This window comes from Salvelinus namaycush, chromosome 22 (assembly GCF_016432855.1).
Source record: "Salvelinus namaycush isolate Seneca chromosome 22, SaNama_1.0, whole genome shotgun sequence".
Taxonomy (NCBI): Eukaryota; Metazoa; Chordata; class Actinopteri; order Salmoniformes; family Salmonidae; genus Salvelinus; species Salvelinus namaycush.
The window spans coordinates 12277868-12399519 of record NC_052328.1 but is presented as its reverse complement, the minus strand read 5'-3'; the positions used below and the strand labels follow the sequence as shown (position 1 = coordinate 12399519).

At 45.0% G+C, this 121652-nt stretch overlaps 3 protein-coding genes across 4 annotated transcripts; 2 read left to right on the top strand and 1 right to left on the bottom strand.

The window, feature by feature from the left end:
• Window positions 1-15190: 15190 nt before the first annotated feature.
• plekhh2 (pleckstrin homology domain containing, family H (with MyTH4 domain) member 2) lies at window positions 15191-78393 on the top strand. Its single transcript, XM_038960398.1, has 29 exons — window positions 15191-15313; window positions 49608-49670; window positions 50377-50526; window positions 50763-50846; window positions 51086-51167; window positions 51253-51432; window positions 56360-57246; window positions 57327-57402; window positions 57510-57604; window positions 57747-57927; window positions 58131-58267; window positions 64707-64820; window positions 65322-65408; window positions 65664-65822; window positions 66348-66428; window positions 66535-66714; window positions 69925-70033; window positions 70206-70318; window positions 70514-70693; window positions 71285-71382; window positions 71533-71710; window positions 72315-72470; window positions 73028-73125; window positions 73244-73385; window positions 73765-73910; window positions 74248-74377; window positions 75919-76005; window positions 76125-76274; window positions 76481-78393. Exons 1-29 carry the CDS (start codon window positions 15191-15193, stop codon window positions 76664-76666), a joined length of 4452 nt encoding a protein of 1483 aa, XP_038816326.1. The 3' UTR covers window positions 76667-78393.
• A 6542-nt stretch (window positions 78394-84935) lies between these two features.
• On the bottom strand, window positions 84936-89680 carry epcam (epithelial cell adhesion molecule). Of its 2 annotated transcripts, XM_038960397.1 has the most exons (7): window positions 89395-89679; window positions 88782-88883; window positions 86566-86824; window positions 86262-86327; window positions 86019-86181; window positions 85630-85869; window positions 84936-85449 (listed from the first exon to the last, which is right to left on the bottom strand). In XM_038960397.1, exons 1-7 carry the CDS (start codon window positions 89450-89452, stop codon window positions 85426-85428), a joined length of 912 nt encoding a protein of 303 aa, XP_038816325.1. In that variant the 5' UTR covers window positions 89453-89679; the 3' UTR covers window positions 84936-85425. The 2 variants fall into 2 exon arrangements, with proteins under 2 accessions (XP_038816325.1, XP_038816324.1); XM_038960396.1 differs by having other exon boundaries at window positions 84936-85869; window positions 89395-89680.
• A 2001-nt stretch (window positions 89681-91681) lies between these two features.
• On the top strand, window positions 91682-115615 carry si:ch73-105b23.6. The gene is made up of 24 exons (XM_038960146.1): window positions 91682-91699; window positions 94118-94169; window positions 94352-96439; window positions 96740-96862; window positions 100181-100314; window positions 100984-101151; window positions 101266-101445; window positions 101630-102233; window positions 102401-102550; window positions 103105-103319; window positions 103426-103501; window positions 104346-104645; window positions 105039-105272; window positions 106397-106549; window positions 106670-106848; window positions 107028-107226; window positions 107475-107594; window positions 108930-109049; window positions 109194-109214; window positions 109346-109413; window positions 109635-109821; window positions 110182-110310; window positions 110597-110759; window positions 114457-115615. Exons 1-24 carry the CDS (start codon window positions 91682-91684, stop codon window positions 114614-114616), a joined length of 5841 nt encoding a protein of 1946 aa, XP_038816074.1. The 3' UTR covers window positions 114617-115615.
• The last annotated feature ends 6037 nt before the right edge of the window (window positions 115616-121652 follow it).

The following is a 121652-nucleotide window of genomic DNA, read 5'->3' as shown; positions in this document are numbered from 1 at the left end:
CAGGCTTCCTTCTTTTCACTCTGTCATTTAGGTTAGTGTTCTGGAGTAACTACAATGTTGTTGATCCATCAGTTTTCTCATCACTACCATTAAACTCTGTAGCCGTTTTAAAATCCCAATTGGCCTCATGGTGAAATCCCTGAGCAGTTTCCTTTCTCTCCGGCAACTGAGTTAGGAAGGAAGCCTGTATTTTTGTAGTGACTGGGTGTATTGGTACGTTACACATAAGCTTAATTAATAACTTCATCATGCTCAAAGGAATATTCAGCATCTTTTTCTATTTTTACAAATCTACCAATCGGTGCCCTTGTTTGTGAGGCATTGAAAAACCTCCCTGGTCTTTGTGGTTGAATCTGTGCTTGAATTTCACTACTCAATTGGTAGTCGTTACAGATAATTTTATGTGGGCAGTACAGAGATGGAGTAGTCATTCAAAAATCATGTTAAACATTATTATTGAACACTGAATCCATGCAACTTATGTCATTTGTTAAGCACATTTTTATTCCTGAACTTATTTAGGCTTGCCATAACAAATGGGTTGAATACTTATTGACCTAAGACATTTCAGCTTTACATTTTGTATTAATTTCAAAAATGTTCGACAAACAAAATTCAATCAGTGACAAAAAAAATTGCAATTTAATCAATTACAAATTCAGGCTGTAACACAACAAAATATGGAAAAAGTAAAGGGGTGTGAATACTTTCTGAAGGCGATGTATAGCACTAAAGCTGCCGAAATGTGTTTGTTTAAATACCCTAAATCAAAAGTGATTTGACATGATCGATGAATGTATGAGAGTAACTAACTCAATAACTTTTTTTTAAAACTGTTTTTAAATGGGTTTTGCTAGTGTTTTCTGACTTACTGTAGGATGCCCTATGGATTCAATATAATAATACACAATCCAATACAAAATGATTGTACACAATCATTAGATACTCATCATAGTCAACACAGTGTCATAGAGACTAATGTTATTTCAGTAAATATTATTACATGATACTTAAAATAAAAAAACGTTGCCGTACAGAGAACGTTCTTCAATGACATCTTGGATCAATGTAAGCACCAGATCTCTAACTGAAAACTACGAACAAGGCCTCAGTATGTGCACCGATGTCACTAATGGTGTACTACATCATCACTTGTCTTTCTCTGGGCTGCTCTGGCTTACCTCACAGGAAGCGAGTGGAGATAGAGAGACAGCTCTCCTCCCTTTCCCTGGGGGCCGAGGGTCAACTGTCCTTTGATGTCCTCCGCTCCCCACATCACCTCATCACACACACACACATACACAGACACGCAATGTGGAATTGAATGAGGGAGTGAACGAGAGAAAACACGGGAGTGAAGGAGAGAGGGAAGGAGTAAAGGAGAGAGCGCCAGAGAGTGAAGGAGAGAGGGAAGGAGTAAAGGAGAGAGCAGCAGGGAGTGAAGGAGTAAAGGAGAGAGTGCCAGGGAGTGAAGGAGTAAAGGAGAGAGCACCAGGGAGTGAAGGAGAGAGGGAAGGAGTAAAGGAGAGAGTGCCAGGGAGTGAAGGAGAGGGAAGGAGTAAAGGAGAGAGTGCCAGGGAGTGAATGAGAGAGGGAAGGAGTAAAGGAGAGAGTGCCAGGGAGTGAAGGAGAGAGGGAAGGAGTAAAGGAGAGAGTGCCAGGGAGTGAAGGAGCGAGGGAAGGAGTAAAGGAGGGAGCAGCAGGGAGTGAAGGAGAGAGGGAAGGAGTGAAGGAGAGAGCAGCGGGGAGGGAAGGAGTAAAGGAGAGAGCAGCAGGGAGTGAAGGAGAGAGCAGTGGGGAGGGAAGGAGTAAAGGAGAGAGCAGCAGGGAGTGAAGGAGAGATGGAAGGAGTAAGGGAGAGAGTGCCAGGGAGTGAAGGAGAGAGGGAAGGAGTAAAGGAGAGAGCAGCAGGGAGTGAAGGAGAGAAGGAAGGAGTAAAGGAGAGAGCGCCAGGGAGTGAAGGAGAGAGGGAAGGAGTAAAGGAGAGAGTGCCAGAGAGTGAAGGAGTAAAGGAGAGAGTGCCAGGGAGTGAAGGAGAGAGGGAAGGAGTAAAGGAGAGAGTGCCAGGGAGTGAAGGAGAGAGGGAAGGAGTAAAGTAGAGAGCAGCAGGGAGTGAAGGAGTAAAGGAGAGAGTGCCAGGGAGTGAAGGAGAGAGGGAAGGAGTAAAGGAGAGAGCAGCAGGGAGTGAAGGAGAGAAGGAAGGAGTAAAGGAGAGAGCACCAGGGAGTGAAGGAGAGAGGGAAGGAGTGAAGGAGAGAGGGAAGGAGTAAAGGAGAGAGTGCCAGGGAGTGAAGGAGAGAGGGAAGGAGTAAAGGAGAGAGCACCAGGGAGTGAAGGAGAGAGGGAAGGAGTGAAGGAGTAAAGGAGAGAGCACCAGTGAGTGAAGGAGAGAGGAAAGGAGTAAAGGAGAGAGTGCCAGGGAGTGAAGGAGAGAGGGAAGGAGTAAAGGAGAGAGCAGCAGGGAGTGAAGGAGAGAGGGAAGGAGTAAAGGAGAGAGCACCAGTGAGTGAAGGAGAGAGGAAAGGAGTAAAGGAGAGAGTGCCAGGGAGTGAAGGAGAGAGGGAAGGAGTGAAGGAGAGAGCAGCGGGGAGGGAAGGAGTAAAGGAGAGAGCACCAGGGAGTGGAGAGGCAGAATCAGTGAGACGCGGTAAGAGTGATGGAGAGGAGGCAGACACATGGAAGACAGATTTGTGATGTGAGGACAGATATGGGAAGCAGATATGGGAAACGTCATAGCTCTTTGGGGAAATGGGCTTATCAGGCTCATCAGAAAGTATTACCAAGCAAGAGCCATGTGGAGGCCAAGGATTATTATGGATTGTTTTAAGAGGTGCAGGCCTATGAGAGAATAGGATTTAGGGTTTTCTGTAAGGGCTTTTAGGATAATGAGTTTTTAGATGTTGGTAATACACACTAATTGTTCTTCTTTGATACAGAATAACAGAAATGGTATGTTATTCTTCTTTCACTGGCACATTACGTTGTTTTCTTTCAGACTGATACAGACCCAAAGTCCGGGTCTTAGTCATTGTTTACCACAACATACACCCAACAAAAACAGCCAGTGGAAATTAGTTAATTGCCTTCCACACATGTTAGTGCTCCCTTTGTGTGGAGCCCAAGGCTATAATGAGAGATTATTATAGTATAAAAGTTACTTAGTCTTTCTTACTCACTCTCTCTTTTTCTTTCTCTTTTTTCTTTCTTTCTTTCTCATTCTATCTCGCTGTCTCCCTCTCTTGCTCACTCACTCTCTCTCTCAATCCCTCTCTCTTTCCCTCTCTCTTGTCTATCCCACTAACATGAGTTTTTCATGATAAGGGTATTTCCATCAAAGGACCCATGAGCACCAACATGTGAAGTTCATAGAAGCATATCATATCGGGTGTCAAATTAAAGCTAAGAGTCAATGTTTTTGGAAAATGAAGGCGTAGATACATTTTTCAATCATTTCCCATCTTAAAAAATTTGACGTAAGTAAAGGCTTTGATTTCTGGATAAATACTGTAGGTGGAATAGGTCTTAAAAGGTATCAGAAATACATCAAAACACAATAATGTTGACTTAAAGACCCCTGCCAACTATTATCAAAATGTATATTTTATTTTTGGAGAAATTGTTTATCTTCTGTAAGTTTAAAAAACATTGCCTTGTGCCTTGTAATTCCGTTACCAAAAACCCACAAATCTTTAAGATATTTTTTTGTTTCTCCCTCACGAGGAGGGAGGATAATGAAAGTTATAGTGGTACACCTACCAATTAGTTAAAGTGATTTTACTGATATCAATTTTGTTTATGAATGATTAAAACTCGTAATTCCATTACCAAATTGGTACCCAAAAAATCAGTAACGAAATTACTGCAAATTAATTGTCTACAATGGGAAATCCTAGTAGTCACATAGCACAGTTAGGTCACCTGCTACTGTCTTAAATTCCACTGGCATACTGTTGTTATGTTAATCTCAGTTTTCTTTGTCTTTCTGTTGTCTAGTGGTCAAACCAAGAGTGTTACGGTTTGATTCTGGACAACCCCTCCCTCTCTCTGCCTGTCTCTCTCACTCTCCAGTGAATGTCACCTCTCCCAGCTCTTGTCATGCCTCTCTTTCTACTTACTGTAACCAGCATCCTCACCCACTGACCACTGACTGACACTGGATGTCCATTGATGTTGAAAAGTATTGGCAATTAAACGTATGTTTCACAAGTTTGGATTAGGGCTGGGCGATATGGCCAAAATATCATATCATGGTATTTTTCAAGTTTTTGACGGTATTTGACAGTATTTGCTTTATGAGTAGTGCATGACCCTAGGGTCACACATATATTCTAAATTATTTCAATGGGTCTTTCTTCATTCTGATTGTTTTATACTTTTCAATTCAACTTCAACCAAAAATTATTTCCTGCATTTCCATCAATTTCTGCATTTCCTGCACTCATTTGAGATCATGTCCACACTGCCACGATATGGGCAAAAATACTAGGCCTTATTTTTAACCAAATGTTGCAATTGCGATTTAGATCAAAACACTTGGGTGAACTTTTGAAATCATTGAAATAGAATGTTTATTCTAATTCTATAGTTAGAATATAAATAATAGTGGGCTCTTTGAAAACAGTGTTATTTGACATGACAACGAATGAAAATGCCATGGACGAGTTATTGTGACAGGTAGGAACCAAGTGATGTTCAGTGTTTCCTGGGGGACCCTATAATCTTTGGCTACATTAAATATACACTGCTCAAAAAAATAAAGGGAACACTTAAACAACACAATGTAACTCCAAGTCAATCACACTTCTGTGAAATCAAACTGTCCACTTAGGAAGCAACACTGATTGACAATAAATTTCACATGCTGTTGTGCAAATGGAATAGACAAAAGGTGGAAATTATAGGCAATTAGCAAGACACCCCCCAATAAAGGAGTGGTTCTGCAGGTGGTGACCACAGACCACTTCTCATTTCCTATGCTTCCTGGCTGATGTTTTGGTCACTTTTGAATGCTGGCGGTGCTCTCACTCTAGTGGTAGCATGAGACGGAGTCTACAACCCACACAAGTGGCTCAGGTAGTGCAGTTCATCCAGGATGGCACATCAATGCGAGCTGTGGCAAAAAGGTTTGCTGTGTCTGTCAGCGTAGTGTCCAGAGCATGGAGGCGCTACCAGGAGACAGGCCAGTACATCAGGAGACGTGGAGGAGGCCGTAGGAGGGCAACAACCCAGCAGCAGGACCGCTACCTCCGCCTTTGTGCAGGGAGGTGCACTGCCAGCGCCCTGCAAAATGACCTCCAGCAGGCCACAAATGTGCATGTGTCTGCTCAAACGGTCAGAAACAGACTCCATGAGGGTGGTATGAGGTCCCGACGTCCACAGGTGGGGGTTGTGCTTACAGCCCAACACCGTGCAGGACGTTTGGCATTTGCCAGAGAACACCAAGATTGGCAAATTCGCCACTGGCGCCCTGTGCTCTTCACAGATGAAAGCAGGTTCACACTGAGCACATGAGCACATGTGACAGACGTGACAGAGTCTGGAGACGCCGTGGAGAACGTTCTGCTGCCTGCAACATCCTCCAGCATGACCGGTTTGGCGATGGGTCAGTCATGGTGTGGGGTGGCATTTCTTTGTGGGGCCGCACAGCCCTCCATGTGCTCGCCAGAGGTAGCCTGACTGCCATTAGGTACCGAGATGAGATCCTCAGACCCCTTGTGAGACCATATGCTGACACATGCACATTTGTGGCCTGCTGGAGGTCATTTTGCAGGGCTCTGGCAGTGCTCCTCCTTGCACAAAGGCGGAGGTAGCGGTCCTGCTGCTGGGTTGTTGCCCTCCTACGGCCTCCTCCACGTCTCCTGATGTACTGGCCTGTCTCCTGGTAGCGCCTCCATGCTCTGGACACTACGCTGACAGACACAGCAAACCTTTTTGCCACAGCTCGCATTGATGTGCCATCCTGGATGAACTGCACTACCTGAGCCACTTGTGTGGGTTGTAGACTCCGTCTCATGCTACCACTAGAGTGAGAGCACCGCCAGCATTCAAAAGTGACAAAAACATCAGCCAGGAAGCATAGGAACTGAGAAGTGGTCTGTGGTCACCACCTGCAGAATCACTCCTTTTTTGGGGGTGTCTTGCTAATTGCCTATAATCTCCACCTTTTGTCTATTCCATTTGCACAACAGCATGTGAAATTTATTGTCAATCAGTGTTGCTTCTTAAGTGGACAGTTTGATTTCACAGAAGTGTGATTGACTTGGAGTTACATTGTGTTGTTTAAGTGTTCCCTTTATTTTTTTGAGCAGTGTATATACATGTAGGCAAAATGTTGATGCTTCGGCTATTCCTCTTTGATTTAGAAGATACGGTTGCACAAACAACATGCAGATTTAAGCCTCCACCAGTATTTGTATCTGGCTGTATTAGATAGCGACATTTGCTCTGACTCAGTACTTTTATTAGCTAGTTAGTTAGCTAGCGATTAGCATTAGTGGCTAACAAGATTTAGCTTAACTTGCTAAGAAAATGCAAACTAGCTGTTTGCAGATGTAAGAAACACAAACTAATATTGTAATTATAGAACGCTTGTGGATTGATATTAAGATCAAAGTAGAAACAACATCGTTGTCATCAACATTATTGCATGTGCTGCACTGACCATGCAGACTGAACGAAAGTGTCTCGTGGTCAAGCAACAACAAATGCTCTTGTGGGACTAGGTCTGTGGAAAGCGGCATGGAGAGAGAGAGAGAGAGAGCGGTGAGGGATGCCTCAAGTAGCGGAGTAAACTATACAAATGGCGTCTCACATTTAACAAACCAAACATTTAAATACCGTTATAGAAGGTAAAGTTAAAAATCCTAACGGGTCAGTGCATCAATACCGGTATATAGTCAAATACGGTATACCGCCCAGCCCTAGTTTGGACAGTACAATACAGAACAGTGAGTAGAGCACAGTACACTACAGCACAATACTGTAAAGTGAGTACACAGTACTGTAAAGTGAGTAGAGTTTGCAAACACGCTGGATGATTCAGAATCCATTGAAGAGCTTGAACGATTCATTGATGAGAAATACTTACGAGCTCAAAGAAACATGACCATGGTTAGGAGGATGCAAGCATTGGTAAGGACAACAAACCCAATCAACAAACCAAAGCCAAGTTGGCTAAGCGGTATCAACGATGGAACCAAACCATCCCCAAGCAAGAGGGCGCGTGGGGAGAGGTTTACATTGTTGAAATCCATCAATGAAAGACTTGCCAAACTTGATATCTTGGATATACTACGAGAGGACATCAATGCATTATCTGCCAGTCTAGAATTCAGCCAATGTCAGATTGATGATCTAAGGAAAGGGAACAAGGAGCTGAAAGGTACTGTAGACTATTCATGGCAAGGTGGAGGTGGTGCAAAGGGACAACAAACAACTTAAAGAAACCTTGCTTGATGTACAGTCGATCAATCAGGGATACTGGAGAATGACCACAGCAGAAGCTGTGAGGACACTGCCCGAGACTTTATGTCAACTCAAATGAAACTGCCCACAGATGTCGTGCGTAATGTCACTTTCTCCAGAGTCCATAGAATGGGTAAGGAATCTGGGAATAGGCCACGGGCTATTATTGCATGTTTTGACCATTTTAAGCAAAAGGAAATGGCGAAGAGCAGGGGCAGAGAACTCAGAAACACTGATTTTGGAATGAATGATCACTTCCCCACGGAGATCAATGAAAGGAGAAAAAAACTGTATCCCGTCATGAAAGAGAAGCGTTACCTGAACCAGCGAGTCTCCATGGTGATGGATAAACCTTACATCAACGGGCAACTGTATCAGGACTCTAGAGTAACTCCCTGGCTATTTTAATGTTCAAATCTGAGTTTGTGTTGTAGTGTATCATAACATCAACTATAATGAATACATGCTCTATTGATCTCCACTATAATGAATACATGCTCTATTGATCTCCACTATAATGAATACATGCTCTATTGATCTCCACTATAATGAATACATGCTCTATTGATCTCCACTATAATGAATACATGCTCTATTGATCTCCACTATAATGAATACATGCTCTATTGATCTCCACTATAATGAATACATGCTCTATTGATCTCCACTATAATGAATACATGCTCTATTGATCTCCACTATAATTAATACATGCTCTATTGATCTCCACTATAATTAATACATGCTCTATTGATCTTCACTATAATGAATACATGCTCTATTGATCTCCACTATAATGAATACATGCTCTATTGATCTCCACTATAATGAATACATGCTCTATTGATCTCCACTATAATGAATACATGCTCTATTGATCTCCACTATAATGAATACATGCTCTAGTGATCTCCACTATAATGAATACATGCTCTATCGATCTCCACTATAATGAATACATGCTCTATCGATCTCCACTATAATGAATACATGCTCTATCGATCTCCACTATAATGAATACATGCTCTATCGATCTCCACTATAATGAATACATGCTCTATTGATCTCCACTATAATGAATACATGCTCTATCGATCTCCACTATAATGAATACATGCTCTATCGATCTCCACTATAATGAATACATGCTCTATTGATCTCCACTATAATGAATACATGCTCTATCGATCTCCACTATAATGAATACATGCTCTATCGATCTCCACTATAATGAATACATGCTCTATTGATCTCCACTATAATGAATACATGCTCTATTGATCTTCACTATAATGAATACATGCTCTATTGATCTCCACTATAATGAATACATGCTCTATTGATCTCCACTATAATGAATACATGCTCTATTGATCTCCACTATAATGAATACATGCTCTATTGATCTCCACTATAATGAATACATGCTCTATTGATCTCCACTATAATGAATACATGCTCTATTGATCTCCACTATAATGAATACATGCTCTATTGATCTCCACTATAATGAATACATGCTCTCCACTTGACAAGGAAAGGGCTGCATATAGCTCAGGTTAATGTATGTAGCCTTCCTAACAAAATACATGAGGTTTTTAACTTGGTCAACAGAAATAATATTCATATTTTAGCTTTGACCGAAACGCATTTGGATGCATCTGTAAATGATGGACAAATGAACATTCATGGATATAGTCTACTTAGAAGGGAACTTAGAAGGGACAGGAATAGGAATGGTGGAATCGTATACCTTTTAAGAGGAGGGATGACCTTAATGTATGTCAAATAGAGGCACTATGGGCTCAAGTACATCTGTCTCACCAGGCAGCCATATTGGTAGGATGTGTGTGTGTATAGACCTCCTAGCTCTAAGGTGTCCTATCTGGGTTTGACCAGGCCACAGATAGTAACAGAGATGTATTTATCTTGGGGGATTTTATTATAAATTAGAAGGATCGTAATAATTCAAATAAAACTAAATTGAGGAGATACGCCGAAGGCTGTGGTTTGAAACAAATGATAATGATACTACTAGATCACTAACTAAGTTAGGTCACCGTTCGTACACATGCATTGATCTGATCTTCTGTAATATACCATTGCAATGCTTAAAAGCCAGATCATTGCCAGTGGGCTGGACAGACCATAATATTGTGACCATAACCATGAACACCAAGGTTCCAAAGAAACCCCCAAGGATTGTGGTCAAGATACATTTTTAAACATTTAATCATGAGCTATTTCAAAATGATTTGGCTGCTGTACCCTGGGAGCTGATTTATCTAGAGGAGGATTTAAATCACGCTACAGAATGTTTTATTGATATGCTCTCTGAGGTAATGGACCATCATGCACCAGTAAGAAAGAGTACAGTTGGGGCTCGTCCATCTCCATGAATTGACGATCAACTGCATGGGTGAGGCATTTTGTCAAAGAAATCTGGCAAAAGTCTTAGCAGGCAAATCTAAACCAGAAATTGATTGACAGAATTGTAGAACACTGTAATCATGCAGTTAAATTAAATCGTAAGAAAACATTTATTTTTTTACAAAATGCTTTTATTGATTGTCAAGGGTTTACTTGGCACATCTATTTCATCATGCCCATCTAGTGTGAAGGTTGACAGGGGGGAACAATAACAAAACCAGCTGATATTGCCAATCATTTTGCTGATTTTTCTTTTTACAAAGAAAATTAATTTACTGAGCGATAATGTAAACACCCATTCTTCCAAACAAGCTATTGTCCAATAGATTGATGATCATATTATGAGCCAGAAAAACTGCTCTTTTAGTCTACAAATGGTGTCAGTAGAGGAGGTGTTAAACCTATTGAAGTCATTACCTGATGGTAAATCTACAGGTTATGATCTTATGGACAATGTTTTTACTTCGCTGTGCTGCTTCCCAGATTGCAGCTCCACTGAGATACATATTTAATTGGTCACTGGAAAAGGGGACATTTCCAAATGTATGGAAGTATGCTAAACTGTGTCCAATCCCGAAAGACAGCAAAGAACCCATTACTACTGCCAATAGTCAACCAATTAGTCTACTCCCTTCACTCCGTAAGATATTGGAGGGTATTGTGAGTAGACAAATATGGGAGTACATGGAAAAGAATAGTCTGATCGCAGCCAATCAGCATGCTTATCGCAAGAAAAAACATTCTACTGCCACTGCATTGGTTGACATGACTGACCAGTGGCTCAATGCTATGGATAACGGTAGGTTTGTGGGTGTATTATTTTTAGATTTAAGTGCAGCATTTGATTTCATGGATCATTTAAATAATTTTGAAAAAACGATTGCATTATGGGTTTAAGGAGGCAGCATTGAATTGGGTACAGTCATATCTAACTGACAGGAAACAGTCAACCTATATCAATGGGTTGTTTTCTTCCCCTCATGCTTTAGACTGTGGAATACCGCAGGGTAGCTGCCTTGGGCCAATTCTTTACTTAATATATACAGTTGAAGTCGGAAGTTTACATACACCTTAGCCAAATGAATTCAAACTCAGTTTTTCACAATTCCTAACATTTAATCCTAGTAAATATTCCCTGTCTTGGGTCAGTTAGGATCACCACTTTATTTTAAGAATGTGAAATCTCAGAATAATAGTAGAGAGAATGATTTATTACAGCTTTTATTTCTTTCATCACATTCCCAGTGGGTCAGAAGTTTACATACACTCAATTAGTATTTGGTAGCATTGCCTTTAAATTGTTTCACTTGGGTCAAACGTTTCGGGTAGCCTTCCACAAGCTTCCCACAATAAGTTGGGGACGAGTTTTAATGACTCCAACCTAAGTGTATGTAAACTTCCGACTTCAACTGTATATTTAAATGGTTCTAAAGTATTTTTTGAATGTATATATTGAAAGGTTTCTGGTTTGTTCAGATAAATTATTCAATTTCTTTATTGCTCAGAATCTAAATGTTATTTTTCCTATTTCTCTTTTCTGTCTGGATAACACATAGGCATAACATAGTTTGTACAGCTGAAGTCTGAAGTTTACATACACTTAGGTTGGAGTCATTAAAACTCGTTTTTCAACCACTCCACACATTTCTTGTCAACAAACTATAGTTTTGGCAAGTCTGTTAGGACATCTACTTTGTGCATGACACAAGTAATTTTTCCAACAATTGTTTACAGACAGATTATTTCACTTATAATTCACTGTATCACAATTCCAGTGGGTCAGAAGTTTACAAACACTAAGTTGACTGTGCCTTTAAACAGCTTGGAAAATTCCAGAAAATGATGTCATGGCTTTAGAAGCTTCTGATAGGCTAATTGACATAATTTCAGTCAATTGGAATGTATTTGGCTGAGTTGTATGTAAACTTCCGACTTCAACTGTGTGTGTATACATACATACATGCATACATACATACATACATGCATACATACCACACAGCTCTCTCCTCACCTGGTCATGTTTGTGAACCAGAGCCTGACGGAGCAGAAAGAGGGGTATGTGTATGTAAACTTCCGACTTCAACTGTAATACATTGGAAGGTTGAGCAGGACTATGGTAGATGAAGGAATCAATCTCTCTTTTCAGATTGTTAGAGTATTTATCGAGGTCATTATATTAGTGTATTATGTCTGTTTGTAACAGTGTGTTATATGTGAAAATGTGATCATATTATAAATTGTATTTTAATGTTTAAGGACTCTTGGAAGATTAGTCCACATGAGGACTAAAAGAGATCCTAATCAAATCGAATCAAATCACAGTAGAGTACAATACACTACAGTACAGTGAGTAGGCCACCGTAGAGAACAGTATAATACAATACAGTTGTACGGTTCAATACATTACAGTAAATACAAGTAGTGTAGAGTACAGTATATTGTACTGAATTATTTACTTTACTGAACTCTACCGTACTGTACTCTACTGCACTGTACTCTACTCTACCATAGTCTGCTCGGCTGTATTGTACTTCACTATACTCTACTGTGCTATGCTGTATTGTACTGCACTATACTCTACTGTGCTCTGCTGTATTGTACTGCACTGTACTCTACTGTGCTCTGCTGTATTGTACTGCACTGTACTCTACTGTGCTCTGCTGTATTGTACTGCACTGTACTCTACTGTGCTCGGCTGTATTGTACTTCACTATACTCTACTGTGCTCTGCTGTATTGTACTGCACTGTACTCTACTGTGCTCTGCTGTATTGTACTGCACTGTACTCTACTGTATTGTACTGCACTGTACTCTACTGTGCTATGCTGTATTGTACTGCACTCTACTGTGCTATGCTGTATTGTACTGCACTATACTCTACTGTGCTATGCTGTATTGTACTGCACTGTACTCTACTGTGCTATGCTGTATTGCACTGCACTGTACTCTACTGTATTGTACTGCACTGTACTCTACTGTGCTATGCTGTATTGTACTGCACTGTACTCTACTGTATTGTACTGCACTGTACTCTACTGTGCTATGCTGTATTGTACTGCACTGTACTCTACTGTATTGTACTGCACTGTACTCTACTGTGCTATGCTGTATTGCACTGCACTGTACTCTACTGTATTGTACTGCACTGTACTCTACTGTGCTATGCTGTATTGTACTGCACTGTACTCTACTGTATTGTACTGCACTGTACTCTACTGTGCTATGCTGTATTGTACTGCACTCTACTGTGCTATGCTGTATTGTACTGCACTATACTCTACTGTGCTATGCTGTATTGCACTGCACTGTACTCTACTGTGCTATGCTGTATTGTACTGCACTGTACTCTACTGTGCTCTGCTGTATTGTACTGCACTATACTCTACTGTGCTTTGCTGTATTGTACTGCACTGTACTCTACTGTGCTCTGCTGTATTGTACTCTACTGTGCTCTGCTGTATTGTACTGCACTGTACTCTACTGTGCTCTGTTGTATTGTACTGCACTGTACTCTACTGTGCTCTGCTGTATTGTACTGCACTGTACTCTACTGTGCTCTGTTGTATTGTACTGCACTGTACTCTACTGTGCTCTGCTGTATTGTACTGCACTGTACTCTACTGTGCTCTGTTGTATTGTACTGCACTGTACTCTACTGTGCTCTGCTGTATTGTACTGCACTGTACTCTACTGTGCTCTGCTGTATTGTACTGCACTGTACTCTACTGTGCTCTGCTGTATTGTACTGCACTGTACTCTACTGTGCTATGCTGTATTGTACTGCACTGTACTCTACTGTGCTCTGCTGTATTGTACTGCACTGTACTCTACTGTGCTCTGCTGTATTGTACTGCACTGTACTCTACTGTGCTCTGCTGTGCTGTAATGTCCAAAGTTGTAAAAACATGAGAATGACATTCATTTCCATAATTATACATTTCTGTGTAGTACAATCAGGGACCCATGATGTAATTCTGTTGCCATAATTCCACTACCAGGTGTAAATCCACTTCACTTACTGTAGTTCAATAACCAAAATAGATGTTTTCAAACTCAAGATGCCATGTCATAGCTGAATAGCTGACCTCCAATTCTTTCCGCAGACATCTGTGAATCTTAATTCAGAGCAGATATTTAACAGTTTTGGGGAAATATGGTCGCATAAAAACCTGAGGGAGATTTTACCATATTTCTCTTACACAGTTTGCGTCTTGTAGTGGCAGAATTTGGGGTGAGCTGTTTTCACTTCTCAAGGGATATGTTCTGTTTTGGACTGTGATGTTATTGTAATGCTCGTTGTTGGAAGGATTGGACCAAGGTGCAGCGTGGAAGGCGTTCATCATGTTTATTAATGTGAACCAGCAACAAAACAATAAAGAGTAACAAAACGAACGTGCAGCTTTGTAGTGCAAAAAGGCTACAATACAAAAACAAGATCCCACAACAAACAGGTGGGAAAAGGCTGCCTAAGTATGATCCCCAATCAGAGACAACGATAGACAGCTGCCTCTGATTGGGAACCATACCAGGCCAACCTAGAAACGAAAAACTAGAATGCCCACCCTAGTCACACCCTGACCTAACCAACTAGAGAAATAAAAGGATTTCTAAGGTCAGGGTTGTGACAGTTATGCCTTTCATAGACTCCTGGTATGTCTGCACCCTAACACAAGGCCATTTTGTTCCTGAACTGTTGCTTGTATAAAATAACAATATGATTGTATTATCACCTCCCACTATATAAGGGACATGTTACCATTTACTCTTGGAGTTCTTCCCTGTGAAGCCAGAGATAATGTAGGTCTCCCTCACAGCTGCTTGATTAAAGAGTGTTCTACTATACAATTAAATCATCTTTGTATCAAGTTTTTATGTTGTTAAAAGTAGTCCTTGTTTGGCGTACATTTTAAATTGAAAAAAAAACTGAGTCAAAGTGTAAATCTGTAACCGTGGAATTGCCCATACACGTTTCTCTCACATTGCTCTGTTTGACTACCAGTTGTGTCCAGTCCAGCCTAGTCAAGCCCAGCCTTGGAACATTTGAGGGGTGCCAGATGGGAAATACAGTTACAGTTTCAGAACAACAGCTACACTGTGTCTATCCGTCTCAGCTGCATGCATCTCATCCACCCTCTCTTTCACAGTCCACGACGTAGGGGAAAGGATCTTAACGGAAGGACGATTCTGCCATTCTTATCAGAATTCCCAAGTAACTAAATAGAGGTGACTGCACCATTGTCAGTAATGTATCTTTCTCTGTGTTCCACAGGGGCTGGAGGGGGCAGGGACAGGGGCCATGGCAGAGGCAGAGGAGGCCCTGGGACAGGAGGACTGGAAGGAGAAGTGTTTCGTCCTGGAAGCCCTGCTCATCAAGTTCCGGGTGAAGATCATCAAGATCCGAGAGCTAACGGCAGACAAGGTTGCTCCTAAGTAACAAGTTGTATCAAATTCTAACAAATCTAACCTGGACGTTGTTAAATGATCCCAAGTAGCCTTACATCCCAGGCTCTCCTATAGGAAGCAAACTAAAGCAATCGCACCAGCAGTAACGCATCTGCTAAAGAAGAAGACCGTAACACTCTCAAACCCCCCCCAAAACAGTCACAGAAATATCATCCATTACCATTCCAAGCAGCCAGTCCTTCATCCTTTCTCATTAGCACTCTTAACTGGCCGTTTCACAGCTTATCTCATGCTGACTGAGCAAAATATTCCATCTCAACCACTTCCCCTCATTTGGAGCTGTTATTAACTGCTACTGCTACAGAACAAGGAAGTGGTGTTATCCATGGGTTTCCTCCCACGTTGGAGAGGCACATCCTCTTGCCCGAGGATCTCTGTTTGGAGCCTGTCACTAAATGAACTGCCATCTCTATTACAGTCAGTCAGACTTTGAAGCGTCTGTTGAGTATCTGCTGTGGGGAAAGGGGAGAGCTGTTCTTTCCTAGGCTCTCTCTCTCTCGTACACAAACACGCTCTCTCCATCTCTCTCTCTTTGTGTTGAAATGCAGAATCTTCTTAAACACCAATCCATGTATGGTGTGGAATAGTGTTTTACTATCTAGGTTATGGAGTGGTGGGGTGTGGTTTATGTGTGCTTGTGTGTGTGCAGTAATGTAGAACTGTGAGAAAGGTAGAGGGAGAGAGAGCAAGAATGAGGTAGGATGACGAAGACTTGGTTATGTGGCAGGCGGCAAGGCTGTGTGTGTGTGTGTGTGTGTGTGTGTGTGTGTGTGTGTGTGTGTGTGTCATTCCAGGAAGCCATGACACCCACCATCTCAGAATGTTCTGAAATTGTTTCTATAGTTAGAAACAGATAAGATTAGCATTCCTGAGACATTATTTTGTTGAAATATAATTTCATATGTGAGAAATTAAGCCAATTGGTTGGAGCCAAATTGGCCATTTTTAATTCATAGGATTCATATAATGTTCAATAAATATTGTACTAACATCTGATTTGGACCAAACTTTTTCTTACAATGAGTAAGACATGAGGAATTCAAAGAAGTTGTGAAAAGCCACCCACGGACCCCCCCCCCCACGCCAATCCCAAACCAAGAACAACAAGACAGTATCAGTTCTCTATGTCTGACTAGTAGTATGGAGTTGTGGCTCGGGAATATTGTTTGTTCATCTTATGTAATGTAGTGATTTTGGTGATGTTTTTTTCCCCACCTGTTCAGAGAAATTTGCCATTGAAATTGTTAGGTTTATGTCCCATTCTACATGCTGATATTACCAGGTTCTGACCACTAGATGGTGATGTTCCTGCTATTATGTGGTGATTTTCTTTTAAGAACCCCCCCTCAACATTAAAGGGATAGTGTACCCTAATTGGTTTCCTTCAAATGCTAACTTTTTAGCCTTTATCTAAGCTAATTGTGTTTGTCACATGCTTCATAAACAACAGACGGTAACAGTGAAATGCTTACTTACTGGTCCTTTTCCAAAAATGCAGAGTTAAAGATATATATACATTACCGTTCAAAAGCTTGGGGTCACTTAGAAATGTCCTTGTTTTTGAAAGAAAAGCACATTTTTTGTCCATTCAAATAACATAAAATTGATCCGAAATACAGTGTAAACATTGTTAATGTTGTAAATGACTATTGTAGCTGGAAACAGCAGATTAAAAAAAAAATAATAATAATAAAAAATGGAATATCTACATAGGCTTACAGAGGCCCATTATCAGCAACCATCACTCCTGTGTTCCAATGCAATGGCACGTTGTGTTAGCTAATCCAGGTTTAGCATTTTAAAAGGCTAATTGATCATTAGAAAACCCTTTTGCAATTATGTTAGCACAGCTGAAAACTGTTCTGATTAAAGAAGCAATAAAACTGTCCTTCTTTAGACTAGTTGAGTATCTGGAGCATCAGCATTTGTGGGTTCGATTACAGGCTCAAAATGGCCAGAAACAAATAACTTTCTTCTGAAACTCGTCAGTCTATTCTTGTTCTGAGAAATTAAGGCTATTCCATGTGAGAAATTGCCAAGAAACTGAAGATCTCATACAACGCTGTGTGCTACTCCCTTCACAGAACAGCGCAAACTGTCTCTAACCAGAATAAAAAGACGAGTTGGAGGCCCCGGTGCACAACTGAGCAAGAGGACAAGTACATTAGAGGTTCTAGTTTGAGAAACAGACGCCTCACATGTCCTCAACAACTCAGCTTCATTAAGTAGTATCCGCAAAACACCAGTCTCAACGTCAACAGTGAAGAGGCGACTCTGGGATGCTGGCCTTCTAGGCAGAGTTGCAAAGAAAAAGCCGTATCTCTGTCCAGGTTCTGTGTTCCTTTGCCCATCTTAATCTTTTCTTTTTATTGGCCAGTCTGAGATATGGCTTTTTCTTTGCAGCTCTGCCTAGGACATAAACCTATCAACTTCAATGAGTAATTTCTCTGAAAACAGCAGGGAAAAAAACATGACCAAATTCACTGAGAATACTTTACAGAGGATAAGGAAACAATACTCTGAGCTGCATCTCCATACTACTTGTCAGACAGAGAACTGATACTGTATACTTGTTGTTGGTGGGGGATATGCGTGGGGGGGTCTGTGTTTTTTGTTGTTGACCATTCCTTTGGATTCCTCATGTCTAACTCATTGTTAGAAAAATGTTAGGAACATTAGGAACACCTGAATCCAGGTGAAAGCTATGATCCCTTATTGATGTTACTTGTTGAATCCACTTCAATCAGTGTAGAGCAGGGTTGCCCAAACCTCTTCCTGGAGATCTGTCTTGTGGGTTTTCAGTCAACCCTCTTCCTGGGGATCTACTGTCCTGTGTGTTTTCAGTCCAACCCTCTTCTTGGAGATCTACTGTCCTGTGGGGTTTCAGTCCAACCCTCTTCCTGGAGATCTACTGTCCTGTGGGGTTTCAGTCTAACCCTCTCCCTGGAGATCTACTGTCCTGTGGGTTTTCAGTCCAACCCTCTTCCTGGAGATCTACTGTCCTATGGGTTTTCAGTCCAACCCTCTTCTTGGAGATCGACTGTCCTGTGGGGTTTCAGTCCAACCCTCTTCCTGGAGATCTACTGTCCTGTGGGGTTTCATTCCAACCCTCTTCCTGGAGATCTACTGTCCTGTGGGGTTTCCATTCCAACCCTCTTCTTGGAGATCTACTGTCCTGTGGGGTTTCCATTCCAACCCTCTTCTTGGAGATCTACTGTCCTGTGGGTTTTCAGTCCAAACCTCTTCCTGGAGATTTACTGTCCTGTGGGGTTTCAGTCCAACCCTCTTCCTGGAGATCTACCGTCCTGTGGGTTTTCAGTCCAACCCTAATTTAGCACACCTGATTCTACCTAAATAGCTACTCAACAAGACCATAACTAGCTGAATCAAATATGCTAAATTAGGGTTGAACTGAAAACCTACAGGACATTAGATCTCCAGGAAGAGGGTTGGGCAGCCCTGGTGTAGATGAAGGGGAGGAGACGGGTTGAAGAAGGAATTTTAAATCTTGAGACAATTGAGACATGGGTTGTGTATGTGTGCCATTCAGAGGGTAATTTTTTTACGTTACAGCCTTATTCTACAATTTATTAAATACTTTTTCCCCCCTTATCAATCTACACACAATACCCCATAATGACAAAGCAAATACAGGTTTTTATTTTTTGGGGCATATTTATAAAAAATAAAAAACTGATATCACACTTTGTTGAAGCACCTTTAGCAACGATTACAGCCTCAAGTCTTCTTGGGTATGACACTACAAGCTTGGCACACCTGTATTTGGGGCGTTTCTCCCATTCTTCTCTGCAGATCCTCTCAAGCTCTGTCAGGTTGGATGGGGAGCGTCGCTGCACAGCTATTTTCAGGTCTCTCCAGATATGTTAGACCGGGTTCAAGTCCGGGTTCTGGTTGGGCCACTCAAGGACATTGAGACTTGTCCCAAAGCCACTCCTGCACGGTCTTGGCTGTGTGCTTAGGGTTGTTGTCCTGTTGGAAGGTGAACCTTCGCCCCAGTCTGAGGTCCTGAGCACTATGGAGCCGGTTTTCATCAAGGGTCTCTCTGTACTTTGCTCCGTTCATCTTTCCCTCGATCCTGACTGGTCTCCCAGTCCCTGCCGCTGAAAAACAGCCCTGCAGCATGATGCTGTCATCACCATGCTTCACCGTAGGGATGGTGCCAGGTTTCCTCCTGACGCTTGAAATTCAGGCCTCAGTTTGTCCGGGCGGCCAGCTCTAGGAAGAGTCTTGGTGGTTCCAAACCTCTTCCATTTAAGAATGATGGAGGCCACTGTGCTCTTGGGGACCTTCAATGCTGCAGAAATGTTTTGGTACCCTTCCCCAGATCTGTGCCTCGACACAATCCTGTCTCGGATCCCTAAGGACAATTCCTTCGACCTCATGGCTTGGTTTTTGCTCTGACACTCAACTGTGGGACCTTATATAGACAGATGTGTGCTTTTCCAAATCATGTCCAATCAATTTAATTTATCACAGGTGGACTCCAATCAGGTTGGAGAAACATCTCAAGGATGACAAATGGATGGAAACAGGATGCACCTGAGCTCAATTTCGAGTCTCATAGCAAAGGGTCTAAATACTTATGTAAATAAGGAATCTGTTTTTTTTATTTGAAAAAAATTCAAAAACTTGTTTTCGCTTTGTCATTATGGGGTATTGTGTGTAGATTGATGAGGAAAACATTTAATTTAATCAATTTTAGAATAAGGCTGTAACGTAGCAAAATGTGGGAAAAGGGAAAGGATCTGAATACTTTCCGAATGCACTGTAAGTGCCTTTCGAACGAGGAATGGTAGTAGGTGCCAGGCCCACTGGTTTGAGTGTGGGTTTTTCATGCTCAACAGTTTCCCGTGTGTATCAAGAATGGTCCACCACCCAAAGGACTTCCAGCCAACTTGACACAACTGTGGGAAGCATTGGAGTCAACATGGGCCAGCATCTCGGTGGAACGCTTTTGACACCTTGTAGAGTCCACGACTGGCGAATTTCAACTAATATTTCAACAAAATAATGTTGAAGGAATGCTAGCTAATCTTATCTGTTTCTAAGAACAGAAACTATTTCAGAACAATCTGAGAAGGTTGGTGTCAATTCTCTTTCTTGTGCTTTTGAGGTGGAACGACCCAGAGAGAGAGAGATATCGAGTGAGCGAAAGAGAGAGAGGGCCCAAGCCATGGTCTGGTCTGGCCTGCATGGTGGGGTGGGCCTGCTTGGCCCCTGTAGTTTGCTGGCCTAGTTCTGAGGCCTGAGGTCTCCAGGGAGGCCTGATTAGAGGTTAATGTAAACAGCAGCCTGACCACAGGGCTCCATCACGCAATGCATTCTGGGATGCCACTGACTTTGTTGAATTACAGTTACCGCTCAGTTGTTGAGCCAAACAATCTTTGGGAAAATGCTTGTGCTTTTGTTTAGGCCTATGGTATATTGAAGTTGATCGGGGGCATTTTGAAGAATTTAACTATTTGAAAGAAGGATACCTTTCCCATATTTCATCATTAACCATGTAATATACAGTGGCTTGCGAAAGTATTCACCCCCCTTGGCATTTTTCCTATTTTGTTGCCTTACAACCTGGAATTAAAATTAAGGGGGGTTTGGATCATTTGATTTACACAACATGCCTACCACTTTGAAGATGCAACATTTTTTTTTAATGAAACAAACAAGAAGAAGAAAAAGAAAGAAAATGTGAATGTTCATAACTATTCACCCCCCAAAGTCAATACTTTGTAGAGCCACCTTTTGCAGCAATTACAGCTGCAAGTCTCTTGGGGTATGTCTCTATAAGCTTGGCACATCTAGCCACTGGGATTTTTGCCCATTCTTCAAGGCAAAACTGCTCCAGTTCCTTCAAGTTGGATGCGTCCTGGTGATGTACAGCAATTTTAAGTGATACCACAGATTCTCAATTGGATTGAGGTCTGGGCTTTGACTAGGCCATTCCAAGACATTTACATGTTTCCCCTTAAACCACTTGAGTGTTGCTTTAGCAGTATACTTAGGGTCATAGTCCTGCTGGAAGGTGAACCTCCGTCCCAGTCTCAAATCTCTGGAAGACGGAAACAGGTTTCCCTCAAGAATTTCCCTGTATTTAGCGCCATCGATCATTCCTTCAATTCTGACCAGTTTCCCAATCCCTGCCGATGAAAAACATCCCCACAGCATGATGCTGCCACCACCATGCTTCACTTTGGGCATGGTTTTCTCAGGGTGATGAGAGGTGTTGGGTTTGTGCCAGACATAGTGTTTTCCTTGATTGCCAAAAGCTCAATTTTAGTCTCATCTGATCAGAGTACCTTCTTCCATATGTTTGGGGAGTCTCCCACATGCCTTTTGGCGAACACCAAACGTGTTTGCTTATTTTTTTCTTTAAGCAATGGCTTTTTTTGTGGACACTCTTCCGTAAAGCCCTGCTCTGTGGAGTGTACGGCTTCAAGTGGTCTTATGGACAGATACTCCAATCTCTGCTGTAGATCTTTGCAGCGCCTTCAGGGTTATCTTTGGTATCTTTGTTGCCTCTCTGATTAATGCCCTCCTTGCCTGGTCCATGAGTTTTCGTGGGTGACCGTCTCTTGGCAGGTTTGTTGTGGTGCCATATTCTTTCGATTTTTTTATAATGGTTTTAATGGTGCTCCGTGGGATTTTCAAAGTTTCTGATACTTTTTTATAACCCAACCCTGATCTGTACTTCTCCACAACTTTGTCCCTGACCTATATGGAGAGCTCCTTGGTCTTCATGGTGCCGCTTGCTTGGTGGTGCCCCTTGCTTAGTGGTGTTGCAGACTCTGGGGCCTTCCAGAACAGGTGTATATATACTGAGATCATGTGACAGATCATATGACACTGAGATTGCACACAGGTGGACTTCATTTAACTAATTATGTGACTTCTGAAGGTAATTGGTTGCACCAGATCTTATTTAGGGTCTTCATAGCACCACTTTTCCGTTATTTTATGAAAAAAATAATAATAATAATTTCACTTCACCAATTTGGATTATTTTGTGTATGTCCATTACATGAAATCCAAATAAAAATCCATTTAAATTACAGGTTGTTAATGCAACAAAATAGGAAAAACGCCAAAGGGGAGGAATACTTTTGTAAGGCACTGTATATGTAATGTAGGCCTCATAACAGTGTAACTCCCCTTCTAAATTAAGAATTTGTTTTTAACTGACTTGCCTAGTTAAATAAAGGTTAAATAAAAATCTCAAATGAAAACACCAGAAACGTACGCCAGGGTTCAGGGGTAGGGTTGAATATCGGATAACGGGTTAACGAGATATACCAATATTTCCCGCCCAAACCCACTCCCTTTTCCCGGGATAAATAATTGCAAGAAACTGGTAAATTACAATAAATTATTTATATGAACAGCATGATGTGAAATAGAACTGTTAAATTATATAAGATGTCTAAATCTGGCTCCTCTACGGCCATCTCTCTGCATGATCAATCATCAACTCTCAGGGTGGGAACAGACAGCGCATCTCAGGAGGAGCGCGGTTCAGAATGCATGTTTCATCTCATCATGGTCACTTTTTTTTCTTGTGACAGGTAGGCCTATATTTGCTGCAGCATAGCCTATGATACCGTAATATAATGACTGAATGCGCGTCTAATTTACACATCTCCATCTGGTTTTCGGGAGCCACCTTATTTTTTTATTGTACATTTATTTATTTCACTCGAATATAGTTGCTTTAAATCTGTGCATACGGTATTTGGTATTTTATTAGGGGGTCCACACAAAACATGAAACATGACATAATACAGAACATTAATAGACAAGAACAGCTCAAGGACAGAACTATGTAGATTTACGGGAGCACGCTCTCGCAGTCTTTCTCTCTCTCCAACAATTCCATTCAAATTGCATCCAAAATAGATCATCCTTTTCATATAGATGTCCTAGCCTACCTCTTTCAGGTAATTAATTCAATGCGGTATTAGCCATATATCTAATGAATAATGGGCTATGCATAGGTGAATAGCCTCTGTCTCTTGTGCAGTACACCGCTGGACTTAAAAAATGCTCCTTAGCTCTTAGTCCCACGAAAAACTAGACGAGAATAGCTTGCTGGAATTTGTTCGTGTGCATTTCTTATAGCCTACTAAAAGGCTATTAGAAAAAGGATGCAAGCTCTTGTTTTCAGCAGCTAGTGGAACTCATAGGGAGAAGAGCGAATGCGTGATGGCTGTGTCCGTTATTTATTTAGACCCGTCACCCAGAACCATTCAATCTTCGTGAAGAGAAGTGAAAGCCGCCTGCATCTTGTTCTAGTCCTTAATTATTCAAGCATGTCATTACAACGATGAAGATGAGGACCACGAAACGTATTTCATTTAACTGTTTAAAGCGAGGAAGGAATGAAGCAACAATAGAGAGAGAAGGAAGTAGTCTAATACGCATTTACCACAATAGGGGAAATATTATGAAAGGTGCCCTAGATATGCGCCAGCCTACTAATTATACAAATGGGCCCTGTTATATTTCCAAATGAAATCAAATTTTCTAGCCTATAATTGTATCTTTGTAGGCTGCATGTCCTGCACCATCTTTGCATGTTCTCTCCCAGCTTGATGGTTTGGACAAGGTAGTAATTTCAGTCATATAATACAGTATAATACAGTACAGCAATACAGTCCACCTTAATAAAGATTAGCCTACTGGAGCTTGTGTCATTTATTTACCCAAGAGAGCATAGCTACATCTATGGGCTTTTATGTTTTTCTGTTGTAACTTGTGTGTGAAGTGTGGTAGCCTATATATTATAGGCAATGTAGGCCTATTGGATAATGGCACAATCATTTGGGCTTTTTTGGGCTTGGGCTCATAAAATGTCTTTAATGTAGGGCTAATAAAAAGTATTTAATGTATGGCTCGTCAGGATCAGGTAGCATCAGGCTTGAATTTTCAAGCCGATAAAAGCTCAAATCAAAACCCAGATATATGTATATGCTTTAGAATGACACTTCTGGTGTTGGCAGGAAATACCGGGTTACCCGGGGGGAGAAGTGATTTATTCTTGGGATGGAACATTTGTAAATTATCAGGGAAATATTCAATCAGCCCTAGTCAGGGCTGACGGGTCACTCTCACTAGTAGAGTCTGACCTCATTATCCTCCTTCCCTCCCTCTGTGGTCCGGCCCTGAGTGGAGTCAGCCTGGTTTTCCTCCTGTGACCTTTGACCTCAGTCCTACTGGATTTCCTACTGCGGCGAGATGAGCTCATCAAGTGAAAATGCCCATGCAGTCATCCCAGTGTGTTTTTGTTCCTCTGTACTGGGCTCGCGGTGCCTGTTGTTTTAAACCATGCATCAGTGTGTGGGGGTGCACGTATACCTCCAAGAATCTCATTCATCTCCCACTTTCTCATCTGTTTGGTGAATTGCAGGCACCTAAAGTGTGTGTGTGTGTGTGTGTGTGTGTGTGTGTGTGTGTGTGTGTGTGTGTGTGTGTGTGTGTGTGTGTGTGTGTGTGTGGATTTCCATTTTTATATTTAGCAGACACTCTTATTGAGAGCGACTTACAGGAACAATTAGGGTTAAGTGCCTTGCTCAAGGGCACATCGACAGATTTTTCCCCTTGTCGGCTCGGAGACTCTGTCCTGCGACCTTTCGGTTACTGTCTCTAACCGCTAGGCAACCTGCCACCAGTTTGTGTGGGGGTGTGCGAGCTAGTTTGCTGAGTGGGCAGTGGGTGGGTGCAGTATTAATGTGGCCCAGGTTGAAGGTGTGTTTCTTTTTGTGGTACGGTGCTCTACAGTTGTGTTAGCGAGACGTGAGTAGAGTGGAGCTTTTCTCTCGTTAATCGAGGACTTGAGATCCGGAGTGGTGTGCTGGCAAGGTGGAACGAGATGACGCATCACGATAAAGAAAGACCACCAAACATACTGATGTCATCACCGATACCAGAAAGCTCTGAGTGTCTCACTAAGGGAATAGAGAGAAGGTACAAATTAGTAGGAAAACCTGGGACGTTGGTCAAGTAGGAGAGAGTTAAGGTAAAGAAAGAGGGAACGGAGAGACTGAGTAGAAATAAACGCTCTTGTAATCATTTGGGGGCCCAGGGGAGGAAATTCCTGGGTTTGTAAACAGAGAGCGTGTTGCACAGGAAGTGACCGAGGCAGAGAGAGAGAGACAGTCTACACTTCTCCATGTTTGGAACGATGGAGGGATGTGGGTCACAACTAGTTCTTCTCTCTCTCGCGCTCTCGCTCTCGCTCTGCAGTCTTTTTTTTCTCTCCCTCCTTCACCCTCCCACACTTACATTTTCTTCTCACTCTATTTTGACTTAACTTTCCCTCACTCTCTCCCTTTCTTCTCTCACTCTCTGTAATGCTCTCCTTTCGCCCACACCTTGCCTGTGGTATTTTGGGGAGGTAGTGGAGGGCTAGGTGGGGCGTTGGTTCTGGCTCCTGAACTAGCCAGCTGGAACAGTGGTCCACACAGCTCATACTGGAGACAAAGAGACCATGTGTGTTTTATTTTCCCATGATGCTGCTTTACACCCTCTCTCCCTACCCCCTTCAGTCTCCCTACCCCCTTCAGTCTCCCTACCCCCTTCAGTCTCCCTACCCCCTTCAGTCTCCCTACCCCCTTCAGTCTCCCTACCCCTTCAGTCTCCCTACCCCTTCAGTCTCCCTACCCCTTCAGTCTCCCTACCCCCTTCAGTCTCCCTACCCCCTTCAGTCTCCCTACCCCCTTCAGTCTCTCTCTCCCTACCCCCTTCAGTCTCCCTACCCCTTCAGTCTCCCTACCCCCTTCAGTCTCCCTCTCTCCCTACCCCCTTCAGTCTGCCTACCCCCTTTAGTCTCCCTACCCCCTTCAGTCTCCCTACCCCCTTCAGTCTCCCTACCCCCTTCAGTCTCCCTACCCCCTTGTCTCCCTACCCCCTTGTCTCCCTACCCCCTTCAGTCTCTCTCTCTCCCTACCCCCTTCCGTCTCCCTACCCCCTTCAGTCTCCCTACCCCCTCAGTCTCCCTACCCCTTCAGTCTCCCTACCCCCTTCAGTCTCCCTACCCCCTTCAGTCTCCCTACCCCCTTCAATCTCCTTACCCCCTTCAGTCTCCTTACCCCCTTCAGTCTCCCTACCTCCTTCAGTCTCCCTACCCCCTTCAGTCTCCATACCCCCTTCAGTCTCCCTACCCCTTTCAGTCTCCCTACCCCCTTCAGTCTCCCTACCCCCTTCAGTCTCCCTACCCCCTTCAGTCTCCCTACCCACTTCAGTCTCCCTACCCCTTCAGTCTCCCTACCCCCTTCAGTCTCCCTACCCCCTTCAGTCTCCCTACCCCCTTCAGTCTCCCTACCCCCTTCAGTCTCCCTACCCCCTTCAGTCTCCCTACCCCCTTCAGTCTCCCTACCCCTTCAGTCTCCCTACCCCCTTCAGTCTCCCTACCCCCTTCAGTCTCCCTACCCCCTTCAGTCTCCCTACCCCCTTCAATCTCCTTACCCCCTTCAGTCTCCTTACCCCCTTCAGTCTCCCTACCCCCTTCAGTCTCCTTACCCCCTTCAGTCTCCCTACCCATTCAGTCTCCCTACCCATTCAGTCTCCCTACCCCCTTCCGTCTCCCTACCCCCTTCAGTCTCCCTACCCCCTTCAGTCTCTCTCTCTCCCTACCCCCTTCAGTCTCCCTACCCCCTTCAGTCTCTCTCTCCCTACCCCCTTCCGTCTCCCTACCCCCTCCAGTCTCCCTACTCCCTTCAGTCTCCCTACCCCCCTCAGTCTCTCTCTCTCCCTACCTCTGTCCCCTCAGTCTCTCTCTCTCCCTACCTCTGTCCCCTCAGTCTCTCTCTCTCTCTCCCTACCTCTGTCCCCTCAGTCTCTCTCTCTCTCTCCCTACCCCCTTCAGTCTCCCTACCCCCTTCAGTCTCCCTATCCCCTTCAGTCTCTCTCTCTCCCTACCCCCTTCAGTCTCTCTCTCTCCCTACCCCCTTCAGTCTCCCTCCCCCCTTCAGTCTCCCTCCCCCCCTCAGTCTCTCTCTCTCTCTCCCTACCTCTGTCCCCTCAGTCTCTCTCTCTCCCTACCCTCTTCAGTCTCCCTCCCCCCTTCAGTCTCCCTACCCCCTTCAGTCTCCCTACCCCCTTCAGTCTCTTTCTCTCCCTACCCCCTTCAGTCTCTCTTTCTCTCTCTCTCTCTCTCCGCTTCTCTCTCTCTCCGCTTCTCTCTCCCTCTCTCTCTCTCTCCGCATCTCTCTCTCTCTCCGCTTCTCTCTCTCTCTCCGCTTCTCTCTCCACTTCTCTCTCGCTCTCTCTCTCTCCCAGACTCTATTTTCCTTTCATACTCTCACTCTGTCTCCTATACTCAGTATCACTCTCTCTCACAGGCTAGGCCCTTTTTAATACTACTACGACTCTCTGATGTCGCCTTCTTACTGCACGAGTAAGTCCACTCACCACTAGAGTAGAACCCTGAGCAGTAGAGTCGACACAAAAAGGGAGGATGAAGTATTTGGGACCTGGACGTTCACAATGGCCTACTTTTATGGTCCAGATCCCCACACACACATGTTAAAAGACAGGAACCACATTTGGGGTGGAGAAATGTGCTCTGGTTTTAGCGTTCCCCCCACTTCCTGCCTTTCACTCCCAGATTGATTCCACATTTATGTGGGTGGTGGCCTCCTGTGGGGGTGTTGGGGTTAAATGTCACGTGGACCAATCATCTCTCTGACAAGGGCATGTCAATCACACTCAAGGCTGTGAAGTAAGTCGAGTGGACCACCATAGTTTACCTTACCGGTGGCCAGACTGTTGTACTTACAGTAGGATGGCAATAGCATCTGCAAACTCAGTGGCAAAAGAGTAGTCTGTTATTGTAAACATACACACACGCACATATAAACACACAAACAAACATGCACACGCACTAACACAAACACTCAGAGAGAAAAGCCAGTTGTATCTCTTTAGTAAGACTGTGCTGCCTCTCCACACCTCCTGCAGTGTTCACACAGACATATGCTTCCAATTTCAGAGCAGGCCCAGCCGCCACCAATCTCAAGATGGGATTCCGCCTACGTCTCTAACCTTGAGATATTTGCTCGGTTCTCCACCGGTTTCCTCCTCACGACAGACGTGTGTGTGTGTGTGTGTGTGTGTGTGTGTGTGTGTGTGTGTGTGTGTGTGTGTGTGTGTGTGTGTGTGTGTGTGTGTGTGTGTGTGTGTGTGCGCGCGCGTCTATGCATGTGTGTGCGTCTATGCGTGTGTGTGTGCTTGAATGCGTACGTGTGTGTGCGTGTGCATGCATACACTGTATGTGAGTGCGCGTGCATGTGAGCGCCGGCGTATGTATGAGCGTGTGTGTGCTTGAGTGTGTGTAGGTGTGCAAGTGTGTTTGTGTGAGCATATGATGTGTGTGTTTGTGCATGTGTGTAGGCGACTCAAAGGGGCTCTGTGTCTGCTGTAATCACTGAGATGTGTGAGGGCTACAGTTCTATCCCCTCAGCACAATTCTCCCTCTCACCAGTAGTCAAGTGTCTGCTGTGTGGAAGGACTCTATATCTGATGGAGCCACTGCACGGAAATCAGTTATTACCATTGCTTTACTGTAGTGTTTAGCTGCTATGATGTTGAGCTACTACGGAGTAAATATGTAGGCCTGGTGTATACAGAGGGAGGCTTTGTGAGCTGGCTGGGCTGTGGATGGAGGGTTGTGTGTGTGTGAGTTGGGAGGGTGTGTGGGGTGCTGGTTGGCTGGCCACAACGAGGCAGGCCCGGAATTCCAGGAATGGTAGGCAAACTGGAGTTTGGATCCAGTGAGGAGGTTGAAGGGTGGAGTGATGGAGAGATGTCAGGGGGTATGTGCATTGACATGGCTTCTGTTGAGACCTTTTTTTTGTGTTTCAAGTGTGTAGACATTGTGTGTTCATGTTATTTAGACGTTGTCATTATAGCTGTCTGACTGGAAGTTTATTTCAGGGACTTGGTAAGGGACCATAACACAGATTACCACAGTGTAAATTCCAGTAACAAAGTCCCATCAGAGCTGCTCAGGAAACGATGGACAGTGATGTATCCTTACACAAGTGTCTGTCTGTCTGTCTGTCTGTCTGTCTGTCTGTCTGTCTGTCTGTCTGTCTGTCTGTCTGTCTGTCTGTCTGTCTGTCTGTCTGTCTGTCTGTCTGTCTGTCTGTCTGTCTGTCTGTCTGTCTGTCTGTCTGTCTGTCTGTCTGTGTGTGTGTACAGCTGTACTCGCTATATGGCCCGGGCACATCAAATTTGGTGTCAATCAAATGAAAGCTAAGAATCCTTTTTTTTCTTTTTTTTAAGGCACATATAAATTGTTCAACCATGTTCCATCCTACAATAATCTGTAACAGAGTGACTGCAACTGAATTGACTACAATGGGGAGTCATAGTAGTCATAAGCCAAAGTTGGTTCACCTGCTACCAGTGTTGTAGGAGTCCGGTCTCCAGACCACATATTGAGGGTCTTGTGTGGGTGCCAGGCGTGGCAGCCCAACCAACCCACAGAGAAAATGGAGTCACCATCGTAAGTTCGAGTCTAGGGTGAGATGGTGGGTGGAAGAGTGCGCTTAATTAAAATGGAAAAGCGTCGCGGTAGTTTTTGGAAAAAGAAGAACTTCAAGACGAAGCAGCTGCTTTATAAGTGGGATCCACTGTTGAGCGCTATATCTTGAGGGGTTCGTGCTGACTGTACGGAGATTGTGACAGCCGGTTAAATGGTGTCCCTTGAGAAGCCAAGAACAAGATTTATGTCAGGAGAAGTGCAGTATTATCATAAGGAGGCGTATACTTGGAATACAGAGGAGGAATGGAAGGGAAAAAGAGGGGCAGATGAGGTCTGAGAGATAGAGGGAGGAAGAGAGAGTGAGCTTGAGTCGGTTAAAAATGGTGGGGAAAAGGGAGATGGTTTGTTAAAGAGGAATGGTAGAAAGTGTAAGCTGAGTGAGTGAAGACAGGAGGAGAAATGGAAGTGAATGAGGTCGAAGTATCGGAGGTGGTAGGTGTGGTGAAGTTCTCGGAGCCCGAGGCTTGCACCGAGGGTCAGGATAAAGATGCGTCTGTGACAGTAGGAGTGAAGTTTTTGGAAAAAGTGGACCCTTGCCTTTTGGCTGATCTATTTGTGGTTTGAGGGTGGATGAAAACTGAGTTGGGTGCTGTGGAATCAGTGAGGGTAACCAGAAGTGGTCTTGTAATAATGGTTTGTGTTTCTGCTGGTCAGAGGGAGAAGGCTCTCTGCGTTAAACGAATGCGGGCAAAAAATGTGAATTGTTTTGCTCTCAAGAAAATGGCGCCATTGAAAGGAGTGGTTACTGGGGTAGCAGTAAATGTAAATGTAAAAGTTGACCAACTGAAGGGGAAGATTCCCTGTGTTTGTGATGCTCGTCGTTTGGTGCGAAGCAGACAGAGTGGCGTGAGTGGTGAAACAGAAGAGTCATGTTAGGATATATAAGTTATCCCGTACGAGCTTTTGTGCCGAATACATTACGTTGTTACAGGTGTCAAGCTTATTGGCATGTGGCAGCAGAATGTAAGATGGAGGTTCCTAGGTGTGAGAAGTGTGCAGAAGGGCATGAGACAAAGGAATGTGTAGTGGTATGTGTTAATTGTAGAGGTGCCCATGTGGCTGGTGATCAGAAATGTTCCGTGTGAGAGAGGCAGGTTGAGGTTTCCACGGTTAAGAGTAGTGCAGAAGTTGTCATATGCTGAGGCAGTGAATTTAAAAAAATATATATAATTTAACCTTTATTTAACTAGGCAAGTCAGTTAAGAACAAATTCTTATTTACAATGACGGCCTACCAAAAGGCAAAAGGCCTCCTGCGGGGACGGGGGCCTGGGATTAAAAATAAATAAATACAATATAAATATAGGACCAAACACACATCACAACAAGAGAGACAACACAACACAACATAAAGAGAGACCTAAGACAACAACATAGCATGGCAGCAACACATGACAGCATGGTAGCAACACAACAAAACAACAACATGGTAGCAACACAACATGGCAGCAGCACAAAACATGGTACAAACATTACTGGGCACAGTCAACAGCACAAAGGTCAAGAAGGTAGAGACAACAATACATCACACCAAGCAGCCACAACTGTCAGTAAGAGTGTCCATGATTAAGTCTTTGAATGAAGAGATTGAGATAAAACTGTCCAGTTTACTGAAGAAAGTAGATGAAGATGGGTCAAGGGGGAGGGATCCTGAGAGGAGTGGTGTGAGAAGTAGATATGTACCAGTATAGAGGGATAGGCCAACAAGTGATAGATGTTTCAGTAAGATTGGATTTTTAGCATTTATAGCAATGGTTATCAACTGTACTGCAGGGATGAAATGTAAGTCACAGAAAATTGAGGTTGTGGTGGCAGCTGTAGAGAGGTATTTGGGTGTGCGAGACTTGACATCAGAATAGTTACTGAGTGGTGGTGTCCCGTCCTTTCAGGTTGTTGGCCTGGGGTAGGACGACTTAGATTTAAATAGTGTAGTAGGATGGTGTTATTTTCTATTATTTAAATGTTTTTGTGAGTGTGTTGTTAGATTGTAGGGTATTTGTAAAAAAATATATATATTTTTTGTATAATGGAGTTGTACTCCAGTCTAGTAGGTGGCGGTCATACAACATCTATTGGATGCCAACCGCCGTTAGAACTCATCGAAGAAGAAGATGTCTGTGTGTCAGATACATTTTTACTTGGTCTTGACTCGGTATCGGACAGTGAGGACCCCTAATTTCTTCCCGAGACCAGCGAAGTAAAAAACTCAATTATCAACTTCCATTCAGTCAGCGCATAAAGCTCTTCGCCAGGACAAATATATTCACTCCTTTCTTGAAACATGAATATGTTATGGCCTATTGAAACCTGGGATTCCTACTTTACTCGTAACATTACTGTCCTTTACTTTAATTGAAAAATATCCTTTGTCCGAATTTCCTTGACTCGCTGGTAGGGAAGAGTGGGGGAAAGTTGTGCCCTTACTAATAGTAAACAGGGAAATTGTAGATCTTTATATCTATTATAGACATGTATGTGCAGTGGCGAACCTTTTGGACATAGGCCTTCAGCGTGTGACAGGCTCGTGATGCTAAAAGGACACCAACCGTAAAACCAGCGCACTCATGTAGTGAGGACTGGCCTTCCCTCAGAGCCTGGTTCCTCTCTAGGTTTCTTCCTGGGTTCCTGCCTTTCTAGGGAGTTTTTCCTAGCCACCGTGCTTCTACATCTACATTGCTTGCTGTTTGGGGTATTAGGCTGAGTTTCTGTATGGCACTTTGTGACATCGGCTGATGTAGAAATGGCTTTATAAATGTGATTGATTGATGTAGGAGAGTGCACTTTTGTAAAACAAAGGAAGTGGAGGCTATACACAGGTATAAACCGTATACCCACTTTTTTCAGTGGGCATTGCTATACTCACTTCTTAATCCCTTCTGTTGCGTATCAAAGTAGTGTAATGGAGGCATACAACTTATTAATTATGTAGTATAATTAGGGTTGGAAACTTTATGGTTACAGAGTTTTTCCGGAGATCTTCGGGAAGTTAAGCCCTGGAATTTGGGGAATTTTGCTTAAATTCATCAAATAAGTTAGCTTATAACAGTGAACCTTTTTTGCGGGATACACATATGGCAATTCTAGGTTTTGTGGCATATTTTGGTTAAACTATCCCCAATTCAATGGAATTGCAAATGCAAAGTGGATTCTTCCATCACATGAGCAGTGCACTCTTCCATCACATGTACAGCTGATTCTCAAGATCTTGCACACGAATGAGATGCTATTGAGCCCACACTACTACACTGTCTGAGCCAAGGACTACATGCTTTCTGGTAAATTTTGATTACAATACTGGGTGGGATTAATATATTTTATTCGACTATTTTTTGTTAACTAGTAAATAGTAGCCTATAGCAAAGTGTGTTTAAATCATTTTTAACTCGTTAACAATTTCTGCTAGTTAGTTTTTGATAGCATGTGGGTTTTAGCTTGCTTGAGCCTGCTAACTGAGGAGTGTTAATTCACCTGTTTCCAAACATGTTTCATTTTAAAACATTTATCTTACAAAGGAGTTGTTTAATCTAACTGCTTAACTATTTATTTGTACATGGAATTGTATTTCATTTTTTTTAACAAAATTGTTTCTAATCTTTACAAGACAATGCCACGGGCATTATCTGATGTGTGGAGACATTTCACTGCAGCTAATGTAGAAGGAAAAGCTGTGTACATTTTCAAATACTGCTCCAAATCATATGTGAAGAATGCAAAGACGCAGAATCATCTGGCCAAGTGCATAAAGTTCCCTCAGCGCTCACAAATAGCAACCTCTGACAAAATTCCCTCTACTTCTATTCGAGGTGAAAATGATGAATCAGACACCTTATCGATAGCAACAGCTCATGGTCCTCCTGGAATCAGAAGTTTTTGTTGACTCAATGGAGGAACGTAGTCAGAGAAATGCTGATGAATGTCTTGCTCGAGCTGTGTATGCAACTGGTTCACCTCTGATGCTCACAGGTAATGTGTATTGGAAGAGGTTTCTGAATGTTCTTCTCCCAGCATACACCCCTCCAACCAGACATGCTTTATCTACTCATTTGCTGGATGCAGAGTTCAACAGAGTTCAAGTGAAGGTCAAGCAAATCATAGAGAAAGCAGACTGTATTGCAATCATCTCTGATGGGTTATCGAATGTTTCGTGAGCAAGGAATAATTAACTACATCATCTCCACCCCTCAACCAGTATTCTACAAGAGCACAGACACAAGGGACAACAGACACACCGGTCTCTACATTGCAGATGAGCTGAAGGCAGTCATCAATTACCTTGGACCACAGAAGGTATTTGCACTGGTGACAGACAATGCTGCGAACATGAAGGCTGCTTGGTCTAAAGTGGAGGAGTCCTACCCTCACATCACACCCAATGGCTGTGCTGCTCATGCATTGAATCTGCTCCTCAAGGACATCATGGCACTGAAAACAATGGATGCACTCTACAGTTGAGCCAAGGAAATGGTTAGGTATGTGAAGGGTCATCAAGTTATAGCAGCAATCTACCTCACCAAGCAAAGTGAGAAGAATAAGAGCACCACATTGAAGCTGCCCAGCAACACCCGTTGGGGTGGTGTTGTCATCATGTTTGACAGTCTCCTGGAGGGGAAGGAGTCTCTCCAAGACATGGCCATATCACAGTCTGCCCCATCAAGAGGATCCTCCTGGATGATGTATTTTGGGAGAGAGTGGTAAGCAGCCTGAAACTCCTGAAACCTATAGCTGTGGCCATTGCACGGATTGAGGGAGACAATGCCATCCTGTCTGATGTTCAGACTTACACGCCGCAGCATACATGTTGGACCCCAAGTATGCTGGCAAGATCATCCTGTCTGGTGCAGAGATCAACATGGCCTATGGTGTCATCACTACCATGTCTCGCCACCTTGGCCTGGATGAGGGCAAGGTTCTTGGCAGTCTGGCGAAGTACACTTCCAAGCAAGGGCTTTGGGATGGAGATGCAATATGGCAGTCATGCCAACATATCTCATCAGCCACCTGGTGGAAGGGACTTTTTGGATCTGAGGCTCTTTCCCCTGTTGCCTCCATCATCCTCCAAATCCCACCAACATCAGCCGCCTCAGAGCGCAACTGGTCCTTGTTTGGGAACACACACACCAAAGCATGCAACAGGCTGACCAATACAAGGGTTGAAAAATTGGTGGCCATCCGGGCTAATTTGAGGCTTTTTGAGCGTGACAATGAGCCATCCTCAACAAGGTTGGAAAGTGACAGTGAAGATGAGGCCTCAGAGTCTGATGTTCAAGAGGTGGACATTGAGGAGGTCCAGGGAGAAGACATGGAAGCCTGAGAGGAAGACAACCAAAGCTTAGGTTTCTAGACTATCATATTGCAGATGTATGTTGAAAACGTTTTTGAGAGTTGCGATGGATCATTGGGGATCATTCAATATTCTCTTTTTTTTGTTGTTCAGTGAAAGCATCCCATGTGAAGAGTCAACTCATTTAATTAAAGTTGAATTCATAAATAATTCGTAACTTTCTTCTTCTGTTGGAAGGATTTAATCATTTGCAATTGTCTACTTATGATAAGGTAAAAGGTTTATGTTTCTGTCTCCATATGATATGGTAAATATATCCAATGCAAGAAAACATCTACATTTAAATGGTATTAATATTAATTAGCATATATTTCCGTTAATTCCCATATATTCCCTTTAATTCCCACGGAAAGTTTACACCTCTGAATATTCCCCAAAATGTGCAACCCTAAGTATAATAGGGAAATCATGCGCAAAGTAGCCTACACAATCGCAAAGCACGTGAACTATATTCAAATGCGTTCAGCACACAGTCTAGTTTCAGCGGAATGTCATCTGCTGGCAACAATAGTGCGCAGCGCTCAACCGTTTGTCGAATTTAGCAGCTCACAGAAGAATGACATCGGTAGGAAAGACGTTTCACCCTATGATATCTACCAGTAAATGCGGCAACCATGGCTATGCAAACCATGGCTAAGGCAACCATGGCTATGCAGACCAGGTATTGAAAAATATTAGTCATTAGTCTTGGTTAGTAGGCTATTTGCAATGTGCAATCCAGTCATCATGGCCTGTATGCATGAACATTTCTACAATCTTTCCCAAAAAACCTTCCCAATGAAATGTTGACTGCAATGTAGGCCTACCTGACAGAATGATATAATGCTGATTTGTATCAATGGGGAGGGAATTTGTTTTGCTCAATTGAATTAAAGGGCAACTACACCCTCCCAGACATTATATTTTTTTTTCTTCTCCCAGACCTGAAAACGATCTGCTGATGTGGTTTAAGCATTGTTTTGGACTTAGAACTTAAAAATAAAGGAGAGCCGCACACTCTAGGAGCTCAGATGCAAAAATGTAATATCCAACGTTTTGACAGCAAAGCTGTCTTCATCAGGGTATAATCACAAACACTGCGGGATGACTCGCTTATATAGTGTCAAACGACACACAGGTGTCTGTAATCATGGCCAAAAGTGGCCTAATATCATTGGTTAATTCTCAAATATTAAAATGGCATACAAAGAACAGCATACAAAAAACAAATGTATAGCATACGATCATAGATTCATTTTAGACTACACAAGCTTACAAACATTTACAATGGCAAAGTCACAATAATCACAAGAATGGCTTCAGATCAAAGTCTATGTTGAGACCGAAGGGAGCAAGGGTCTTTAAGTTAAAGATCCAGGCAGCCTCTCGTTTTAACAATAAATTATCAAGGTCACCCCCTCCTAGGGAGGGTGACATGTTCGATGCCAATATAACGCAGAGACGAAATCGAGTGGCCTGCCTCCAAAAAGTGAGCCGCAACTGGGTAAGTCAAGTTTTTGCACCTAATGGTGCTACGATGCTCTGAGATACGTACTTTTAATTCACGCTTTGTTTTACCCACCAAATTTTTACCACAAGGACAAGTTATAAGATAAATAACTGCCTTAGTGGAGCACGTAATAACACCTTTGATTGGGATCGATTTCCCTGTTTGTGGGTGTTTGAAGGATCTGCATTTATAAGTGCCATTGCATTGAGCACAGCCATTACACTTGTAATTTCCATCCAGTAGGGGCGCAAATAGACGTTGTTCAGGAATATCTTGGGGTGGTAAATCAGAGTGTACCAATTGGTCTCTGAGATTTCTGCCCCGCGAAAATACGACCAAGGGAAGGTCCGAAAACACATTACCGAGACTATCATCGGATTTTAGAATGTACCAATGTTTGTGAACGATTCCCTTAATTTGTTCAGAGCGCTTTGAATAACGGGTAGTTAGAATGCAAGAATGCGTCTTTTTGCGAGACTGCCCTTGAAAAAGGTCATGTCTCGTTTTGTTTTGAATTTTCTCAATGGCAATATTAATCTGATCATTTTTGTACCCCCTCTCCTTGAACTTTCTTTGTGACTCAGCCATATTTCTGTCAAAATCTGATTGTTTTTTGCAAATTCTTTTGATTTGACAGAATTGGCTGTAGGGCAAACTATTTTTCAAGGGAAGTGGGTGACAACTTAACATTTTAGATTTTTTTTAAAGTTTGATTTTGAGAGTGGAAATCTGACAAATCTATAGGAAAACAGCATTTTTCACACAGGGTGCCATTCCTTCACACAGGACCCACTTCTCCAGGCACCACTACACCACTGCATAGGGCCGATGGAAAGACAGCATTCCATTCACTCGGACATAATAAGCCAGTAGGTCCCAATCATAAGAATACAAAAACACAACCATTAGGCTAACCATTTCCCAATCGAAATGTACAGCTATTACTTCCCGTTGCAAAAATATTTAACGTTTAGCACACAAAGTAACCGGTGATCTAAAGTTTAAATGCAACAATGTTTCACACACAAGTTATTTTCAAAGAGATGTGAGCAGCAATAAAAAATTACAGTTCCACTCACCAGATGATGATCATTTGAAACGTAACCTTTTGTTGAAAGTTATTCTTAAAAAGGGAGAAGCTAACAAATTAGCAACAACATCCTCTTCGATAACACCTGCTGCAGCCGCTGCAAACTAGCCTACAACAAAAGCTAGCTAGCTAGACCGTGGGAAAACTACTGCTCGCTATTGCACAGTGACTTGTTGGCCTTCGACCTGTTGGCCATTTAGAAGTCAATGTGATTGGTTGATTCCAATGTCGCTCTAAAAAATGTCCCCATATACAGTTGAATGGCAGATGCCTTCTATCAAGCTTCTGATGGCCTAGCCAATGGCTGACTTAGCTAGCTAAATGTATCTACCCAGAGACTGCCAAAGAAAAATTCTGGTTGAATATTTTTTGTCTTCAACGTTAACCTTTTCCTTTCTAACAACACTGAAGCAATTAAATCAGAACATAATTGAAACTAATAATCTATAATTCTAATTATTTTTAATTATTTTATAAATCCTTAACCTTTCTCTGAAATTGTAGAAGGCCCTCATTGTTCCCCTGTCACGTTCCTGACCTTATTTCCTTTGTTTAGTATGTGTTTAAGTGGTCAGGACGTGAGCTGGGTGGGCATTCTATGTTATGTGTTTCTATGTTGGGTTAATTGGATTTGCCTGATATGGTTCTCAATCAGGGGCAGGTGTTTTACGTTTTCTCTGATTGAGAACCATATTAAGGTAGGCTGTTCTCACTGTTTGTTTGTGGGTGATTGTCTTCCGTGTCAGTGTATGTACCACACGGGACTGTTTCGTTTGTCTAGTCTGTTCCTGTTCGTGCGTTCTTCGTGTTCTGTAAGTTTCTCATGTTCAGGTCGGTCTACGTCGTTTGTTGTTTTGTAATTTCTCAAGTGTGCTTCGTGTTCGTCTTGTTTCAATAAATTCATCATGAATTCAACCTACGCTGCATATTGGTCCGATCCTTCTCGCCTCTCCTCGTCCGATGAGGAGGACGAAATAGACAATCGTTACAGAATCACCCACCAATCAAGGATCAAGCAGCGTGGGAAAAAGCAGCAGCAGCGATCGCAGGATTTCTGGACATGGGAGGAAATACTGGACGGTAAAGGACCATGGGCACAACCTGGAGAATATTGCCGCCCTCGTGAAGAGCTGGAGGCAGCTAAAGCCGAGAGGCGGCGGTATGAGGAGGCAGCACGGAAGCAGGAGCAAAATCTGGACTACACTACGTGGGAGGAGATCGACAGGTGGGCTATCGACCCAGGGAGAAGGCCGGAGCCCGCCTGGGATTCTCTGGCGCAGTGTGAGGAGGGATACCGGCGAATGGAGGCAGCACGACGACGCGGTAGGAAGCCTGTAAGTCAAGCCCAAAAATGTATTGGGGGGGGGCTAAAGGGTAGTGTGGCGAAGTCAGGTAGGAGACCTGCGCCAACTTCCCGATCTTACCGTGGAGAGCGAGAGTACGGGCAGACACCGTGTTATGCGGTAGAGCGCACGGTGTCTCCTGTACGTGTGCATAGCCCGGTGCGGGTTATTCCACCTCCCCGCACTGGCAGGGCTAGATTGGGCATTGAGCCAGGTGCCATGAAGCCGGCTCAACGCGTCTGGTCTCCAGTGTGTCTCCTCGGGCCGGCATACATGGCACCAGCCTTACGCATGGTGTCCCCGGTTCGCCAACACAGCCCAGTGCGGGTTATTCCACCTCCCCGCATTGGTCGGGCTACGGGGAGCATAGAACCAGGTAAGGTTGGGCAGGCTCGGTGCTCAAGGGAGCCAGTACGCCTGCACGGTCCGGTATATCCGGCGCCACCTCCCCGCCCCAGCCCAGTACCACCAGTGCCAACACCACGCACCAGGCTTCCTGTGCGTCTCCAGAGCCCTGTTCCTCCTCCACGCAATAGCCCTATGGTGCGTGTCTCCAGCCCGGTACCACCAGTTCCGGCACCACGCACCAAGCCTCCTGTGCGTCTCCAGAGTCCTGTGCGTCCTGTTGCTGCTCCCCGCACTAGCCTTAAGGTGCGTGTCCTTAGCCCGGTACCTCCAGTTCCGGCACCACGCACCAGGCCTACAGTGCGCCTCAGACGGCCAGAGTCTGCCGTCTGCCCAGCGGCGCCTGAACTGCCCGTCTGCCCAACGCCGTCTGAGCTGCCCGTCTGTACTGAGCCTTCAAAGCCGCCCGTCTGTCCTGAGCCTTCAAAGCCGCCCGTCTGTCCTGAGCCTTCAAAGCCGCCCGTCTGTCCTGAGCCTTCAGAGCCGTCCGTCAGTCAGGAGCCGCTAGAGCCGTCCGCCAGACAGGAGCCGCTAGAGCCGTCCGCCAGACAGGAGCCGCTAGAGCCGTCCGCCAGACAGGAGCCGCTAGAGCCGTCCGCCAGACAGGAGCCGCTAGAGCCGTCCGCCAGACAGGAGCCGCTAGAGCCGTCCGCCAGACAGGAGCCGCTAGAGCCGTCCGCCAGACAGGAGCCGCTAGAGCCGTCCGCCAGACAGGAGCCGCTAGAGCCGTCCGCCAGACAGGAGCCGCTAGAGCCGTCCGCCAGACAGGAGCCGCTAGAGCCGTCCGCCAGACAGGAGCAGCCAGAGCCGTCCGCCAGACAGGAGCAGCCAGAGCCTTCCGCCAGACAGGAGCAGCCAGAGCCTTCCGCCAGACAGGAGCAGCCAGAGCCTTCCGCCAGACAGGAGCAGCCAGAGCCTTCCGCCAGACAGGAGCAGCCAGAGCCTTCCGCCAGACAGGAGCAGCCAGAGCCTTCCGCCAGACAGGAGCAGCCAGAGCCTTCCGCCAGACAGGAGCAGCCAGAGCCTTCCGCCAGACAGGAGCAGCCAGAGCCTTCCGCCAGACAGGAGCAGCCAGAGCCTTCCGCCAGACAGGAGCAGCCAGAGCCTTCCGCCAGACAGGAGCAGCCAGAGCCTTCCGCCAGACAGGAGCAGCCAGAGCCGTCATCGCGCCATGACCAGCCAGAGCCGTCATCGCGCCATGACCAGCCAGAGCCGTCATCGAGCCATGACCAGCCAGAGCCGTCATCGAGCCATGACCAGCCAGAGCCGTCAGCCAGCCATGACCAGCCAGAGCCGTCAGCCAGCCATGACCAGCCAGAGCCGTCAGCCAGCCATGACCAGCCAGAGCCGTCAGCCAGCCATGACCAGCCAGAGCCGTCAGCCAGCCATGACCAGCCAGAGCCGTCAGCCAGCCATGACCAGCGAGAGCCGTCAGCCAGCCATGACCAGCCAGAGCCGTCAGCCAGCCATGACCAGCCAGAGCCGTCAGCCAGCCATGACCAGCCAGAGCCGTCAGCCAGCCATGACCAGCCAGAGCCGTCAGCCAGCCATGACCAGCCAGAGCCGTCAGCCAGCCATGACCAGCCAGAGCCGTCAGCCAGCCATGACCAGCCAGTGCCGTCAGCCAGCCATGACCAGCCAGTGCCGCCCCTCAGTCCGGAGCTGCCCCTCAGTCCGGTGCTGCCCCTCAGTCCGGTGCTGCCCCTCAGTCCGGTGCTGCCCCTCAGTCCGGTGCTGCCCCTCATCCCGGTGTTGCCCCTTAGTCCGGTGCTGTTCCTTAATCCAGGTGGGTTAATTTGGAGGGTGGCCATTGGGAGGAGGCTATGGAAGCAGGGATTGACTATGGTGGGGTGGGGACAACGTCCAGAGCCAGAGCCGCCACCGTGGACAGATGCCCACCCAAACCCTCCCCTATAGGTTCAGGTTTTGCGGCCGGAGTCCGCATCTTGAGGGGGGGGGTACTGTCACGTTCCTGACCTTATTTCCTTTGTTTAGTATGTGTTTAAGTGGTCAGGACGTGAGCTGGGTGGGCATTCTATGTTATGTGTTTCTATGTTGGGTTAATTGGATTTGCCTGATATGGTTCTCAATCAGGGGCAGGTGTTTTACGTTTCCTCTGATTGAGAACCATATTAAGGTAGGCTGTTCTCACTGTTTGTTTGTGGGTGATTGTCTTCCGTGTCAGTGTATGTACCACACGGGAATGTTTCGTTTGTCTAGTCTGTTCCTGTTCGTGCGTTCTTCGTGTTCTGTAAGTTTCTCATGTTCAGGTCGGTCTACGTCGTTTGTTGTTTTGTAATTTCTCAAGTGTGCTTCGTGTTCGTCTTGTTTCAATAAATTCATCATGAATTCAACCTACGCTGCATATTGGTCCGATCCTTCTCGCCTCTCCTCGTCCGATGAGGAGGACGAAATAGACAATCGTTACAGAATCACCCACCAATCAAGGATCAAGCAGCGTGGGAAAAAGCAGCAGCAGCGATCGCAGGATTTCTGGACATGGGAGGAAATACTGGACGGTAAAGGACCATGGGCACAACCTGGAGAATATTGCCGCCCTCGTGAAGAGCTGGAGGCAGCTAAAGCCGAGAGGCGGCGGTATGAGGAGGCAGCACGGAAGCAGGAGCAAAATCTGGACTACACTACGTGGGAGGAGATCGACAGGTGGGCTATCGACCCAGGGAGAAGGCCGGAGCCCGCCTGGGATTCTCTGGCGCAGTGTGAGGAGGGATACCGGCGAATGGAGGCAGCACGACGACGCGGTAGGAAGCCTGTAAGTCAAGCCCAAAAATGTATTGGGGGGGGGGCTAAAGGGTAGTGTGGCGAAGTCAGGTAGGAGACCTGCGCCAACTTCCCGATCTTACCGTGGAGAGCGAGAGTACGGGCAGACACCGTGTTATGCGGTAGAGCGCACGGTGTCTCCTGTACGTGTGCATAGCCCGGTGCGGGTTATTCCACCTCCCCGCACTGGCAGGGCTAGATTGGGCATTGAGCCAGGTGCCATGAAGCCGGCTCAACGCGTCTGGTCTCCAGTGTGTCTCCTCGGGCCGGCATACATGGCACCAGCCTTACGCATGGTGTCCCCGGTTCGCCAACACAGCCCAGTGCGGGTTATTCCACCTCCCCGCATTGGTCGGGCTACGGGGAGCATAGAACCAGGTAAGGTTGGGCAGGCTCGGTGCTCAAGGGAGCCAGTACGCCTGCACGGTCCGGTATATCCGGCGCCACCTCCCCGCCCCAGCCCAGTACCACCAGTGCCAACACCACGCACCAGGCTTCCTGTGCGTCTCCAGAGCCCTGTTCCTCCTCCACGCAATAGCCCTATGGTGCGTGTCTCCAGCCCGGTACCACCAGTTCCGGCACCACGCACCAAGCCTCCTGTGCGTCTCCAGAGTCCTGTGCGTCCTGTTGCTGCTCCCCGCACTAGCCTTAAGGTGCGTGTCCTTAGCCCGGTACCTCCAGTTCCGGCACCACGCACCAGGCCTACAGTGCGCCTCAGACGGCCAGAGTCTGCCGTCTGCCCAGCGGCGCCTGAACTGCCCGTCTGCCCAACGCCGTCTGAGCTGCCCGTCTGTACTGAGCCTTCAAAGCCGCCCGTCTGTCCTGAGCCTTCAAAGCCGCCCGTCTGTCCTGAGCCTTCAAAGCCGCCCGTCTGTCCTGAGCCTTCAGAGCCGTCCGTCAGTCAGGAGCCGCTAGAGCCGTCCGCCAGACAGGAGCCGCTAGAGCCGTCCGCCAGACAGGAGCCGCTAGAGCCGTCCGCCAGACAGGAGCCGCTAGAGCCGTCCGCCAGACAGGAGCCGCTAGAGCCGTCCGCCAGACAGGAGCCGCTAGAGCCGTCCGCCAGACAGGAGCCGCTAGAGCCGTCCGCCAGACAGGAGCAGCCAGAGCCTTCCGCCAGACAGGAGCAGCCAGAGCCGTCATCGCGCCATGACCAGCCAGAGCCGTCATCGCGCCATGACCAGCCAGAGCCGTCATCGCGCCATGACCAGCCAGAGCCGTCATCGAGCCATGACCAGCCAGAGCCGTCATCGAGCCATGACCAGCCAGAGCCGTCATCGAGCCATGACCAGCCAGAGCCGTCAGCCAGCCATGACCAGCCAGAGCCGTCAGCCAGCCATGACCAGCCAGAGCCGTCAGCCAGCCATGACCAGCCAGAGCCGTCAGCCAGCCATGACCAGCCAGAGCCGTCAGCCAGCCATGACCAGCCAGAGCCGTCAGCCAGCCATGACCAGCCAGAGCCGTCAGCCAGCCATGACCAGCCAGAGCCGTCAGCCAGCCATGACCAGCCAGAGCCGTCAGCCAGCCATGACCAGCCAGAGCCGTCAGCCAGCCATGACCAGCCAGTGCCGTCAGCCAGCCCGGAGCTGCCCCTCAGTCCGGAGCTGCCCCTCAGTCCGGTGCTGCCCCTCAGTCCGGTGCTGCCCCTCAGTCCGGTGCTGCCCCTCAGTCCGGTGCTGCCCCTCATCCCGGTGTTGCCCCTTAGTCCGGTGCTGTTCCTTAATCCAGGTGGGTTAATTTGGAGGGTGGCCATTGGGAGGAGGCTATGGAAGCAGGGATTGACTATGGTGGGGTGGGGACAACGTCCAGAGCCAGAGCCGCCACCGTGGACAGATGCCCACCCAAACCCTCCCCTATAGGTTCAGGTTTTGCGGCCGGAGTCCGCATCTTGAGGGGGGGGGTACTGTCACGTTCCTGACCTTATTTCCTTTGTTTAGTATGTGTTTAAGTGGTCAGGACGTGAGCTGGGTGGGCATTCTATGTTATGTGTTTCTATGTTGGGTTAATTGGATTTGCCTGATATGGTTCTCAATCAGGGGCAGGTGTTTTACGTTTCCTCTGATTGAGAACCATATTAAGGTAGGCTGTTCTCACTGTTTGTTTGTGGGTGATTGTCTTCCGTGTCAGTGTATGTACCACACGGGACTGTTTCGTTTGTCTAGTCTGTTCCTGTTCGTGCGTTCTTCGTGTTCTGTAAGTTTCTCATGTTCAGGTCGGTCTACGTCGTTTGTTGTTTTGTAATTTCTCAAGTGTGCTTCGTGTTCGTCTTGTTTCAATAAATTCATCATGAATTCAACCTACGCTGCATATTGGTCCGATCCTTCTCGCCTCTCCTCGTCCGATGAGGAGGACGAAATAGACAATCGTTACATCCCCACTGTGTTTGGGTTTGTAAAAATTTGTGGAGTGGTTGTATTTGCCCTCAGCATGCATTTTTTTCACCATTCTGAATGTCTAGAGAATCCATATGTTGTTCTGAAATATGAACACAGAAATACAGGACATTTTGAACACTTATTATGGTAACAATTTGACAAAATGACAGTCATGATCTTGAATTGGACTCGCATTTTTCTGGTATCGGTCTTAACTCTGTCTCTGACTTCTGTTCCCCCTTCCGGTCTCGGTCTTGACACGGTCTCGCCCCCTCTGCGGTCTTGGTCTTGAATCGGTCTCGCTTTAGGTGGTCTCGAACACAACACTGCATCCTACTGTCCTGCCTTCCACTGGGATACTGTTATATTCAGCTCATAACGGTTTTCTTTCTCTTTCTGTCGCGTGGTGGTCAAAGAGAGTGTGTGAAAACAGTTTGAACAACCCGTCCCTCTCTCTCTCTCTTCTCTTCAGTTAATGTCACCTCCCCCGGCTCTTACTGGCACCTACCCATGAACCCTCTCTCTTTCCATTCACTGTAACCAGCCCTGTCACCCACTGAGCACTGACCAAAACCAGGCTGAACTGAACTCTACTCTGCTGTGCTGTGCTGTGCTGTACTGTACTTTACTGTGCTGTACTGTGATGTCCAAACTTGTGAAACATAGACGTCTATGATTGGTACAGATTTGATGCGGTCCGGACCAACCAGATTTGGTATTGTTTTGGGGTAGAATAATACCAAAACATGCAAAGGAGGATATTGCATGTGTCTATGTTTGTGTACCGATTCAGGATACATAACCATGAAGAGATTGACATTTATAATTATGCATTTGTGTATAGTATAGATCAGGGATGTCATTTTATTACCGGGTGTTAATCCACTTCACTTACTATAGTTCAACCAAAATACATTTTTAGAAACTTAAGGTGTCATGTCATAGCTGACACCCCATTCTTTCTGCAGGCATCTTTGAATCTTAATTCGGTGTAGATATTTAACAGTTCTTGGAAAACGTGGTCACAATGGAGGGAGATTTTCACTGGAAATTGTTAAAAGTAGTGCTTGTGCATGGAGTTGTATGGCTTGTGCATGGAGTTGTATGGCTTGTGCATGGAGTTGTATGGCTTGTGCATGGAGTTGTATGGCTTGTGCATGGAGTTGTATGGCTTGTGCATGGAGTTGTATGGCTTGTGTAGCCCTTTATACTCGTACCCATATATGGCTTGAAAATGGCAGATTTGGGCTCTGATAAACGCCTAAATTAGAACGCAGTGGCTGTACAGTAACATGCTATACATCACGTCAGTGCTCTGGCTCTGAGCTTCACGGCGCTGGATGGGTTTTGACTGACAGCTGTTCTGAACTTGAGCACCTCGCGGGTCAACAAATTGCCCCCATCCCTCCCGCTAATTGGGCAACGTTTGCACGTTTTGTTGTCTGAGTGAGGAAAATGCTGTAAATGAAGAGGACTCTATGTATTTAGAAAGATGAGACATTGAGGATCAATAAATACCGCCTTGATGTCATACAAGCAAGCAAAACACCTGTGAGTCCAAATGTCCACATCACATTTCCATATCATAAAACTAATGTTATATCCAGTGTGAATGTTTATGATCACTATGTGTGATGTAGAGTTACAAGATGACATGGCGTCATACCCTGGGTTGTTCTGAACAGAATGAGCCTATGTTTGTCTGTTGCGAAGGACATTTGCTGAATGCACTCACGGTTTCATTCTATGTGCACCAAAATGTTGATCTGTTTCCCTGAATTGCATTGTGAAAGCTTAACACTGTGACATGGTATCTTATAAATTGACAATAGAACAGGCTTTTTGGAGAGGTGTGTGACCACTTGGAGACGCCAGTTAGTCCTCTTACTGAGAACCCTTGTAATTATTTAGTCTTTTGTTGCACCTACCCCACATTTTCCAGGAATATTCTTATCATTTTACTGAATGTATTATTTTCTGATTTCTTTATCAACAAATGCAACGAAGAGTACAGTAAAATTGTAAAATGAACAAAATCAGAAGTCCAATTTTTGGATTCGGTCTTGTCAGGTGAACTGTTGTGTTCTCACCTTTTTGGTCAAGTAATTTTCCTATAATCTCGAAACTGCTCCTTTTCAATTGCTACCATGTTTATGCATATGCTTTTTATATTTTTTCTGTAAGAAACATCACAATTTAGCCCTATGCATATCGGCCAATTCCCACGAGTGTAAAGGGTTGACTTTGCAATCGATGGTTTTTGTTTGGCATACTTTTAAAGTGAAAAATCGGAGTCTCAGCCTCATTATGCCACCATGGAATTGCCTGCCTGTAATTACAGTTCTATTCTCTGCCTGATGCTATATCTGTGCATTGAGAGAAAGCTGTGGGTTGTCATTTGTGGACGGCCTTGGGCTCTGGAGAATCCTTCCTAAGAAGATGTGGCTATGTGTGTGTGTATGTGTTCGTGAGTGCTTGCCTGCCTCTTTGTGTACGTGTGCATGTGTACATTTGTATGTGTGTGCAAGGCTGACCCTAAGCGAGATTTGGTTGGAGAGCCCCCACCTAGTGGGCGAAACATTTAAGTGGCCCCTCTCTTGACAAAGTTGTAGCTTAAATTTCCTGCAATTCTTCATATTTTGTCATAGGTCATGGATAACATTTTGCACTTTTAAAGCAAGTTTTCTGAAGTTCTACATATTTTGCCATGGGGTGGGAGAACATTTCGCAAATGTAGAACTAATTTCATGCAATTATACTCTCTATATACTTTGCCATGGCGCAGAGAGATAAATGAGCAGTTTTACATCCAATTTCCTGCACATTTTGCCATGGGGTGGGGAGAAATTGTTGAAGTTTTAAAACTAATTTCCTGAAATTTTGCCATAACTTATGCCATATTAATGTGATATCGGAGTGAGAATGACTAACAAAGTCATTCAGGGCCCCTGAGCACGTGCCCGGTCTGTTAATCTGCCATGATTACTTTTAGATAGCTGGCTAGACCAATTTATCAATCTAAAAATGAGTTGAAACCCTGACTGAGTAAAAATAAGTAACAAAACAAATGATGTCGCTTATGCCCTGTGTGTGTGTGGGGAAAGGGGTCAGTTGCATAACTCAATGCATTCAACCAAAATGTATCTTCCACATTTAACCCAACCCCTCTGCAGGTTTCATGTGTGTTTTTGATCTGAACACACCCTTTGGTCCAGCTGGCACACCACTGGCCACAGTTAGGGTAGTGTTTGTGTACAATTGTGTACAGTCTGCCCCTGCTGTGAATAGGCTCCAGGCCTTCCTTCCCTCAGCCGGAGTTGGAAGACAGAGTGGACCCGACTGGTTCAGACAGGATTTACTGTATACCACTGGCTTCACTGACTGCCCTTTTAAAATTTTTCACTAGGCTTTTAGGTCTACTGAAATGTCCATAAAACAACGTACTTGGTTCTTGCTCCCTATGTACACACACACACACACACACACACACACACACACACACACACACACACACACACACACACACACACACACACACACACAGACAGAAAACCCATACATACAGTTTTGATCCACATAGAAAGTCTTCCAAATGTATTATTCTCCTGCAATGGAAACTCTGAGTGTGTGTGTGTGTGTAAGGGCATAGCATCAGCTAACCTCTGGGCTGGGCTGGGTCCATTTCCTAGTTACTAGAACTAAAGGGAAACACATTGCTGAGTAGAACCAGTGCCAGAGCAATGAGAGTCCAACAGCAACTCTGGAGCCAACTCTCCAGTCCATACAGGCTCCACTATAGCCACACCATGATGTCATGATCCCAGAGTACTGGACTGTGAGTGTGTGTGTTGGATAGAATGCCACTGCTGTAATGGGACGTTGTGGAAGGGTGGTTGTCTTGTTGCTGCACATTCAAAGGCCGTGTTTGTCAGAGGCCTTGGGATTCTTTGTGTGCCTCCTCAGAAGACATTGGTTTCTCTGCCACTTCCGCCACTTTGAGCTGAGGCATTTGAGAGGAATGTTACTCATAAATTCTTCCACATTCCCCGTTCCCACAAAGCTGTGTCTATGTGCGCGTCAGTGAGTTCTTTCCTTTGTATGCCTGTGCGTGCGTGTTTCCACTGTAATTGTGACCAAGTGGCGTGCGAAGTGCAATGGATCTGTTAGGCGTCTCGTTGCAGTGTAAACAGCGGTGTTCTCTGGTATTAATGGCGCTCTCTGTGTCTCTGTGGTTTAACACGAGCCTGACAGCTTTCTTAGAGTCCTCTCTGGTCAGGGCACACAAAGGACCGGCTGTAACCGTGAGACTTGACACCCGTGCACTTTCGCGTCCCAACCAGACTTCCGTGTAACACACTGTAGCCGTAACCAAGAGGGGCAGTACAACAGGAGTCGAGTCTCACATAAGTAGGCAAAGAGTTAGTCTTTACTATACAGGTTTAGTAGTTACAAGTGATGACATAGAAAGAAATATATATTAGTCACATAAAAAAAAAAAAAAGTAATACAAAATATATTTGACAATGGATGCTCAATGCAAGAGCATTTGGGGAATGTAACTGTTCCCTTTTCCATTTAGGAACATAAAACAGGAAGTGTTATCAGTAATGACACTCACTATGTCTAGTATGTACCACCTCCCATTCTTTATTTGGATGTAGTTGTTGCATTTGGGCTTGAGCGGAGGGGGATATTTCTCCTCTAAGACTGTATAAACATTGTTTTAATGTGTTCGACCAAGAGGGAAATGAAAGGTTTCGTTCACATCATTCAGTGCAAGTGAGGGGAGTGGGACTGAGGATGTAGTCAGTGACTGTGTATGTAAACATGGAACATAAACATGATGTGTCCATCATTCTCCCTCTTACAGATTCAGCAGCTGGAGACGCAGGTGGTAGAGGCAGACAAATGTGCCTTCAAAGCTCACCAGCAGGTAAATGAGAGGTGTGTGTGTGTGTGTGTGTGTGTGTGTGTGTGTGTGTGTGTGTGTGTGTGTGTGTGTGTGTGTGTGTGTGTGTGTGTGTGTGTGTGTGTTACATGTACAGGTAACTGCCAAAATAAAGCAAACACCAACATAAAGTGTCTTCATAGGGCGTTGGGCCTCCACTAGTTAGAACAGCTTCAATGCACCTTGGCATAGATTCTACATGTCTGGAACTCTATTGGAGGGATGCAACACCATTCTTGCCTGAGAAATTCCATCATTTGGTGTTTTGTTGATGGTGGAAAACGTCGTCTCAGGCACCACTCCAGAACCTCCCATAAGTGTTCAGTTGGGTTGAGATCCGGTGACAGATGGCCATGACATATGGTTAACATTCTTTTCATGCTCATCAAACCATTCAGTTACCACTCATGCCCTTTGGATGGGGACATTGTCATCCTATGGGGCCATAGCCATGGTAGCTAAAATAATGGCATGCCCAGCATTAATATACATGGCCCTAAACATGATGGGATGTGAATTGCTTAATTAACTCAGGCGCCACACCTGTCCTTTTGACATACTTCGAATCCCTCATTTACTCAGGTGTTTCGTTCATTTGGGAAGTTACCTGTATATTTCTTGAGCACATTCTATTATGTGTGATGTGTGCGTATGCATACTGTTCATAACAGTGTGTGTGTGTCTCTCTCAGGTGCAGTGGATGGAGGAGAAGGTGAAGGCTCCCGACGGTCAGTCAGGTGACTCCGAGGTGCGGTTGTTCAAACGCTGTCAGGACCTACAGTCTCTCCTACAGGAGAAGGATGATGTCATCACCCTGCTGGAGACACAACTGGAGGAGCAGGTAAACAGTTGTCCCTCGACTTTCTCCCTTAATGGTTTAAGTTTAGGATTGTGGGGAGGGTAAGCTGATCCTAGAACAGTGTTTGTGACTACAGCTGGAGGAGTAGGTAAAGAGCTGCCACTAGACAGTGATCTAAGGTCAGTTTTGTTATTTCCCCCCGTGATGGTTAAGGTTAGGATTGTGGGGAGGGTATGCTGATCCTAGATCAGTGTTTTGATGTCTCTCTCCCTTACCAGAAACAGATCCGAGCCCAGGATGCTAAGACTGTGGAGGAGAAAGCAGCGAAGATCAAAGAGTGGGTGATGCTGAAGCTGTGTGAGGTACAGTACATGAAGTGTGTGTCCTCACAAGGATGGCAAAACAAAGAAAATATTTTGCCGGTCTCCACAAGGAAAAATGCTATTTTAGGCTTAGGGTTGCAATTAGGGTTAGAGAAATAGGATTTTCAATGGGAATCAATTGTTTGGTCACCACAAGGAAAGTAAAACAAGCGTGTGTGTATTTGTATAGTATTAGTGTTGATGCTTTTTGGTGTTACAAGAGTTTGTGCTGTTCCTAGTTTGAGGTGGAGAATGCTGCTCTGAGAGAGACCAACATTCAGCAGGAGGCTCAGATCCAGGAGTTACAGAAGCAGATGCAGGGTAAGGACCACAGAAAAGACACACACACATACCCAAGTCCCCTGGCTAGACATTTTAAAGTCTCTGTTTCATGTATGTGTTCCAGCCCTGGAGCAAAAGCGAGGAGTTGGTGTCCAGTCTAAGCCCGGGGAAGCCCAGCGTCTCAGCAGCCTGACATTTGGCTGTTTCCAGGTACGAGGGAAGAACCCCCAGGTCCTAACAGGCCCCGAGCCCGTCCAGAGGACCCTCAGAACCCAGCCCGAGGCCGAAGGGGGGAACAACACTGGTCAGTCCCTACCTCCTCATATCTACTGGATGACCATCATGGATCATTTATATGACTATCAATGTCGTACTACAGATGAAGGATCTTAATTTGAGCCTGTTTTCTACAGCAAAAAAATTGTCCTACAGCAACAGGAAATGTGAATTATAATTCATGGAGATTTTTGTAGCGGTTGATACATTTTTTGTCAAGGCAAATCATGTCTGACATTTAAGTGGAAATTACAAACTTTAGAAGCCTTTTTAAACTTTGAATATACTACACGTTTGCATTTCCTGCTCTACAGGACAATTCTTAGCAACAAAAGAGTGATCAAATTAAGATCCTACATCTTATGTTCTTCACTTCTGGTCCAGGAGAACCACTAACTAGTCCAGTGGATAGGTGACATGATTGTTCCATTTTATGATACAAGTATCAAACTTGGTACACTAATACTAGATACCTTAAGGAACATTTTAAAGATTGAGGCTGTCTGGGAAGCCTGTCAGTCAATCAGGGTGGCCATTTTAATAAAATGACTGCCATGTGGATTTCCTGGTAGAATAAAACATGGTAATATCATGCCAAACAATAATGTTACCTACCAACTTTAAAAAAAACACATAATATAGACAATTCTGATCATAGAGTGCACTTAAGATCTTAATAGGGGTCATTTTGAGGTAATTTTGACCATAGTCCAGCGGCTACGTATTATTATTTGTCATGGAGCCACCAAATTTCACATCTGTCAGCACTCTGACAATGGCGTCGGAGGGGATGGCTGCCGTTTTACAGGCTCCTAACCAATTGTGCTATTTTGTGTGTGTTTTGGCATTGTTTGTAACTTATTTTCTACTTCTTTTGTACATAATGTTGATGCTCTTATGACCGAAAATAGCTTCTGGATATCAGAACAGCAATTACTCACCTTGAACAGTACGAAGGTTTTTTCTTTAATGAGTCGGACGCAAAGGATATAATGTTGCTCCCAGACAAGGCCCAAATCCCCGTCATTCACATGAAGAAAATAAGGAAATTAAAGGGGGCGGAGATCAGGGTGCCTTGTGAGAATTAGTTGGCGAGTGGGTAACCCGCCTCCATCCGTTCTATTGGCCAATGTGCAATCACTGGAGAATAAACTGGATGAGCTCCGTTTGAGACTATCTTGTCAACGGGACATTAAAAACGGTAACATCTTATGTTTCATCGAGTTGTGGCTGAACCACGACACGAATAATATACAGTTGACTGGGTTTTCCATGCATCGGCAGGACAGAACAGCTACGTTCAGTAAGACGAGGGGTGGGAGTTTGTGTCTAGTTGTCAATAACAGCTGGTGTGCAATGTCTAATATTAAGGTAGTCTCGAGGTATTGCTTGAGGTAGTGTGGTCTACAGCTTATCATGAGGTACTCTATCTACCAAGAGTTTTCATCTATATTTTTCTTAGCCATCTATTTACCACCACAAACCAACGCTGGCACTAAGACCGCACTCAAGGAGCTATATAAGGCCATACGTAAACACGAAAATGCTCATTGAGAAGCGGCGCACCTAGTGGCCGGGGACTTTAATGCAGGCGAACTTACATCCGTTTTACCTCACTTCTACCAGCATGTGCAACCAGAGGGGGAAAAAACTATAGACCACCTTTACTCCACACACAGAAACGCATACAAAGCTCTCCCTCACCCTCCATTTGGAAAATCTGACCATAATTCTATCCTCCTGATTCCTGCTTACAAGCAAAAACTAAAGCAGGACGTGCCAGTGACTCACTCAATACAGAAGTGGTCAGATGACGCGGATGCTAAGCTACAGGAGTGTTTTGCTAGCACAGACTAGAATATGGCATTGAGGAGTATACCACCTCAGTCACCGGCTTCATCAGTAAATGCATCGACGACGTCGTCCCCACAGTGACCGTATATACATATCCCAACCAGAAGCCAACATTCACAAGGCCGCGTGCTTAGTCCCCTCCTGTACTCCCTGTTCACCCACGACTGCGTGGCCAAGCACGACTCCAACACCATCATTAAGTTTGCTGACGACACAACGGTGGTAGGCCTGATCCCCGACAACAATGAGACAGCCTATAGGGAGGAGGTCAGAGACAACAGCCTCTCCCGCAACGTGAGCAAGATGAAGGAGATGATCGTGGACTACAGGAAAAGGAGGGCCGAACAGCCCCCTTCACATCGACAAGGCTGTAGTGGAGTGGGTTCAGATTTCAAGTTCCTTGGTGGCCACATCACCAACAAACTATCATGGTCCAAACACATCAAGAAAGTCATGAAGAGGGCATGACAACGCCTTTACCCCCTCAGGAGACTGAAAAGATTTGGCATGAGTCCCCAGATCATCGAGAGCATCCTGACCAGTCGCATCTCCACCTGGTATGGGAACTGCTCGAGCATCTGACCGTAAGGTGGTCAGTGGGGCCAAGCTTTCTGACATCCAGGACCTATATACTAGGCTGTGTCAGTGGAAGGCCCAAAAAATTGTCAAGGACTCCAGTCACCCAAGTCATAGACTGTTCTCTAATGCTACCGCACAGCAAGCGATACCGGTGCGCCAAGTCTAGGTCCAAAAGGATCCTTAACAGCTTCTACCCCCAATCCATAAGACTGCTGAACAATTAATCAAAGGGCCACCCGGACTATTTGCAATTACACTCTGCTGCGACTCGCTGTTTATTATCTACGCATAGTCACTTTACCCCTACCTATATGTACAAATTACCTCAACTAATCTGTATCCCTGCACATTGACTCAGTACCGGACCCCCTGTATATAGCCTCATTATTGTTATTTTATTGTGTAACTTTTTTGTTTTTGTTCCAGCGCAGATTGTGTCCATATTTATTAAATTACTTGTGGTTGGATTGATGTGTGGATCTGCAACAAAGGAGAGACCTTGTAAGCAGGTTGCATAACGTAAAGGTGATGAGGATGAATCTATTAAACCAATATATCTCAAATAAGGAAATTACATGACCTCTTAATGTTATAACTTAACTAAAATAGAAATGGAAAATAGGAAACAAACGTACTCTTTACTTGGACGCACACAACTGGAAAGAAACTGAGGAATGGCTTGACAGGATTTAAATACCAACTGAAGGTGTGAATGAGCCTATCAGGGCAGGCCTGATAATTAGTGACAGGTGTGTGGCATTGAGAGGGAGTCAACAGGTGAAATCGACTTGGTTGATCAAGTTCATCTCAGTAGTATGCTGCTCCACTCAGGGCTTTTGTACAGCTGCCAACCAGCTGCATTTGGCCGTATTGGACAAGATTCACAAAGCCATATCTCCATAAAACTCTACTCAGCAAACTGGATGTAGTCTATCACAGTGCCATCCGTTTTGTCACCAAAGCCCCATTCACTACCCACCACTGCGACCTGTATGCTCTCGTTGGCTGGCCCTCACAACATGTTCATCGCCAAACCCACTGGCTCCAGGTCATCTATAAGTCTTTGCTAGGTAAAGCCCCAACTTATCTCAACTCACTGGTCACCATAGCAACATCCGTAGCACGCGCTCCAGCAGGTATATTTCACTGGTCATCCCCAAAGCCACCACTTACTTTGGCTGCCTTTCCTTCCAGTTCTCTGCTGCTAATGACTGGAACGAATTGCAAAAATCATTGAAGCTGGAGTCTCATATCTCCCTCTCTAACTTTAAGCATCAGCTGTCAGAGCAGCTTATCGATGGCTGTAACTAGCACCCCCTACTACCTCATCCCCATATTGTTATTTATCCTCTTGCTCTTTTGCACCCCAGTATCTCTACTTGCACATCATCATCTGCACATCTATCACTCCAGTGTTAATGCTAAATTGTAATTATTTTGCCTCTATGGCCTATTCATTGCCTTACCTCCCTACGCTTCTACATTTGCACACACTGTACATAGATTTTTCTATTGTGTTATTGACTGTATGTTTGTTTATGTGTAACTCTGTGTTGTTGTTTTTTTGTCGCACTGCTTTGCTTTATCTTGGCCAGGTCGACGTTGTAAATGAGAACTTGTTCACAACTGGCCTACCTGGTTAAATAAAGGTGGAAAAATAATAATCATAATAATATTTGGTTCCTAAAGCCCAATGATGGCTTAAAATGTTTGAGGGGGTCTGGAAAACACAATAAAATGGCCCAAAGATGCCATATATACATATCCTTTATTTATTTTTTGTTGAAAAGTGGGGAAAATGTGTGCCAACTTAATGTTTTTTTAAGGTTTTCATGGATAGTTCCAATAATTTACAGGTGAACACTCTAAAAAGTAATATGTGTATTCCCTGAAATCTACTGAATGCAATGATATACAGTATAATATGATATTCTGTTTTGTGTACATTTTAAGTAATTTGACTGGAAACCTGCCCTGTACACGTCACTTTAAGTCAAATCCCATAGGAATGCATTATGTCCAGCTGAGAGACGGGTAACTCATTAAGACCTTTCAGTCTTTACACAAAGTGAGTAAACTGCTACATAAAGATGTAATAATCTATTATACTCTGAAAGACCCCATTTCCAAAATGACCGCCAACCAGCTACTTTGGTTCTAGTTGGACAGGATTCACATGGCCATATCGCCATAAATAATTGGTACATATACAGCCCAATGATGGCTTAAAATGGTGGGACGGTAGCGTCCCATCTGGCCAACATCTGGTGAAATGTTGAATCTTTTTTGGTTACTACATGATTCCATATGTGTTATTTCATAGTTTTGCGCTAACACGCCTTATGAAGCTTAACTAATCATAATTCCTTTGATTAGTTGAATCAGGCGTGTTAGTACTGGGCTGAAACAAAAGCCTGCACAGCATAGTCTGTGGGTTCCCAGTACCAGGGTTGAAGAACATTGATTTGGTATGTTATTTGGTACATGATATTGACATGGAGTGTGTTTGTTTACTTTGACAGATAACGGCACTAACCAGACATCAGTCTCCTCCGGGGCAGAGAGTGGAGGCCACAGACCAGCGGACGCTACCTCAGAGGAGGAGACTGAGAGTGTGTGTGAGAGCGCAGGAGGGCCAGAGTTTCGCTGTGTGTCCTCTGTGCTCTCCATTGCTGCTTCAGAGGGCGAGGGTGGACGTTTCAGTGAGGGAGGGGGGTGTCCGCTGAAGTACACCCGTCCCGGCAGCGATACCTACCTCACGGCGTCCGATGACAGCAGCTCTCTGTTCGATGATGACATGGAGCGTACTAAGCGCCCCCACTTCCACCTGCCGGGGTCCGGGGAGGGGGGGCTGGCGGAGAAGGACGGGGTCAGGGAGAGGAAGCTTGAGGACTGCTCCTCGGACGAACTCAACAAACGCTTCCAGTCCCAGAGACTAGACTCTTCGTCCTCGTCCAGTGACCCCTCCAACACCCCTAGCCCCATCCTCACCCCCACCCTCACCCCCAAACGCCCCACCTCCACCCAGGACTCCAGAGACCTCCCTGCCTCCCCCAAGCAGCCCCGCCTGCGGACGACCGCTGGATTTGGCGTGATGAGCGTGGCCCTGGCCAAGAGACACCTGAGCCAGCCGCCAATCAGCACGGAGGCGGCTCATGGACGGACGCGCAACGCCATCAGCATGCTCCGCCCCCTTAGGCCCCAGGAGACCGACCTGGATCAGGAACAGGAGGTCAGCATGGAGACAAGTAGAGACACGCCGCCTCAGCCAGCCACCAAGCCAACCTTGCGCACCTCACCAGCCTCACTCGCCACGGACGAAGAGGAGCCCCCAGAGAGCCCAGACCCCCCTCCCACGGTGCCAGGGAGCAAGCCACCAACACCCCCTCTACACAGGTTCCCCTCCTGGGTGAGCACTAAGTTCTATATACCTTTTATTGTACATACTTTGAGTGTTTTATGCTTTACTTGTGTTGACTGTTCCTTTAGGAAAGCCGGATATATGCAGTGGCTAAGTCTGGCATCAGGCTGTCAGAGACCTCATGTACAGACCAGACAAGCAAAGGTGAGCGAGAGACGACAAAATTACCGGGTCAGTACCGTTCTGCCATTGGCCCTGTGTTTTGGAGAAGGCTCTGTGATTGGCTGATTGAACTGTCATCTCTGTTCCAGACCCCTCCCTCCAGTCCTCGTACCCTGCTTTTGTGCTCTACACATCCCTCATCTATAAGAACATGACCACGCCTGTTTACACTACGCTGAAGGGGGTAGGTGTGTGCGTGTGTACGTGCGAGTGTGCAAATATACTGTGTGTGTGTGTGTCACCCACAGAAGTCCTGTTTTAATGTGACCCTCTAGTGTGTGTGTGTGTGTGTGTGTCAAGCTGATGGTGTATATTACCTTTTCTAGAAAGCCACTCTGCTGAGCAGTAGTCCATTCTCAGAGGAGTCGTGCAGCTCAGAGGAGTCGTGCAGCTCAGAGGAGTCGTCCAGCTCAGAAGTAGAGGAAGCATCTAAATGTAGCTCACACCCCTCTAGATCCGGCCCCCGCAAGAACAGCAACCCCGGCAGCCCCCGCTCCCTCAAGAGAGGTACTGCGCACACACACGGACACTTCATAAATACAGACTCACACACACACACGGTCAGATACCTCACACACATACACACACACACACACTACAAGAAAACTCACACAAGAGTACGCATCTCACGTTGCTTCCTATTAAAACCAAATCCATACGTGTTTATTACCATGTGCTCATGACTGTCTGTGTTGTCCCTGCTGGTCCAGCAGTGTCCATGTCGTCCATGACATCAGAGAGTGACTATGCCATTCCTCCTGATGCCTACTCTACTGACACAGAGTGTTCTGAGCCAGAGCAGAAGCTGCCCGAGATCTGCTCCAGCACCCGCGACAACGGCAAGAGTGTAAGAACATCGTCTTTTTGTTGAGCACAAACCACGTTTCTCTCTCTATACCTAGGTTTCCATCCAACTGGCGACAGATTTTCATTCCAATATTCTAAAATCGGCATGGAACAATATGCCACCAGAGGGGTGTTTCCATCCAACTGACTCTTTGCGGATAAAAAGGCGCTGCGTGATGACGTACTGCACATAAAAAAACCTTTAGCAGTTAAGTTCCCATGTATGTACCAAGTTCTATGTGTTTCCATTGCATTTTCAACTCTACCGATGGTTTTGTCTCATCAACTGTTCCAGTAATACAGCGAACTTGCCCAATCTGGTTTTGGCGCATGCTCTCTTGACAAGAGTTTGCTGATAAAGTGGACAGGTTATATGATGAAATATGGATAATCATTTTATTTGATAATTGGCAACCAAGCAGCGATCATCATGTCACCAGCAATCACATAATAGCCTACCCTCGATATTTAGCCTATTGGAGATTTGTATGATCACCTGTAGTTAATCACCGTGTGAAGTCCATAACTTATTTCATCTGCTGCATGCTTTTCCACGTCATGGTGGTAGGTCGACACCGTGACATATCATCGCGTGACTCCAAGTTTACTTCGAATTGATGGTTATTATATCAATATTTGCGCATAAAGGTGTTTCCACCTCTATTTCTCACATAATACATTTTACAGACACAAAAAGATCCCACCATGTCGAAATGAACAAATTGTCTGTTAACATTTATCACATTGTACCGACATTTCCTGTTTCCATCAGCCCTGTCGTGACATTTTTTTATAAGTCAGGTAATTCATGCGCATGAAATGGTTGGATGTAAGAACAGTGACTGTTTTTTTCTCTCAATACAGTGACACAGCCAACACAGAGTGCATTCAGAAAGTATTCAGACCCCTTGACTTTTCCCACCTTTTGTTACGTTACAGCCTTATTCTAAAATTTATTAAAATAAATAATCAGCAATCTACACACAATGCCCCATAATCACAAAGCGAAAACAGGTTTTTTGAAATGTTAGCAAATTTATAAAATTAAAAAAAATAGGGGCTTTACTTGGCTCATCGCTCTCTAGTGACAGCTTGTGGCGGGCCGGGCGCCTGCAGGATGTCTTCGGTCATCAGTTGAACGGTGTTTCCTCCGACACATTGGTGCAGCTGGCTTCCGGGTTAAGCGAGCGGGTGTTAAGAAGCGCGACTTGGCGGGTCATGTTTCGGAGGACGCATGACTCGACCTTCGCCTCTCCCGAGCCCGTTGGGGAGTTAGAGCGATGAGAAATTGGGGAGAAAATATTTTTTTATATAAAAAATACATATAAAAAAAATAGAAATACCTTTTTACATAAGTATTCAGACCCTTTGCTATGAGACCGGAAATTGAGCTCAGGTGCATCCTGTTCCCATTGATCATCCTTGAGATGTTTCTACAACTTGATTGGAGTCCGCCTGTGGTAAATTAAATTGATTGGACATGATTTGGAAAGGCACACACCTGTCTATATAAGGTCACACAGTTTACAGTGCATGTCAGAGCAAAAACCAAGCCATGAGGTCGAAGGAATTGTCCGTAGAGCTCCGAGACAGGATTGTGTCGAGGCACAGATCTGTGTGACATTAGTGCTAGTACGAACTTGGACCCAGGCGCAGATAAACACAGCAGGCAGAGGTAAGGGTAAAACAACAAAGCAAGGGCACACGAGAACACTGAACAAAACATGAGAGTTGAGCAACTGGCCCAGTCCACAGAGGAACCTAAATAGTCATCCAGCAGGTGATCCCAATAAGCCCAATCAGGGTCACCTGGATACTAGAATAAACCCAAGGGTGCTCTCCAGTGGCAACCACAGGTAGTACACTCAAGGGAGAAACCCTGACCTGTGACAGGACCCCCCCCCCACCCCTCAACGGCTCCCAACGTTCCACCAGGGGTAGCTGAACGTCGACGGAAGACCCGAATGAGTCCGGGGTCCAAAATGTCCCGGGCCAGAACCCAGGAACGTTCCTCAGGCCCGTAACCCTCCCAGTCCACGTAATACTGAGTCCCTCGCCAGAACTGATGACTGGAGAGGATTCGTCGCACCGTGTAGGCTGGCTGTCCCGCTATCGTGTGAGGCGGAGGTAGAGGCCGAGTGGCCGGAACCAGAGGACTGAACACCACAGGCTTGAGTCTAGAGATGTGGAAGGTAGGATGATTCCTCGTGGACCGGGGAAGACGAAGACGATAGACCACTGGATTGATGCGCCGTAAAACCTTGAATGGCCCAACGTACTGGGGAGCCAACTTCCTAGATTCCACGTGTAGAGGCAGATCCCTCGTAGACAACCAGACCATCTGGCCTGGACGCAGGAGGGGACTCGGGCGGCGATGACGGTTGGCCTGTCGTTGAACCCGAGCTGAGGACCTCAGGAGCGCTGACCGAGCCTTCTTCCAGGTCCAGCAGCAACGAGAGATGAGGCGTTGAGCGGAAGGAACCGTCACTTCAATCTCCTGATCTGGAAACGAGGGGCTGGTAACCGTACAACACCTGGAATGGTGACAGGCCAGTGGAGGAACACTGAAGAGTGTTGTGTGCATACTCCACCCAGGGAAGGTACTGACTCCAAGTGGCGGGGTTGGTGGACACACAGCACTGTAAAACGGTCTCCAGATCCTGGTTCACCTGCTCAGTTTGACCATTGGACTGAGGGTGATAACCCGAGGACAGACTGGCTGATGACCCCAGAAGAGGACAGAAAACATGCTGAATGACTAGCTGAGCAGTCTCACGGGCAAATGGAAGCTTAGGCAGCGGAATGAAATGTGCCGCCTTGGAAAAGAGGTCCACAATGACCAGGATGACCGTGTGTCCCTCTGAGGATGGAAATCCATAGAGAGATGGGACCAGGGTCGAGAAGGTGTTGGCAGCAGGTGAAGAAGCCCCAGAGACCGCTGACGAGGAGTCTTGTTCCGTGCGCATGTCGGACAGACAGCCACAAAGGTCTGAGTGTCCAACCTCCGCCAAGAGCCACCAACACCTCCTCCTCAAAAACTCTAGCATTCGCTGCCCTCCCGGATGAGAGGTGAGATGCGACGAGTGAGCCCACTGAAGTACCTTGGACCGTGCCCCAAGAGGAACAAAAAGTAGGTTAGGTGGACAGCCGCTTGAAACTGCCTCCCTACCTTGCGCCTCCCTCACTACAGTCTCTATACCCCAGGACACCGGCGCGAAGATCAGCAACCTGGGAATGATGGATTCAAGCAACCAATCCTCACTGGAGCTGGGGAACTGGCGAGAAAGGGCATCCGGCTTCACGTTCTTAGACTCCGGATGGTAAGATAACGTGAATCTGAACCGAGTGAAGAAGAGAGCCCAACGAGCCTGTTGGGGGTTGAGGCATTTAGCCTCCTGGATGTAGGCCAGGTTCTTGTGGTCAGTCCAAACCGTAAAGGGATGTTCCGAGCCCTCCAACCAGTGCCGCCATTCCTCCAAAGCCAGTTTGACCGCAAGAAGCTCCCGATTGCCGACATCATAGTTCCTCTCCGCTGGAGTGAGACGCCTGGAGAAGAAGGCACAGGGATGAAGCTTTTGGTCTTTCGCCGAGCGCTGAGACAGAACTTCCCCGACGCCAACATCAGAGGCATCCACCTCTACCAAGAAGGGGAGAGAAGGATCTGCATGAACGAGAATGGGTGCAGAAGAAAAACAATGTTTCAGGTCCTAGAACGCCTTCTCAGCAGCAGGGTTCAAGCATACATGCCCAGCTGAGCCCTTGTTGAGCGTTGTCAATGGCGCCGCCACAACACTGAAGTTTCTTACAAATCTCTGGTAGAAATTAGCGAAACCCAAAAAACGCTGAACTTCCTTGACCGTGCTGCGTCGCGGCCAGTTGACCACCGCTCCTACCTTTTTGGAGTCCATCAGTACACAGCTCTGTACCCCAGGAAGGAGATCTGAGGAACGTGAAAATCACACTTTTCGGCCTTCATGAACAGGTGATGAGCGAGGAGTCTTTGAAGAACCTGCCGGACATGTTGGACGTGTTCAACCATGGACTTGGAGAAGATTAGGATGTCATCCAGGTACACAAACACGAACTGGTGAAGGAAGTCGCGCTGCACATCATTGACCAGGGCCTGGAAAACAGCTGGAGCATTAGTAAGTCCAAACGGCATGACTCGGTACTCATAATGTCCATTAGGAGTGTTGAACTCTGGCTTCCACTCGTCTCCCTGTCTGATGCGCACCAGATTGTACGCGTTCCGTAAATCCAATTTAGACAAAACTCCAGGGGAGTCTCTCAAAAGCTGATGACATAAATGGAAGGGGGTAACGGTTCTTGATGGTAATGTTATTTAAACCCCTGGTATTCGATACAGGGACGTAATCCCCCATCCTTCTTCCCAACAAAGAAAAAACCCGCTCCTGCAGGTGGATGGCTGAATAAAATCAGCTGCCAGCGCCTCCTCAATATAACTGTTCATGGCTGCAGTCTCTGGACCTGAGAGAGAATACAGCCCTCTCGGAGGAGTGGTGCCGGACAGGAGGTCGATGGCACAATCGTAGGGCCTGTGAGGAGGTAGTTTGCTGGCCCTCTGTTTGCTGAAGACCTGACCCAAATCCCAGTAATCCTGAGGTACAGGAAAGATCAGGCTTGTCATTCCCAGCCAGAGGAACAGGAGGATCGGAAGTCTCCAGACGAGCAGGACCGGAAAGGTGTGGAGAGAGTTGCTGGCAGGTGAACTAGCATGACGGATTCCATCCCAGAACTCTTCCCAAATGCCAGCCGGTAGCCCCAGAGTCTATGAAAGCCGGAATGTCCAACTGTCCATTGTCCCACCGCAGGTTGGCCGGAAGCAAGGTGCGTACAGTATCGGCCGCAGGAGACTGTATCTGACTCTCCAGAGCGGAAAGTGTGGTGTCTCCCAATTGCATCGGCTCCTCTGAAGGATATGAAGGAGAACCATAGCCAAATTGAGAACCCTGACGGGGTACAGGCCCAGCATACGGCAGTGGAACAAATGAAGAATCGACTCCCTCAGCGGGGCCCGAAACACTGGAACCGACTCGGGATCCCTCCATCCGCTCATGACGACGTTCCCGAAGCCGGTTGTCAATCCGGATGGCCAGAACGATAAGCTCCTGTCACAGGTCAGGTTTTCTCCATTGAGTGTACTACCTGTGGTTGCCACTGGAGAGCACCCTTGGGTTTCTTCTAGTATCCAGGTGACCCTGATTGGGCTTATTGGGATCACATGCTGGATGACTATTTAAGTTAATCTGTGGACTGTGCCAGTTGGATACTAGAATAAACCCAAGGGTGCTCTTCAGTGGCAACCACAGGTAGTACACTCAATGGAGAAAACCTGACCTGTGACAATCTGAAGAAGGGTACCAAAACATTTCTGCAGCATTGAAGGTCCCCAAGAACACAGTGGCCTCCATCATTCTTAAATGGAAGACTGAGCAATCGGGGGAGAAGGGCCTTGGTCAGGGAGGTGACCAAGAACCCAATGGTCACTCTCACAGAGCTCCAGAGTTCCTCTGTGGAGATGGGAGAACCTTCCGGAGAGTGGTCAGACAGAAGCCACTCCTCAGTAAAAGGCACATGATAGCCCACTTGGAGTTTGCCAAAAGGCACCTAATGGACTTTCAGATTATGAGAAACAAGATTCTCTGATCTAATGAAACCAAGATTGGCCTTTGGCCTGAATGCCAAGCGACATGTCTGGAGGAAACCTTGCACCATCTCTACGGTGAAGCATGGTGGGGGATGTTTTTCAGCGGCAGGGACTGGGAGACTAGTCAGAATTGAGGGGAAGGTGAACAGAGCAAAGTACAGAGAGATGAAAACCTGCTCCAGAGCACTCAGGACCTCCGACTGGGGGCGAAGGTTAACCTTCCAACAGGTCAACGACCCTAAGCACACAGACAAGACAATGCAGGAGTGGCTTCAGGACAAGTCTCTGAATGTCCTTGAGTGGCCCAGCCAGAGCCCGGACTTGAACCCGATCGGACATCTCTGGAGAGACCTGAAAATAGCTGTGCAGCGACGCTCCCCATTCAACCTGACAGAGCATTGAGAGGATATGCAGAGAAGAATGGGTGACACTCCCCAAATACAGGTGTGCCAAGCTTGTAGCGCCATACCCAAGAAGAATCGAGGCTGTAATCGCTGCCAAAGATGCTTCAACAAAGTACTGAGTAAGGGGTCTGTATACTTATGTAAATATAATATTTCAGTTTTTTATTTCTAAAAACCTGTTTTTGCTTTGTCTTTGAGGTAATGTGTAGATTGATGAGGGGAAAAAACTATTTAATCAATTTTAGAATAAGGTTATAACGTAACAAAATGTGGAAAAAGTCAAGGAGTTTGAAGACTTTCCGAATGCACTGTATACCATACAGCTGATACTATACACACACACCACTCCCCACCTCGTGGGTTTCTAGGAGCCCATGGAGAAGTCAGGGTACCTCCTGAAGATGGTGAAGACGTGGAAGAAGACTTGGAAGAGGCGCTGGTTTGTCCTCAAAGATGGAGAGCTGCTCTATTACAAGTCACCGGTCAGTTAAAGAAAGTCACACAGTCACACACACTCGCTCAAATCACGTATGCCAACTGTCCTCAAGAGTTTGCTTTGAAATGAATGTGGACTGACACTGTTTGGAGCTGTTATTTATGGGTTTGTGTATAGCTGAGGTTATATTTAGTGTGTGCTTTTCTGCCATGTCTCCTTGTACAGGCTCCAGTCTACAGAAAACTCATCTTAATTTGAGCCAGTTTGCTAAAATAAACCTGTAGCAACAGGAAATTTGAATTATTATGTGGATTATAATTAATATTGAAAAAGTTGATACATTTTTTTTTGGCCAAATTCCATTTTAAAGTGGAAATTACCAACTTTAGAAGCCTTTTTAAAGCTTGAATACAACACACATCAACAAAAGAGTGATCAAATTAAGATCTAGGTCTGTAGCTCTCATGACTGGTCTGATGATTTGGTTCAGTGAACTGTAACACTCACTGTCATTTACTGAACAAGCCCATGTTATTGGTCTTCCCAGAGTGATGTCATCCGGAGACCACAGGGTCAGATTGAGGTCAACGCCACCAGTAGTATCGCCCGCGGTGACGGGAAGCAAGTGCTCCAGGTACTACTGTGTGTGTGTGTGTGTGTGTGTGTGTGTGTGTGTGTGTGTGTGTGTGTGTGTGTGTGTGTGTGTGTGTGTGTGTGTGTGTGTGTGTGTGTGTGTGTGTGTGTGTGTGTGTGTGTGTGTGTGTGTGAGAGAGAGACAGAGAGAGAGAGCAGGAGAGTGTGTTCATGTGGATATTTGCCTGCACATTTTTAGCATTAACTATCATTTCCTGTATGTGTTTGCGTGCGTGCGGTGCGTGTGTGATCTCAGATTGTTACAGGGAAGAGGGTATACTATCTGAAGGCAGACTCTCCCAACCTGCTAGAGGAGTGGCTGAGGGTTCTACAGAGTGTTCTGAGGGTCAAAACAGCCAGCCCACTGTTCGCTCAGCCTGAGATACGACCCGGGATGAAGGGCCACCTCATCAAGGTTCTAACTTACATCACTAAATATCCCTGATAGCCATGAACTTTAAAGGGGCTACATCCATTTTGTTACTTTTTAAAATTCATAATATATATCCATTGGTTCTTGAAGAATATAACTTATAAATGCCTCATGAGCTTAGTTCAACTGTCTAACCCAATCAGAACCCACAATATAAGCTTTTTTTACTCCTTTGTTTATAAACAATGCCATTGTAAACAAACCTTGTATAGCCTCAAAACGTTGTTAAAACTATCATTTTGATATCATGTATGATCAGCCCTTGCATCCATAGCTCTGTCTATACATTTTAGAGGGGTTACATTTCTTCAGCCCTACACCTCATTTCTGCAGCCCTGTTTACCAAAACAGTGGCCAGGTTTTATTGTTTGAACTGCAGATTAACCCTTAAACTCTACTTGAACTATGACTCTATGAGTTGAGTGTTGGCATTTGGTTGACTAAGGTGGTTACCAATGACCAGTGCCTCATTGAAGTGAAGGTAACTTTTTTTTGTATCTTTGTCAGGTGAAACATGGCTACTCCAAGCGGGTGTGGTGTGCCCTCATCGGTAAAACACTCTACTATTTCCGCAGTCAGGAAGACAAGGTACACAACTCATTCACTTATACTCACACGCTCTACTCTCATCTATCTTCCCATTCACCATACCAACGCGCAGTGTGCATGTGTGCGTGCTTGTGTGCCCCCTCAGTTCCCCCTAGGTCAGATCAAGCTGTGGGAGGCTCGGGTGGAGGAGGTGGACAGGTCACGTGACTCGGATGAGGAGCTGAAGTCATGCGGGAGGGGCTTAGAGGCCACGCCCCACACCATAGCTGTCCATCCCCAGGAGCAGGGCCCCACCTACCTGCTCATTGAATCCCGACATGAGAAGGTATGCGAGGAGCCAAAATCAGTATGGATGCATGGTAGAGAACATCCCATGATAAAAAGCCAATACAGTATGGTCACACAGACACAAATATTACCTACAGTGAATACATTTTAGTACGTGTTCCACATGCTACAATCAAACCCACAACTGTGGTGTTGCAAGCACCATGCTTCACCCAACTGGTAGATACTGCTAATACTGCCGTATTTAGCCAATATATACTGTACAGTGCCTATCATAAGTACCCCCCCCCCCCCCCCCCCCCCCAGATTTCTTCACATTTTATTGTGTTACAAAGTGGGAAAATGGTCAAAGATCTACACAAAACACTCTGTAATGTCAAAGTTAGATTTTGTTTTGAATAAAACACACATTTAAATAGGTATTCACCCCCTAAGTCAATAGATGTTAGAGACACCTTTGTCAGCAATTACAGCTGTGAGTATTTTGGGGTAGCTAAGTCGCTAAAATCTTTGCACACCTGGATTGTGCAATTTTTGAGCATTGTTCTTTTCAAATACTTCAAGCTCTGTCAAGTTGGTTGTTGATTATTGCTAGACAGCCATCTTCAAGTCTTGCCATAGATTTTCAAGTGGATTTAAGTCAAAACTGTACTTAGACCACTCAGGAACATTCACTGTCTTCTTGGTAAGCAACTCCTGTGTAGATTTGACCTTGTGTTTTAGGTTATTGTCTCTAGACCTTGCCGATGACAAGCATACCCATAACATGATGCAGCCACCATGCTTGAAAATATGGAGAGTGGTACTCTATGGTGCTGTGTTGGATTTGCCCCAAACATAATGCTTTGTATTCAGGACAGAAAGTTAATTCCTTTGCCACTTTTTAAAATTGTTTTGCTGTATTACTATAATGCCTTGTTGTAAACAGGATGCATGTTTTGGAATATTTTTATTCTGCATAGGCTTCCTTTTCATTTGTATTGTGGAGTAACTACAATGTTGTTGATCGATCCAGTTTTCTCCCATCACAGCCATTAAACTCTGTATATACACTGCTCAAAAAAATAAAGGGAACACTTAAACAACACAATGTAACTCCAAGTCAATCACACTTCTGTGAAATCAAACTGTCCACTTAGGAAGCAACACTGATTGACAATAAATTTCACATGCTGTTGTGCAAATGGAATAGACAACAGGTGGACATTATAGGCAATTAGCAAGACACCCCCAATAAAGGAGTGGTTCTGCAGGTGGTGACCACAGACCACTTCTCAGTTCCTATGCTTCCTGGCTGATGTTTTGGTCACTTTTGAATGCTGGCGGTGCTTTCACTCTAGTGGTAGCATGAGACGGAGTCTACAACCCACACAAGTGGCTCAGGTAGTGCAGCTCATCCAGGATGGCACATCAATGCGAGCTGTGGCAAGAAGGTTTGCTGTGTCTGTCAGCGTAGTGTCCAGAGCATGGAGGCGCTACCAGGAGACAGGCCAGTACATCAGGAGACGTGGAGGAGGCCGTAGGAGGGCAACCCAGCAGCAGGACCGCTACCTCCGCCTTTGTGCAAGGAGGAGCACTGCCAGAGCCCTGCAAAATGACCTCCAGCAGGCCACAAATGTGCATGTGTCTGCTCAAACGGTCAGTAACAGACTCCATGAGGGTGGTATGAGGGCCCGACGTCCACAGGTGGGGGTTGTGCTTACAGCCCAACACCGTGCAGGACGTTTGGCATTTGCCAGAGAACACCAAGATTGGCAAATTCGCCACTGGCGCCCTGTGCTCTTCACAGATGAAAGCAGGTTCACACTGAGCACATGAGCACATGTGACAGACGTGACAGAGTCTGGAGACGCCGTGGAGAACGTTCTGCTGCCTGCAACATCCTCCAGCATGACCGGTTTGGCGATGGGTCAGTCATGGTGTGGGGTGGCATTTCTTTGGGGGCCGCACAGCCCTCCATGTGCTCGCCAGAGGTAGCCTGACTGCCATTAGGTACCGAGATGAGATCCTCAGACCCCTTGTGAGACCATATGCTGGTGCGGTTGGCCCTGGGTTCCTCCTAATGCAAGACAATGCTAGACCTCATGTGGCTGGAGTGTGTCAGCAGTTCCTGCAAGAGGAAGGCATTGATACTATGGACTGGCCCGCCCGTTCCCCAGACCTGAATCCAATTGAGCACATCTGGGACATCATGTCTCGCACCATCCACCAACGCTACGTTGCACCACAGACTGTCCAGGAGTTGGCGGATGCTTTAGTCCAGGTCTGGGAGGAGATCGCTCAGGAGACCATCCACCACCTCATCAGGAGCATGCCCGGGCGTTGTAGGGAGGTCATACAGGCACGTGGAGGCCACACACACTACTGAGCCTCATTTTGACTTGTTTTAAGGACATTACATCAAAGTTGGATCAGCCTGTAGTGTGGTTTTCCACTTTAATTTTGAGTGTGACTCCAAATCCAGACCTCCATGGGTTGATAAATTTGATTTCCATTGATCATTTTTGTGTGATTTTGTTGTCAGCACATTCAACTATGTAAAGAAAAAAGTAATTAATAAGAATATTTCATTCATTCAGATCTAGGATGTGTTATTTTAGTGTTCCCTTTATTTTTTTGAGCAGTGTATTTTAAAATCACCATTGTCCTCATGGTGAAAACCCTGAGCGGTTTCTTTCTCTCCGGCAACTCATTTTGGAAGGACACCTGTATCTTTGTAGTGACTGGGTGTATTGATACACCATTCAAAGCCTAATAACTTTACCATGCTCAAATGGATTTGACACTGCAGCTCAGTGCTAGAGGCGTCACTACTACAGACAACAGACAACCTGGTTCGAATCCAGGCTGTATCACAACCGGCCGTGATAGGGCGGCACACAATTGGCCCAGCGTCGTCCGAGTTTGGCTGGTGTAGGCCGTCATTGTAAATAAGAATTTGTTCTTAACTGACTTGCCTGGTTAAATAAAGGTTAAAAAAAAAGGATTTGTTAAGCACATTTTTACTCCTGAACTTATTTAGGTTTGCCATAACACAGTGGGTTAATACATTTAATTTTTTATAAATTTGTAAACATTTATATAATTTTCTTTTCACTTTGACATTATGGAGTATTTTGTGTAGATTGGTGACATAAAATCACAATTAAATACATTTCAGTGTGAAAAAATCCAACGGGGATGAACACTTGATAGCCACACCGCTAAAGCTATGTAAAGGTTCTGTCCTGTCTTCTGGTTTCTTTAGGATGCTTGGCTGTATCACCTGTCGGTGGCAGCGGGCACCACTTTGGGCAAGGTGGGCACAGAGTTTGAGCAGTTAGTGGGCAAACTGCTCAATGTGGAGGGAGAACCAAGTGAGTGTCATACTGCTCTTCCTGACTTTTGTCTGTTTCAGTATCTCAACAGTTATTCACTTTCAACAGCTGAAGAGCCTATAAATCGGGCGTGCAAGACTTCTCCTCAGTATGTCAATAGTTTTGACTGTGCTTTCCTAAATTGCTCTTTTTCTCTTGCACTTTCGTTCAGACTCTCAGATCTGGAGACACCCCATGCTGTGTTTCAGTAAAGAGGGTCTGGTCTCTCCGCTCACCACCCTGCCCTCTCAGGCCCTGCAGACTGAGGCCATCAAGTTGTTTAAGGTAGGATACACACACAAACACTCACGCACACACACCAACAGACATGTACACGCAAAGAGAGTTAGTTAGCATTGCAATCGTTTGACAATAAATAATATTCAAAGAGCTATGTCCGTTTTTTCCAGTGACTCTCTCTCCTCCTTTCTCTTTCTATCTCTCTCTCTCTTTCTGTCCCCCTCTCTCCCACTCTTCCAGACATGCCAGCTCTTCATCAACGTGGCCATCGATGCTCCAGCTATTGACTACCACGTGTCCCTGGCCCAGAGTGCTTTGCAGGTGTGCCTGACCCACCCAGAGCTACAGAACGAGTTGTTCTGTCAGCTCATCAAACAGACAACCAAGAGACAGCCCCAAGGGCAGCCCTGGCCCTTACAGGTACATCCACACTCTTACACCACCCGGGGGCAGCAGGAGTACATGTAAAACGACATACAGTCCACACCTGACAAACCCAATGGCTTGTGGCGGTCATGAATAGATTGTTGTGAATGCGTTCAACTGTAGCATGCAGAGTATGTATTTGAATATGAACTCGTGAACTGCAATGGATTTAAACAGAGTTTGCCCTTATCCACTGAGTGTACAAAACATTAAGAACACCTGCTCTTTCCATGACACAGACTGACCAGGTGAATCCAGGTGAACGTTTTGATCCCTTATTGATGTCACTTATTACATCCACTTCAACCAGTGTAGATGAAGGGGAGGAGATGGGTTAAATAAGGATTTTTAGGCCTCGAGACAGTTGACACATGGGTTGTGTATGTGTGCCATTCAGAGGGTGAATGGGCAAGACAAAAGATTTAAGTGCCTTTGAACTGAGTATGGTAGGAGGTGCCAGGCATACCGGTTTGTGTCAAGAACTACAATGCGGCTGGGTTTACAATGCAATATTAGGAAGGTGTTCCTAATGTTTAGTAGACGGAGTTAACACATCGGAGTGTATGTTTGTATGGTCTTCTACAGGGCTGGCAGTTCCTGGCTCTGTGTGTGGGTCTCTTTCTGCCCCAGCACCCCTTCCTTTGGCTGCTGCAGGTACACCTTAAGAGGCATGGAGACTCAAGGTGAGCACACACACACACACACACACACACACACACCCACACATGCACGCATGCAAATTGTCCCTAGTCTGACTTCCTAGTCGCTCATTTGCTAACCCAACCCTGTGTTTACCTGCGATTTGACTGTACTTTCCCCTGTGTCTCTCTCAGAACAGAGGTGGGTAAATACGCTATCTACTGTCAGAGGTCGGTAGAGCGGACACAGCAAAAGGGTGAGCGTCAGGCCAGGGCGTCCCGTATGGAGATCCTGTCTATCCTTCTCAGGAACCCATACCACCACTCACTGCCCTTCAGTGTACCTGTTCACTTCCTCAACAATACATACCAGGTACAACACATACTCTCTCTACCAGTTAGTGTACACATGGAGAGAGAGACAGGTGTGCATGCTAGGGTTGCAAAGCTACCGGTAATTTACCAAAGTTAACGGAATCCTCTGTAATTTTGGTAATTAACAGGTAATATATGGCCGTCTATGGTAACTTTGGTCATTTATACTTAAATAACTTTTTAACTCTGCAACACTTTCAACTATTTACTTTTTTCACAACTGCCACCAGTTTGGTATCAAAACATTTACAACAAAGACATTTGACATAGTAAAATATATCAAATATATTTCATGCTGAAACCCTCATATTAAACACCAATGGTATTCACAAAATAATCTTATTTGATTATTTTATATATTCTACATGTGATAAGGCCACACAGTGAGATAATTACAGACACCTGTGATAATCTGAAGTACCCAAAAGGCCACTAGATGTCATCTGATAAAAAAATAAAGTTTCAGGTAATATACCCTCCCTATGCAACCCTAGTGCACACACACACACACACACACACACACACACACACACACACACACACACACACACACACACACACACACACACACACACATTTACAGTGTATTTTACCCCGTACAGGTAGTGGGCTTTGATGCCTCTACCACAGTGGAGGAATTTCAGTGCAGACTGAACCAAGACACAGGCATCAGGAAAACTGGTCAATCAGGCTTCAGCCTCTACACGGACGACCCTACTGGACGAGAGCTGGAGCACTGTCTACAGGGGGGCATCAAGGTCAGACTGAATAGCTGGCCACATTCACAGAATCAACACACAAATAAAAAAGAAAGGAGTTTTCTCCACTTAAACATTTGGGACAATATCTGCTGTGTTTATTAGAAAAGCACTTAAAGGGCAATTCCGCCACTTTTCATCCTCATATTCATTATCTCCAGCACTATACCCGTGTCTACATATGTAAAAAAAATGGCGTGTTTCTATGATCTGTGGTTAAAAAGATCAGATTAAAGGTCCTATAAAATGCTTCTCTATGATTTTTTCCCCCCAAAGTTTCTCGCCAGAGGGAGGTATTTTCTTGCTCCCCACGTCAACGCGAATCTCATTGCGTTTGAAAATCACTGTTTTTACAATGTTTCAACTTTTGATAATGTCATCGGGCAGAACTTTTTAACCTGATATTTGTACAAAACGTAAAAATGTGCCGTTTTCACATATGTAGACACTGTTATTGTGCTGGAGAAATTGGTGGAATTGCCTTTTCAGGGTTCTTTATTCATTTTTCTTTCAACAAAGCCTTTGTCACAAAAGCTGCGTGTCTTCCTCTCTCGCAGATCTGTGACATCATCTCCAAATGGGAGCAGGCCTCCAAGGAGCAGCACACGGGCAAGTCTGAGAACACCAGGACTGTCAGGCTCACCTACAAGAACAGGTAGATTTGACACTTTACATTCACATACTGTTTGTATGTAGAGATCTCATTCGCCACCAGTCAACCTTTTGTAACACTCTACCTGTGTCTGGGTGTGTCTCTGTCTGTCTGTGTGCAGGCTCTACTTCTCTCCTCAGGTGAGAGGTGAGTCTGAGAGAGAGAGGCTGCTCCTGGCCTACCAGGCCAACGAGGCCATCGCAGCAGGACACTTCCCTGTCAACAAGGAGCTGGCTCTGGAGATGTCTGCCCTGCTTGCCCAGGTCTGTGACGTCCATATGCCTACTGTATATCATCACATCAAGTTATACACATCATTGGTGTATTTTCTCTCTCCTCACTGTCTGCCCATTGTAAATGACGTATCATCTATTCTGCCTTTGTCTATGTGTTGAATGGGGAATTTGCAATTGTATTGAATGCCATTGCAGTACCCCTAGCCTGGGTGTGAGCAGTTTGCCAACTTGACATTGTCTCACCTTGTTTTGAAAGTCAACAGTGTATTCCGAGTTGTAAAATATAGACAGGTTTAATGGGAGAAAAAAAAAAGTATTCCCACTCAGTAGTGGATATTAGACGGTATCGCACTGTAAAGCCTAGTGTCTCCTTTTTAAATGTTAATGTCATTGGTTTTGGTTTCAGGTGGAGTTTGGAGATTTTGAGCGTCCGTTCTCCACCCCAGCCAGCCCCAACTCAGCCCAGACCAAGTCCAACCAGACCCTGAAACAGGTACTGGAGAGGTTCTACCCAAAACACTACCGCAGGACATCCACCGAGGAACAACTCAGGTAAGCTGCTAGAATGTGTTATATTATACAGACCTGGGTTCAAAAACGTTCGTCTGGACATGATTGATGCAATGGAACCAATAGAATAGTTTTAAAGGTGCAAAGCCCGTCCATATGACACTCAGGGCACGCTAAAGCAAATGCTAAAAGCATTTGAAAGATTTCAAATAGTGTTTGGACCCAGGTATGCTATTATTTCCTTCTTTACCCAAGTTATACACACCTCTCGAGGGGTAATTATTATTCTCTCTTGGTCTGATTCACATACTTTTAGTCATTTATTCATCCCCCTCACACACACTCTGTCATTGATGAACTACCCTCTCCCACCCCCCAGGCAACTGCGCCAGCGTCTGTCCACCCGATGGGCATCACTCAGGGGTCGAAGTTCATCCGAGTGTGTACGCATCTACCTGACTGTGGCCAGGAAGTGGCCCTTCTTCGGGGCCAAGCTGTTTGAAGCAGAGGTGTGTGTGTGTGTTTATGTACTGGACAAAGACCAATGATTTTATTTAAAAATACTTCCACATACACATTTACCTATTGAACATTTACCTATTTGTTGACATTTTGGGCTACCTCATTGGCCACACTGAGCATTGGGTTTTTTCTATTACTTGCACCACACAAAGAGACAATGTGGTGGTGCACACATTAATATTGGCACTTTTAGAAACAAAAAAACACCACAGAAATGGCTGTGTGTGTGTGTGTGTGTGTGTGTGTGTGTGTGTGTGTGTGTGTGTGTGTGTGTGTGTGTGTTGGCACAAAATGAAACCCATACATCAACCAGCTGGACGATATACTGCAGGTACACACTTAGCCTTACAAGGTACAAGTTAGCCTTTATAAAAGCCATGATTTAGTCAGCAGTGTGTTTTATCGTCCAATATCAATCAAACTTTATTTGTCACATGCTCCAAATACAACAGGTGTAGACCTGACCGTGAAATGCTTACTTACAAGCCCTTCACCAACAGTGCAGTTCAAGAAAGAGTTAAGAACATTTTTACCAAATGAACTAAAGTAAATAATAATAAAAAGTAACACATTAAAAGGCTCCTTAACAGCTTCTACCCCCAAGCCATTAGACTGCTGAACAATTAATGAAATGGCCACCGGACTATTTACATTGACCCCTCCATTTGTTTTGTACATTGCTGCTACTCGCTGTTTATTATCTATGCATAGTCACTTCACCCCTACCTTTATGTACAAATTACCTTGACTAACCTGTATCCCCGCACATTGACTCGGTACCGGTACCAAATAAACTCAAAAGAATCAAAAGTAACACAATAACAGAACAATAACGAGGCAATGTATTGCCTTGCGGTAGCAGAGAGAACAGTTTAGAGAGAACAGACTTGGGTGACTGGAGTCTTTGACAATTTTTTTGGGCCTTCCTCTGACACCGCCTAGTATATAGAGGTCCTGAATGGCAGGAAGCTTGGCCCCAGTGATGTACTGTGCCGTACGCACTACCCTCTGTAGCGCCTTACGGTCAGATACCGAGCAGTTGCCATACCAGGCGGTGATGCAACCGGTCAGGATGCTCTCGATGGTGCAGCTGTAGAACTTTTTGAGGATCTGGGGACCCATGCCAAATCTTTTCAGTCTCCTGAGGGGGAAAAGGTGTTGTCGTGCCCTGTCCACGATTGTCTTGGTGTGTTTGGACCAGGATAGTTCGTTGGTGATGTGGACACCAAGGAACTTGAAACTCTCGATCCGCTCCACTGCAGCCCCGTCGATGTTAATGGGTGGCCTGTTCGGTCCGCCTTTTCCTGTAGTCCACAATCATCTCCATTGTCTTGATCACATTGAGGGAGAGGTTGTTGTCCTGGCACCACAAGGCCAGGTCTCTGACCTCCTCCCTATAGGCTGTCTTATCATTGTCGGTAATCAGGCATATATATGTGTTCCTTGCATTGATTGAAGATGTTAACCACCTATCGCTCTTTCTCTGTGCTCTCCCCTGATTTGTCTCTCTGACCCTGTGATCGTTCAGTCCATCACGCCCTCTCCAGAGCAGGGTGCCCGCCTGTGGCTGGCAGTGCACGAGGATGGCATCAGCGTGCTGGAGCACAACTCCATTGTAAGCATTTCTACAACCATCTTTTCATATTTTGGTTTGTGCATGGTTTCCTGTGTTTTCCCACTAGTCTCTCCGCTCACTACGCCCATCACTCTCCATGTTCCCCCTTTACTGTGTAGAAACTGCTGGTGTCCCACCCTTATAACAACCTGATGACGTTTGGAGGCTGCAGGCAGGACTTTATGCTGGTGGTAAGCCAGAGCATTGGCAGTAATGCTACCAAAGACAAGCCCACAGAGAAACACCTGTTCACTATGGCCACCTCCAAGGTTAGTGTGTGAGGCACACAAGAACACACTCTCCCTATCCCCCTCTCTCTCTCTCTCCCTCGCTCTCTCACTCACTCCCTTGTGCACTCTCACTCTCCTACTCTCTCTCTCAACATCCATTTCCGATTTCAGAGGCTCAGGTTAACTATGTGCAAGTAGATTTGCACTTATGTAAAGAGGTGAAAAGGTTCTGTTTTGTTTTGCAGAACAGGGAGATGACTCTTCTCATCTCCAGTTACATCAACAGTGCCCATCAACAGAAAGCCGCCACCCACCACCTCTCTGCCCCTGCCTTGCTGGTGGCTCAGCCTGTCAATCTCAAGAGCAAAGAGCTAAGGAGTAAATCACCACCAGCGGCGGGCAGACCTAGCAAGGCACCTACTCTCCTGTGATCGCCCTTCTACAAGCTGCAAGTACAGCTACATACATTTATATCAGGCCAGGGGATCAGCAGAGTACATGGAATCAGGGTTGTGTTCAGTAGGTACGAAATGGAGTGAAACAGGGGGGTACAATCTTAACCAGTCCAAAAAGAAACAACCATTTACTTTTCCCATTGCAAAATGTTGTGCTACGTTGTGGCATAATGACGCCACCCAGTCTCGTCTCTGATCACGTGACAGGGGACTGACGAACTCCAGTGCAGAGACTTATGGCATGGTACAGTGGGTACATGGTACAATGGTCCATAGTGAGCTTTTTCTCATCCCTGTGCACTTTAATTCATCCGCTGTAGATTCTTCTGTTCGCTCACCAAAGAGCAAGGTCAGTGTTATTTATTGACAGACAGCCTTAAACTCTAAAGCCTTCTCTAGTTTAAGCTTCTCAGTATTTTCTATTGCTTGTTTTATATTCTTTGTAACTTTGTACACAGTTTACTTCCTGCCTTTTAACTTTTGTACCTCTGTTATTATAATAATAATTTTGGGGGTGCTTATATTTGTCCTGTTACACACAAGTGTGTACTCCAAATGTTTGTTGCATATCCCAACTCCCCATTAGACACCCACAAGGAGTGGGGTCACGGCCAGGGTCGCCGTTGTATAGCGCCTCCAGATATTTTTCTTCTGTTATTAATGCCAGTTTCCAACAGAGGACCATTTTTTTTTGTTCATATTTCTGGGTGTGAAATAAGGTAAAGTAAACCAACACGATCAGCCTATGACATAGCCTTTTAAACAAGTGCCATGTAGAACAGGATTACTGAAAGGATATAGGATAACATAGGATGTTGTGGTTGGCTGCTGTTTTAGCCAACTGGCCCATTATGATTGGAGTGGAGAGATGAATAAGCTTACTTCATGCAAAGTTGGTTGCATGTACAGTACAGTATTGAGAAAGACTGCTTTATTAGTAGTTGGTATGTTAAAAGTCCAATGTAGCTGTTTTTTAAAATCTCAATACCATTTTCTGGGTAACAGAAGGACTTTCTGGGACTTTCTGGGACTTTCTGGGAGTGGCCTGAGTGAGGGGCCTAATTGGAGGGATGTGTAACCTTAAAACCAGCCTTTATTGACAGAGATGAGGGCAAACTCTCTTTGTTATTGGTCTATTAACTTATCTCGCCTGGTGATGTCACTTGGCGGTGTCAAATCCCACCCATTCAAACAAGCTGAAATGTCAGGCGCCCTTTTCAAACAGCCCTTACACTAAAAGGGCATTTTCACAATTTCACAGTATTATTCCAACCTTTATAGTGTGGAAATATATCAAACACAGGAAAATCATGTTTTAGACTGCACTGCCCCTTTAAAAGATGGCCGCGCCCTATGACGTGGTGAGGAAATACTACATAAATACTACATCAACTTCAAACTCCCTTGCTAGTTATATACAATCATGTAAATAAGAAATTTGCTGGAAAGTAACTTCAAAATGATTTATTGTTTTGTTGAATAGTCATGACTGGTTCAAAATATCTGTCTTAAGATGGCGGTGGCGAAGGATATCATTGCTACATTCCATCGAATTTCTTAGTTATATGATTGTATAACTAGCAAAGGGATTTTGAAGTTGCATTATTTATGGGCTCCCGAGTGGCGCAGCGGTCTAAGGCACTGCATCTCAGTGCTAGAGGCGTCACTACAGACACCCTGGTTTGAATCCAGGCTGTATCACAACCGGCCGTGATTGGGAGTCCCATAGAGCGGCGCACAATTGGCCCAGCGTCATCCAGGTTTGGCCGGTGTAAGCCATCATTGTAAATAAGAATTTGTTCTTAACTGACTTGCCTAGTTAAAATAAAATGTATTTATTATGAAGTTTGGCAAACCAGCTCGGGCCAGTTGCGCATGTGCGCCAATGCACACTAGGCTAATTCAGGAGACTGCGAAAATGTTGATTAAACAGTTCAGAGACTGACATTTTTTATTTTATTTTACATTTAACCTTTGTTTAACCAGACTGAAATGAATAAATCAGATGATTTTTATTTAAGGAGAGAGAATCGATGTTACAATCCTGAAATCAGCTATAACTGTCAATAGTAAAACAAAGCTTAAAACAATTTTAGAGTGAACCCTGAATACAGAAAATGAATGGTGAAGTCTCTACCAGACACGGTAGACTCCTACTCCCCACCACTCTTATCACCTCTTGGTTAATGAGTGGCCTGTTGTGTGGGGAAACTGAAATGGTCCAAAACTCAACCTAGATTACTGGTAGGTGACCAGTGACCACCATGTTGTTTTCACTTATCCTTTCAGAACAGCCAGGATGAAGAATGAGGGAACTACTTACCAGTATTCAGTATATGTGTTGTGGGCCTGTGAGGGGGGAAAAAGTAAAGGAGTGCAGTTTTTGTATTACAGTGAAAGGAGTTTGGGAGGGTGTGACAGTTGACAAATTGAATTTAAAGCAAAGCATGACCCATTTGTTCCATTTTGCATGACGTTACTTTAAAGATGAACTGGAAAGCATATTTTTCATTCATTAGAATCTGAACCCGTTTTGAACTGTATGTTAGTTGTTCCTTATGCGTGTTTTTGCTGTTCATGCTGCGAGTCATTCCCAAATACAAGCTTATACTGTATGACTTAGGTATTTATTTTGATATGCCATACATTTATATAAATATATGTAGAATGCATCTTTTGAAATTGTCATTATTGTACAAATATTTAAATAAACCCCATTGGCAAACTGACACCATTAGAGTTGTGCTTCTGACATGCATTTGGAATCCCCACAGAGATGGTCCAGGGTTAACCGACTGCCTGCAGCCATTTTGAACAGTGTAATTATCCTATTAAAACAGGCTTATTTCAAAAAAACCTGTTCCAAAATATACAATATCTCCCAGTAGTATTGACTGTTGTTCTCTCTGTGGCTGATGCTGTGGAGGTTTCAATAGGACCATTCGGGGAACTGACACACCCGCATTCCAGGAACAGTGGGCGGAAGGGGAATATATGACACCCAAACCTGTCTAAACTAGTTAGAGAGGCACTTTGTGTTGCTTAGGAGAGGAGGAAAACAGAAGAAGAGTTTAATGGGAAACATAGGGAAAGCAATTTGTAATGACTATTGAAAATGTCAATTGTAAATTTTTAAGGCTATTTTTGTATATTTGTGTAGTATTTTAGTTCTTGTTTTAAGGAGTAAGAGAAACTCCAGTGAGAAAGGAAGTCCTTTGTCAATAAGTCATGTACCAAATGCATGATTATAACAGTTTTACAGACAGGTGTCCAATTCATTGGTTAATCGATGTTGACACCTGGAAACACCTATGACAGTGCCACATCCAAAAATGCTACTTATTCGTAGCCATACTGCTAGTAAAAGAAGAATCTCCAGAACCAAACACCAAACCCAACAATGTGAGTAAGCTGAGACAGGTTTTCCATAGTTAGCTTCTGGTGTTAATAATGTGGAAATTATCTCTTACCCTGCACCTTTCAAATGCAACACTGTTTAAGAAGGTCAATCGTAACCCTTGGAATTATGGCTAATAATCTTTCTCTCAGATGGAGATTCACTATTCAAATCAAATGTTATTTGTCACATGCGACAAATAGACCTTATAGTGAAATGCTTACTTAACCAACAATGCAGTTTTAAGAAAAGTACAACAACATTTTTTTTTTTACAAATAATTCAAGAGCAGCAGTAAAATAATAACGAGGCTATTTACAGGGGGTGCCGGTACAGAGTCAATGTGCGGGGGCACCGGTTAGTTGCGGTAATTGAGGTAATATGTACATGTAGAGTTATTAAAGTGACTATGCATAGATAATAACAGAGAGTAGCAGCAGCGTAAGGTGGGGAGGGGGGGGGCAGGCAATGCAAATAGTCTGGGTAGCCATTTGATTAGATGTTCAGGAGTCTTATGGCTTGGGGGTAGAAGCTGTTTAGAAGCCTCTTGGGCCTAGACTTGGCCGTGCAGTAGCAGAGAGAACAGTGTATGACTAGGGTGGCTGGAGTCTTTGACAACTTTTAGGGCCTTCCTCTGACACCGCCTGGTATAGAGGTCCTGGATGGCAGGAAGCTTAGCCCCAGTGATGTGATGCAACCCGTCCAGGATCCATTTGCAGAGGGAGGTGTTTAGTCCCAGGGGCTGTGCTCCAAACACTTAAAAGACACACCCTCGTCCACTTACCCTCGCCTTATTCCCTTAGGGGAATCCGCTAAGAAAAGTCTGCGAAAAACTTAAAAACATCATCAATAGAGAAGTCAACATAGAAGTAGAAATAAAAATGAATGCAAATAAGTTTGAAATTGTGCTACTAATGCACATGACGGCACAAACACGTCTCGTAAATATGTTTTTGTTAGTTATCTTTTGGAAATTGTAGAAATAAAACATTTAACTTCATAAGTTCCAGCTAGGCAGGCTAACCTTAGTTAGATAATTAATTTGCTATCTATCTACAGTAGGCATATATTAATAATTATATATTTAATATAAATAGACCTGCACTCAGAATTAACTGTAGCGCATATAAAGCACCCACAAGCTACCGGTGGCTGAAAACACAACTCATCAGACGTCATGATACGTCATCAGAAGTGTCCACTTAATTTGAGAGCTGAGTGTCGTTTAAGTGTTTGCACCGCAGACAGGGTCCTTAGCTTAGTGATGAGTTTTTAGGGCACTGTGGTGTTAGCCTGTATGCATAGAGAGACTGGTTAACTACAATTCTACTGATGTGCTATGACCTTAGTGTTTGACTTGACATTCTGACACCAACAGCTCTGATAAGAGAGCAGTAAATACAGTTTACCATCCTGAGATGGCATGCCTCACACAAACTCAGTCCACCTCTTGGTTAGTAATAGCATACCTATTCATAGAGAATTATGTGGACCTAAACTTAACAAACAGGGTTGATGTGATGTCAAACAGTTTCAGAGGTTGACTAACCACGTTCATTTTATCCAGAGCAATAAGGGTTAAGTGCCTTGCTCAAGATCACAGACAGATTTGTTTACCTATTCAGCTTGGGGATTCGAACCAACGACCTTTCGGTTACTAGCCCAATGCGCTTAACTGCTAAGCTACCTGCTGCCTCATGAAACAGGTGGTGTCATATCTACACACAGGCCCTTCTCAATTGACTGGCATGAAAATACATTCTCAATTGAAAGTCATTTATATTAATATTAATACAAGCTCAGAGATAATAGATATTTCATAAACAATTCACACATTTGAGCGTTCATGGTCATAGCTCGTCATCTGTATGTAATGAATATACCTGGAAAAATACAGGCATACTTTCAAAAGCCCCCACAAAAAGTGTCAATGATGCCATGATAGCAAGGTCTATAAAGATCAGACACTCAGTGGCATTTCTAACAGAGCACAACATATACTGAATGTGTGACACACATGGAGCAGAGACCAGAGGTGACCACGCCCTATTGAGTCTTTTCACCTGGGGAGAATAACAAAACTGTCTCAGTGACAAAACTGTAAACAAAGTGAAATAAAACCATCGTTAGCTTTTCTACTGGATTGACTGACATACTCAGGACTTGTGGGATCAGAAAGAGTAATAGGGGCACTACAGAGAAAGATGGAAGCAATGTCCACATAACATGGATTAACAGTCCTATTTGGCAACCTATCCAAATATAAACGCCGACATGCAACAATTTCTACGATTTTAGTGAGTAACAGTTCATATGAGGAAGTCAGTCAATTGAAATAAATTCATGAGGCCCTAATCTATGGATTTCACATGACTGGGAATACAGATATGCATCTGTTGGTCACAGATACCTTAAAATATATGGACCTCAGGATCTCCTCATGGTATTTCAGTGCATTCAAATTGCCATCGATAAAATGCAATTGTGTTTGTCGCTTGTCTGCCCATACCATAACTCCACCGCCACCATGGGCCACTCTGTTCAAAATGTTGACATCAGCAAACCACTCGCACCCATGACGCTATACACATGGTCTGCGGTTGTGAGGCCGGTTGGACGTACTGCCAAGTTCTCTAAAACGATGGTGGCTTATGGTAGAGAAATGAACATTCAATTCTGGCAACATTCCTGCAGTCAGCATACCAATTGCACGCTCCCTCAACCTTGAGACATGTGGCAATGTGTTATGGCATATTTGCTCAAATAGAAGTTTCGTAATATTTAGCTTGTGTACTGATACAGGACACTCGACATCCTGGCAACTTTGAAAAGATGAGTTGTCGAGATGGCTATGCATATTCATGTGGCAAGTAGCTCTCCACTGAACACAGGCAGCTAACACCCCTCAAATTCAAACAATAAGATGTATCCACCAATCCAAAGAGGAATAGGCAGGCGCTTGACAGCCCGCCATTCTGCTCTGGACAACGAATCACTATTGCTAGGGTGGCGACAGACGCCATTATATACAGTTGGAGTCATTAAAACTCATTTTCAACCACTCCACAAATTTAACTATAGCTTTGGCAAGTTGGTTAGGACATCTACTTTGTGCATGACAAGTAATTTTTCCAACAATTGTTTAGACATTTCACTATCACAATTCCAGTGGTCAGAAGTTTACATACACTAAGTTAACTGTGCCTTTACACAGCTGGGAAAATTCCAGAAAATTGTCATGGCTTTAGAAGCTTCTGATAGGATAATTTCAGTCAATATGAGGTGTACCTGTATTTCAAGGCCTACCTTCAAACCCAGTGCCTCTTTGCTTATGGGAAAATCAAAAGAAAAATAGAACAATTGTAGACCTCCACAAGTCTGGTTCATCCTTGGGAGCAATTTCCAAACGCCTGAAGGTACCACGTTAATCTGTACAAACAATAGTACGCAAGTATAAACACCATGGGACCACGCAGCTGTCATACCGCTAAGGAAGGAGACACATTCTGTCTCCTAGAGAGGAACGTACTTTGGTGCAAAGAGTGTATATCAATCCCAGAACAGCAAAGGACCGTGTGAAGATGCTGGAGGAAACAGGTACAAAAGTATCTATATCCACAGTAAAATGAGTCCTATATCGACAACCTGAAAGGCCGCTCACGCTCAGCAAGGAAGAAGCCACTGCTCCAAAACCGCCATAAAAAAACTAGTCTGAATTTGCAACTGCACATGGGGACAAAGACTGTACTTTGGTGATATGTCTTGTCTGATGAAACAAATCAAACTGTTTGACCATCGTAACATTTGGAGGAAAAAGGGGGAAGCTTGCAAGCCAAAAAACACCATCCCAACCTTGAAACACAGGGGTGGCAGCATCATGTTGTGGGGGTGCTTTGCTGCAGGAGGGACTGGTGCACTTCACAAATTAGATGGCATCATGAGGGAGGATAATTCTGTGGATATATTGAAGCGACATCAGTCAGGAAGTTAAAGCTTGGTCGCAAATGGACAAAGACCCCAAGCATACTTCCAACGTTGTGGCAAAATGGCTTAAGGACAACAGTCAAGGTATTGGAGTGGCCATCACAAAGCCCTGACCTCAATCCTATAGAAAGTTTATGGGCAGAACTGAAAAAGCGTGTGTGAGAATGAAGGCCTACATATCCGACTCAGGTACACCAGCTCTGTCAGGAGGAATGGGCCAAAATTCACCCAACTTATTGTGGGAAGCTTGTGGAAGACTACCCAAAACATTTGACCCAAATTAAACAATTTAATGCAATGCTACCAAATACCATTTGAGTGCATGTAAACTTCTGACCCACTGGGAATGTGATTGAAGTAGTAAAAGCAGAATTTAATCTTTATTATGACATTTCACATTCTTAAAATAAAGTGGTGATCCTTACTGACCTAAGACGGAATTTTTACTAGGAATAAATTTCAAGAATTGTGAAAATCTGAGTTCAAATGTATTTGGCTAAGGTGTATGGCAACTTCAACTGTGTGGATATATATACACACACCTCAAATCTGACTCTGCACAGTAATTTTCCATTGAGACCTTACAAAAAGGTATACCTGGGTCAAATGCTGAATCTCCTGTTCTATGTTCTAGAGCAGGGGTGTCAAACTCATTCCACGGAGGGCCTAGTGTCTGCAGGTTTTTGTTTTTTCCTTTCAATAAAGCCCTAGACAACCAGGTGTGGGGAGTTCCTAACTAATTAGTGATGTTAATTCATCAATCAAGTACAAGGGAGGAGCGAAAACCCACAGACACTCTGCCCCCCGTGGAATGAGTTTGACACCTGTGTTCTAGAGGAAAAGACAAATCAAGGAGAATACATCTTAAAATTCATACTTTATTAAAAAAAACATAAAATCTATCAAAAACAAAGTTCATATGAAACCGTACAATCTACAGCAGGGGTATTCAACCTGCCTACAAGGTCTGGAGCCTGCTGGTTCTGTTCTACCTGATACTTAAAATTGCACCCACCTGGTACCCCAGGTCTAAATCAGTCCCTGACTAGAGTGGAACATTTTTATTTTATATTAAAGTGGAACTGGCGCCGATGTCCAGAGTCAAGTGTGCGGGATCTACAGCATTCTAACATCTTCACTTAAATCAAAATGTTAAACATTTTAATCAACAGCTCATAAATAAAAACGCTGGGCGGTAGTAATAGTGCTAAATAGAATTTGACCAATCCTTTACAAAACGGCATCCCTCAAGTAACAATATTAAACAGCACAATTGCAAACAGCACGTTATATTAAGGCACTATACAAGGTTTTAATATTTCAGTGTAGAACCAGCTCTGTGGTTAATATTTGTCTACATGGCCTCCATCTCTCTGGGCTGAAAGAGACAACAAAACATTAGGCATCGGGGGGAAATTGTTTTTTTTTTTTCAACAGGTTAGTATGATTTTGATGATTGTAAACTGTAGTAATGACAGAGAGGGTTGCATTAATAAAACCCATGACCACTTTACACATTTCAAGCGCTTAAATCAATGAGACCTATTGGACCACTCACCTCTGCTTTGCTGTAACCCCGCTCTCTCCTCCTCGTAAGGTAGAGGACCAGCAGTCCGGCAGCCACGGCCAGAATGACCACCACGATGACAGCGATGACTCCCCCGGTCAGCCTCTTCATGGTGAAGGTGGGGGCCTCCTCATCTACATAGTACACCAAGATCTCCTCCATCTCCAGCTTCTGACCGTCCACACTGGGCTCAAACTTAGCCTGGTCCTTGAACAGGGGCAGCACCTTAACCTGGGAATAACATGGAATATTCACAGGTTAATCTGGGTTTTGACAATGTTTATTTTAACCGGGAAGTTCCATTGAGGTCAGACGGCATCTTTCCAGCCTTGATCTTTGTTACTTTAGTGAAATCCCAAAGCAGAGAGGTCATGGCTTACGTCTTTCTCCATGTAGTAAGCCATACGAGACAGGTCGGCCTTGCGGTCTCCCTTCTCCTTCTGGACATCGACGACGATCAGGCGAGCCTCGGGGTCGTACTCCACCTCCTTCACAAGGGTCTTGTCAAAGCTGTAACGGTTCTGGATGGCAGTTCCTATGGCACTGCATTAGGACAGAAGTTCAGTTATTCCACACAACATTTTACAAGTGCTATAACATTAATTCTATAAAAATAAACTTACGCCTGCAATTTAGCAGCATCCACAGCGTTGTTCACTGGCTTGTGCTTGAGCTCCAGGCGAACCCAACTAGAGGACAAATGGATAGGGGGCTAGATTAGATTTAAGTACCTGGTACAATGGGCCTAGTCATCAGAATTGAGATGAAGCCTATCACTCTTTGGCATCTCTACTTACTCATCCAGCATGTATGGTTCACATGTGTAGCGTAGGCTGTACGTCAAAGCCAAAAACACATCCTGCATGAATGATGGTAACCCTCTAATCTAAAATGCATGAGGAATGCCAAGACATGATAGGAACTTACTAGGTCTCCACCAACTTCTCACAGCGAAGGCTCTCGTCTCCCTTGTCGGTTCTGCGCACGCCAGCACTGTTGACACACCAACACTCCTTAGTGTTATTGCACTGCTTGGCCCGGAAGGCACCAGTAGTCTCACAGTCTGGGTCGTAGATGCCATCGTTGTCCACAAAGGCGGTCTTGACTGGCTTTCCTCCGGTACGAGTGGACAGGCCATTCCTAGCACGGTACATCTCTGCCTTCATCAGGAAGCATTTGGGGATCACTGACAGGAGGGATAATAAATCATATTCATAGTCAAAATAACATCCAGGGACTGACACTTTTCTACCTATGTCATTGCAGTATTCGAAACAGGAAGGATATAAGATGTCCAATGCAGTCATCGCAATATCAAATCATTTCTGGGTAACAAGTGTGTTCAATTAAAAATGGTCAAAAGGAACAAATAGCTTAGCAAAGAGTAATTTCTCAAGCAAGAATATAGCTAGAGCGGTCTGGGAGTGGTGAAAACGGAACGGTCGTTATTGGCAGAGGTTTTGAAAGCAGTAATCGTTTGAAGATGGCGGGGGAAAAAGAGGTGGTTTGTCAAAGAATGGTGGAAAGTGTAAGCCGCACACTGGATCGAGGTCTGAGGTCAAATTAAAGTGAATAAGGGTAAATTATCAGAGGTGGCGAAGTTCAGAGCCCGAGGCTTGCACTGATGGTCAGGATAAAGATTAGTGACAGTAGGAGTGACATTTTGAGAAAGTGGACACCTGCCTTTCAGCTGATCCACATGTGGTTTCAGGGTGGCTGAAAATGAGTTGCTGTGAACTCTGAAGGTAACCTGAAGTGGTCTTGTGATAGTAGTTTGTGTTTCTGCCGGTCAGAGGGAATGATTACTGCAGTTGACAGGATTGATTACTGGAGCAGCCATAAAATGTGAAAGTGGACCAACTGAAGGGGAATATTCCCGGTGTTTGTGATGCTCGTCGTTTGGTGCGATGCAGACTGGGTGGCGTGAGCAGTGAAACGTAAGTCTGTTGGATCTTTTGAGCGTTGATGTGGAGTTATGGCCCGACAAAGTGATGTTAGGATATTTCAGTTAGCCCATACAAGTTTTGTGCCGAAACCATTACGTTGTTACAGGTGTCAAGCTTATGGGCATTTGGCAGCAGTGCGTGGAAGGGAGGTTCCAAGGTGTGAGGAGTGTGTAGAGGGGCATTAGACAAAAGAAAGTGTAGTATTGGGGAAAGAAGCGGTACGTGTTAATTGTAGGGGTGCCCATGGGGCTGGGGATCAGAAGGGTCTGGTGTTTAAGGCACTTTGAGGCAGTGAAGAAAGTGTCAAGGGGGAGGGATCCGGAGAGGATTCATGAGTAAATCTGTGCCAGTACAGAGGGATACGCTAACAAGTGATATGCTTCAGTAAGATTAGCTTTTTAGCATTCAAAGCAATGGTTATCAACTGTACCACAGGGATGGAACGTAAGTCGCAGAAAATGTAGGTTGTGGTAGCAGCTGCAGAGAAGTATTTGGGTGTACGAGATTTAAAGTCAAATCTAAATTTGTCACATGTGCCGAATACAACAGGTGTAGTAGACCTTACAGTGAAATGCTTACTTACAAGCCCTTAACCAACAACGCAGTTAAGAAAATAGCTAAAAAAAATAGATAATAACAAATATAGAGCAGCAGTAAACAATAGCAGGCTATATACAGGGGATACTGGTACAGAGTCAATGTGTGGGGGCACCAGTGTCGAGGTAATATGTACATGTAGGTAGAGTTATTAAAGCGACTGCATATGCAAATAGGACAGAAGAGTTAAAGGGTATGTTGGTGTCCCATCATTCCACGCCATTGGCCTGAGCTGGACCAGACAGGTTTAAATAGTGGAATAGGGTGGTGGGTTATTAATGTGTAGGGTATCCCCCTTTTCGCCACACAAAGTATAAAATAGTAATAATCTAGTAGGTGGCGGTAACGCAACATTAATTGGATGTCAACCACAGTGAAACATCAATGAGGTTTGGAACTCATTGGTCAATTAACAAATGTACTGCCCGGCAGGCCAAAACGGGCTGAATTTTCAGGCCATCTTTTCAAACAGCTCTTACAAGGGCATTATCATTTTAACCGAGAGAAAGATATGTAAAATAACAGGAAGAATCGTGTTTGACTGCACCTTTAAAAAGTTACAAATAGATGAATGTGGCCCGTTACTGATGAGGTACTTACATTTAGAACAGTTCAGGTTTTGCTTCTCACCCGTTCCCACCATAACGCTACACTGGCAAGGGGTGCCATCACATGTAGCCCACTTAAAAGTCTCACATGTGCCTGTGGAAGACAAATTAAACCGGTCAAGTCTACATGAGGCTAACAGGTGATGTAATTGACATGTCTGCTAGAAATAGCCATTATATGCTAGAACGAAGTGCCAAAGGAATCCCCATGGAGGGTGTAATTAAGCCTACCGGTAGAGAACTCGAACTGGGCGTTGGTTACACAACAGACCTCTCCCCACCCCCACTATCCTTTGCGCACCGAAACTGATGGTTTGAGTGTAACTAAAATCATACAATTACGTCATTGTAATATTTAAGCTAACGGTGTTATACCGAAAAGCTTGATTAGGCCTGGCTGTCTATACGTAGGCAGTTTAGAGCAGAGGGCAATAAAATTACCCACACAATCTACACATTTTAGCCAACAGCCTCCAACTATCAAAGTTGGCTAGAGGTCAGGGCTACCGTAAACATTATTATATGCATTTCTGATAGAAAACAATGATTAGAATACATTTACCTTGTTAAAATGCCTGTTTATTTATTTTTTTAAATCAACTTACATTGAGCTGATGCACCCACTGCGAAAGTCGCAAGAAGAAGTGCAATCCAAATCTTCATAGCTGAATTTGAGAAAAACCGAGAGAACAAAGATGGAGTAAACACCTGAACGACACAAGCGTACTCTTTTCCTCACAGCTACGGTTCGTTCAACCAGTTTAGACACGCCAATGATATCTAGTTCCCCAAACGAGCGATGGTATGTCTGCGTATCACCTGTGCAACCACTTACTGTTGTAACGTATATTGCTATATGACACTGTAGTTAAGAATCGCTTCATTTATAAGAAAGGTCAGTCTCATGACGTCAGCTAATTTACATAATGAGGAAGGGGTGTATGGGGTATTACCTGGCTCACCTTTTTTCGTCTTGACCATATTAGGAAACAAGCTCTCTCTCAATCTCTCTCCCCAACCCTTCTCTCTCTCCTCTCTCTGTGTGAGAGAGAGAGAGAGAGAGAGAGAGAGAGAGAGAGAGAGAGAGAGAGAGAGAGAGAGAGAGAGAGAGAGAGAGAGAGAGAGAGAGAGAGAGAGAGAGAGAGAGAGAGAGAGAGAGAGAGAGAGAGAGAGAGAGAGAGAGAGAGAGAGAGAGAGAGAACAATGAGTCAAGGGGGAGGGATCTTGAGAGGATTCATGAGAGTAGATCTGTGCCAGTACAGAGGGATATGCCAACAAGTGTTATATGTTTCAGTAAGATTGGCATTTTAGCATTCATAGGAATGGTTATCAACTACCACAGGGATGGAATGTAAGTCGCAACAAAACAGAGGTTTTGGTGGCAGAATATATATATATATAAATATATAATCAAACTAATAGCAATGAAAAATGAGATGAGAGGTAATTAGAATATGTAGGCTTTACTGGTAAACTGTTTTGAGAAAATAATCCAGATTTGTAAAAAAGGATACATTTATTTTCCCTACAATGCTCACCCCCTGCTGTTCTCTTCTACACATGCCTTGCAAAATACCAGCTGTACAATACGTTTTCAAACTACAGGCTTCATTGTTGATATATATCATTAGATTCAGTATCATTGAAACAACCCAGGTAAAGTTTTCACACAAAACTGAACCAAAGCTTGAAACAACACTGATCAGTTTTGCTGATGCACTGACTCAAGTCTCCACGGCGATGACTCATTTGTCTATGAGTCATATTTCTCAGATGCATCAGTAAATGCAGTGTGGAAAGTTATGTACTGATCCACCAGTGAAAAATATATTTCGATATTAAATAGAAATGTATTGTACAACTATTGTACGGCATGACTAATCATGATCTTTTTCTGAAATACGATAATATCAAAGATTTTTATTGATCAGACAATAAAAATATCATATCAAAACACTCTATTCAAGTGATTGTTCCACCTGGGAATGGAACTGATAAACCAGACAGGTAATTTCCCTTTAAATGGCCTTATCAACACAGTTGACTTACTTTATTACCGAGCATATATTATCTACCTGTAGCCTTTATCTCACCACACAGCTGATTAACAGGTTTACGAGTGAAGTACCTGCAATGTGTCCACAAAGCATCTCAGAGTAGGAGTGCTGATCTCCGATCTGTCCTGATCTCATTCCTTATGATCTAAAAGGCTAAACTCATCCGAAATCAGCACTCCTACTCCTACTATTTGGACTCCTGGGGCCGTATTCACAAAGCGTCTCAGATTAGGAGGACTGATCTCAGATCCGTTTTGCCTGTAGACCTTAATGAATAAGAAGAGAGACCTGGTAGCCTAGTGGTTATAGCGTTGGGCCAGTAATTGAAAGGTTGCTAGATCGAATCCCCGAGCTGACAATGTAAAAATATGTCCTTCTGCCCCTGAACAAGGCAGTTAACCCACTGTTCCTAGGGCGTCATTGTAAATAAGAATTTGTTCTTAACTGACTTGCCTAGTTAAATAAAGGTTAGATTAAAAAAAATACTCTGAGGTGAATGTGGGCCCTGATTCCTAGAGGCACATTCTGTATAGTTTATGCAAAAGCCTTCCTCCAAGAAAACAATAAGTAATCATGATAAATGTAGAATGTAACCCAAATGTAAAATGCCCACATCATCATATAATTGTGAACTATTCTCAGTAGAATAACACTGTAAAACTCTTCTAACACTTCTTTACAGATGAACCTATCCCGACCAGTGTTCCTTGTCTATTTGACTCTATCCCTTCACAGTGAGGAGGACAAATGAATGCCTCAGGGGACTTGTCCAGTTATTGTGAGAGGAATGATACATAATGAAAAATATGGGTGTTCCCCTTCTCAGCGGTTTAAGATGTCAGAGGGCTCTCAGGTATGGTAGAACTCCTATTGTTTTGGGTCCCTCTGGGAGACAAGAGACAGGAGTGGAGGAACTGAACGGGCACACAGCCTGGGTAAGGAAGGAAAGGACACGGTCACATCCATCTCAGAGAGACGGAGAGACACACACCTTACAACCGAGAGAAGTCTGCACTCTCAGCCCCAATGAAAGCCTCGTAGACTCTGAGAATATAGAAAAATATGCGGTGAGTAAATCTCTGCTATGATACCTGTAGCTACAAATGTCTGATGGCCTTTTTGAGTCATGTACATATATATTTATTTTTTTATGTGACTTGTTGTTGCGCTCTGACTGACTTTTAGACACACAAGGGTTTCTCAATGATACATTTTGGAAAGGTTCCTAATTGGTCGTTTCATACTTATTTTCTGTGATTTAGAAACATTTCGGATGGTCATTTTAATCATTTATTGCCAAATTCTTCATGTACTCCGGTGTTTGTGATACTGAGCAGGAAACCCAATATAAAGACCTTGTCTGATGACACACTTTTCCCTAGCAAGGGGGACAGAACATTTTCAAAGGCAATCCTTACATTGAGTGATTTAATAACTTGGTTTATGATGGCTGTGATGTTAGAGTTGTTCTGATCTAATGTACTTGCGATTGTATCTTGTTATATATATTTTTTATCTTTTAGGTCTCAGGGCACCACTGAAAATGAGAACCTGGTCTCAATTGATCTCCCCTGATTAAATAAAAGTGAATCCATATCATTGGTCCTTGGCCATATAGTCTTCTAGATTTTTTAACAATCTATACCCGTTCTTTGGTACTCAGTAAACGTATCCGTAAGTGAAGGCAATGGTACATGCATGTCTCTTTCACCTTCATTTGCCAAGTTGTGATATAGATCACTTGGGTTTCAACATTGAAACGGGAATGTTGTATTAGAGCAAATACATTCTAATAGATTTCAACTTGAACTATTTCTGGACCTGAAAACAAGTAGCTGACACTTCATGGCCCAGTAACTTAACCATAGAGTACAGTGGATACTGCACCTAATGTTGAAATGTAGGGGTTCGGTAAGAGGCAAACATGACCTTTTAGTTTACTGTAACTGTATAACTTTACTGTGTAGAATAAGGTCTGGGACTTACAGTAGACTGTATTTTTATGCAAAACAACTCACCACCACCCAGGTTTATACGTATGAAGCTCTGTCCCCACAGTCCTCCACACGGACACACACTAATTGAACCTGGCCTAGAGGGAGTCTTTGCATTTAGCTTGTAACCCAATCAGAAAACAGGGATTATTCTTATCCGTTTCCTCTATTCAGTGGGATATTGTTAGGGGACTTGTATTTCCAACCCCTCTGGACTTAGATGTCTCACCTATTTGGATGCTCAACAATACAGTCAAGGACATTCTTTGCACAAACAATAATGGATTCCAGTTCAGTGTCCCTTTTTTTTCTAAGGTTGTTCATTTTGTGGCCTAATCAAAGAAACAGCAGTTAATGCCAAATGATTAGTAAAAACATACAGTAGCAGTCAAAAGTTTGTACACACCTACTCATTCAAGGGTTTTTCTTTATTTGTACTCTTTTCTACATTGTAGAATAATAGTGAAGACATCAAAACTATGAAATAACACATATGGAATCATGTAGTAACCAAACAAGTGTGGCTACTTTGAAGAATCCAAAATAGATTTAGATTTGTTTAACACTTTTTTGGTTACTACATAATTCCATATGTGTTATTTCATAGTTTGATGACTTCACTGTTATTCTGCAATGTAGAAAATAGTAAAAATACAGAAAAACCCTGGAATGAGTAGGAGTGTCCAAACTTTTGACTGCTACTGTATACTCAAAATCACGTTTTATCACCAGAGAATATCAAATACTTTTTTGGAATATGTCTTGACAAAATTATGTATATTTCCAACCCAAATATGAATAGCAGCAACCTCTATAATTTTGTTTCGTTTACTCCCTATTTTATCCCATCAATGTTTAATAATATTCTGGTTATAATTGGATAATAATATCAGTAGCTTTTCACTCATCTCTTGTGGTAGGTTGATTCTTGTCTCAAAAATAAAAAGCTTCATGTTAAGGTCATAGTAGACCCTGTACCATTGTTTGGAGTGGACGTGGGTTACGCAAACTAACAAAAAGGATCCTAACAAATTGAACAAATACCCTACCACCATTAAGCAGAACAAGGACTTGACCTACTTTCCCAGAGCTGAGCTCTATGATATAACATCGTCTCCGTGACTCATACAAATTCAAGGGATGAAGGTTAATGCACTGACAAATAACAGGACTTCCAGAGCCTCCAAATTAGTCTCAAGGCAGTGTGAAATACATTTGTAAACTTCTATGTTACGCATTTCAATGTCACCATTTTCACTGTACTCTTTTTCTTGCAGGTTACCACTGCTAAGACTGGTGTGTCTTTGTGCAGTGCTGGGATACTGCTCTGTAGGTGAGTCTGTCCACAATCTGGTTGCATGTCCTCTTGACTGTAGTCATCTCTCTCTTTATCAATTACATTTTCTTTTGGTCTAGTATAGTATATGAGTTCTAAATAAACTAACTGCATCAATACGTTTATCTCTATTCTAATACGTGCTTCTCTCTCCTCTTTCTCCCTCTCTCTCTAGTTGCTGATCTGAGTGACTGTGAAGCGGTGGGAAGTAAATGCCACACCCATGCCGAGTGCCTCAAGGCTAAAGGCAACAACTTTGTATGTGTGTGTCGGTTTGGCTACCATGGAGATGGACTACTGTGTGTGGACATTGACGAGTGTGTTACCGGCCTCCACGGATGCCACCCAAAGGCTCGTTGCTACAACACACTGGGCAGCTACAGCTGTGTGTGTCTGGATGGCTACTTCGGCGACGGAGTCCATTGTGACGATGTCAACGAATGCCAGACAAGGAACGGTGGCTGCCACGCCAGTGCCCTCTGTACGAATAGAGAAGGAGGGCGAGACTGCAAGTGCAAGGGAGGCTTCAATGGCAATGGGTTTCAGTGCACGGACATTGACGAATGCACAAACAGTGGCATCTGCCACTGGAATGCCACCTGTATTAACAACCCTGGCTCCTATATGTGCACCTGTAACACAGGCTATAAGGGCAATGGGAACTACCTGTGTCTGGATTTAGATGAGTGTTCAGAGACTCCCGGTGTATGCTCGGCCTCCTTAGGCTACAAAGGCTGTAAGAACCTGCCTGGATCGTACCAATGCACCTGTAGTATTGGTTACCAGAGCAATGGACAAACCTGTGAGGACATTGATGAGTGTGCTGGTAACATCTGTAGTTTCTATGCTGACTGTGTCAACACGCTGGGCTCGTACCGCTGCTCCTGCTTCGATGGATTCAATGGGAATGGGCTGGCATGTAGGGACATCAATGAGTGTAATGGGGAGAATACATGTGACCCCAACGCTGCCTGTATCAATGTGCTAGGCAGCTATGACTGCTCCTGCCGCACCGGATATCTAGGGGATGGCAGGAAGTGCACCGACATCGACGAGTGCGCCACCCTTAATATCTGCCCTGCTTCGGCCGCGTGCGTCAACACCAGGGGGTCGTTCTACTGCGACTGCGGCACGGGCTACATCTTTAACAACTCCAAGTGCATGGACCTGGATGAGTGTACCATCGGGCGCTGTAGCCCCTTCTCCACCTGTGCCAACCTCCCGGGCTCCTTCACCTGTGAGTGCAGGGCAGGGTACAGGGGCAACGGCATCACCTGCGAGGACTTGGACGAGTGCTCCTTGGCACAGCAGTGCCACTCCAATGCCCTCTGCACCAACCTTGCGGGCACGTTCAACTGCAGATGCCAGGTAGGCTACTCCGGGGATGGGGCGATCCAGTGTGCGGACGTGAACGAGTGTCTGGTGGACAACGGAGGCTGCCGGAATAAAGCCACCTGCGTCAATAGTAAAGGTTCCTTCTCCTGTCTGTGTCCTCCTGGGTTCAACCTGGTCAACCGCACCATATGCCAGGATATAGACGAGTGCCAGGCCATGGAGAAGCCATGCTACCTCAATGAACGCTGCTCAAACACTGAGGGGGCGTATGAGTGCCCCTGCCGGGTGGGCTTTGCCCGCCCCACAGAGACCAAGGCCTGTACGGATATCGACGAGTGCAAAGTGAACAACCCCTGCCACGTCAACGCCACATGTTTGAACACAGTGGGCTCCCATACCTGTACCTGTAAGCACGGATTCATAGGCAACGGCTCCAGGTGTGAGGATGTGAACGAGTGTGCTGAAGAAGGCACATGCCACTCACGGGCACTGTGTGCCAACATACCCGGGGATTTCTCCTGCTCCTGCCAGCAGGGCTTCTTTGGGGATGGCTTCCGGTGCCAGGATGTGGATGAGTGTGCCCTTTCCAACGTCGCCACCTGTCCCCCCATCTCAAAGTGTGTCAACTCCCCGGGAGCCTACGTCTGCTCGTGTATGAACGGCACAGTGGCCTATAATGACACCTGTGTGGCCCCCAGTCCCCGGTGTGCCCCTGCCTGCCACCGTCATGGGCTCTGCCACCCCTCGCCCGCTGGCTTCCAGTGTGTGTGTGACCTAGGCTTTGAGGGGGATGGACTCGCCTGTTCGGATATAGATGAGTGTCAGAAGAATGTGTGCCCTCGGAATGAGACTGTGTGTGTGAATATCCCTGGCTCTTTTTCCTGTCTCTGCAAAGTGGGCTACAGACAGAACGGGACAAACTGCGTTGGTAAGAGGATTTGATTTCGTCACAAAAACTACCAGAACCACTCAATATTTCTCAATAAACACTCATTTGCAAAATCCTATATGTTTTCTTCAAAATCTGGTGTTACAAATTATTTAGAATATGTTGTACTATAAAATTGTAAGATGTTGATGTTGTTCAGGTGATTTTCTCTCTCTCTCTCTCTCTCCGCTTCTCTCTCTCTCTCTCTCTCTCTCTCTCTCTCTCTCCGCTTCTCTGTCTCTCTCTCTCTCTGTCTCTCTCTCTCTCTCTCCCTCTCTCTCCCTCTCTCTCTCTTCTCAGATGTGGATGAGTGTGTGTCTGGAGACAAGGAGTGCAGTGAGTTTGCCCAGTGTGTGAACACAGTAGGGAGTCACCTCTGTTTCTGTCTCAGTGGCTTCACTGGCGACGGGAAGAACTGTTCTGGTAAGCGCAACATTTCTCTTCGAATTTCTATCATCAGTAGACATTACATAACTCTGTTAAGACTGTTCATGTACACCGTACCTGCTCTACTTTTGTGTGGATTCTCTTGTGAGCTTTCTTTTAGCAACTTGTGGGGCTGTTTTCCTGACACTGTCCCATTTTGGATGAATTATAGACATTGATGAGTGCCAAAACCAAAATGGAGGATGCCACCCCATTGCCAGCTGCTCAAACACTGCCGGATCGCACAACTGTATCTGCCCGTCTGGCACCGAGGGCACTGGCATTGAGTGTCAGGATGTTGACGAGTGTGCCGACAACTCCACCGAGCCCCACAACTGCAGCCGCCTGGCCCAATGCAACAACACGGACGGCTCCTACCTCTGTCTGTGCCAGGAGGGGTACCAGGGGGACGGGTTCGTCTGTGAGGACGTGGATGAGTGTCTCTCACCGTCCACCTGTGGGAGGAACTTGACGTGCCTCAACACCCCCGGGGGGTACAACTGCACCTGCATCCTGGGTCTAGCCTACGAAGCAGGCACGTGTGTGAGCGTGGAGAACTGCCTGAACGCCAGCCGGGCGTGCCACCCTCACGCAGCGTGCCACCCCACCAAGGGCTCCTTCTACTGCCACTGCCAGGATGGTTTCCATGGCAACGGGGTGGCCTGCTGGGATGTGGATGAGTGTAGCCAATCGGGGCGGGAGTACTGCCCGAAGTTCTCCTACTGCTTCAACACAGAGGGCTCCTATACGTGTGACTGTTGGGATGGTTACCAGGACAATGGGACACACTGCATGGATGTGGATGAGTGTGAGGCGGCGAACTACACCTGTCCTGACAACAGCACCTGTACCAACACAGAGGGCAGCTACCGCTGCCCCTGTGATCTGGGCTTCCTGGCTAGTAACAACTCTCAGTGTCTGGATCTTGACGAGTGTGTCTTGGGGCTGGCGCGATGCCCGGATAGCTCAGATTGCCAGAACACACCCGGCTCCTTTGTCTGTTACTGCTGGGACGGCTACCAGGGCAATGGAACAGGCTGCCAGGATATCGACGAGTGCCTGGACAACTCCACCTGTCTTGAGAACAGCAACTGCGTCAACACCTATGGCAGCTTCCTGTGTCCCTGTAACGTAGGATTCCTCAGTTTAAATGATCGGTGTGAGGATATCGAGGACTGTTTGGACCCCGACCTCGGGCCGCTTTGTACCAACGGAACATGCATGAACACCATTGGTTCATTCTTCTGCTTATGCTACGTGGGCTTCTGGAGCAACGGAACTGAGTGTGTGGATGTGGACGAGTGTTCTGAGGTGTATTCCAACTCCTCTAGCTCTGACTCTGTCTGCCAGCCCTCCTCTACCTGTATCAACCTCCCTGGCTCCTATCAGTGTCCCTGTAATAGTGGCTTCCTCCTGAACGGCACAGATTGCCAGGATGTAGACGAATGTAGCGACCCGGAGGGCGCCCCCTGCCCTGATCACTCCGTGTGCAAAAACACTATTGGCTCCCTCCTTTGTCCCTGTCTGGACGGGTATGAGCCAGGGGCACAAGGCAATGACACGGTGTGCAAGGATATTGACGAGTGCCTCTTTAATACCACATGTCGCGTTGACCAGGTGTGCACTAACTTGCCCGGGACGTACCACTGTGACTGTCCCGGGGGGTACCATGAGGATGTGGGAGCGTGTGTGGATACGGATGAATGTGGGAATAGTAAGGGTGCCGAGGTGTGTCACCCCTCGGCGCGCTGTTGGAACACTCCAGGCTCCTACACATGCCACTGCTCCCAGGGCCACACGGGCAATGGCACCTGGTGCGAGGACGTGGATGAGTGCGCCGTCCTGACGGCACCCTGTCACAAACGCGCCCTCTGCTACAACACGCCCGGGTCATTCCTGTGTGTGTGCCACCCAGGACTCCTGGGCATCGGGGCCCTGTGTGTGGACCTGGACGAGTGCCAACAGAATAATGGAGGATGCCACTCTGCTGCCACCTGTTCTAACTCTGCGGGGGGGTTCCAATGCCGCTGTACCAGTGGCTGGGATACCAGGGGGGAGAGAGGGGTGCATGGGGACAGAGGGTGTGTTGACCAGGACGAGTGTGTGTCGCCCTCGGCATGCCCCGCCCACACGTCCTGTAGAAACTACCCAGGGTCCTTCAACTGCTCCTGTGCCTCTAACAACACTGTTTGTACAGAGCTGGCTAAGGGTGGGCTACTCCTTCATAAAGCTACCCTGCAAGTTAACTTTGCTCTGTGTTCTGTATGTGGTTAGGGAATGAATGTCTCTGCATGTACACTACCATTCAAAAGTTTGGGGTCACTTAGAAATGTCCTTGTTTTTGAAAGAAAAGCACATTATTCGTCCATTAAAATAACATCAAATTGAAATACAGTGTAACATTGTTAATGTTGTAAATGACTACTGTAGCTGGAACGGATTATCAGCAACCATCACTCCAAATGTATCATTTTAAAAGGCTAATTGATCATTAGAAAACCCTTTTGCAATTATGTTAGCACAGCTGAAAACTGTTGTCCTGGTGAAAGAAGCAATAAAACTGGCCTTCTTTAGACTAGTTGAGTATCTGGAGCATCAGCATTTGTGGGTTTGGTTACAGGCTCAAAATGGCCAGAAACAAAGACCTTTCTTCTGAAACTCGTCAGTCTATTCTTGTTCTGAGAAATGAAAGCTATTCCATGTGAGAAATTGCCAAGAAACTGATGATCTGTTACAACGCTGTGTACTACTCCCTTCACAGAACAGCGCAAACTGTCTCTAACCAGAATAGAAAGAGGAGTGGGAGGCCCCTGTGCACAACTGAGCATGAGGACAAGCACATTAGAGTGTCTAGTTTGAGAAACAGACGCCTCACAAGTCCTCAACTGACAGCTTCATTAAATAGTACCCGCAAAACACCAGTCTCGACCTCAACAGTGAAGAGGCGACTCCGGGATGCTGGCCTTCTAGGCAGAGTTGCAAAGAAAATCTCAGACTGGCCATTAAAAAGAAAAGATTAAGATGGACAAAAGAACACAGACACTGGACAGAGGAACTCTGCCTAGAAGGCCAGCATCCCACAGTCGCCTCTTCACTGCATTTCTGATCAATTTGATGTTATTTTAAAACAAGGACATTTCTAAGTGACCCCAAACTAGTGTACACTTGAAGTAGTTGAAGTGCTAAATAGTGTAAAGAGCTTGTTTACGTCTTCGAATATTCTTGCAGCATATATAGTAATTGGCATTTTGCTGCATATTTTCTATGTGTGAAAAGTGTATCAAAATGTCATAATTACAATGATGTAATTCACAGAGAGTGATTTGTACCCGTTTGGTGACGAGGTGGGAGATATAGGAGTGTGGTTGGACACAAAAGATGGGAACTCTCCTTACATCACACCACCTATGGGTTTCCCCTTCGTAGGCAAGCTGTATGATCGGGTCTATGTGAGTATCCATATCTTTACTCACTCCTCTGAGACTGGCCCTGAACTGAAGACCGCAAGATAAATGATTAGTACAATTATTATTATTTTTTTTTACAATTCTACAGTGTTTTATTCGATGCAGATGCAAGAAGATGTACATCAGTGTATTTTTTCTCTGAAATGGCCTTTGCTGTGAAACTCTATCTGCAATATTACAACTGATCTACCCCCCCCCCCCACCACCCCCCCACACACCAAAAAACAACAACAAACAAAACACTGATATATGTGCAAAACTACAACACATACATTCACCAAAATATAATAATCACCTTTAACGGAACTAAGGATAAGCAATACTCAAAGAAGCCGTAGGATTGGTTCTACAGTACAGTGTAAAGCCAGACTGGGAAAGACTTGTTCTACCACAACATTGAAATGCATTAATATGACAACAAAGATGTGCACCATTACAGTGACAATCTGCTTGGCCAAGTCAGTACCAAGATTGTGATCGATAATGCTTTCTCATTGGTCAATTTATCTTTCCAAATGTTATAGTAAAGGACAAATCAGAATAGTTTTGACTAGAATGCATGTTTCATAAGACATACTGTAGGTTTGGCATTAAATATATATATATATATATTTGAAATAAAATAAATAAATCATTCTCTCTCTGGCTTAGTTCTCAGATAATGGACTCATTCAGTTCCAGTCTATCAGTCAGAACGAGCAGTTCCTGCTTCCTGTCCCTTTCCCTACGGGTTTCCGTGGCAACGAGGGCCTGGCAATGCTGGCCGTGTTCTGGGACGATGCTGACCTCACCCTCGGGGAGGGGAAGCTGTTCTATCAGGTGAGATGTCAAGGGTTAGGGGTGAGGGGTGAGTTTGGGTCAGAGTGGAGTCAAAGTGGGGATGACAGTCATTGGACTAATCTCATCTAATCTGAATGACTTTCTCTCTCCTAGGAATACCACAAGCTGAATATGTCAGATAGATATTCCCAAATTGTCTTCAGCCGTACAGCGGACGATGTGACGCGGTTTGAGGAACGGAACGACAAACCTGCGTTCACCCCAGCCTGGATTCTAAAGATCACTTGGGATCATGTGATGGCTGTCTCCTATCAGAAAATCAACCACTCTGAGGTATGTGGGTTATTGGATGGTACAGGGTGTGGTATTGTATGCCCGGATGTCTGTCCTAGATTAGCATCCATTGTTGCTCAAGTGTTAGCTGGGAGAATGTAACCTACCTGATTCATCAGTCCTCACATATAACTTCTCTCCCCATCTTTTTGTTCTTGTGGTGCCACCTTGTGGCCTGTTCCAGACTAACACCTTCCAGTGCATCCTGACTACGGACGGGGAGCGCTCCTTTGCCCTGCTACGCTTCGGGGAGATGTACTGGGGTCCTGGCCAGAGGATCCACCATGACGCCCTCACAGGCTACACCGACGGTGGAGCCCACTTTTTCAACGAGACCACGAGTTCAACAAATCTGTTTGGCCCAGGGGGGCGGTATAGGCCTCAGGAGGTGAGGGGGAACACAGGTAAACTGGGTCAGCTGGTGTATGACCTGACAGGGCCCACAGAGCGCGAACAGGACCCGAAGATGAGGTGCCAGGTGTGGGCCCTAAAGGAGCCTGAGCCGAAGGAGTGGGCCAAGGGGGTGTCATCGTGCCCCTGTACCCGCGCCCAAGCACTGGAGGACCTGGCCTTCGGGCCTGAGACCCTGCCCCCCAACCAGCAGGATCGGGTACGGCTGAGGGAGCTACGGGGGCTGCGCTGGGGGGGCAGTGGGGGTCACGTATTCCAGTCCATCCTGTCCAATCGGCACGGCTCAGGGAAGAGATGTGTGTATGACCCACAAGGTCCCCTGTTGGCTGGATACAGTGAGCGCTACTTCTCTGGAGCCACTGCACAGAAACACATAGGTACCGTCTCATTTACGTCATATAGTGAACGCTCAACCTGCCATTCGGGATCCTGTTCAAATCAATAACAGCATTCATTGATGTAATCACCAGCTGCATGTCTTTTAAACTAGCAAACTCATCCATATTGCCTGTTGTCGCCTTATTTCTCCCCCCTCCATCTTTAGATGAGGATCTCCTTCCATTCCAGTGGTGTTGTATCCAGTCTCCTCTGTGCCACCTCTATCTGGCCAAGAGACCCCTGGACCGTTGCCAAGGTTACGGCTGGGTGAGCCCCGACTGCTGCATAACCGCGGCCAAGGCAACACAGGGCATTGGTGAGAGCTTACCTATACTCAGCGGAATGGGGGTCATTTACTTTCAACTCCTGTCAAGTCATTGAATTAATTATTATTGTGTCAGAGAATATACTCTATTATAAACTGGATGGTTCGAGCCTTGAATGCTGATTGGCTGACACAAACGGGTATGACAAAACAGTTATTTTTACTGCTCTAATTACGTTGGTAATCAGTTTATAATAGCAATAAGATACCTCGGGGTTTTGTGATATATGGCCAATTTACCACGGATAAGGGCTGTATCCAGGCACTCTGCGTTGCGTATGCGTAAGAACAGCCCTTAGCCGTGGTATATTGGCCATATACCACACCTCCTCGGGCCTAATTGCTTAATAATACATCATTTTGTCACTGTTTGTCAATGATATATAGCCCACATGTTTGGTCCCATTATGTGATAGTAGACAGATCGTTCACTGTGTGCCTGTCTGCTTGGACCCATTAGTGTAAATGAGTGTAAATGTCCTGTGCAAAGTCTCGGTTAGTGAATTGTTTCCTTCTCATACAGTACGTACCTGTTTCGTCCGCAGGCATGGTGTACGGCAGCCTTCATTTCATCACCTTCGATGGGACTGAGTACTCCTTCAAGGCCCTCGGCGAGTTTGTCATTGTGCGCCTCTCCTCCTACACGGGCTCCAATATCTTCACGCTGCAGGGTGAGACGTGCGAGCTGGAGACGGACGGACAGGCTAGACGGGTCCCCACGGTGGTGAGGATGGCTGCTTTTCACCAGGGCATCGGCAAGGTCAGTGTGTTGTGTGTGTGTGTGTCTGTCTTATGGGTTGTATTATGGGCTGTAGATCTCACGTGCTTGATTGTCCTCACCTCTGTGTGAATGTGTGTGTGTTCAGGTTGAGTGGCGGTGTGCAAAGTCAGGAGAGGGACTGGAGGTCCTGGTGGATAATGTGAAGGTCCCAGTTTTTGTCGGTAAGAAATCTAAGCAGTACACAGGCCTACACTTGGCCTACCATAACAAACATGGCACAGAAACAGGACGATTACTATTCAACATTTTACTACTATTCCACCGGACTAGACAATGCAATTTAGGAATATAGTTAATCTCTATACAACTTTACAAACGACCTGGAACATCATTCTCCAACCCTTGTTACATACAATATTACAGTAGCGTCTTCTTCTTCTATGATATCATGGCGGTTCCGCAAACAAACGCTGAAGGTGCGTGCCGCCACTTACTGGGCCGGAGTGTGTGGTCAATCACAGTTTACAACATTACACTCCACATTTCTAAATCCTCCTACCTAACTCAGTACCAACGCAGTCCCATCTCAATGACCCTGCACTTCAACCTTTCCCTCTCTTCAACATACTTACAACAATTTGGCAACGCGTGCTCCACCGTTTCCTCCACCGCACACTCCAGACACAAACCATTCACATGCTGGCCAACCGGATGTAATGACGAGTTCAGTGTACAAAGTCCTAGGCGCAATCACCACCTCTTCCTTCCTAATCTGACCTTTGAATCTTGGTCTACCGACCTTTCTATCGAGGGCACATAAATGCCGGCCCTTGGGCTCAGAGTCCCATCTCTTCTGCCACACATCCATCAGAATGGTTCTGATCTTACATTTGGCCTCGCTTCTAACCAGTGGAAGATGAATATGAATTATATGGCTATCTGGTCTACAATTTCATTCCCTTCCACACCCAAGTGGGCTGGGACCCAGCATATTGTAGTAGCAATAGAATGCTATCCTCATATCCCCTTAAAATGACATAACAGTGCCCTCTGCTGTCCTTGCAGGTGTGGTGCACATGGGCAAGGAGGGTTTTGCGGTGCGCTGTACCTCGGCCAGTAGCTGTGCGGCAGTGTACGCCGGGGGGCTCCACGTGGTGGTGTGGAGGGTGGGTGGAGGTGGTGGTGCACAGCAGTTGGCCGTCCTGGTGGAGGTCCCCCAGACCTTCTACAGCCGCACCGTGGGCCTGCTGGGCCTCTGGAGCTCCAACCGCACCGATGACTTCCTGCAGTCTGACGGGAAGCTGATGATCTCTCCCAAGAATAACCCTCCCCCGGAGGAGAGCTTGCGCCAATTTGGCCTGTCCTGTGAGTGAGGCTTAAGTCAATAAGTCACGTTGAAGGAGTCGGCGGCACATTGAATGTCAATACTAACATACCACTTAGAATGCATGTCCAATACATTGCTTCATTCTAGGTAGCATGCTAGTGTGGTCCCTCTACCCTAATTCAAATATAGTGTGTCACGCAGATTAAGTACCCCTAACTCCACTCATGTATAAGTAGCCATTCACAGACATTGCTAGGTGTTTAAAGGAACGGTCTTTCACCCTTTCATCCTTGGTCTGATAAGTGGGTACGAATTCACACAGAGCCCCTCGGTTACATATAAGGTCCTGTCTGTACAGTCACTTTGTCTCATGTCAAATATGGTGAGCTGTCTTGAGGGTTCTGACTGATGTCTTGTAATGTGTTCCGTAGGGGCTGTGCCTGTTCCAGAGAGCCTGCTCTTCTCCATCCCACCCCCTGGTCGGTTTACTCCAGCCTCGACAGAGGAGCTGATGTCAGTGAGTCCAGCTGTACAAGACAGACTGAGGAGGACATGTCAGGGCAGTTTGCAGTGTGTTCATGACATCCTGGCTTCTAATGACACTGGACTGGGTTTGCAGAGTCTGGAGTCCCAGGAGCTGTACCACAAGCTGGCTATGGTGTTTGGTGAGTCAACTGTTATGTCAGCCAGAGGATCAAGAATTTGTATCTTTATTGTAGATGTTGGCACTTCCTCTTCGAGTCACATACTCTGTGCTCTGGGTCAAAGTTGCCCTCTGGACAAAGATCTAGGATCAGTTTTCCCTCCCCAATTACAGAGTCTAATCTTAAAATATTAGCCTAGTTGGGCCAGTTTAGGGGAGTAAACACAAAACTAACCTTATATCAGTGTCTATCAGTGGTGTAAAGTACGTAAGTAAAACTACTTGTGTATATGTACTTTACTTTACTAATCATATTTTTGACTACTTTTACTTTTACTTCACTACATTCCGAAATAAAATAATGTACTTTTTACTCCATACGTTTTCCCTGACATCCAAAAGTACTCGTTATATTTTGAATTCTTAGAAGGACAGGAAAAAGTTTCAATTCACGTACTTATCAAGAGAACATCCCTGGTCATCCCTACTATCTGATCTGATGGACTCACTAAACACAAATACCTTATTTGTAAATGATGTCTGAGGGTTGGAGTGTGCCCCTGGCTTTCCGTAAATAAATAAAAACTAGAAAATGGTGCCGTCTGGTTTGCTTAATATAAGGAATTTGAAATTATTTCTACTTTTACTTTTGATACTTAAGTATATTTTAGCAATTACATTTACTTTTGATACTTAAATATATTTAAAACCAAATACATTTTTACTTTTACTCAAGTAGTATTTTACTGGGAGACTTTCACTTTTACTTGAGTCATTTTCTATTAAGATATCTTTACTTTTACTTAAGTATGACAATTGGGTACTTTTTCCACCACTGGCCTGTATGTGCAACTTCATCCTACTCCACAGCATCCTGCCATTCGCTCCGTAACAATTCATTGAATGCAGTGTAGTGTTGATTGAGGTCAATTGACATGCTTCTCTATAGGTCAGGTGGTATTCAACTCTTATCCTACGAGATCCAGAGCCTGCTGGTTTTCTATTCTACTGATACTTAATTGCACCCAACTAGTGTCCCGGGTCTAAATCAGTCCGTTATTAAAGGGGAACAATGAAAAAAAGCAAAGGAACTGGCTTCGAGTTCCAGAGTTGAGTTTGACATGCTTCAATTTCTCTCCTATGTAGGGAACATGCCTCCCATCGTGACTGAGCCCACGGTGATCCGTTGTAAGGTCAAATCCACTGTTCGCGTGCAGATCAGCACTCAAGACACCAACCTAGACCCTATAAGCTTCTCACTGCTCTTCCCCAGACCACCACAAGCATCTGTTGGGAAAAGTGAGCTAGAAACACACACACACACACACACACACACACACACACACACACACACACACACATGCAACCCCCCCTCGTGGCGAAGTTTTCTATAATTCCTTAATGTGTCTCTCCCTATAGGTGATGGCATATTGACCTGGACACCACTCAACATCCAGCCTGTCTACCTGACCATCAGAGTTGATGACCAGCTGTTCAGCTCTCAGTTCACCCCCATCCTGCAGGTGTGCGACTGCCTCAACGGTGGCACCTGCCAATACAACAGCATCGTGGACAACCATCTGCAGGGGAGATTTCAGGTAAACAAACATGCAGACAGACAGACTGACAGACAAAACAGTAAGGGGGAGTATTTCTACGTGGGCTTGGGTGTTTTCTCCCAGACTGCAATATGAACTAGTCCTGTGTTTTGAGTGTGATATGATGTTCCCATGCCGATCAACCCCACACACCCTTCCTTTGTGCCTTGTCCTCCCAGGTGGTAGGGTGTCTGTGCCCTAAGGGTTTCAGTGGGATATTCTGTGGGGATACCACCGACGTGTGTAAAGGGAAGCCTTGCTTCCCAGGAGTGCAGTGCCAGTCTCAATCCCAGGGTGAGCCAGACCAGTTCACCTGTGGAGAGTGCCCCCCACCCACCATCTACGAGGACAAGCAGGGATACAAGTGCTTTGAGAATGGTTGGTATACTTTGGATAAGGGTTGTGTTCATGAGGCACTAAACGGGAGAGAAAACAGGTTGGGGCTACCTGCTTGTTTTGCGTCGCGTGCCCTAATGAGCACGACTCAGCTAGCAACTTCTTTACCTGTATTCAGGAAATTATTCATTACTACTAGTCAGGAGTTTTTCCTCATCCAGATAAACTCCTGGCACTATTCATGACCATTGAGCTGTTCTCATTCATGTTTCTCCTTCTTTTCCTCTCAGACTTCTGCCTCCCTCCCTTCCCCTTTCCCTGTCACACGATGGCCGACTGCCTCAGCTCAGGGTACAACTACACCTGCAGGTGCAAGCCTGGCTTTACTGGGGACGGACGCAACTGCACAGGTACTGACTCTTGACCCCTAACCTCTGAAATAAACATACTGTGTTGTAGCAAAGTCAGGGGGTAGTCCTGACCGGGGCTTGAACCCTGGACTTTGTGACTGTCAAGCCAACACCATAGCTTTCACGCCAAGAGATCCAAACCTCTCGACGACGTCGTAGGTGTTGAGTTAAGGTCACTACAGTATACATACATTCTGAAAACAATGTAAACTACACTACATTGCCAAAAGTATATGGACACCTGCTCGTCGAACATCTCATTCCAAAATCATGGGCATTAATATGTTGGAACATTCCTGCGGGGTCTTGGTTCCATTCAGCCACAAGAGCATTAGTGAGGTCTGGCGCTCATGTTGGGCGATTAGGCCTGGCTCGCAGTCGGCGTTCCAATTCATCCCAAAGGTATTCGATGGGGTTGAGATCAAGGGGCTGTGCAGGTCAGTCAAGTTCTTCCACACCGATCTCAACAAACCATTTCTGTATGGACCTTGCTTTGTGCACCAAGGCATTGTCATGCTGAAACAGGAAAGGGCCTTCCCCAAACTGTTGCCACAAAGTTGGAAGCACAGAATTGTCTAGAATGTCATTGTATGCACATGGGGATCTTAGGCTTGTGTGCGGCTGCTGGGCCATGGAAAACCATCACCAACTATGCTGTAGAGTTAAGATTTCCCTTCACTGGAACTCAGGGGCCTAGCCCGAACCATGAAAAACAGCCCCAGAACATTATTCCTCCTCCACCAAACTTTACAGTTGGCACTATGCATTCGGGCGGGTAGCGTTCTCCTGGCATCCGTCAAACCCAGATTCGTCCATCAGCCTGCCAGATGGTGAAGCGTGATTCATCACTCCAGAGAACGCATTTCCACTGCTCCAGAGTCCAGTGGCAGCGAGCTTTACACCACTCCTTCAGCACTCGCCGGTCCCGTTCTGTGAGCTTGTGTGGCCTACCACTTCGCGGCTGAGCCATTGTTGCTCCTAGATGTTTTCACTTCACAATAACAGCACTTACAGTTAACCAGGCCAGGTCTAGCAGGGCAGAAATTTGACGAACTGACTTTTTGGAAAAGTGGCATCCTATGACGGTGCCACGTTGAAAGTCACTGAGCTCTTCAGTACGGCCCATTCTACTGCCAGTGTTTGTGTATGGAGATTGCATGGCTGTGTGCTCGATTTTATACACCTGACAGCAATGGGTGTGGCTGAAATAGCCCGAATCCACAAATTTGAAAGGGCGTCCACATACTTTTGGCCATGTAGTGTATCTCTGAGCCATATTGCAGTTGTTTTCTGAAGAGATTACAGTACATCATGATAATATTCCTCCTGATTCAGACATAAATGAGTGCCTGGACCCATCGGCCTGTCGTAACGCCAAGTTTGAGTGTGTGAACACGCCAGGGTCCGTCCGATGCTCCTGTCGCTACCAGAGCACTGAGGAAACCGATGGCTGTGGTACGTACACAGAACGGCCCAGTAACGAACGGTTCCAAGTATAGTACTGCATGAAACAGTATCTTCTGCAGGGCATTATGAAGTAAAGTGTTAACCAGATTATCTCTGTATAGTGATGATACCATTTCATTTGTTCCTTTGCAGGGGACTCTGCCAATCCACCAGGTAAGCCTTCTATTTTTCAAAAAAATCCCCCAATACTGCACAGCAAGACATGACTACTGTGTCGCCATGGTGATCGTGACCACATTGTGGAGTGTGAGGTCATTTAATGGCCTAGTTGTTGTTGTTGACAGGGTTCAATGTCTTCAACGTGTCCTTGGGCTGGAGGAGCCAGGGGTCTGGAGGAGAGGGGCTGAAGCAGGTGAGAGAGGGAGTGTGTGGAACACATAAAACGAGCTATAGGGCCATACGTTTTTCCAGACCACATGACCTGACCAGGGATACCAGTCCAGAAATGGAAAGGGAAAACTCTGGCTCCTATTATTGTGTGTGTAAATGTAGATCATGGCTGAGTGGGGTGATATAATGATGTGATGATATGTGTGTTTATACAAAATGACGACAAACTTCTCCGTCCTACAGCTGGAGGAGATTCTGTCAATGGGCTTCCAGAACAAGTTCTACAACGCTGTGATGAAACGGCCGATGCAGGGCTCAGGTCTGGATGAGTACAGGATCAACGTGTCCAGTGACACACCCCACTGGTACATCAGAGACTACCTGACCCGAGTCGGTGCTTACTACAGCATCAGAACCGCTGAAGTCGGAGGTAAAACAATCATGGAGGGAATGCGTTTCTCTGTTAAACTATACTGTATAGTCACGAGGAGTTGTCAGACTGAGAATGTATTGATTGTAATAGTAGTAGAAAAACTTTATTATCCCTCAGGGCATTGACGGGCGGCCGTCACACGATGTAATGTAAAACAATGCTCTCAGGGGAAGCATAACTTGAACCAGGACCACACATTGTCATGTCAACAATGATGATAATGGTGATTATGATTCCTGCAGTTGTCAAAGATGCAGTCGGTGTTTGCCAGCAAGAATTGAGATGGTTTTGTACTACTTTATCCTCTCGTCTCTTTGTCCTTATTGTCTCTTTTATCCTCTCGTCTCTCTCTCACAGACTTGGATGAGTGTAAATCTAATGAGGCTGTGTGTCGGCAACCTGCCCTTTGTGCCAACACTTACGGAGGGTACAGGTGTGTGTGCAACGGGACCACCGATGTCGACGACACCCAATCCTGCATTTTAGGTGAGGCTGTGGGAAAAGATGGGTCGTTGACCGTATACCATTTCATGCAAATACCCAGGGTGTGATGCTGTTCCTGGTCATTTCACGTCGTCATTTCATACTATGGTTATGGAAAAGAGTTTCCACTAAGCGTGTATTCTCTGAACCCAGAACCAAATGCACTGGCCAGCTACTAAATGTTGTTAACATGGGAACTGACCAAGATGTTTTGGGGGCCCTAAGTATGACATAATAATGTGTTAATGGCCTATTAAACCTAACGTTCCACTGTTGGCCCACTGTTTAGACATGGGTGGTTTGAACAGGACGGGGATAGCCGTGGCCCAGATGGCGGAGGATAAGAAGCCTCTGATCCTAGGCCTGGTTTTAGGCATCGGGATCCCTGTCCTCCTCCTCCTGTCTGCCTTAGCCTGCTTCTGCTGTGCCCGCAAGAAGACCATCACAGGAGAGTGAGTAGCCTGAATATCCTCACAGACGGTACCATGGTGTATACAACATTCACACAGACTTAATGGTATATAGTACCTTCAGAAAGATACTGTAACCACAATATATATATATATATATATATATATTTACAGTAACAGATGCATAGTTTACCCTCAGTTCAGATACAATGTTTACCGTTATTGCAGCAGAACTACAAGGCAGTACATAATCACAAAAACACAAGATTGGGTAGAAACACAACACCAAGTTTGTAACGAGAGTCTGGAAGCAAGTACAGGGAGTGAGTTTTTTAATAAATAAAACAATGAACACGAAACACAAACAACACACCGATATGAAAACAGAGTCAATAACACCTGAGGTAAGAACCAAGGGGAGTGACAGATATAGGGAAGATAATCAAGGAGGTGATGGAGTCAGGTGAGTGTCATGAGGCGCAGGTGCGCTTAACGATGGTGACAGGTGTGCGGGATAATCAGCAGCCTGATGACCTAGAGGCTGGAGAGGGAGTATACGTGACAAACTTCATGAACCGACAACCTCAATATACTAGCTAGACACTAACTGCACTTGTAATCGCATCAAATGAAATCCACAGTAGTTCTCAGAAGCAGAACAAAACCTTAAAACTGTGTTGGTCTACCTGACCTCTGCAGGATAATAGAGATACATCTGGTGTCCGTATGTCCATCAGCTCTGTTTGTGTATTATCTCCATGACTGCAGTGCTATAGTCTGCAGATGTACAGCATCTGGAGCAGGTGGCAGTGGACTAGAGACACATAATCCTGCTGAGTCCTGGCCCTGCTTTATACTGTAAACCACAGTGTAATGTATGAGTCGTTCTATTTGATTTCAGTTTTTGACCGCACCCCTTTTTCCGCATATGTTGTAGCTTAGACCCTATTGTACATAATCTGAGGTGTTTGTGTAGTGCCAGACATCGGTTGAGACAGCATGCTCTTGAATACAGGGTGTGTGTCATTTCAATCATAGAAATAGAATGTATAGAATGGACCTATCCCTTCAGACCACTGCAATTTAGCAGTTACACCATTGAAATGTTGGTAACACTTTACTTGACACCCAGTGTCATAACACATTATGACCCTGTCATAACCATGTCATAATACACTATATATACAAAGGTATGTGGACTTCCCTTCAAATGAGTGGATTTGGGGTTTTTCAGCCTGTCACCGTTGCTGACAGGTGTATAAAATCGGCCATACAGCCATGCAATCTCCATAGACAAACATTGGTAGTAGAATGGCCTTAGTGAAGAGCTCAGTGACTTGCAACGTGGCACCGTCATAAGATGCCACCTTTCCGACAAGTCAGTTCTTCACATTTCTGCCCTGCTAGAGCTGCCCCGGTCAACTAAGTGCTGTTATTGTAAAGTGGAAACATCTAGGAGCAACAGCGTCTCAGCCGCAAAGTGGTAGGCCACACAAGCGCACAGAACAGGGCCGTCGCCTGCTGAAGCGCGTAGCGTGTAAAAATTGCTTGTCCTTGTTAGCAACACTCAACAAACTGCCTCTGGAAGCAATGTCAGCACAAGAACTGTTCGTCGGGAGCTTCATAAAATGGTTTTCCATGGCCGAGCAGCCGCACACAAGCCTAAGATCGCCATGCAAAATGCCAAGCGTCGGCTGGAGTTGTGTAAAGCTCGTTGCCATTGGACTCTGGAGCAGTGGAAACGCGTTCTCTGGAGTGATGAATCACGCGGTACTATCTGGCAGTCCAACGGACAAATCTGGGTTTGGCGGATTCCAGCAGAACGCTACCTGCCGCAATGCATAGTGCCAAGTGTAAAGTTTGGTGTAGGAGGAATAATAGTCTGGGGCTGTTTTTCATGGTTCGGGCTATGCCCCTTAGTTCCAGTGAAGGGAAATGTTAACGCTACAGCATACAATGATATTCTAGACGATTCTGTGCTTCCAACTTTGTGGCAACAGTTTGGGGAGAGCCCTGATCTCAACCCCATCGAACACCTTTCGCATGAATTGGAATGCCAACTGCGATCCAGACCTAATCACCCAACATGAGTTCCCGACCTAACTAATGCTCTTGTGACTGAATAGGAAGCAAGTCCCCACAGCAATGTTCCAACATCCTTATTTTATTTAATCTTTATTTAACTAAGCAAGTCAGTTAAGAACAAATTCTTATTTACAATGACGGCCTACCCCCGGCCAAATCCTAACCCGGACGACGCTGGGGCAATTGTGCGCGGCCATATGGGACTCCCTATGGGACTGCTGTATCTCAGCCGGTTGTGATACAGCCCAGGATCGAACCAGGGTCTGTAGTGACGCCTCTAGCACTGAGATGCAGTGCCTTAGACCGCTGCGCCACTCTGGATCCCTAATGGAAAGCCTTCCCAGAAGAGTGATATGTTCGACGAACAGGTGTCCACATACTTTTGGTCATGTAGTGTATGTCATAACAGCTGACATAACTTGTCATAACCATCCATGGCTATATTATAAACAGGTTATGACACCTACATAAGAGTGTAAAAACCCACACAACCTACCACTCAAGGCAAAACATTCCAAAACACCATAGCCTATATGTCAATAGTATGTTTGTTACATACAACAACAACAAGAACTGACCATATTAAATGATCATTGTTATTGCACACACATCAGACATGCACCTACCCCAATGCTCTGTTGCTTATATGATTATGATGGTCATAATGCTTCTTGACAGCGTCATAGATTGTATTTTCTTAGTCCAAGTAAAGTGACACAGGATGGTCATAATGCTTCATGACAGTGTCATAAAGTGTCTTTTCTACAAGTTGTTTAAAATATGATGAGGAAAACATGACTGTAAAGAATTGATAACAACAACAACATATTGAAGAGAATTTGAAGCGAACAGAAACTTCTTGGCAGGGATAAAACTAATTTGAATAAATGTGGGTTCTGACACTCTTAAGTAGGTGTCATAACAGCCAGAACATAACGCAATAGATGTCACAACAGGTGGAAATATATGGGTCATGACAGTGTTATGATCATATTATGACAGGTTATGACAAGTTATGCCAGCTGTGTCATAACACGCCCAGTGTCATAGCTGGGCATCAAGTAAAGTGTTACTGAAATGGTAATTGAATTGAAATGGTAACTTCCAATTACTACCACAAAGATGGCCACCAGTCCACCCACTGTCGAATGTCAACTTAAATGGGAATGTCTATTCTATTATCTATATTTCAATAGGTTTCCTATGGAAGATTGACAGCATCATTTAAAACAACTGATCTTTACACATTTTATCAACAACAACAAAAGAATTAACCTCCATCTCCTGAATGTTTAACTTTCTGACCACTTCCTCCATGGGCAAATATGTATGGAACGTTTCATTCAAATCAAAAGGGCTTCGGTCAAAAAAGAATACAACTCAAATGGAACGACCCATATACCCTATGGATTTAATGCTCGGGGAGGTCATTGGGGATGTTGTAGAATTAGCTTATTATAATGATAGGAAATAGGCCACTGTCGCATGGACACACACAGTGCTATTCATCTGATAGAGATTATGCAACATATTTGGATTATGTCTGTGTAACTGTATCCATGCCTAATAGCATAGTGCCCTTTTTAAGTCAGTACTGAGTGTGTCAGATGTTACTGTTGGACAACTCTCATTCCGTTGTGTTGTTTCTGTGCAGAATTCCTCAATTGTTACCAGAATATGTTCAGGAGCAGTACAACCCTCCGCCCTTCAACTACTCGGACCCGGCTCTACACTACAACGTCCACGTCAGCCCGCGCGTCATCGACGACCTTACACCCAGGAAGCATCGCAGTACAAACTTCACACACGCTTAACAGCGCTATTATGATTGTACATGTCAAAATAAAACAAAGTCAATATATTATTTACACTGTAATAACCAATTGCTTATAGCTGAGGGACTTTCAAAGTCCATTGTATTTCAGAAAAGAAGAAGTGGACACAGAAATTGATACAGAGAGAAGCTAAGCATATTTCGTGCTGTGATTCTGACAAGCACTCCTAGCAAGTACGTCAAAGTAAAGGCTGGACGGCTCTGGGCGAGGGAACTTAATAAACCTGTAATACATTTGTATTAATATTACAGAGTTATATTAATATTACACATATTTGTACATGCAATGGATTAACACAGAGACGATTGTAGTCATTTTATTTATCAGACAACATGTTGTGGGGTCCTCTTCTTAACCTTCAGCCCATCAGCTGTTTTACTTGAGAGCATAATGTCTACAGCTTTGTGTTGGACTTCGCACTGTGGTGGAGGGTACTGTAGGGTTCTGAGTCTTGATGGCTATGAAGATACGGAGAGCGAACGAGAAGCACTTGAATCATATTCAAGGTTTTCTTAACGACCGGTCGGTAAGAGTAGTATACACCGAGCATACAAACTTTGTCATACATGGGTCTCAAACACTCTTATATAAGCTATGAACGGGCTGTCACCATTATCCTGAGTGGAGAGCTCAAAAACAAAACCTCATATCGATCTACAAGACCAGAGAGAGTCAGCGGCTACAGAGAAGTCGCAGTCAGTCGATGGCTGGGATGGCGAGGCATCGGTGAGACGCCTTGTTGACCACATCCTCCCTCTGCTCAAGCCATGCGGTTCCCTCTTGACTGTCACTCCATCTTTTGGTAGCTTGAAATCTTTAAAAAAAAACGTTCAACTCTGGCTGAAAATAGTAATCCAGACCTGAATCTATATAGCTGTTTTATTTGATTCTTGTTTGTTTAGCTTTATCAAGCGCTTTGAGACTCTTTCTGTAATGAAAAGCGCTATAGAAGTTAAATAAATAATTATTGTCATGTACATTGAAGAGAGTAGTGTCCTTTGCCTTAAACCTATGGAATACATGCAATATTAATAATGGTCCATCTCAATGTTCTAAAAGAAAGTAAATGCATGATGTAAACCAGATCTCCCTTGGAGAAGATGTTTTAATCGCTGAAGTCATGAACCAGACAATGGCATGTTTACAAGGGGATACATGTTTCACGATTGGCACCCATGTTACAGAGAGGCACAGATGGTGAAACATACACTACATGGCCAAAAGTATCGTCAAACATCTCATTCCAAAATCATGGGCATTAATATGGAGTTAATTAATTAATATGGTCCCCCCCTTTGCTGCTTTAACAGCTTCCACTCTTCTAGGAAGGCTTTCCAATAGATGTTGGAACATTGCTGTAGGGACTTGCTTCCATTCAGCCACAAGAGCATTAGTGAGGTCGGGCACTGATGTTTGGCGATTAGGCCTGGCTCGCAGTCGGTGTTCCAATTCATTCCAAAGGTGTCCGATGGAGTTGAGGTCAGGGCTCTGTGCAGGCCTGTCAAGTTCTTCCACACCGATCTTGACAAATCATTTCTGTATGGACCTCGCTCTGTGCACAGGGGCATTTTGGGGCTCCGAGTGGTGCAGCGGCCTAAGGCACTGCATCTCAGTGCTAGAGGCATCACTACAGACCCTGGTTCGATTCCAGGCTGTATCACGACTGGCCGTGATTGGGAGTCCCATAGGGCGGCTTACAGCGTCGTCCAGGTTAGGGTTTGGCCAGAGTAAGCCGTCATTGTAAATAAGAATTGTCATGCTGAAACAGGAAAGGGCCTTTCCCAAACCGTTGCCACAAATTTGTAAGCACAAAATCGTCTAGAATGTCATTGTATGCACATGGGGATCTTAGGCTTGTGTGCGGCTGCTGGGCCATAGAAAACCATTTCAAGAAGCTTGCGACGAACAGTTCTTGTGCTGACGTTGCTTACAGAGACAGTTTGGAATTCAGTAGTGAGTGTTGCAACCAAGGACAGGGCATTGTTCCGTGCTTCAGCACTCGGCGGTCCCGTTCTGTGAGTTTTTGTGGCCTACTACTAAGCGGCTGAAACGTTGTTGCTCCTGGACGTTTCCACCACAATAACAGTACTTACAGTTGACCGGGACAGCTCTAGCAGGACATAAATTTGACGAACTGACTTGTTGGAAGGTGGCGTCCTATGATGGTGCTACGTTGAAAGTCACTGAGCTCATTAGTAAGGCCATTCTACTGTCAATGTTTGTCTATGGAGATTGCATGGCTGTGTGCTCAATTTTATACATGTGGCTGAAATAGCCGAATCCACTAATTTGAAGGGGTGTCCACATACTTTTATACATATAGTGTATCTGCCTGGCTGTATATTACCATCAATATTTTACAGTACCACCATACTTTGACCATTCCCATCCTGTGGAGGTGTTATACCTTTTCCAATCATTAGGTGTCAGCAGCGAGTCACCCAGACAGTGGCAGCAGAGAGGCTGATCAATCACATTGCTTGTGGGAGGTTGAGTTGAGTTGAGTAGCACAGTAGCACAGCAGTCACCTGCTCAGACTGCAGCCCTGGCTCCTTAGAAAGTGGCTGCAGCGTGCTGTGTGGTGCCCCCTGCAAGATGAGATCATCTGAGTGCGGTGCACAGCGCAGCTCTGCAGTTCCCAGCACCGCAGAGAGGCAGCAACACTAGGGTCAAGGGCAGGACACTGCCACCGCACTACCCAACCCACTTCCTGAATGTGGATCCCTCTCCACCCCACCCACCACACCATCCCCCACACTATCACTGCATAACCTCTGCAGTGCCACAGTTCCTCTTGATTTCATCCCGTGGAGGAAGCGAACACAGATAAGGTCGAAGTCCTCTTCAGAATATGCATAGGAAAGTGCTATAAAGAGTAATTGAGAGATGACATGGCAAGCAACACAGCTGACACCTGTGCATGAAGAAACAACATCAGGTCGAATGAAGAAATACCAGAATAACTCACCTTTGTAATAAAATGAATGAAGCATTGAAGATGAAAATATGACAAGCACTTAGCCTACTTCTATCCTGCATAGTTTAATTTGGAGCTAAACTGAAGGCAGCGTTTGAACAGGAATCCTACTTTGACTGCAGCAGACACCTGGAGGTACGCCAGAAGGAGGAGAGAGAGAGCGGAACGCTAAGATCAACAGCAAGGATTCAGTTTGACAGTTTCTAAGTGGTGGTGTCCTTCTGAGCACCTTAGATTTAAAAAACAAAGCCAGCCGATGACTTGAGCTACAAAAATACTCACAGATAGACAGAATTAGAAGGATTCATTTGGATTCAACACTGAGCATGTATGTTCATATCCATTTCATCAGAACATGATTGAAATAGCTTGGGAATACCAGCAATGCTAAATCCTCTTATCAGATTTGAGGGCATCATATTTGGCTCATGATAATGCAATTGTGAAAACAACAAGTCATTGCTCTGTAACAGTTAGCTATGGATGGATCTGCTTACTGTTTAACTGGTATAGAAGGACAATAACAATTTTTATCCAGGCATGATGTCACAGTACATTGAGCAGTGACACTAATTAAAATGGAGTGGTGGACACAGAGTCCCTGACTACAGCCCGCCTCCCCTACACATGACCCTGACCTTGTGGTGCGAGACCAAGAGCTAGTGGTGTAAAGTACTTAAGTACTACTTTTGGGGGGGGGGGGGGGGGGGGGGGTATCTGTACCCTACTATATATATTTTTTGCCAACTTTTACTTTTACATCACTACATCCCTGAATAAAATAATGTACTTTTACATTTTTCCTGACACCCAAAAGTACTCGTTACATTTTGACAGGAAAATGGTCCAGTTCACACACTTCTCAAGAGAAGATCCCTGGTCATCCCTACTGCCTCTTATCTGGCAGACTCACTAAACACAAATGCTGCGTTTGTAAATTCTGTCTGAGTGTTGGAGTGTGCCCCTGCTACCCGTTAATAAAAACAAACAAGAAAATTGTGCCGTCTGGTTTGCTTAATATAAGGAATTAGGAATTATTTCTACTTTTACTTTTGATACTTAAGTACATTTTAGAAATTCCATTTACTTTTGATACTTGAGTATATTTAAAACCAAATACTTTCAGACTTTTACTCAAGTAGTATTTTACTGGGTGACTTTCACTTTTACTTGAGTCATTTTCTATTAAGGTATCTTTACTTTTACTCAAGTATGACAATTTAATACTTTTTCCACCACTGCCAAGAGCAGCTGTCTGGAGGAGTGTGTTCGGGGATGGGTTGCCTGTTGCAGATAAGGTCTAACTCTCCGGAGCAGTTATATATTCACACATGCTAGCAATGCTTGACTTGGCTGAAATAGGTGCTGGTACTGTTTACATTTATGTGCAGGAGCTCCACAATAGTTTTGAGGTAATATTCTGTAAGAAGAACAGGAGCTCAAGCAATAGAGGTACTTAAGTACTACTTTTTTTGGGGGGGGGGGTATATGTACTCTACTATATATATTTTTTGCCAACTTTTACATCACTACATCAGCTCAGCTCCTGCCCAAGTCAAGCACTGCACATGCATACCATACAGATGAGAGGTGGCAAGACAAGAAAGGGGAGGTTACTGGGCTAGTGCATAGGCGTATATGTGCACGTGTGCACACTCGCGCGAGCACACACATAGGCACACACACATACTCCCTCTCCCTCCCCTCCCCTCCCGGAGGACCTGAGCCCTGGGACCATGCCTCAGGACTACCTGGCCTGATGACTCCTTGCTGTCCCCAGTCCACCTGGTCGTGCTGCTGCTCCAGTTTCAACTGTTCTGCCTGCGGCTATAGAACCCTGACCTTTCCTGGAACCTGCTGTTTTCGACTCTCTCTCTCTACCGCACCTGCTGTCTCGAACTCTGAATGCTAGGCTATGAAAAGCCAACTGACATTTACTCCTGAGGTGCTGACCTGTTGCACCCTCTGTTGCACCCTCTACAACCACTGTGATTATTATTATTTGACCCTGCTGGTCATCTATGAATGTTTGAACATCTTGGCCATGTACTGTTATAATCTCCACCCGGCACAGCCAAGAAGAAGACTGGCCACCCCTCAGAGCCTGGTTCCTCTCTAGGTTTCCTCCCTGGTTCCTGACTTTCTAGGGAGTTTTTCCTAGCCACCGTGCCTCTACATCTGCATTGCTTGCTGTTTGTGGTTTTAGGCTGGGTTTCTGTTCAGCACTTTGTGAGATCGGCTGATGTAAAAAGGGCTTTATAAATACATTTGATTGAACATTTGATTGACATATACACACAATGAGTAAACTATTGCATGTAAATATATTGAAACCAACCAATAAAACCCATACATATATATATATATATTCAGTATACACACACATCCCCCCATGAACCCCTCACAAGTTACATCACAGAGTTGGTTTAACGTTTTAAAGACCATGAACTCATTTCTCCAGGGTTCCAATCAGGCCCATCCATATTAACCTCTAACCTACCATCACCTTTGATTATTATCCCCAGGGACCCAGGCATGTCACCAACCACCACCCAGCTGATTATACAAATGTATGGGAGCCACCATAATAGAGATGATAGAACATAGAGATGGAAAAACATAATGGTGTGACTGTGCCCACATTGTGGCCATTAATATCTTTGGTTTGAAATAACATAATTGCAGCATTATAAATTAAACAATACTTAATCAGAACACCATTTGTCACACCGAGTTCCTTTAAATACGGAGACAAACATTTTCGTCACAGAGTTCATGATCATAAACGCCTCATATGGTGCATTTTCACACCGAAACACACTCACACACAGATCCCAGCTTATCTGGTTCTTGTGACAGATTTAAGCCTTTGCACCGTCTCCTTCAGATTTACATAATCTGCACTGAGAGTAAAATCCTGTTGCAGGAAAACATCTTTCACTGAATACACTCCAGCATGTTCCAGATTAGGTAGAGAAAAGCCAGGGAGGTGACATTGAATCTGCTCACAAGATCACACATCACATCTACAACTAAAGCTCTGTGAACAGAATGAAATGAAAGAGAATAGAGAAAACATGTGTTGCTCTTTCTGCTTTCATTTACAGTATGTCACCAACCCAAAGGGTCTAACAGAAGACTAAGAGAAACAACAGGCAGCATTTATGTTCCTTGTCAGGTTTCAGGTATGACTCGGATGCAGTGTCGAAGAAACAAAAGTTTATTTCTAGTACAGGGACAGGCAAACAACAGGTCAAAGGCAGGCGGAGGTCAGTAATCCAGAGAGGGTGCAACACGTCCAGAACAGCAGGCAGTCTCAGGGTCAGGGCAGGCAGAACGGTCAAAACCGGGAAGGACTAGAAAACAGGTGCAAGAACAGACAGGAGCAGGGGAACAAACGCTGGTAGGTTTCACGAAACAAAACGAATTGGCAACAGACAAACAGAGAATACAGGTATAAATACACAGGAGATAATGGGGAAGATGGGCGACACCTGGAGGGGGGTGGAGACAAGAACAAAGACAGGTGAAACAAATCAGGGTGTGACATTCATAAGGAAATTATCTCAATGTTTTCTCTAGGAAGCAGTGGTGGAAAGAGTACCCAATTGTCATACTTGAGTAAAAGTAAAGATACCTTAATAGAAAATGACTCAAGTAAAAGTGAAAGTCACCCAGTAAAATACTACATGAGTAAAAGTCTAAAAGTATTTGGTTTTAAATATACTTAAGCATCAAAAGTAAATGTAATTGCTAAAATATACTTGAAAGTAAAAGTATAAATTATTAAAAATATTAAGCAAGCCAGATGGCACCATTTTCTTGTTTTTTAAATTTACGGATAGCCAGGGGCACACTCCAACACTCAGACATAATTTCCAAATTAAGGATGCATGTTTAGTGATCAGCGCCAGTAGGGATGACCAGGGATGTTCTCTTGATAAGAGCATGACTTTGACCATTTTCCTGTCCTGCTAAGCATTCAAAATGTAACGAGTACTTTTGAGAGTCAGGGAAAAGGTGTGGAGTAAAAAGTGC

What these genes read in the sequence shown, in the direction of transcription:
- plekhh2 (XM_038960398.1), top strand. Translation starts at nt 15,191, where the DNA reads ATGGCAGAGGCAGAGGAGGCCCTGGGACAGGAGGACTGGAAGGAGAAG. An exon ending in CCTTCAAAGCTCACCAGCAG is followed by an intron (nt 49,671 to 50,376) that starts GTAAATGAGAGG and finishes TGTCTCTCTCAG; the next exon opens with GTGCAGTGGATGGAGGAGAA. An exon ending in GTTACAGAAGCAGATGCAGG is followed by an intron (nt 51,168 to 51,252) that starts GTAAGGACCACA and finishes TATGTGTTCCAG; the next exon opens with CCCTGGAGCAAAAGCGAGGA.
- epcam (XM_038960396.1), bottom strand. Translation starts at nt 89,452, where the DNA reads ATGAAGATTTGGATTGCACTTCTTCTTGCGACTTTCGCAGTGGGTGCA. An exon ending in AAACCTGAACTGTTCTAAAT is followed by an intron (nt 86,825 to 88,781) that starts GTAAGTACCTCA and finishes CCCTCCTGTCAG; the next exon opens with TGATCCCCAAATGCTTCCTG. An exon ending in GATGCTGCTAAATTGCAGGC is followed by an intron (nt 86,182 to 86,261) that starts GTAAGTTTATTT and finishes GTCCTAATGCAG; the next exon opens with TGCCATAGGAACTGCCATCC.
- si:ch73-105b23.6 (XM_038960146.1), top strand. An exon ending in CAAGCTGGCTATGGTGTTTG is followed by an intron (nt 105,273 to 106,396) that starts GTGAGTCAACTG and finishes TCTCCTATGTAG; the next exon opens with GGAACATGCCTCCCATCGTG. An exon ending in ATCTGCAGGGGAGATTTCAG is followed by an intron (nt 106,849 to 107,027) that starts GTAAACAAACAT and finishes TTGTCCTCCCAG; the next exon opens with GTGGTAGGGTGTCTGTGCCC.